The sequence below is a fragment of the Perognathus longimembris genome, chromosome 9 (genome assembly GCF_023159225.1).
Source record: "Perognathus longimembris pacificus isolate PPM17 chromosome 9, ASM2315922v1, whole genome shotgun sequence".
Lineage (NCBI taxonomy): Eukaryota > Metazoa > Chordata > Mammalia > Rodentia > Heteromyidae > Perognathus > Perognathus longimembris.
This window is the reverse complement of record NC_063169.1, coordinates 39,318,006-39,455,634: the sequence shown is the minus strand read 5'-3', so window position 1 is coordinate 39,455,634 and position 137,629 is coordinate 39,318,006. Positions and strand designations below refer to the sequence as shown.

Below are 137,629 nucleotides of genomic sequence, written 5' to 3'. Positions count from 1 at the left end.
ATCCCATGTATTATATCTGATCACAGTGGATTAAAGGTAACCCTCAATAACAAAGGATACCACAGAGGCTATACACACTCTTGGAGGCTAAACCCCACACTGTTATCCAACACTTGGGCCACAGACCAAAGTAAAGATGAAATCAATGAATTCATAAGCCACAATGACAATGAAAACACATCACAAAGAAACCTATGGGACACAGCTAAGGCAGTACTGAGGGGCAAGATCATTGCCCTCAGCACTCACATTAAAAGAATGGAAGCAGAGCAGGTGAATAACCTCATGATGAAACTAAAACAACTGGAGAAACAAGAAATGACAGAATCTAAAACGACTAGGAGGAGAGAGATCACAAAGATTAAAGAAGAGATAAATCTGATTGAATATAGGAAGACCATTCAACAAATAAATAAGACTAAAAGCTGGTTCTTTGAGAAAATAAATAAAATTGACAGACCCCTCACAAGACTTACAAAAAAAAAAAAAGAGAGAAGAGACTCATATACGTAAAATCAGGGACTCCACCGGAAAAATTACAACAAGTACACAAGATATTCAAACAATCATAAGGAGCTATTTCCAGATCCTCTATTCAGTAAAAAACAATAATTTTACAGAAATGGATCAATTCTTAGAGAAGTATAAACTGCCCAAACTGAACCAAGAAGAAATAAATCAACTAAATAAACCAATAACTTACAGCAAGATACAGGGGATAATCAAGAACCTCCCAACAAAGAAAAGCCCAGGCCCCGATGGATTCACCAATGAATTCTATAAAACCTTTAGTGAGGAGCTAAAACTAATACTCCTCAAACTCTTCTGCGAAATAGAAACAGAGGGAGAAATCCCAAACTCATTCTATGAAGCTAATATACTCATTCCCAAACCAGGCCAAGACCCAACAAAAAAAGAGAACTACAGACCAATATCACTAATGAACACAGATGCAAAGCTCCTTAATAAAATATTATCTAACAGGATCCAGAAACTGATCAAGAAAATCATACATCACGACCAAGTAGGCTTCATCCCACAGTCACAAGGATGGTTCAACATCCGTAAATCAATCAACATAATTCACCACATAAACAGATCTAAAATTAAAAATTACATTGTTATCTCAGTCGATGCCCAAAAAGCCTTTGACAAAATACAACATCCATACCTATTAAAAGCTTTGGAGAGAACAGGAATAGATGGAACATTCCTCAAAACAATAAAAGCCATATACAACAGACCAACTGCTAATATCATATTAAATGGAGAGAAACTTAAATCATTCCCCCTAAACACAGGAACAAGACAAGGATGCCACTCTCCCCACTTCTTTTCAACATAGTGCTGGAATCCCTAGCCATAGCAATAAGGCAAGAGGAGGACATCAAAGGGATCCACATCGGCAAGGAAGAAATCAAGTTATCCCTATTCGCAGACAACATGATCTTATATCTGAAGGACCCAAAAAACTCAGTACCCAAACTCCTACACCTAATAAACCAATTTGGCAAAGTAGCAGGATACAAAATGAATACACAAAAGTCAGCAGCTTTTCTGTACACCAGCAATATACAAACAGAAAAGGAAATTATGGAAACAATTCCATTTACAGTAGCCAAAAAAAGAATAAAATACCTAGGGATCAACTTAACCAAGGACGTGACAGACCTATTCAATGAAAACTATAAAAATCTAATAAGGGAAATCAAAGAAGACACAAGGAGATGGAAAGACCTCCCATGCTCATGGGTAGGCAGAATCAGTATAATGAAAATGGCCATATTGCCCAAATTGTTATACAAATTCAATGCAATATCCATCAAAATCCCAGCCACATTCTTCACTGAAATAGAGAAACCAATCCATAAATTCATATGGAACAGCAAAAGACCTAGAATAGCCAAAGCAATTCTAGGCAAAAAAAGCAGTGCAGGAGGTATCACAATACCAGACTTCAAGCTCTACTACAGGGCCACCATAACAAAAACAACCTGATATTGGTATAAAAACAGATCAGAAGACCAATGGATTAGAATTGAAGATCCAGAAATAAAACTGCACTCTTACAGTCAGCTGATATTCGACAAAGGAGCTAAAGACATACAATGGAATAAACATAGCCTCTTCAACTACTGGTGCTGGGAGAACTGGGCAGCCATATGCAGAAAACTCAAAGTAGACCCAAGCCTATCACCATGCACCAAGATCAACTCAAAATGGATCAAGGACCTCAACATCAGACCTGAATCCTTGAAACTACTGAAGGACAGGGTAGGAAAGAACTTATAGGCACAGGAAGGAACTTCCTGAATATAGTCCCCGGGGCACAACAAATAGGGGAGAGACTCGACAAATGGGACTACTACAAATTAAAAAGTTTCTGCACAGCTAAGGTCATAGCCACCAAAATAGAAAGACAGCCAACGATATGGGAAAGGATCTTTACCAGCACAGCAACAGACAAAGGCCTGATATCTGCCATCTACAGAGAACTCAAAAAACTAAGCCCCTCCAAGCCCAATAAACCAATTAGGAAATGGGCAAAGGAGCTAAAGAGAGACTTCACAAGCGAAGATATAAAAATGGCAAAGAAACACATGAGGAAATATTCAAGATCCCTGGTAGTAAAGGAAATGCAAATAAAAACAACCCTGAGATACCACCTCACCCCAGTTAGAATGGCCTATACTCAACTCAGGCAACAACAAATGCTGGAGGGGGTGCGGGGAAAGAAGAACCCTTCTCCATTGTTGGTGGGAGTGCAAATTAGTACAACCTCTTTGGAGAACAGTATGGAGGTTTCTCAAAAAGCTCAATGTAGACCTACCCTATGACCCAGCCATACCACTCCTGGACATCTATCCTAAACAGCAAACCCCAAGATATCAAAAAGACATTTGTACTTCCATGTTTATCACGGCATAATTCACAATAGCCAAAATATGGAAACAACCCAGATGCCCCACTACAGATGAATGGATCAAAAAAATATGGTACCTATACACAATGGAATACTACATAGCGATTAGGAATGGTGAAATATTGTTATTCGCAGGGAAATGGTCAGAACTCGAACAAATAATGTTGAGCGAGACAAGCCTAGAACACAGAAAACAAAGGTGCATGATCTCCCTGATATATGACTGTTAAGAAAGGGAGACAGTAGAGACGGGAGAAAGTAGAGACCAAGTCTGTGAAACCAAAAACTGCTTGTCAAATAGTATTCCCCACAGGATTGGGGCAGCGACCCAACAGTATGTAACTAAAACCAAACAATTACTCAACATATAAAGGTCAAAAATTGACCTCTCAGGGGAATACAATAGCTCAAAAGCTGTGTATGTATGTTCATATAAGACTACTGTCGACATATTGTCTAATATCAACATTACATTTAAAGCTCTAGGTGAACTTTCTTGGGTGTGGCCACGTGGCTACTGCATATGTTCTTGATACATTGTATATTGTATATATGTCTACCTGACCTAGAGAAGGGATAGAAAAACAGGGCGTAACATATCACAAGAAATGTACACACTGCCCTACTATGTAACTGTACCCTTTTTGCACAACACCTTGTAAAAAAAATTTGTGTTCAATTAATAAAAAAAAAAACTTGAATGCTGGGGTTGGGAGAGATGGGAAAGAATGATGGAAGAGGTATTATTGATGAAGATATAACCATACATTGTATTCAGACATTGATAAATTGAATTGGAATCCCTTTGTACTACTACTTGGAGATGACAATAATGAATGTGAATTGAAGAAACTACCCCAGGAAAAGATTGGACGGGCACATTGGAGAGATATGTGAAGTCTTTATTTCACTCAATGAGCGCTTTGGGTAGGGTTTGATCTTCCTTTGGGAAGGATATGGTCTTATTCCTTTTGTTTAACTGTCATACTATCACTCTCCTACTAGGTGGAGGATGGGCCTGAGGAGCAAAGGAGGTCCTGGGGGAACTACTAGAAGGCTCTGGCAGGAAAGAAACAGAGAAGTCCAGTTGAAATGGAGGGAGTGCTAAGGTCCAAGAAGGAAGTGAGAGGTAGTAGAGATGAGATATGGGAGGTATCATGACTTGTTTATTTTACCTAAAACTTGAAATTTTATTTTCATCTCCCAAGTCCAACAAACTTCACATTCATGCTAAACACTAAAAATAGCAAGTTAGGTGAACAAAAATTCATTTGTCCTGGTCTTTTTAAAACCATTTCATATATTGGAAAATAGTTATGGAAAGGAGTCCAGTGAAAGCATCAATAATTGTTCTGGAACAAATTCTACTTAATATGATTTAATAGGTTTTAACAGGACTCTATAAACAACCCAACTTAAATTAGACACACCAAGATTTAAATCCATAAAATCATTATGCAGTTGGCTTAAAAATTGGTGTTTAAGAAGCATCCCCTCTCTCTCTTCCCCCTCTTTATTTCCTACTCAGTTTCTCTGATGGGAACTAACTGCCTGCTCTGAGTAACAGGCCAGAGGAGCCCAGGTATATGCAAGAACAGCCTCTGGCCCACAGCCATTGGGGAACTGAAGACTCAAAGAGCCTGGGAGGATTCATATGTGGAGAAAAGGCCAAAGTTTAATTCAGGAGTCCCATACTCTGGAGAAAAACACCCAGATCAGCTACACACAAGTTACTGAACTACACAATGAGGTATGAATGGTGTCTTTTTAACCACTAAGATGTCAGGTACTTATATAGAGATATAAAAGTAAAACAAACTACTAAATAATTGTGGTGTGCCTGTCAAAGCATACCACATAAGAGCCATGGAGGGTTTTAGCTATTTTCACATTGTGCCTACCAGAGGTCCTAATCCATTATGCATGTAAGGAAACATTTGTTGGTAAATACAAACAAAACAGAGACAGACACTGTCCAGACAGACTTTGAGTGCTGGGTTTTTTGTGGGGTTTTTTTGGATGTCTGTTGTGAGTTTTTGATCTGAGGAAAGTTGAAGAACGAGTAATATTTTAAGAAGGCCTTTGAGGTAAATTATGATATGCAAAATTTGTAACATGGGACAAGCAATATGCCATATTATAAGGAGCTCATTAAATGATTTATTATTTACAGTAAATACCATGAAGAATTAATGGTGAGACTAAAAAATTATACAAATTCTAACCCTTTTTTTTTTTGCTTTCCATGAACTAATACAATTAACATTTCAATTCTAAATGGCAACAGTTATGCTTTTCATATTCTGGAAAAGCAGAGTTGCACTTGGAAAAACAAACCCATATGAATAAAGAAACATGACTTCAAGTGAAATGCAAGTAATGGAAAGGAGTATGATTTTTAGGGCAAATCACACATGTTCTGTAAAAATGAAACTAAGAAATTCAGGACATTCCTCTTTGTTTTTTCTATCCTGGAAAAGTTTACTGTCAATAGGAACTAACAGCTTAGAAGGTAGTGCTGCCACAATTTGTCATAGCTAAAATATGGAACCAACCCAGATTCCCCTCAGTAGACGAATGAATCAGGAAAATGTGGTACATATACACAATGGAATTTTATATCTCTATCAGAAAGAATGACATTTCCCCATTCGTAAGGAAATGGAAGGACTTGGAAAAAATTATTAAGTGAAGTGAGCCAGACCTAAAGAAACATGGACTCTATGGTCTCCCTCATAGGGAATAATTAGCACAGGTTTAGGCTAGTCACAGCAGAGGATCACAAGAGCCCAATAGCCCTTATGAACACATTTATGTGATGCTAAGTGAAATGAACTCTATATTATGGAAACAACTGTTATATCACGGTTGAAATTACTTTCAACATGCCATGTGAAACCGCAGCTTCTATTACTGATGATCCTCTTGTATCCCCTTCCTGTGGTTGTACCTGCACTATCACTGTATCTTATCTGAGTACATTGGAAACTGTATGTACTGGTATTAGAACTATGAAAGGGAAAGGGAATACCAAAATAGAGAGACACAGGATAAAAAGACAAACAACTACAAAAGCAATGCTTGCAAAACTGTTTGGTGTAAACCAACTGAACAACTCATGGTGGGAGAGGGAAAGGGGGAGGGGAAGGAGGGAATGAGGGAGGAGGTAACAAACAGTACAAGAAATGTATCCAATGCTTAACATATGAAACTGTAACCTCTGAGTACATCACTTTGACAATAAATAAGAAAAAAAATTTAAAAAAGAAAGTAGTGCTGCCAGATCTACCACACAGGAATATAGAATGTCTGCTAAAATTTAAACTTTATATAAACAATAAATAATGTTTTTATAAGTATGCCCCAACAAACTATTTGTTGTTTTCTTAAACTCAGACTTAACTAGTGCCATGGACTGAATTGTGTGGCAAAATGCATATGCTAAATTCCTCACCACACTTGTAACTAGATTTGAGGATAGGGCCTTTGGGTAATAATAAAAATTAAGTAAGGACAGGGCCCAAATATAATAAGATGGGCTATCTCACTAGAAAAGGAAGAAATCTCAGCACACACACAAAGGAAACCCCAATTAGGACACAGCAAGAAGGCCTCCCATCTGGAAGCCAGATAAGAAGAAAGCCCTCCCCCAAAATAAATCCTAGTGATTTTATTCCCCTAGTCAAAATATGGGTGGAAACTAAATGTTTGACAAGATGAATCTTTGTTGTGTGGAGCTTTCCTGAGCAACACAGATGTTTAGTAGATTTTCAAGTCTTGATTCTCTAAGTAGCATTCTCTGTCCCTTACAGTGACATTCAAATTTGTTTCTACTTATTGGCAAATATCACCTATGTAACAAAATTCCCCAATGTTGAGAACCAATAGCTTAACCTACATGCCACAAATTATTTTGAGATACACTAAACTAGGAACATTAAGGTAGTAATCCCCGTGATTGTGTTATAAAGTTGTCATCCACAATTAACCTTCAGAAGAAAACTATGAAACTTGTACCACTCAGAACAGGTAAGTCAGATGGAGGTAGCCTCAACTAAGCTTTAGTTCTATCTATATGAAAAAGGGAGCCCAAAGGAACACCAATGCTCGCTCAGTATAAAACAAAGTTAGTTCTTTTTTTATTTTATGAGGGGTTACAGATTTATATGAAAGGCAGTGAGTACATTTCTTGTTCTACTTGTTACCTCCTCCCTCGTTTTCCCCCACCTTCCCCCTCTCCTTTCCCTTCTCCCCCCAAGAGTTGTGCAGTTGGTTTACGCCAAATGGTTTTGTAAGTGTTGCTTTTTGAATGGTTTGTCTTTTTGTTCTTTTTACATGCGTGAAAGCAATGGGACCAAAGAGGGAAACAGAAAAATAAAAATCCTCAGGTGAAAATGCATAATGTTGTCTGTAGAAAAATCAATTTTCTTCATGATAACATGTTTGTCCTAATTGAGGAGACGCTACTCATAGTCATAATTTGGAGGAACTGAATTAGAATTAGAATAAATGCACTCATTATCTACCTCCCCCTTCAACTCAAATGTTGAGGCTTGTAAAATCAGAACTTAATTCTCCTTTCCAAGTCAGTAGATTCTTATAAGGAAAAGAACTATTGTATTTTCTTTCAGATAAATCTGCAATTGAGCTTTTTTGTTTGTTTGTTTGTTTGTTTTTGAGAATGGTTGCTTGTTGGTGCTAGTTCCCCTTGAGCAAGAAATGGATGCTTCATGGGGTTAAGTCACCTGCTGAAATCACACAGGTAGAGAGTGATAGAGTAGAATTCTGAGCCATGGCAGCCCCACACTTGATCTCTCAGAGAGGCTTTTGACCAACTGGATGCTCTACATCCACAGGCTGGCCATTGCTCCCTATCCTGGCCCTTTGAGACAAAAGTATAAGAGACAGCTGTCATTTCTGCCTGAGGAGGGTGGTTTCTACCACTGCCTGGCAAAATCCACTGACATCTAGTCACTCTGTACCAAGAGATCTGCTAGCAGAAAACACTTGGCAGTGTGTGAAGACATTTTAGTGATGGTAGATGGGTAGATGTTAAAGGAAGGAGGCAGGGTTCCTGTTGGTTTCTCAAAGGGAGAAGTCAGCATCATACAGTGCATCCCAAAGGAAAAATCTGGGCTTTGGGGTAAGGGTTATCCAAGAAGTAAAGTTGAGCACATGAAAGTCCTGGATTCCAGCTGGGCTGTCCACAGAAGCATCCTCATTAAAGCTGGGCCACAGAGCCAATGAGAACCACAGATCTGGAGGCCACAGTGTCTGTGGCATGGGTCAGTGGATGCTGCTGGTCATGTAGGAGTGAACTAGAAGATATTCAGGAGAACCTCTCATCTTCCAGTTGAAAGGGGGTAGCTGGCATGGCCTGCAGAGCACCCCAAAAGAAAGGGCACAGCCCTGCCAATGGCTGAGATCAGAGTGGATTTTACCAGAACTCTGTGAACTAGGGAGTCCATCGACAGATCATGAGTCTGTTGGTCAGGGATTCTATGTGGTTCATTCAAGAGGAGTCAGATTCCTTGAGCATGGGCCAATAGAGGACAGTGCAAAGGTTGAATGGGACTAAAAATAAATATAGCAAAACCCACACAGGTTTTTTCTTCCATGGGTTGCACAGAAGTGCTGTTTGTTTGTTTGTTTGTTTTTTTGGCCAGTCCTGGGCCTTGGACTCAGGGCCTGAGCACTGTCCCTGGCTTCTTCCCGCTCAAGGCTAGCACTCTGCCACTTGAGCCACAGCGCCGCTTCTGGCCGTTTTCTGTATATGTGGTGCTGGGGAATCGAACCTAGGGCCTCGTGTATCCGAGGCAGGCACTCTTGCCACTAGGCTATATCCCCAGCCCCAGAAGTGCTGTTTGGACTAACATCAGCCTATCTTTTGATAACAAATTTCTTAAATATTCATCAGAATGCAGTAAATCTGTGAAGTCAAGACTCAGAATAAGAATAGTTCGCATGTGCATTTCACTTGCAACATTCCAAGCCCTGAACTAAATGCTTTGCAGGCATTATGTTATTACATCCTTATGCCAGCTCTATAGGTTGAACATAATCACCATTGTTGTTATCTTGCCTAGAGGTTGAATTAGTTGCTTATAACACATTTTATAGTTGCATATTATACATTGCCTAGGTTCGAGCCCATATTAATCTCATTACAGACCCTAACCTCTGTCTTCAAAACGTTTACAGGCCAGTGGTGAAAACACACACTGTATGTAAATGAAAAGTGAATGAAGTAGGAGTGAAAAAATAAGAAATAAGTGGATAAAAGTTTTCTACTAAAAGCTAGGGCTGAAATAGTTATAGGGGGTTATGAGAGAAAAGTAGTGGAGACACTAACTTGAAATAATGAAATGGAGAGAAAAAGCAGACAGTTACTAGGAAGCCACAAAACCAGCACCTGGTATCTGTCTTATAACACTTAAATTATGTTCAGGGAAGTAGAGCTGTGGTTTAAGTGGTAGAGTACCCAACTTGAGAAGAAAAAGCTAAGGGATAGCACCCAGGCTCTGAGTTCAAGCCCTACTATACACACACACACACACACACACACACACACACACACACACACACACACACACACACACACACAAGTCATACTGCAGTTCAGCTATTTGGTGTATGTTCCAGGCCCTTAACTTAGTGGTCCTTAACCCTGGCTGCATAGTAATACACCTTTTACAATTTCTGGAACTTCTTTCTAAACTCTTTTCATCAGAATTCTTCATAATGAGATTCTGAGATTAGTACTTTAAAATCCTCCTGAAATAGCTCTTCTATGCATCACAAGATAAGGACAATTGCATTACTCAAAAATGTCCCCTATGCAGGAGCAATGTCTTATTTCTTTTATAACTTCCAGCTCTGCCTTACATATAGTTCAATATTTAATTGAAGCAACTTGAATCAAATTGTTAATGGAGATTATTCATAAGAAAACTACAAAAACATATTTTGGTTGTATAACTTGAAAATGCTGTATAACTTCAAAATGGAAAAGGGGGATAATGTTCTTATTAGTGCTTTTTTCTTTTAATTTTCAAAGGGAATAGGACTCTTGTATTTTTATCAATGAGGATATCAGCACATTGTGTTTTCTCAACAAGCCCATAGGCATCCAATCATCAGGAAATTAATTGAAGTATTTTCTCTACATCCCACAAAGAACCTGTCAGAGAAAAGAAAATCACAGAAAAAGCCAGATGTCAGGGTACTGGCATCACAGGTGTACTCTGGGTGGGTTAAAAAGTGCTCAGCATGCCTGAGTACACTTGTTTTCATGAGTTGATGTAAGCAGAGAGGGAATTGGGTGGAGAAAAGCTGCCTGGAGAAATGTTTCCTGAGATGCATAGCAGTGGAGAAAGGGCATCCTCCTGAGGGACTCTGGTGGAAAGAGGAAGTGCAGCAGGGAGCTGGGAGCTCTGGCCTGTAATCCTAGCTACTCAGGAGGCTGAGGATGGTAGTGCCAAGCCAGCTGGGGCAGGAAAGTCTATGAGACTCTTTCCCCCAATTAACCAACTAAAACCAAAAGTGGATGTGTGGTTCAAGTGGTAGAGTACCAGCCTTAGGGGAAAAAAGCTAACAGACAGCTGTCAGACCCCAAGTTCAAACATCAGTACTGTCTCCCATACACACACACACACACACACACACACACACACACACACACACACACACACACACCATGCAAAAACAAGTGACATCTACACCTTGGATTATTCCTGCCTTTGGGAATAATGTCTCAAGCTTGTGAAGTCAGAGTAACAGCCCCATCATATCCCTACTACTTCTCAATTTCATGAAGGCAGGAATGAGATACAGTTTGTTAAGTGCAACTTAAATATGGCCCATTAAGCTTTTCAAACCCCAAAATGAGTGAATGGACAAGTTGGGGTAAATGAAAAAGATGAAAATTATAAACTATAAGAATAATTGATAATAAATGACCACAGGAGTGGAATTTCTATTTGGTTCTGAGCATCCTAGCAGACAAAGCAAAGTGAGAAATGAATCTGTTGTGTAAGACACAGCTGTCAATAGACAAAACATTACCCTAGTAGCTTAGAAATGAAGTGAATTATAGGCCTTTTCTCAAGCTTTACTGAGATATCATTGGTCAATAAAAGTTATTCCTACTTAAGTTGTGCAGCAGGATGTTTAGATAAATGTAGACATTGAGAAACAATCACACAATCAAGGTGATTAATATATTAATCACATCACATAGGTATGTTTGTGTAGTAGGAATATGTAAGAGCTACTCTCCTAGCAAATTTAAACTATATAATATTATAATTAATTAGTATCATTTCTTGTAGGATATGACTAATGTGGAGAATTTCTCTTCATTTTTTTTGTCTAAGGTTTTCATTGTTCAGGTATGAAGCACCACTTGGCCAAATGAGGTTTGTTGTTGTTATTTGTTTGTTGCCAGTCCTGGAGCTTGAAGTCTGGGCCTAGGTACTGCCTCTGAGCTCTTTTTTCTCAAAGATAGTGCTCTATCACTTGAGTTCCAGTTCTACTTCTGGCTTTTTCTGTAACTAATTGGAGATAAGAGTATCACAGATTTTCTTGCTTGGGCTAGTTTGAAACTGTGGTCCTCAGATCTCAGCCTCCTGCATAGCTAGGATTACAGGTGGGAGCCACCAGCACATTTCCAGATAAGACTTTTTAATTAATTAATTTGGGGGGGTTGAACTCAGGGCCTGGGTGCTGTCCCTAAGCTTTTTTGCTCAAGGCTAATGCTCTACCACATTGAGCCACAGCACCACTTTCAGTTTTCTGGTGGTTAATTGAAAATAAGAGTCTCACAGACTTCCATGTCAGGCCTGGTTTTGAACGATAATCCTCAGATCTCAGCCTCCAGGGTAGCTTGGATTACAGGCGTGAGCCACCTGGCTCAGATAAGGTAGTTTTAATAAGTAGTTTTCTTCTTTCAGTAGTTTGAGCACCACCCCACATGCTCTGGGGGCTTTCAAGAAGGTGCTGTAAAAATATAGGCTCAGCCCACTCTTTTAACAGAGACCCGACTTGGATCATCAGAGGGGTGATTGGGTTTTCATCTAATTTAATGTATGAGAATACCAGGTTGGGTAGCAAATTAACCACATACAGACTATCAGAAAACAAGTTCATTGGCTGTTTGACATGGGTCAGTGCCAGGGCGATGTGTACAGTTCCTTAAACTGCGCAGATCCAGTAACTACTTCAAAGTAATGGGTGTTTTCTTTCCCACCGGCAGGGGGCATGGCGGAGCATACCACTACGGCAGCCCCTGCTCTTCCCCCATCTGTAAAAACATTGGCAGCCTTGACAAGAGGCCTGGTAGAGAAAAGTACAGGAGGTGTCCATTGTAGCCTGGAGAATGAGGTCACCCACCTCGAGGTGCCATAGTGGCAATCTACCTTTCCCATAAAGCCCTCCAGGGCACTAGACACCCATGCATTATTCCTTCTGACCCATTCAAAATCTGACAGCCGGTAGGGAATGGTTAGCACATTGGGATCTCTCCCATAATGTCTCAGGGAAGTATCCCTGCCCTTAATTGCCAAGTCAGCTAGCTGGTCTAGATGGGAATAAACTCTGGGAGCTCCCCCCACTGAGGCGTGCACCCACTGAAGAGGCTCGCCTGACTGGGTAATAGCAGCTGAGGAGAGTTCAGATCCAGGGAGGATCCAAAGGCAAAGAGGACATTCAGGCTTGTAGCATGCCAGCTGTGCCATATTTAGGGCAATTTGGATTTTCTGGAAGGCTGTTTGAAGTGATGGAGTTATTGTAATAACATCAGTGGGTGCTTTGTCCTTCAAGGAGTCATGGAGAGGAAGCAGCTCCTCTGTAGGCAGGTGAAGCCAGGGTCTTAACCAGTTAATATCCCCCAACAGTCTTTGCATCTCCACCAGAGTATAAGATGACTGGAAGGATAACTCGGGCTTAAGGGGGCACACAGAATCTAGTTTAAGTTCTACCCCCAAGATCTTAAAAGGGTATACTTTCTGAACCTTGTCACTGGCGATATGCCGTCCTCCTCCTTGTAGGAGGGTTTGCACCTTGTTATAGGCAGAGTTCAGCACTTGGACATCTGCTGCTCCAATAGTGATGTCATCCATATAAACATATAAAATAATATCTGACTGGCTCCTAAGAGGTTGAAGAACTTGTTACACATAATGTTGGCAGAAGGCAGGACTATTAACCATGCCCTAAGGTAAGACTACCCACTCATACCTCTAGTCTGGCCCCTGATAGGTAACCAAGGGCATGGAGAAAGCAAACTTTTCACAGTCCTGGGGGTCAAGGGGAATGGAAAAGAAACAGTCCTTGATGTCAATTATAATGAAATTAACATCCCGAGGAATAGCGGGGATCCATGGCAGTCCACGTAAAGGAGTGCCAGCGGGGATTATCCGCTCATTAATCTTTCTTAGGTCCTCTATCATCCTCCATTTTCCTGAGGCCTTTTGTACAACAAATACAGGGCTGTTCCAAGGGCTCAGCGAAGGTCTAATATGCCCTAGGGACAGTTGTTCTAATACTATTTCCTTTGACTTTTCTAATTTGTTTGAGGGAATAGGCCACTGTTCCACCCAAATTGGGGTGCCCGGGTGCCATCAAATGGCGGGGACAGTAGGAACAGTGGCCCTTAGGATTGGGTGTGAGGCCCTGTAGAAGAATCAGGAGCCTCCTGCGCCGAGGCCTCAGAGGGAGGCACTTTTTAGTAGCCACTAGGGCCATCTGACAGGTCCTGGCCTGTGATGACCGCGGCCTTAATCTTTCCCAAGATATCCCGTCCCAACAGGTTATTTGGTGAGTCTGTCATTATTAAAGGGTGTACTATTCCCTTGCCACCGTTCATGTCATCCCAGGAAGCTAGTCCCTGGTTGTCTCACTCTCAGCTGTGCCTCCCACCAACAATGTCTGGGGTCCGGGGATTAAGTCCCACCATGGAGGCACTAGTTTCTTCTTTAATATGGTCCGATCTGCTCCTGTATCTATTAAGACTCGGAACCTCTTTCCAGATATAATAATTTCTGTCTTTGGCCTCATTTCTGGGACAATTGGGACTGCCCAGAGGGCCTCAGGCTGTTTATTGTCTTGGTCAGTGGAGAATTGGTAAGTCAGGCCATAAAGCAGATGCTCGGCTCAGGGCATGTTTGGCCCGCCTCTCTCAAGGACCACCCTCCTGAACTCACGGAAATCTTTAGTTTCCTGCAACTCCCACAAAGTGGTTAGGGCTCCGAGTTTAAAACCGGCAGGGCCGCTTGCGCTCGGTGGCGGAGCATCACCGCCGCGGCCGGCGCCACCACGCGGCAACTGTGAAGCAGCTGCTCAGTGGGGCTCCCGGAATCTGCATACTGCGGAACCAAGCGTCTGGTGGGGGAGGGGTGGCGAGACGGCAGCAATGCACGCCTCTCGGCTGCCGCAAAAGCGGCGTCTGGATTGGGGTCCCGGGGATCAAGCTCGCGCTCATCCCTGGGCCTCTCGGAGTGGGGCATCGGGGCCCCCTCCAGACTAAAATTACCTCCGGCTGCCCTCTCCTGAATCAAGGGATTCTCCCCTGGGTCAGAGGAGAAGCAAGCCTTGAGGGTCTTAATAGCTTGCAGGGCCACAAGTGGGAGTTCTTCTCCCCATTCCATCTCCTCTAGTTCCCATTCTAGCTGGTCCCAAGTTTCCCATGGGAGTGGGTTGGCCCCAGCGAACCAAGGGCCCATATGGGTCAACTCCTCCCAAATTCGTATAGCACAGGGTTCTGAAATACTCATCCCCACGTTTTGGAGGGTGAACCTCAGGATTTTAAGAGGCGAATTATTCCACCTACTCTGAATCTGTCCCATTGTCTTTGCTGACCTGATGGGAGAACCACGTGTCCCGGAGACTCTGCTCCAATTCCCTTAGGGCTTGCCAGTAGCTGCCAGACTCCCTCCTGCGGGTTCAAACCCCACGTTCGGGCCGCCAATTGCCTGGCCAGATTTACCTCCCCCGGTGCAGGGATACTAAGCTTACTCCCTTATCAGTGCTCCCCTTTCACCCTCTCCCCTGGGCACCTGACCAGCAGGTGGCCAAGGTAGAGCGAGAGACACGGGCTAGCTTAAGGTCCACATGGCCGAATGAGATCCCCTTTTTCCTCCCTCCTTACCCACCAAGGAAGCCAGGCGCAGATGGATCTCAGAGACGCTTCAAGAGCAAATCTGATTTAATAAGGGAGTGGCTAATAGTTGATATAGTAGGGGTGACAAGAAAAGGGGTGATAGACCAGGAGCTGGCGATGGGCTGGCGAGCTTGTCATAAGACCCCCTCATGAGCTAACGTCACCTGCATAGCACCACCCCATGGGCAAAGCCCACGAAAATGGGGAGCACATGGGCTGGCGAGAAAGTTGAGGGGCTGGTCGCAAAGCCAGTTCTTCTGGTTCCGGACCCAGAGAATTGTGGCCTGCTTCCGCATTCCCCCAGGGCTGGCGGAAGGGCGGCGTCTCGGGAGCGTTTTCCTCTGCCCTTCCCCCTCAAGGCCAAAGCTGAACCCCAACAAACTACCTTACATATGTAACTGTAACCCCTCTGTACATCACCTTAATGATAAAAATTTTAATTCAAAAACTTCCTTTTTAGCTTTGTTAGTGTGTGTATATATATATGAGAGAGAGAGAGAGTCCTGGGGCTTGAATTCAGGGCCCGAACATCCCCCTTGAGCTTTTGTGCTCAACATTAGCACTCTACCATTTGAGCCACAGATCCACAGATCTGGCTTTTGTGTATTTAATTGGAGATAATAGTCGCACAGACTTTCCTGCCCAGGCTGGCTTTGAACTGTGATCCTCAGATCTCAGCCTTCTGTGTAACATACACGTGTGAGCCACCCACACCAGGCTAGCTTTGATATTTGATGCTTTCATTATATTTTTCAGTGAAGTCCAAAGAAAATCCTTTGGGAAGTGCCCAAAAGTCGAGGAAACTTACTACTCTCTTCTTTTCCCTGCAAGGGGAAAGGGAACTTACAATCCCAGAGGCTGAATGATAAAAAGTAAACTTTTCATTTCTTGTATCCTTTTGAAGCAACCAAAACTTTTGTTATGGGAGAATTGTGAAAGGGGTGACATTGTGTAAGATGCATTGTACTTATAAACTGACATGTTCAACTGAAACCCAGTAATGGTACAACTACTTAAAGATAATATAAAAGAAACTAACAAAGTTTGATGTTTTTGTTTTTGTTTTCCTCCACTATGTTGCTGAAGCTTCCTCAATGGATCCCTGAGCTATCAGGGCTGTTTTCACTTGTACACAGCTAATTGTTTTTGACAGAGGATGAAGGCTTTGATCAGTCTCTGCCATCTTCCTGTGGGCATTCCCGGATTTAACCAGAGACAATGTAGTTCTTTCAAAAGAACCTAGAATCTGTATTTAAGCAAATGATTACATCCTTTTACATTGATACCATTGAGAAAATGGCTTGCTTGAATTTTAGTTAAATATATGTCAAGTGATAAAAAAAAACGGTAACCTCAGATTTTGTTTCAGTTGACTGATTTGTCAAAAGCTGTTTTGGTTTCATGTCAGAGGGGAAAATGAAAACATTAATATTCTCTGCACAAAGACTAATATAGTCAAGGTTTGCTATTTTCTTTTTTTTCTTTTTTTTTTGGCCAGTCCTGGGCCTTGGACTCAGGGCCTGAGCACTGTCCCTGGCTTCTTCCCGCTCAAGGCTAGCACTCTGCCACTTGAGCCACAGCACCGCTTCTGGCCATTTTCTGTATATGTGATGTTGGGGAATCGAACCTAGGGCCTCGTGTATCCGAGGCAGGCACTCTTGCCACTAGGCTATATCCCCAGCCCCAAGGTTTGCTATTTTCAGTCAGATAAAGATCATTATGAAATAAATCTGCTTGTATCAGAGTCAAATGTGCTTTAATGAAATTTGTTAATACCACAATCCTTTTTTAAAAAATGGGATTTATACAAGCCATGGATAGCAACAGGATTACTCCATCAAGAAAAACTTTTCCTTATTTTAACTAGCTTCACCAGAGACTATTTAATGGTAAGAAAAGTCTTCATTCTTTGGCTTGTATCTCTTGCATAGTTTCTAACATGACAATAGGGAAAACAGATAATAAAGAGCACAAACAGGAAAATGTGCCAGCTCCTACTGAGTAAGCCAAGATTCCCAGGAAAAACATAAAAGCCAACCTAAAGCTGTGTGTCCATGATTCATGCCCATAATCCTGGCTACTCAAGAAGCAAAGATCCAGTGCCCAGGCACAGAGTTCAAGCCCCACTATTGGTACACACACACACACACACACACACACACACACACACACACACACACACGGCCAATCTGATTCAAATCAACAGAAGAAACACAACAATCACAAAGAAGGGATTTTATGCAGTTTTGAACTTTCTCTGTACATCTTAATTCTAACAAATAGTTATCAGCACAGTGTGAGTAATAGAACTACCTATGTAAATTTTGTTAATTTTAATTTGTATATATTCTTTATGCAAAGGGATTTCCTTGTGATATATCTACATATGCATATAGCATACTTTGATCAAATTCATTCCCTCTACTACTCATTATTATCTCCCTTCTCTCCCCAAATTTGAACAATTTTAATGGGCTTCGTTGTTCTATTTTCATACATGCATATGAAGCACTTCATTCGGTTTCATGCTCTTACATTCATGAATGTTTTATACTAGTGCCATTTTTTAACAGTCTAGACCTACATATGAGAGAAAACGTGGTATCTGTCTTTTTTAGACTGACTTATTTCATTAAATATGTTGACTTCTGGTTCTACCCACTTTCCTGAAAACAATCTAAGTTTCATGCTTCTTTATGGCTGAATAATACTAATTCTATACATATATATATCCACCGACCACAGAGACAGTGTGATGTCATTGTCCTTATCTATTCATCTGTTCATGGACATCTATGCTGATTCCATAATTTGCCTATTGTGAATAGTGTTGCTGTAAACACACATGTTCAAATATTTCTGTTGTATGAAAACTTCCTTTGAATATATGCCCAAGAATGATATAGCAGGATACATGTTAGCTTCTGTTTTCAGGTACTTAACCTCCACACTGACTTTCATAGTTTTCATTAGTTTACATGCCTACCAGCATTGTACAAAGGCTTTATTTCCCCTTGAATCTTTGACATTTGTTGTTGCTTGTTACTTTGATGATTGACATTCTGATTAGGGTGAGATAGATACTCAATATAATTTTGATTTGCATTTCCTTTATGACTAAAAATCTCTGATTTATTTTCACATATTTTGGCTATTTGCACTTCTTCTTTTGAGACCTGTCTGTCCAATTCATTTGTATAGATACTAGTTGGGTTGAATTTCTGATGCTGTATATTCTGGATAATAATCCTTTATCTCATGAATAGCTAGCAATGGTTTCCTTCCATTCAACAGTCTGCTTCTTGATTCTAAGAATTGTTTCCTTTGCTGTGCGGAAACTCCAGTTTGATAAAATCCCACTTGTCGATTCTTGCCCTTACTTTTGAGCAGTTACAGTCTTACTCTGAAAGACATTACCTACATCTTAAGGTGTCTTCTCTATATTGTTCTCTAGTAGCTTCAAATTTTCTGGTATTACATGCAGATCTTTTGTCCATTTTGAATTAAGATTTATACAGGATAAGAGATAGAAGTCTAGCTTCATTCTTCTATGTGTGGATATATTCCCCAATGTATGTTTTCAGTGCCTTTGTCAAAAACCAGATGGTCATCTTTTTACTACATCCTGCCATGGGAAAAAGAGAAGAACCCCTCTGTCATAATTTCTTCTCTGATCCAATCTATAAGCGCTCCAAGTTACCGCTCAAGGGCCTCCTAGTGACAAAGACCTCCTAAATAACATCACAGAAGAGATCTGGTTTCAACAAGAATTTTGAGGAAAAATAAAGTTCAAGTCATTTCAAACTCCAAATAACATTATTATGGAACAAAGAGGTTCTACTTTTAAATAACAGGATTAAAGAATACTATATTAGTATTCTATATTAAATCAATTCTAACAAATAAGCAACTCTGATCTAAAAAAGCTAATTCATTCTCAGTAGCAGAACTGGGGACAGAAACTGTTTTAGTTAATGTTATATGTCAGGAATGTGGTTACCATACCAAAATATACATGAGATTCTAGAAAAGAATGTATGAGTACTGGTTAGTGCCTCTTATGAGTCTTCAGGTAACATTTCCCTTCAGTAAAATGACTTCGAGGGTATGATATGTGCCACTGTATAAGTCCCATGCTTTAAAGCTTCCCATTTGCTTTAATGCTCTGTCAATATCTTGATATTCTTGACATTTTTTTAGCAAGGGTCACTGAATTGTCATTTTCTGCTGTTTCCTGAAAATCATGTCGTTGATTCTGCCCTTTACCCTTCATACATATACAGGCCCATGGTGCCCATAAATTTCCAGAGAAGTCTCCCCCTGATATAATTATTTTATGAAATAGCTGGTAGTCCTGACTCTCAGATTATAACTGTGCTGTAAGTGTCTAGGGCTGGCTGGTTTATTTATGTGCTATACAAACATTTGAACATGATGACCCTAGGCAAAATTTACAGCCAGCCAAGCTTAGCCCTTGAAGGTTGCTTTCCACCCTCTAGGATCAGTTCCACAATCCTTTGCCTGAATCCTTTCAAAATCCTGCACCCATGAAGCTCACCACTCCTATGCTCTCTGCCCATTTTTCTGCCATTTGTCTTACTTTTACACTTCCTGGCACAAATACATCTTATAACAACTCTCCCTTAATGCTAGTATTTTTCTTTCCAAAGATGACAGTAAATAAACTCATTTATGCAAATGGGGTTTACTATACATTATTGTTTATAATTAACATTTACTCTTAACTACAGTACCTTGGATTTATTCAGACATCCACCTTTTCTGTATGGTCATAAATTCAGACGAAGTTGATTCCCTAACTAAACCTAAGGCTGGGTCTTAATTGGTATAAGCCTATCGCTAACACTTTATTCTCCTTTTTACTGACTGCTTTGAGAAGATGTCAGACACAGCTTGGGCAGAGAATATGAATACTAGTCAGGGGATGGAAAGCAAAGTTTGGAGGGATGTTTAAGAAATTGTGTGTTGCTTTTAGAGATATATGGGGAAATAAATGTTTCTTTATGTTTCCGCAGTATGTGTAGCACTGTTTATATTTTTTAAAAAACCAAATCAATAGCTCTAATTTGCACAAATAATGAGTTTACCAAATTAAAGCCTTTTGTGTGTGGTGTTAAAATGACTAAATTAAGAAACAAAATAGATCATAGATACTTCCTGAGTATTCTATTATTAAGGACTTTCAATTGCATTCATTAAAAAACATAGTACTAGGAATAGGGGAAGATGGCAGAGGAGCAGCAGAGCCCTAGGCAAGCTCCCTCTGACATCCCAATTGTACCATTCCAGAGAAACTTTTACTCATAAAAAGACAGCCCAAGTAAGCTATAACAGTATAGGGATTCTGGCCAGAAAGGAAAAATCGACTTTGCTGGCCTGAAAATGCAGATTTGAGCTCTGGGTGGCATCCAGCCACCACGCAGGCACTGGCACTTGCACAGCACCTAGCACTCCATGCACCTAAAGCACACAGCAGCGACCAGGAAGAAATCCTCCAGATGGCAGCAGACAAACGTGGATCACAAGCTGAGCATGGATGAGCTGAAATCACAGAGAAAGCATGAGTACCACAGAAAAGACATACTCACTCGTGCCCACAGAGCAGCATCTGGAAGGTAGCCCTTCCCCCACCACCAGAGCAAAGCGCCATCTTTACCTCTGGCATAGACCCGGTCAGAGCAGACTGGAACTAAAGCAGGCCACGGGAAAGCAAGGATGAAGGGGTCATCTTTCAAAAGGGCAAGAGTGACTGAACAGTGAGAGCCAGCTCTGCCAAGGAGAACGTCCCACCACCCAGGTGGGAGGTTCCTCCCAGGGCCTTGGCTCACAGACTCAGGTAAACTCAGCCAGAGGTGCCCCTCCCTGCCCCACCAACCCTGTTGCTGCCACTCTCCAGCAGCCAGAATTTCTAAAATCAAACCAAAAGTGGTCAGCAGCTAGTAGCAGCATGGAACAACCAGATGGGAAAGTAAACAGTTCCCTAGAGAGAGAACAGCCTCATTACAGAGGATGCCCAATTCCCACCAGCAAACAGAGCTGAATTCCACAGCCAGCTCCACCCAGGAAAAGGTCGCCCCACCCAAGAGGGAGGAACCTCACCCCGGCAAGCGATTCTCAGCCAGGTAAACCAGGCCCGAGGCACCCCACACTGCTGAGTCCACAACCTATTCAGAGCCAGGCACTAAAGGCAGCGGCCCAGATACAAACAAGTCCCCCTGCTGGCAGACCAGCGGGAAACAGCACAAGGCCAAGCCAAGTCCTCCACTACAGGCCACCGAAAGGAAGTGCAGGAGGGAATAAAAAAATCCATAACTTCTCCATCCCAGATGTGTAAATCACAAAGAAATATTACAAATTTTATGAAAGATCAAGCCAACTCGCAGCTCCAAAAACAGTACGACTGAAGAGGAGATGGAGAATAAAAAAACACTGGAGGCTAAGATAGCAGTAATGATTGAAAGCCTCAGGAACGAGTTCAAAAACAATTCCAGGAATTTAGAATGGAATTCTCAAAGGATCTTCAGGAAGTCAAGAAAGAAATGGAAGCAAAAATAGATACAATCCACACCTCAGTTAAAGAAGACCTTAGCATCCTGAGAAACGAAATGCATGAAAAAATGGAATCAAACTACAACTCATTAAAAGAAGAAATTATCACAATGAGAGCTGATCTGGCAACCATAAACAGCTCACGTGCCTCAATGCAAAGCACACTCGAAGCCACATCACAAAGAATTGATCATCTTGAATCTCAAGTCTCTATTTTGGATGATGGTTCAGCTGATAAGGACCAGAAGGTTATCACACTGCAAGAAACTGTCAAACTCCACCACAGAACTAGACTTGTTTTTTTAAGAAAATCTATATTATATATAGAACAAAAAAAGAAAAGAAACTGTCAAACTCCAGGGCAGACAAATCCAGGAGATAGTGGACAGGGAGAAGAGATATAATCTGCGTATAATCAGAATAGATAAAGGAGAGGAGTATCAGAGCAGGGGTATACAACACATATTCGATAGAATTATTACAGAGAATTTCCCCAATCTCAAAAGGGAAAACCTCACCCAAATAACAGAAGCATATAGAACACCTAGCAGACCAGACCCTAGAAGAAAGACCCGCAGACACATCATAGTCAAGGCCTCAGATTTTAACAACAAGGAACATATTCTGAATGAAAGAAAGAACTATATTGCAAAGGAGAAAAGATCAGACTCACAGCAGACCTCTCCACACAAACTTACAATGCACGAAGAGCCTGGAAGCACACCATACAAGTCCTGCGGCCAACAACTGCCAACCCACACTTAGATACCCTGCAAAGTTAGAATTTACAATCAGGGGGAAAACCAAATATTTCCTTAGCAAAGAGAAACTAAAGGAATACATAAACAAAAAACAACAACAAAAAACCAGCCTTACAGAGAATTCGAAATGGAGAAAACCACCCAACATTAAACGTACAGGACCTCCAAACAGAAACAGAAAGACACTACAATAGCCAGAGCCCAATAGGAAAAACAGCTCAATAAAGACAAGAAAGAAAGGAAAGGAAAGAAGCAAAACACAGCCTAACAGGAAAATGGAAAGGAAAAAAAAACCACACCTATCCACGATCTCTTTAAATATAAATGGATTGAACTCTCCAATAAAAAGGAAAAGATTGGCAGAGTGGATTCGCAGACAAAATATAGATATCTATTGTCTTCAAGAGACTCATCTTACAGCAAAGGACAAAAACAGGCTCTGAATGAAAGGATCTTCCAAGCAAACGCACCTACCAAAATGACAGGGGTAGCCATCCTGATTTCAGACAAGCTAGACTTCTCATTAAAATCAGTTCAAAAAGATAAGGAAGGACACTATATATTAATACAAGGAAACATCCAGAAACAAGACATCTCCGTGACAAATTTATACTCACCGAACAAAAGAGGCCCTAAATATGTCCAACAAATTCTTTCAGAACTACAGAACAAGATAGACCCAAATACAATCATAGTGGGAGTATTTAATACTCTACTTTCTCCAAGAAACAGATCCAACACCCAGAGGATTAGCAAGGGAGCCGAAGACCTAAATAACACCATGTCCCACATGGATCTGACATATTTGTACAGAGTTTTTCACCCTACAGAGACTCAATACACATTTTCTAAGCAGCCCATGGAACATACTCCAAAATAGATCACATCATAGTCCACACAAAGAACCTTAGCAACAACAAGAGTATTGGGGCTGGGGATATAGCCTAGTGGCAAGAGTGCCTGCCTCGGATACACGAGGCCCTAGGTTCGATTCCCCAGCACCACATATACAGAAAACGGCCAGAAGCGGTGCTGTGGCTCAAGTGGCAGAGTGCTACCCTTGAGCGGGAAGAAGCCAGGGACAGTGCTCAGGCCCTGAGTCCAAGGCCCAGGACTGGCCAAAAAAAAAAAAAAACAAGAGTATTGACATTATCCCATGTATTCTATCTGATCACAGTGGAATCAAGGTAGGCCTCAATAACAAAGGATAGCACAGAAACTACACAAATACTTGGAGGCTAACTTCTCACTGTTAGCTAACATTTGGATCACAGAGCAAATTAAGAACAAAATTAACGAGTTCATAAGCAACAATGACAATTAAAATACATCACAAAGAAACCTATGGGACACAGCAAAGGCAGTGCTGAGGGGCAAGATCACTGCCCTCCACACACACATTAAAAGAATGGAATCCAAACAGGTAAATAAGCTCATGATGCAGTTAAAACGACTGGAGAAACAAGAAAAAATTGAATCTAAAACAACTAGGAGGAGAGAGATCACAAAGATTAAAGAAGAGATAAATCTGATTGAGAATAGAAAGACCATTCAACAAATAAATAGAACAAAAAGCTAGGTCTTTGAGAAAATAAATAAAATTGACAGATCCCTTTCAAGACTTACAAAAAAAGGAAGAGAACAGACTCATATCCTTAAGATCAGGGACTCCACCGGAAAAATTACAACAAATACACAGGATATTCAAACAATCATAAGAAACTATTTCCAGAACCTTTACTCACTAAAGAAGGAAAATTTTACAGAAATGGATCAATTCTTAGAGAGGTATAAACTGCCCAAACTGAATCAAGAAGAAATAAATAACTAAATAAGCCAATAACCTACAGCGAGATACAGGATGTAATCAAGAGCCTTCCTACAAAGAAAAGCCCAGGCACACATGGATTCACTAATGAATTCTATAAAACCTTCAGTGAGGAGCTAATATCAATACTCCTCAAACTGTTTTGTGAAATCGAAACAGAAGGAGAAATCCCAAACTCATTCTATGAAGCTAATATCATACTCATCGCCAAACTAGGCAAAGACTCAACAAAAAGAAAGAGAAATACAGACCAATATCACTAATGAACACAGATGCAAAGCTCCTCAACAAAATATTAGCTAGCAGGATCCAGAAACTGATCAAGAAAATTATACATCACAATCAAGTAGGCTTCATCCCCTAGATGCAAGGATGATTCAACATCTGTGAATCAATAAACGTAATTCACCACAAAATCAGAGCCAAGACCAAGAACCACATCAACATCTCAGCCCATGCCCAAAATGCCTTTGACAAAATACAACACCCATACTTGTTAAAAGCTATGGAGAGAACAGAAATAGAGGGGACATTCTTTAAAACAATAAAAGCCATATACAACAAACCAACTGCTAATATCATATTAAATGGGGAGAAAATAAAACTATTTACCCTAAACTCAGGCGAGACAAGGATGCCCACTCTCCCTGCTTCTATTCAACATAGTGCTGGAATCCCTAGCCATAGCAATAAGGCAAGAAGAGGACATCAAAGGGATCCACATTGGCAAAGAAGAAATCAAACTACCCCTATTCGCAAATGACTTGATCTTATATCTGAAGGATCCTCCCAAAAAAAAACTCAGTCCCCAAACTCCTAGAACTAATAAACCATTTTGGCAAAGTAGCAGGATACTAAATCAACCCACAAAAATCAGCAGCTTTTCTGTACACCAGCAATGTACAAGCAGAAAAGGAAATTATGGAAATAATACCATTTGCAATAGCTAAAAAAAGAATAAATTACCTAGGGATTAACCTAACTAAAGACATGAATGACCTATTTAATGAGAGCTATAAAAATCTAAAAAGGGAAATCAAAGAGGTCACCAAGAAATGGAAAGACCTCCCATGCTCATGGGTAGGTAGAATCAATATAGTGAAAATGGCCATATTGCCCAAAATGTTATACAAATTCAAGGCAATCCCCATCAAGATCCCAGTTACATTCTTCACTGAAATAGAGAAAACAACCCATATATTCATATGGAACAGCAAAAGACCTAGAATAGCCAAAGCAATTCTAGGCAAAGGAAGCAGCACGGGAGGAACCACAATACCAGGCTTCAAGCTCTATTATAGAGCCATCATAACAAATAAAAACAGACCTGAAGACCAATGGAATAGGATAGAAGAACCAGAAATAAAGCCACATTCTTACAGTCAGCTGATATTCAACAAAGGAGCTAAAGACATACAATGGAAAAAAACATAGCCTCTTCAACTACTGGTGCTGGGAAAACTGGGCAGCCACATGTAGAAAACTCAAAGTGGACCCTAGCCTATCACCATGCACCAAGATCAACTCAAAATGGATTAATGACCTCAACATCAGACCTGAAACCTTGAAACTACTGAAGGACAGAATAGGAGAGATACTAGAACTTATAGGCACAGGTAGGAACTTCCTGAACAGCGTCCCAGGGGCACAACAGAAAGGGGAAAGACTTGATAAATGGGACTACTACAAAATAAAAAGTTTCTTCACAGCTAAAGATATAGCCACTAAACTAGAAAGAGAGCCAACCATATGGGAAAGGATCTTCACCAGCACAGCAACAAAGGCCTAGTATCTGTCATCTACAGAGAACTCAAAAAAACTAACCCCCTCCAAACCCAGTAAACCAATTATTAAATGGGCAAAGGAACTAAAGAGAGACTTCACAGGAGAAGAGATAAAAGTGGCAAAGAAACAAAGGAAATGTTCAACATCCCTGACAGTAAAGGAAATGCAAATAAAAACAACCTGAGATACCACCTCACCCCAGTTAGAATGGCCTATACTCTGAACTCATGCAACAACAAATGCTGGAAGGGATGTGGGGAAATAGGAACCCTTCTCCACTGTTGGTGGGAGTGCAAATTAGTACAACCACTTTGGAGAACAGTATGGAGGTTCCTCAAAAAGCTCAACGTAGACCTACCCTATGACCCAGCCATACCACTCCTAGGTATCTATCCTGAACAACAGGTCTCAGGATACCATAAAGACATTTGCATCTCCATGTTTATCACTGCACAATTCACAATAGCCAAAATATGGAAACAACTCAGATGCTCCACTACAGACGAATGGATTTAAAAAATATGGTACCTATACAGAATGGAATACTACCTAGCAATTAGAAATGATAAAATATTGATATTTGCAGGGAAATGGTCAGTAGTTGAACAAATAATATTGAGCGAGACAAGCCTAGAACACAGAGAACAAAGGGACATGATTTCCTTAATATATGACTGTTAGGGAGGGAGGAGGACATTAGAGACCAGGTCTGCAAAACAACAAACTTCTTTTCAAATGGTATTTTCACATGTTTAGGTCAGCGACTTTACATTATATATCTAAAACCAAACAACTATTAAACATAAACAGGTCTAGAATAAACCTATCAGTGTATCACAATAGCTCAACAGCTATGTACACATGATCATATAAGACGAGGATAAGCAAAATCAACTCCAAGAGAAGGACCCAGGAGGATTCTATTGTTGACATTATCTTTAAAGTTCTAGATGAATTTCCTGTGGCATACCCTATGTGGTTACTGTATATGATTTTGGAACACTAGATATTGTATATGTGCCTATCTGATCTAGGGAAGGGAAAGAAAAATGAGGGTATAAGATATCACAAGAAATGTACTCACTGCCTTATTATGTAACTGTAACCCCTTTGCACAACACCTTGTCAATAAAATTTAATTTTAAAAAAACAAACATAGTACTAAGCCAGGTGCTGGGGCTCACGCCTGTAATCCTAGCTACCCAGGATGCTGAGACCTGAAGACCACAGTTCAAAGCCATCCCAGGCAGAAAAGTCCAAGAGACTCTTATCTCCCACAAACTACTCAAAAAAAGCTGGAAGTGGCGCTGTGGCTCAAGTGGCAGAGTACTAGCCTTGAGCACAAATAGGTTCAGTAACAGTGCACAGGCCCTGTGTTAAAGCCCCAGGACCAGCAAAAAAAATCCCATAGTAATAGCTGAGCACAGGTGGCTCGTGTCTATAATCTTAGCTAGTCAAGATGCTGAGATCTGAGGATCAAGGTTCAAAACTAGTCTGTGAATCTCTTATCTCAATTAACCACCAAAAAGCCAGAATTGTAGCTGTGAGAAAACAACAAGAGCACCACAGAATATTTCTGACAGGTGGGATAATAGGATATACTAATACATCTAATAGATCTCTAACCCAGCAGACCACAAAAAACTATTGTTTCTGATAATAAAAACAAGTCAGTCAGGTCCAGTGACTCATGCCTGTAATCCTAGCTAGTCAAGAGGCTGAGATCTAAGGATTGCAGTTCAAGCCAGCCAAGGCAAAAAAAGTCCACGAGACTCTTATCTCCAATAAACTACTCAGAAAAAGCCAGAAGTGGCACTGTAGCTCAAGTAGTAGAGCACTAGCCCTGAGCACTAGGAGGCTCATGGACAGTGCCTAGGCCCTGAGTCCAAGTCCCAGGACTGTCAATAAATAAATGAATAAACTAGTCAGATAAGAAACATAAATATTGGAGAGTTTTCATACAGCCTTAATAATTATGACAGCAAAGAGGGCTCGGGATATAGCCTAGTGGCAAGAGTGCCTGCCTCGGATACACGAGGCCCTAGGTTCGATTCCCCAGCACCACATGTACAGAAAACGGCCAGAAGTGGCGCTGAGCTCAAGTGGCAGAGTGCTAGCCTTGAGCGGGAAGAAGCCAGGGACAGTGCTCAGGCCCTGAGTCCAAGGCCCAGGACTGGCCAAAAAAAAAAATAATTATGACAGCAAAGAAACCTAAGTGAACCAAATTTTAAAAAGGAACGAATTCTTTCTCAGAGACAAGGAATCAATGGCTACTTTTATCCATTCAGAAAAAAATATGATGAATTTACTACATCAGAAGACAGGATAAAGAAAGAGTATTTTAAATTGTCTTCTAACATGTCTGAACACATCACCAACTTCTGCCATGGACTTTCCTCAGGTGAATGGGTAACGTATGCCAAAGATTGCAGGCAGATCTGGAGAGCTAAAAGACTTCTGTCTTGAGATCACCAGTGCCCTCTCCAAATACAAGTTGCTAAAAGCTGGTTGCCAGTAATCTTAGCTACCCAGAAGGCTGAAATATGAGGATTACAGTTCAAACCAACCCAGGTGTTGTAGAGCTGACTCAATCTTGATTAGGGAAGCATGGTAGGAAATGTTGGGGTGAAGAGAGCTGATTCCATCTTGATTATTAGGTCAACTTGACCCCAAAATTCTGCTTCTGTAAACGGCTTGCTTAACTTGTTATTTGCTCTACCACCTCCTGTGTCAACTTCCTACATCTGTGCCATGCTTGCTTTGTTGCGTGCTCTACCTCCTGTATCAACCTCCTACATCTGTGAACTTAATTGCATGCTCTACCCCCTGCATCAAGCCTGTACATCTGTGCTACACTTTTACCTTTATAAACCCCAATTTGAAGACTGCTCAGGGTCATGGTGTTAGCACACTGCACTGTGTCCCTGGCCAGTCAGCCTGCTTTTCACTGTAGTAGTTCAGCTCCCCAAGTCTGTGCTGTGTCCCTGGCTGGTCAGTTCGCTTTATGCTTCCCCAATAAATCCATCTTTTTTGCTTGAGACTGTCTCTGAGTGGTGGACTCTTGGAGGGGCAGGGATTCCCCTCCCTCAAACCCGGTAATATTTCTTACGCCATAACACCAGGCAGGAAGGGCCATGAGACTCTTAACTCCAATTAATCACCAAAAGGGCAGAAATTGAGCTGTGGCTCAAGTGGTAGAGCACTTACTTGCCTTGAGCAAAAGCAGCCCAGAGACAGCTCCCAGACCCTGAGTTCAAGCCCCTAGAACTGCATGCACACACACAAAAATTTGCTAAGGATAGAATGAACCAAGGAGAAGTAGAATTCCTCTGATGTGTATCAGAACTTAGTTGAGTGCAAGCAAACAGCTGCTGAAGGCTGGCATGGAAGAAAACTTTTGTTGAGGTTCTCAGTCAACCTGACACAAAATTATAAACATTGCAGATTTGGTTCCAGCAGATATATTCAAGTGAAGATCATACCTACCTTAAAGAGGGAGTGTGCGGTAATTCATTTACCTGTTATCCATCAAGAACACACTACAGTGAACAAGCCATTGTTACGGGAGTGAAAGATAGTGTAATAAAAAAAAGGGTCAAAAGAAAATCAATGAAAATATCAAACACATTTGATTTTTTAACTATCAAAGAAAAACTTCGTGTAGAATATTTTAATTAATTCTACTGTATATAATACAAGTAAAATAAAATATATAGGATATGCAGGATATAGAGAAGTCTGGCTTTTCACATATACTATTTACCATATATACATATATATATATATCTTTTATTAAGTATTAAATACTTTCCATTGTTATTATAAAGGTGATATACTGGGGGTTACCATTTCATAATTCAGTTAATGAGTACATTTCATTTGAACAATGTCACCCCTTCCTTCCCTCTGTTGTTTTCCCTCCCACCCCTACCTATAAGAGATCATTTTCATCAGTGTCTAGTGAGTATCATTGCTGCATTTCTTCACCCTCTGTCCCTTCATTTCTTAGTCCCCTTTTTGTTCCCCAAAGACAGAAAGATGAATAAGACAAAAAGAAAAGAAAAAAGTCTCTTTTTTCAATTTTTTGGAGTTTATTTTGATATAGCTATTTCTAAAAATAACACAAATTAAAATTCTAAGAAGCATAAAACATTGAAAAGAAATAAAATTATGTTTCAGTTTTTAATCATTTGTACTTTAATTTCAAATATGTGGAAGAAGTGAGGTAAGTATCCACCCACCTCAAACTCCAACCAATTTTTTTTTTATTTCCTATTCTGAATTGTTACTGCTTAACAGCATATTGAAAATGCTTTATCTGCCAGGCACTGGTGGCTCATGTCTGTAATTCTAGCTACTCAGGAGGCTGAGATCTGAGAATCAAGGTTCAAAGCCAAACCCAAGCATGGAAGTCCATGAAATTCTTATGTCTAAACACACACACACACACACACACACACACACACACACACACACACAGAGCTAGAAGTGTAGCTGTGGCTCAAAGGGTAGCAAACTAGCTCAAGCAGGACAGCTCAGGAATAGCACCCAGGCCCCAAGTTCAAACCCTAGGACTTGCACCAATTAAGAAAAGAAAGAAAATGCTACTACTTGTTAGAAAAATCCAAGGCCAATGGGAACCAGGTACACAAAAGCATGTTGTACTGAAAATTATTTGCACTAATATGTTTTCCCCTAGGAAAGCAAATTTCATATCCAACTCACTTCCTTTGAAAGAGAATTTGTATTTTTCTCTTTTCCCATGGAAACCGCATGCACATTTGAATGACACAAAAGGTCATCTCCCACAAGTAATCAGATGCAACTCATTATATGGTGACCTATTAATGGAAACTATTCCAAATATCAAAAACGTTTTATATAAACATCCATTGTGTCTCTGATATTGATAACACAATGATCTTTCTGTATGGAAATCAAATGTTAGTAATTATTTTGCCTTCCAGACTAGTTTCTGAGAGAAGGAGTTACAATGAAAACTGACCGTGAGTAAGTATTAGGGGCTCTTATTCCCAGTCAACCACATTTAGGAGCCTGGTGATTTTATCTTGCCAGAGGAGGGGAAAGCAACCCTTGCTACTAGCATACTGCATAACTCGAAACCAGCAGCTGAAAGCCTTCAAACAGTCCTCCTCCCCACATACATCTTAGCCAGGAAGCCTGAGCTATACAAGTATATCAAGGTTCCCCTAATTCCTCATCATTGCAGAAAGATGCCTAGTGCTTAGTCCTGCAGCTTAGAAATCCAATCACCTAAGTATCCTTCTCTCTGAACACAATACCTAGATCTGCTGAAAACCTATACATTTCCTAGAATGGAATGGCATACGTGGATATTATTCATCTTCCCTCTGGTAGCTTTCCCCCAGTAAGTGCTGTTCCAACTGACTGGATGGGGGTGCTTTCATCCGGATCAGCATTTTAAGTAAGATGCTAGTGGATCACACCTGTAATCCTAGCTCTGTCCTAGACGGTGTTCTCAGAACAGCCTGGGCAGAAAACTGCTAGATATCATCTGCAACAAACAGAATATGAGACTGGGGGTGTGGCTCAAGTGGCTGAGTGCCACTCTAGCAAGCCAAGCCCAGGAAGTGTGAGGAGGCCCTGAGTTCAAACCACAGTATCTCAAAAAAAAAAAAAAAAAAAGTAATTTTATCTTAAAGAAGTTTGAAATGACTTGATTCTTATTGATTTGAGATGGCGATGCTACTGTGATCAACTTGCCAAATACTTCTTATGAGATTTGTGAAAATGTAGGCAGGATCATCAGCATTGTGAATTATGTTTACAAAGAAAAATAATTAGTATTACTACAGAGTAAGAAACTGCCCAAGTGGTGGCTCTAATCTGACCTTGAAAGTCTGCTGAATCAACTCACCAGTAAGTTGAGTCAATAAACGTATGAAACTGTAACCCCCCTGTACATCACTTTGACAATAATTATTTTAAAATGCAAATGAGGTTAAGTCATTTGCATTGTTTATGAAAAAAAGCATGAACATAAAGAAATAGGCAAAGTAGGCTAGACAATTGCAAATGAGAGTGAAGTAAAGTTGTGAACCTGATGAGACAAAGGAGAACTCTGGCCCCATAGCTTGCCAAGGCAAATAAGTACACTTTATAGTTTTGTGGTCATATATCATAATGAAAACACAGTAGGTTTTTATAGCATAAACAATACAACAGCTGCCTTCATAATGAAGAAATTACAGAATGTGAATGAGAAACCAACAGAAACACAGAAATACATCCTATCAGCCCAAGACAGATAAGGATTTGTATATGCTAAAAAGGCTTCAACAAAACATAATATCTATACTGATGGTACTTACTTTTTAAATGAATGAGGACTAGTTCCTTCTTACAAGCTCATATATCTGCACATATATGTGTATATATGAAATCATATATGTTTATAAGCATATTTATAAACATAATTATTCAATATAAATACACATACATAGATATACATACACTTAGATCCAAATCAGTATGTTACTAACAGAGAAACTAGAGGCATCCCCACAGAACTCTGAGATGTATTAGTGTCCATTATCCCTATTTCTTTTCATATTGCAGGTGATAGACAGAATTAATTAATTAGAAAAAGAACAAATAACACAAGAATTGGAAAGAGTTAAAATTATTTTTATTTGCTATTTATATTGACAGAATATCTGGAAAACAACAAAAACAAACAAATAATATGAAATTTTAATATAGTGGCAGAATATAAAATTAATATTCAGAAACCACATAAAAGAATTGCAACAAGATAAAACACTCAACAGCATAAACTTAGGTCAGAAATTTGTAACACATGAACTTTTTTTAAAAAGTGGTACTGGTGTTTGAACTTGGGCCTCATACTTGCTAGGCTAGTACAATACTGATGAACTATATCTCCAACACAACTTTAAACTTTCCATTTTAAAACACTCTATACATTGTACTCTCAAACTGCCATATTGAATTAGTACTCTTTTGTACTTAAAGATAATAAAAATAAATAAAACACTCCCCAAAGACAAAAAATTCAAGAGACAACTTGAACAAAGAGAATGACATCCCTTGTTCTTAGAAAGCCAACAGTACATTAAAATGTCATTTCTCTCTAAGTTAGGAACCATAAAAATATATATATATATATCCTAAGTTAAGCTATACATCTAGCCTGAAACAAGAGAAAGAAACAAGTTCTTTTCTAAAGTAAAAACTTATTGTAAAGCCCATAATATAAACCTGAAAAATAGCTTAGACGTTCTAAGAAATAATTAATAAGGAATTCCCAGCCCTACCCAATATTAAAATATACCATAAAGCTCTTGCAACCAACAAATTTAGAAATGGTACATGAACAAACAGATCAATAGACTAGAAAACTGACCCAGGACACAATAAAAAAAATTTTTAACCAGTCCTGGGGCTTGAACACTCAGAGCCTGAGCACTGTCTCTGGCTTCTTTTTGTTCAAGGCTAGCACTCCACCTCTTGAGCCACAGCGCCATTTCTGGATTTTTCTATATATGCAGCTGAGGAATCGAACCCAGGGTTTCATATATGCAAAGCAAGCACTTTTCCACTAGGCCATATTCCAAGCCCCACAATAAGAATTTATATGGTCAAGGTGGTATCTGCAATCATAAGAAAAAGATGGACTTCCAGTTAACCATTTGGAAAAAGATACAATTGGATCAATACCTTAAAATCACATAGTACAATAATCTCCATGTGGATCAAAAATTAAAATGGCAGGAAGGAACCAATTCCAGAAGGAAGAAGATAAGAAAAAGGAGGTTGTAAAGTAAGAATTACATAAATACTAGAAGAAAACATATAGCCAGGTATGGCAGGGTGGTATACACCTATAATCTCAGCTACTCAAAAGGCTGAGATAGGAGGATCATAAGTTTCAGGCCAGCCTGGGAAGCTGAGCAAAACCATCTCAAAATAAAAGGAGGCTGGAGATAGAGTTCAGTTATAGATCACTTGCCTAATATGTATGAGGCCACGGTCCAATCTCCAGTATAGCAGATAAGCCTAAATGAAATCATCTGTAACTTTTATGTAGAGAATGATTGCCCATGAATTTAAAGGTATACACACAAAAGATTTTACCACATTAAAAATAAAAGATGTTTTCACAGGAAAAAAATTAAAAAACAAGGGCTAAGCTGAGTGCCAGTGACTCATACCTGCAATCCTGGCTATTCAGGAGGCTGAGATCTGAGGATCAGAGTTTTTATCCAGCACAAGCAGGAAAAATTACTGGAAGTGGAGGTGGCTCAAGTGGTAGAGATTAGCCTTGAGCACAAAAGCTTAGTAACAGTGCCCAGGCCCTGAGTTCAAGCCTCAGGACCAGCACAAATTCTATGCCTCCATCAGAAGGAATGACACTGCCCCATTCATAAGGAAATGGAAGCAATTGGAAAAAATCATACTAAGTGAAGTGACCCAGAACCAAAGAAACATAAACCCTATGGTGTCCCTCAAAGGGAATAGCTAGTACAGGAACAGGCTAGTTAAGGTAGAAGACCAAAATACCCCAATAACTACATCCATATGAACATGCCAAGTGAAATGAACTCCATGTTATGGAAACAAGAGTTATACCACTGTTGTATTTATTCTCAACATGCCATGTGAACTCATACTACTTTTTTTCTCTTTTTCCTTGTCAATTTGTTTGACTGAGTGATTTGTCTAGTTTTGTTTCTCTTGTAGTCCCTTCCTGTGGCTGTACCCTCCCTACCACTGTACTAAATCCGAGTACCCTGGATATTGTCCAATACAGGTAATAGAACTGGGGAAAGGAGAGGGAATACCAAAATCGAGAGACAAAGAACAAAAAGACAAACCATTCAAAAAGCAACACTTAGAAACCATTTGGTGTAAACCAATTGCACAGCTCTTGGGGGAAGAGGGAAAGGGGGAGGGGGAGGGGGAGGGGGGAATGAGGGAGGAGTTAACAAGTAGAACAAGAAATGTACTCACTGCCTTTCATATGAATCTGTAACCCCTCTGTATCACATTTTGACAATAAAAAATAGAAAGAAAACAAAACCAAAATAAACAAAAATAGGACCTAAAGGTAAATGACAAATTTGGAGAAAATGTTTACATCTTATGCTACAAAGAAAGGAGAGGCAGTCCTCTGATAAAAGCTTATAAAAAAATAAAAGAAAACAAAGGTAAGAATGGCAAAGAAACATATGAAGAAATGCTCATCACCCCTGGCCAAAAGGAAATACAAATCAAAAATCTGAGATTCCAATTCACCCCAGTTGGATTGGCCAGCATTTTGAATTCAAACAACAAATGCTGGAGGGAGATGTGGAGAAAAAGGGACTCCACTGCACTGCTGGTGGGAATGTAAACTAGAAAAGCCACTCTGGAAAGCAGTCTGGAGGTTCCTCAAAAAATTGAACAAAGATCCTCCCCATGAGGCAGCCATACTACTCCTAGGCATCTACCCTGAACATCATGAATCAGGTTATTATAAGGACACCTGCACATCCATGTTTGTTGCCACACTCTTCACATTATCCAAGATATGGAAACAGACCAGATGCTCCAAAATAGACCAAAAAAATGTGGTCACTATATACAATGGAATTTTACACAGCCATTATAAAGAATAAAATAATTTGCAGGGATTTGGATGGAACTAGAACAAATCATGTTTAGTGAGGTAAGCCAAGATCAGCAAGACAAATGTCACATGTTCTGATATGTGGAAGTTAGTGCTAAAAACACAATAGGAAATGACAAATAAAATGGGATTCTAGATACTCACATACAGTGAGACTCAAAGAGTAAAGTCTTAGGAGAGTAACACAAAGGTATCTAAGAACATCTCCATATTTATATAAAATAATATACACATTGAAGCAAACCCCTAAGATATTTTCCTTTTCTGATGATTCTGTATTCATTACCTCATATACCGTGTACTCACATGCATATTTGCGGCAGGGCAGTAGGGAGTGCACAGAACTCAAGGAAAAGGTGAAAAAGTGACGCAGTGGAGCGCATTGGACTTTGATGACAGTGAATTGTACAACTCAAGGGCGGAGATGGGAGGGAGGGGATGGGAGAGAACACAGGAAGAAATGACACTGTACAAAAAGAAATGTACTATTTACCTGATTCATGTATATGTAACCCCTCTGCACATCACCTCTCTAATAACAATAAAGTAAATGTAAAAAAACCAAAAGGAAGAAAACTGTAAGAACACAACTCAGGTTACAACAAAGTATTGTAATAGTTTAATAAAAACATAATAATTATCTTACTTTTGCACACAAGTAATGGGAAAAGATCAAAATCTAAGAATCTTTTAAAAATTGAGCAATTAAGTTTATCTGGGGGACCCAGGTGTGTATATTTCAAGCATGACTGAGCTTTTAAGACTGAAAAAAAATTACAAAATAAAGACAAATGTCTATGTCTATTCTGGAAAGGCCAGTTTAGGTTAGATTTGGAAGGAAAGATGTTCCATATGTGGTAGAAGTTGGCACTGAAGCTCAGAAGACATTCATTTGTAAGTGGTACTTTAAACCAAAAGAATGGATACGATTCAAAGAACTTACGAAGTGAGCTCCAAAGGCTGGTTTCATTTGAGCAAATTTGCTCCATCTCTCTCTCTTTCTCTCTCTCTCTCTCTCTCTCCCTCTCCCTCTTGAAGCTGGCAGAACGATCAAAAGTGTTCGTTCAACCATTTTACCCTCTAACTGGTTACCAACAAAAATAAAGTTGTTCAAGATTAGCCAAAGGCCCACAAGTTCCTCTCTAGCTTCTCTATTACTTTCTACTTCATAATTCAACTTCAGTAACATTAAATAGTTGAGATTCCAAAGCTCACTTTGTAGGCTTTGTATTTGGCATGAGATCCTTTGTGCTATCAGTAAGCAATTCTTGGTCTGTTAAAAAACTGCTGCTTGGGCTGGGGATATGGCCTAGTGGCAAGAGTGCCTGCCTTGTATACATGAAGCCCTGGGTTCGATTCCTCAGCACCACGTATATAGAAAATGACCAGAAGTGGCGCTGTGGCTCAAGTGGCAGAGTACTAGCCTTGAGAAAGAAGAAGCCAGAGACAGTGCTCAGGCCAAGTCCAAGGCCCCAGACTGGCAAAACAAAAAACAAAACAAAACAAAACAAAAACCTGCTGCTTGTTGGGATCCATTCCTGTCCCCCCAGTCACCAATAGGATGGCATGACCTTGACTCTACTTACCGCACTGCAAAAAAAATCACCCATTTGTCAAGTCTTCCTCAACATGAATATCTTGTCTGAGGAAGAATTACCTCTGTGAGGACTAACCTCACACCAGCTTTTAAAGTAGCTATCATCTGAATTTGTTCTCACATCCTAAGTGTCTAGCGGTAGTGTCTGGAATAAGATGGTAGTCATTTGCAGACCTTTGAATTCAACAATATAAACAACTGTGACTTTAGGTTTTCCTAGGATTAATTTTTTTAGGAAAATAAATACAAAACCCCTATAACATAGGAGAACAGAAACTAAAAGTGTTTTTAAAAACTCATAGAAATATAAACTGCTACAATAAGTGAGTATACTTCATCTTAGTCACTTCCATGCTGATGTTTAATAGAGAAGGCTGGCAAAAGATCTTTAAAAGAATCAATAGGGTATTTACTCAAATATTGAGCAAATGAATTGTGAACAAATGTAACAACATTTTTTACTCTGGATATAAAGTCAACATTAAAAGAAGAGTGGTGTTTCTAAACAACAATGAGCTGTCAAAACATGAAATCCAGAAAACAATTCCATTGGTAAATACAAAAAAATATATACTTAGGAAATGGTTTTAAAGCATCACTAATAGAGATACCATATTGTGGCTGATTTCACATCTGATACGATTTGATCTTAAAAGCCATTTAATATTTGTATATTTATGAAAAGATGAGTTGCAGCTTCTAATTCACAAATAACTTAATGTTTAATAAAATAATTTGCTTGGAGATTGTATATTCTTATTCATCTGAATTCTTTATAGTTGACTTTGCCCTGCATGCTCCAAAGTCACTGACAGAGTGAGTCATTGGGACTAATTTCTCATACATATTTCTATCCTATGAGCAAGTGAGGACAATCTGGTTTACTTCCCTGTACTTACCCTTCAGAAAAGACATCTTCCTCCACGCCAAGCAAAATCTATTATAACCAACACTATTTACTCTCACTGCCATTCATACTTGAGGAAATCACATTACATAGAAACCACCCAAATCAAAACTTTTAGAAGGCTATAAAAAGCCACCACCTGAATTTTAATACAAGGCAAAAGAAAAGTAAAATGATAATGTGGCAGTTTAGTTAAGAGTTTAGATCTAGCTTGAGGTCACCAGAAACAGCCAAACCTTGAGGAGATGCTCTGAAACCAGAAAGAAATCTTTCATTTTTCTGTTTGTCACACATGCATCATTATCCTTGGGGAAATGGCCTTAAAAACAAGCATGAAGCCAGGCTTCTGAGTAGGATTATAGACTGAAATCTGAGGATCATGTTTCAAGTCCAGTGTACTCAGGAAAGTCTGTGAGATTCTTATCTCCAGTTAACCAGCAAAAAGCCAGAATTGGATCTGTGGCACAAGTGGTAGAGCTTTAGCCTTGAGCAAAAAAGCTCAGGGAAAGAGCCCAGGTCCTGAGTTCAAGCCCTAGTACTAATACAGCACATGCATGCATATGTGCACACACACACACACACACACACACACCACACACACACAAATACACACAAACACAGTGGGTTTGAACTCAGGATCTTGTGTCTGTTGGGCTGGTACTAACATCCACATCCCCTGTCCCAGCTCTGCCCTAAAAGATTATTTTTAAGAACACATTAAGTTAGGACTGTAGAAATCATAGAATGAATGGAATTGCTAATTTGTTTATACAATGAGTAATTTGAAGGGATTTCTTAAAATTATGAATGGATAAAGACATTCTCTGTCCAACAAGGCAAGATGGTAGGCAGGAAGGTATAAAAAGGTCCAGGTTAAGTAGGAAGTTACAGATGGAACAAGGTATCTTTTACATGATTAATGTATATATTTCTATAAACTAGGATTTATAGATTCAAAGCTAAACAGGATTTTTATTTTTAAACTAGCCTATAGCAGAATTTCAGCAAAATTATAGAAATCTCACCAGATCACATTTTTAATCACAGAACCAGGTATTTAGGAGTGGGCAATTCAGTCACGTGGGCTGTCCTGAGCAATGAAGCAAGTTGAGCTATATCCTTGCTTCTGCCCAATTGATGGTAGTATATATCCCTCCTCACTCCAAGTTGTGACAAATGTCTCCAGACGTTGTTAAATGTCTGTAGCAGGGAGAGGGATCAATAACTGAATGAAACTCACAGATAAATGCTACATCCCAAATCTCCAGGTAAAGGTTTCCATGTTAATTCTTTTCCTATTTTCTAATTATCTGAAATCTGAGAAAGCAGGTGGCTCCAATTACAATTACCATTGGCCATCTACTTCTCCACTAAATGTAAAAGTAAAAAAAAAGAAAAAAAAAAAAACTAGGGCTGGGAATATGGCCTAGTAGTAAAGTGCTCACCTCGTACACATGAAGCCCTGGGTTCAATTCCTCAGCACCACATGTATAGAAAAAGCCGGAAGTGGCACTATGGCTCAAGTGGTAGTAGTGCTAGCCTTGAGCAAAAAGAAGCCAGGGACAGTGTCAGGCCCCAAGTTCAAGCCCCACGACAGGCAAAAAAACAGAACAAAATTAGCTGTTACTTAAGATAAACAATGTAAAATAAAATAATTTATTAAAATTAAGTGCTTCTAGAACCAAGGCTATAAAAGATAGCTTTTGAAATCAATCTCAAGAAGGGATATATTATTCAACCCAAGAACAGAACTATGCTCACTTTTCCTTTCAAACCTAATCTCTTGATTTAAACAACTGAAATTACCAATAGTGAAGAAAAGGAACACAAACAGGGCCAACAGCACACCAGTAACCAGGGATTGAGTTCATTTTCCACAATTATTTGGATGGAATGCTAAAATTAACTTAGTCTCTGAAATGCTACAGGATGCAAGGAAGAATTGAATACAAAATTAAGAAATTTAGATCAAGGTAAAAATATAAAGAATACAAAAAACTGATATATGGAACAGAAAGTAAAACTCAACTAGTTCATTTTTTTTTTTTTGGAGGGGGGAGTGGGCTATAGAGCTTGAACTCAGGGCCTGAGTTTTGTCTCTGAGCTCTTTCTCTCAAGGCTAGCATTCTACCACTTTGAGGCACAGCTCCACTTCCAGATTACTGGTGGTTAAATGGAGATAGGAGTCTCAGGAATATTCCTGCCTGAACTGTATTTGAACTTCATCCTCAGATTTTAGCCTTGAGTAACTAGGAGTAACTAGTAGCCTTGAGTAACTAGTGAGCCACTACTGCCTAGTGAATTCATACCTTTAAAAGACATCTTTGTTAAACTTGCACATTTCTTTTTAAATAATGTACAAAAAATTCTGGAAGAACTCATCAAAAATATAATTAAGATTTTTTTTCCTTTTTGTTTTTCTGAATCCTCTATTTTGTAACATTATTACTTTTTTTTTTTTTTTTTTTTTTTTTTTACTTTTTTTGGTGGTGGTGGGACTGAACTCTGGGCCTGGCCAGTGACCCTGAATTCTTCAGCTAGTGCTCTACCACTTGAGCCATAGTGCCTCTTTCGGTTTTCTGGTGGTTAACTGGAGATGTCTCACAGACTTTCCTTCCCCAGCTGGCTTTGAACCACAAACCTCAGCCTCCTGAGTAGCTAGGATTACAGGCATGAGCCACTGGCACCTAGCATTACTTTTTGAAACTCCAAGTAAATTATTTTTTAATTCCCCTTTTCTACTGATTTTTATCCTTTCACGTTCTATCAGTTAAGATCTTTGGCTAAGAGGTGACATTAAGTTAATTTTCTTGAGTTTTACTTCAAATCATTTTGAACTTTTACCACAGCACATTTTGGTATAGCAGTTGTTATTAACCAGAGTTAAATGTGACTTTTGACAATCCTGACTTTAGATGAAATGTGTGCACGAAAAAAAGTAACTGTCTTACAAGGTCTTGACGTTAGAAAGTGCTCTGTGGAGTGTAAGACAGACCACAGTTCTTACCTTTCAATTTCCTACTTTAGCAAGAACTATTAAGTTCCCCTTGTAGAGGGGACACATTTACACTTTTAAATTGTCATTTCCATATTCAGTAAAAGTCAATTCATAGTTAATGTGGAACCTTATGATTCTAGCAATGCCAAAGCTGAATGTTATTTTAGTAACACTGAAAGATTTCAAGTGTTTGACCTGGTAAAAATGAGACCAGATATCAATCAAGAACACAATGTCTAAGAAAACAGTATGGTTCTCTAGTCATGAGTTCCTCATTCAACTTTGTAGCCCCTAGATGTTCAGAATAAATGTAACATTCACATTAATACTATAATCCATGAAAAGAGTATATTTTATTGTTTTTATTCATACATGGTTCAATTTTCAATAATAAAATTCAATAAATTTGATTCCTTAATCATAAAAACTTGCTGTACATATTATTTACATGTTGCCACTGTTGACAGCCATACAAAATATCACAAAAAAGTTAACCAACTGTGCATCAGACCTTCACACAAAAGGCGGGAGCTAATTAAGTAACATACATTCCAAGGTTTAATTATAAGTATTCATTAATTTACCATTTTCCTCTGAGAAATAGGCATTCTCAAGCCTTAGTCACAATATGCCATTTGGTATTCACATAAAAACCACCCTTTAAACTTTTTAACAGTAAATTTCAAGAAGCAAACCACAACTGGAATCCAGAATGGAATTAAAAGTTCTCCAGCTTCTTGCCGTGCTCTATCAAGCTGCCATCTATCAAGCCAGTTGAGTTTGGTAATTTTCCTGTTGTGGGGAGTGTCAAAAAAAACGTAAAGATAATATACTTTCCTTTTAGCCATCACCACCTCTTGGGAGTGCAAAGGGAGCCCTATGATGCAGAACTTGAGATGATTTTGGCAGGAGTTCTTCAATGACCAGTGCTAATTGAGTTGTAGAGACTGAACTAGCAATTCACCTCCTCCTATACTTAATTGCAAAACCTCAGTCATTTGTTTTACCCTCTTCCTATGATAACAGACCTTAGTCATGTACATTTATTTCTGCTGTGCGCATACTATTATAAAATGGAAGAAAGGCATAAAAACTCATCTTTCAACACTTAGGCTATATTTCAATGGATAATTTGACTAGATTCATTTTAACAAATGTTAAAACTCTTCAATTCAATCAGAGACATTAACTTTTAATTCTTTGAAACTAGTTACTCCAGAAACTTTCTAAATGGCACTTATATCATGAAGCCTATAAGAGGCAGAAATTGTCATAAATTAACCTTACTCCCCCTGCAAAAGAAAACCAATAGGCTATGGATCACATTATAGGGGACAGAAGTGGGAAATTCTCAAAGTTCAGTTATGTTATAACTTCACACAAAATTTTGGCAATAAATTTATTAAGACACTACAAAAAGCTGTACAAACAACTATGAAGTGTAAAGTAATGTCACTGGACCAAAATTTAGTTTAATCATTTTTATTTCAAGTATATTTTTAAAATCATAAATGGGGTTTTGTAATTCAAAGTTGAAACATTTTTTTTCTTCATCACTTTAGAATCTGGCAAGCAATTCCAGACCATGCTTTCTAAATCCAGCCTTCACTGTTATTTTGCAGACTTCTGAGACCTAGTATTTAAACTAATCCATTCTAAATGTACATAAGCATTATATACTTCTCAATAAGATTTTTTTGGAAAAACATTCATCAAATACAAATAGTTTCTGTTCAAGGATCAGCAGTGAGGGAATACTATTAAAACACATATCAAGAAATCACTTACTCATTTTTTAAAGTAACAGAACCAGTGCTGTTCTCTGCCATTAGAGAGAACATGTAAAATTAAATATTTTCACAGACTCTGGTAATATTTTATTTCCTACACAGGCCTCAGTTAAACTTACCTTTTATACTAAGTGACCACGGGCATTTAGTGAATAAAAATCCCAAGTGTTATTCCATAGAACAACCAATTACTTTGGTGGGGGGAGAAGGGGGGAGATAACCACCTTGGGAATTTGTCAAATGGTTACTTACTTTAAATAAAAATAACTCATGGAAACATTTTTAAACTAACTTTGGGCATTACATGGATATTATTATTTTTAAAAAATCAAAACTTAACTTTCTTTTTTTTGGAAATTTTTTATCTTGACTTTTAAGATTACAACATTTGCTTTACTGATTTGACTAAATCAATATTTAGAATTTAATAAGTAAAATTTTAAATTCTGTACTTCAGTGTATGAGTTCTTTTTCAAATGATCTTTACCCCTCAGAACAGACACTAGAGCAATACTCTCAAGTTACATTACTTGAATTCTAATAAAGAAATGAAATGGACGGACAGCTGAAGACAGGTATTCCCTGTGCCTAATGAGGATGCTTTGAACGACTTCATTCCCTGAAGCTCCTCAAACTGTTTCCATTCAACAAGTCCATATATTATTCTTAAAAATAAAAGTTTGGTCACTAGAAAAAGACTGAACAAAAGGTATTCCTTCTTCAACCCCACATGACAACTGAGACAGCTCCAATCATTCCCTCCCCTCCCCACAGAAACAGGGAAGGGGCATGGGCTGAAGTTTTTCATCTGAAATCTCAGCTCCTAAAACATCGCTGCTATCTGCTCCAAGTTGCAGGTTTGTGTACTTCGTTCTCCAACATTCCCCCATTTATAAGTTTATTTCCATACGCACGCACGCACACACACACAGATACACACACACACTCATTCACTCTCAAGTAAGACACTTTTTTGTGTTGATAAATTATGAGGAATATGAACTAGGTGTATACAGGGTTTCATAGGTGCTTTGTAAACATCAGAGTCACTTGAATCCTTTTCTCCAAAAGCCTGAAATCAAATTGCACACTGGGGATCATTACTTTCCCAGACGCTGTTCACAGGCTGCATACTGACGAAGGGCAGAGAAAAAGTCCTCATAGCTGATGTTTAGGTGGGAAGGCAAAGAGCTGGAAAGAAGCACAGAGGAAAGGCAATTAGATGATACACTGTCATTTGGGAACTGTGGGCAGGGAGAAGAGGAGGGGGACCAGAGAATAATGATCAAAAGTGGTTATAAATATTAAGCAGAATATGCCAAAACATTTCTAAGAGACTGTCAAACACTGTGAAACAGCTCAAATAAAAATGAATCTTCCCTTCTTTCCACAAGAGAAAAGCATCTGTACTGAGTTAGATTCATAATATATCAAAGCAAAAACCTGGATTAATAAAAACTAGGGATCTATCAATGAAGGATCTCACACAAACCCACTTTAGGAACTTTATGGTCACTGACGACTCATAACTGTAATTCTATTCAGGAGGCTAAGAGATCTGAAGGAACAAGGTTCAAAACCAGCTAGAGCAGAAAACTCCATCAAATTCCATTTCCAATTCACCAGAAAAAAGCCAGACTGGAGTTATTGTTCAAGGAGTGATGCCCCAGGTGAGCAGAAACAAGCCAAGCCAATTTGAGAACTTGAATTCAAACCTCAGTACTGGCAGAAAACACCAATAATAAATAACAACACAAAACTTTCTGGTCATAGTATTTGATCAATTTATGAAGGCCAAGCTGAACACAGGGCAAAGCCGTACAGCATCCCCACAAACTAAAGTTACATGGTAGGCAACCAACAATGAAATTCAACCCAACCATTTCCAACTGTTCCCATAGCCAAAGACTCCCCTCCCCAGTTTCCCTCATGTTACTTGTCAATAATTACCATGGGGCGGGGCGGGGGGGGGGGAAGCTTTAATACAGATTAATAGTGAGGCTTGGAAATTCCAGTTAGTAACCAAGGTAAATATGAGATCAGATTAGAAGAATCATATTCAGCATTCCAGTCAACTGTATGCAATTACACAGGAGATCTTAAGTAGGATACTAGTCCAAAGCTAGCCTGAGCAAAAATGTGAAACCCTGTCTGAGAAATAATCTACAGCAAAAGGGAGAAGGTACTCAAGTAGAAAGCAGAAGCCTTGAGCCTAAGCCTCAGTACTGAAAACAAACAAACAAAAAAACCTACCAACCTACCAACAAACAATTCCTACTACAACTTCTAGTTATGTTTTTCACTATCCTTGACTGCTAGAAACTCTGAACAAGCCAGCTACTTCCTGATTCCAATTCATCACTTAATAACATCAAATAACATGTCTTATCTCTGCTATCACTCACACCTTTGGGTGGGAAGGCAGTTCATTGGAATGAATTCAGGGCCTCATTTCTTGCTAGGCAGCTGCTCTAACACTTGAGCTACGCCTCAGGGTGTCTTTATTTGGAATATTATTGAGACAGGGTCTTACATTTTCTCCCAGCTGGTTTTAGATCAAAATCTTCCTGATCTCCTCCTCCCACACTGAGATGACAGGTATGCAACATTGAACCTAGACTTTTATTGGCTGAAATAGGTCTTACACACTTTTTGCTCAGGCTGGTCTTGAACCATAAACTCCTAATCTCCCAAGTAGCTAGGATTATAGGCATATACCAATCCACAAAGCTATTTTCTTTAGGAGGGGGAAGGGGGGGTCTCAAAAAATTTTGCATGTGCTGGCCTTGAACCATAAGCCTCCTGATCTCTGCCTTCCCAGTAGCAGGATTATATGCTAATCCTTCCCATTGTTATTCTAAGCAGTATTATATATTCTTGGAAATTCCCATCCGATTTAGTACAGCAGTGGGCTTAACAATCACTTGCCAAATCAGAACAAAGTCAGTACTTACACAATTTCAGTCAATCTGATTTGCCAGGGAAGAAAGCCTAATGTGCTGTCCACAGGACCAAACTTTAACACTAAATCAGGATCAGGAAAACCACTTGAACCTTGAAAATAAAGATACACACATGAGGTTAATAAGCATTGCCTACTGAAGGGAAAAGTTTCTTAAATTGGCCTCTTATGTATTACACATCTATTCTCTCCAGAATATTTCTGTTTTTCTCATCCCACTCCTCAACGTATACTTTACTATGTTTAGTGCAAATTTTCTAACTCCATTTAATTGAACTGATTATCTTATAAAGAAGAAAACCCAATTCCTACCCTAAACCCAGTCAATACTCCCGGGTAAGTACCCCCCAACTCAAGTACTAAGTTGGCTCCTGGGAAAGGCATTGTTCTTGAGGTATAACTGCTTATTTTAGCCACAGAATCAAATTATTTCACAGAAGAAAACACCTTTAAATCATATTCTCAGAAAAAAATGTATGTAAACTTAGTAAGGGCTGTACAAAACAAAGCTAGAGTCAACAACATATTAAGTGGGGAAAAATTGAAACTACTGTCCCTAAAATCAGTAATAAGAAAAGGTATCCACTCTCCCATTCTCATCCCATAGAATTCCCAGCCAGAGCAGTAAGGCAGGAGACAGAAATAAAAGGAGTTCAAATAGGGAAAGAAAAAGTAAAATGATCATGATCTTGATTCCTATCTCTGTTTACAACTCCAAGTAAGACATGAAACCTATGTGTAATACTGGAAAACAGAAGGAAACTTTGGAAATTATAGGCAACAAATAATTTTCTAAATAAGACTGTGGTGGGTCACCAGTGGCTCAGCCGGTGCCAAGCGCACACACCTGTAAACCTGAGATCTAAGGTTCAAACCCAGGAAAGTCTTTAAGACTTTTATCTTGAATAAGCTACAAAAGAGATGCCAGAAGTAGAACTGTGGCACAAGTGGTAGAGCACTAGCTTTGAGCAAAAGAAGCTCAAGAACAGTACCTAGGCCCTGAGTTCAAGTTGTAGGACACACACTAAATAAATCAAAGAATAAACAAATACATAAATACTCCAACTGCCCAGAAAACAAGAACAAGAACTGACAAATAAGGTAGTCTCTACACAGTAAAAGAAATGACTACCAAAACCAATCCACAGAATTAAAGAAAACCTTCACCATCTATTCAACAGATAAAAGGATTAATACGCAGATATACAATGAGCTAAAAACAAAAGAAAGCTAGAGTGTGGGCAGAGTGAGAACAGTGAGGGTTAACCAAGAAAGTGAGCAAGGGTGAATATGGTCAGCATAAGTTTACATGCATGGAGGAAATAACAACAATGAAACTTGCTGAAATTGTTTTAGGAAAGGGAGTAGGATGAAAAAAAGTGATAGAAGAGGTGAAGTTAATCGGAAAACATTGTTTCAGTGTATGGAGATGTCACAATGAAACCACTATCCTTACCTCATAGTTTCCAGGTAAATATAAAAAAAAAAAATCAACCCCTAGCTATGTGGTATACATGTTTTCAGTGTTGCCTAAGAAGAGCCCAAATATGAAAGGAGAATAAGGACTATTCCCAACCTGGACAAACAAAGGGATATTTTTATCTAACTGTCCATTTCCATGGGAAACACAGACATTTCAACTGCTTAGAAACAAAGTTAGGAGGAGGAAGATGGCGCTGCCACAGTAGGGAGGCACCCCAACTCGCTCCAACTGAATAGCAAGCTGGGAACTCCAGCACCCAACACCCCATGAAGAACCCAGCAAAACCAGCAGCCAGAAGCAGTGGAGAAATGCAGGAAAACAAAAAGGAGCAAAAAAGAAGAGCCGAAAACCTACACAGAGCTGGAGAATCTCCGGGGTACCATCCCCCACCAGCCAAACCTGGCCCGAACAGGGTCAGGCTGGGAAAGGGGACCCGGAGATCGGCAGACCGACTGCCAAAAACCCACACCGGTAGCACAAAGTCCAGACAGCAGGACTCCACAGACCCCAGGGAAAGCACTGACCAAGACAGACGGCGGTGACGGGAAGTTAGGGACCGCACGGCCAGGATCGGACATCCGGGGCACCACCCATGACCTTTCCCCACACCCCAGCACTCCACCCCCGAAGGACCAATGATGGCTCAGGACACACACACAATCCAGGACCAGTGAGTCCCCCCATTGCCCCCTCCCCCAACAGGAGACCAACTATCAGAGACCCAAACCCTACAAAGAAGCTAGAACTCCCTCCCTCCCCCTCCCCACCCAGAGGGATCAAAGAACCCCAAATCAGGTGGCAAGATCCCATCAGGCTCTGGGAAAACACAGGAGTTAGCAGGGGAAGGGCGGAGCAGCACCAAGGCAGCAGAGGAGCAGGAATCAGCCCCACCGGCCCCGCCCCCTTCCCAACAGGGGCCAGGGGACCACAGGCATTGCAAGCCCCACCCGAGGCGCCTGGGCCTAGCAGACACTTGATCCCACTGGGGCCCACACATACCGCCCCCCACAGCGGACTTGCAGGAGGGCGCAAGCACAACCCAACAACCCGGGGCTCGCTCTGGTAGGCAGGGCCTCTGGTGACAGCACCCGCTGTGGTAGGCGCGCCCGCACAGGAGGGCAGAGCTCTCCAGCGGCCGTGCGGACTTAGTTTGGCACATTTCGCACAAGTGGGTGGACCGCCCCTCAACAACACCAGCCCCGGAGCGGTCCACACAGGAGGGCGAACCGCCTGAAAGGTGAGCTCCTCTGACCAAGATACAGAGTGGAAAAAAGAACCAAAGAAGAGAAAAGCCTCCGAGCCACGCTGAATCAGAGACCAGCAAACCCCCACCAGGGGCACACTAGGGTCAGCACAACAGAGCTGCAGGACACTGTTCCGCAGAGAAAAGACACAGAACCTACCGGACCCACAAGTGCAGTGAGGGTGAACACCTCTGCAACAACCGAGAAGGTCACGCTCACCCACTGGGCAGCAAGGTTCTACAGCCAAACCCAAACCCAGAGCCAGGACACCAGGACACAAGGCTCCCACTGACAGACAAGTGGGAACAAGCACAAAGCAAAACCAGAGAAGCCGCCCACAGATCTCCAGATGCGCAAATCACAAAGAAATATAACACGGTTCATCAAAAGGCAAGACAACTCGCCAGCTCCAAAAAGCAGTACGACTGAAGAGGAAATGGAGAATAAAAAAATCAACAGAGGCCATGTTAGCAGAAATGATGTAAAGCTTCAGAAACGAAATCAGAAAACAATTCCAGGAGTTTAGAGTGGAAGTCTTGAAGGACATCCAAGAAGCCAAGAAAGAAATGGAAGCAAAAATGGATACAATACTCCTTTAAAGAAGACCTTCACATCCTGAGAAGTGAAATGCATGAAAACATAGATTTAAAATACAACTATTTAGAGGAAGAAACTTCCACGATCAGAGCTGATCTGGCAACCATAAATAGCTCTTTGACATCCATAAACTCCGCAGTTGAATCCACAGCACAAAGAATTGACCATATGCAATCCAGAATCATTCTCTTGGACGATGATGCAGTCAATAAGAACCAGAAAATTACCACACTCCAAGAAACGGTGAAGCTTCAGGGCAGACTAATCCAGGAGCTAGTGGACAAAGACAAGAGATATAATCTGTGCATAACTGAAATAGAAGAAGGAGCCGAATACCAGAGCAAAGGGCTTCAACATATCTTCAATAAGTTATTGCAGAAAATTTCCCCAATCTCACAAGGGACCCCATCCAGGTAACCGAAGCCTATAGGACATGTGGCAGGCCAGACCCCAGAAAAGACACCCCAAGGCACATAATAGTCAAGACTTCAGATCTCAAGAATAAAGAGCAGGGGCTGGGGATATAGCCTAGTGGCAAGAGTGCCTGCCTCGGATACATGAGGCTCTAGGTTCGATTCCCCAGCACCACATATACAGAAAACGGCCAGAAGCGGCGCTGTGGCTCAAGTGGCAGAGTGCTAGCCTTGAGCGGGAAGAAGCCAGGGACAGTGCTTAGGCCCTGAGTCCAAGGCCCAGGACTGGCCAAAAAAAAAAAAGAAAAAAAAGAATAAAGAGCAAATTTTGACTGCAGCCAAAGCGAAGAAAGAAATTTACTACAATGGGAAGAGGATCCGAGTAACAGCAGACCTCTCCACACAAACCTACCACGCGCGAAGAGAGTGGAAGAACACCATCCAAGTTCTACAGGCCAACAATATACAACCTAGGATTAGATATCCAGCGAAGTTGGAGTTCACATTTGAGGGGAAAACCAGATCTTTCCATAGCAAAGAGAATCTAAAGGAGTATGTGAATAAAAAACCAGCCCTACAGCGAATTCTAAGAGGGGAATCCCACCCAACAGAAATCGTACAGGACACACAGAAACTACAATAGCCAGAGCCCAACAGAAAGAGCAGCTCACTAAAGACAAGGAAAAAAAAAAAAAAAAAAAAGGAAAAACAGCCCAACAAGTAAATGGAAGGAGAAAAAACACTCTTATCCTTGATATCTTTGAATATAAACGGTATAAACTCTCCGATAAAGAGGAGCAGACTGGCAGAATGGATCCGCAAACAAAAAGTTGCCATCTGTTGTCTACAAGAGACCTACCTTACAGCAAGGGACAAAAACAGGCTCTGAATGAAAGGCTGTAGCAAGATCTTCCAAGGAAACGCACCTACCAAAACAGGTGAAGTCATCCGGATCTCAGACAAGCTGGACTTTTCATTAAAATCAACTCAAAAAGACAAAGAAGGACATTACATTTTAATACAAGGAAAAATCCAGAATCAAGAAATCATGGTGATAAATGTATACTCACCAAACAAAAGAGGACCTACATATATCAAGCAAATTCTCACAGAACTACAGAACAAGATAGACCCAAACACAATCATAGTGGGAGACTTTAATACCCCACTCTCTCCAAGACACAGATCCAACACCCAGAGGATCAGGAAGGGAGCTGAGGACCTAAGTAACACCATATCCCAAATGGATCTGACAGATCTATACAGAATTTTCCACCCTACAGAGACCCAATACACCTTCTTCTCAGCACCCCATGGATCATACTCCAAAATAGACCACGTCATAGCCCACACAAAGAACCTCAACAAAGACCAAAGTACTGACGTCATCCCATGTATTATATCTGACCACAGTGGATAAAGGTAACCCTCAATAACAATGGTTAACACAGAGCCTATACAAATTCTTGGAGGCTAAACCCCACACTATTATCCAACATTTTGGCCACAGACCAAATTAAAGATGAAATCAACAAATTCATAAGCCACAGTGACAATGAAAATACATCACAAAGAAACCTATGGGACACAGCTAAGGCACTGCTGAGGGGCAAGATCGTTGCCCTCAGCACTCACATTAAAAGAATGGAAGCAGAGCAGGTGAATAACCTCATGATGAAACTAAAACAACTGGAGAAACAAGAAATGACTGATTCTAAAATGATTAGGAGAGATCACAAAGATTAATGAAGAGATAAATCTGATTGAAAATAGAAAGACCATTCAACAAATAAATAAGATTAAAAGCTGGTACTTTAAGAAAATAAATAAAATTGACAGACCCCTCACAAGACTTACCAAAAAAAGAAGAGAAGAGACTCATATACATAAAATCAGGGACTCCACCGGAGAAATTACAATAAGTACACACGATATTCAAACAATCATAAGGAACTATTTCCAGAACCTCTACTCACTAAAAAAAAAAAGTTTTACAGAAATGGATCAATTCTTAGAGAAGTATAAACTGCCCAAACTGAACCAAGAAGAAATAAATCAACTAAATAAACCAATAACTTACAGCGAGATGCAGGGGGTAATCAAGAACCTCCCAACAAAGAAAAGCCCAGGCCCAGATGGATTCACCAATGAATTCTATAAAACCTTTAGTGAGGAGCTAATACCAATACTTCTCAAACTCTTCCACGAAATAGAAACAGAGGGAGAAATCCCAAACTCATTCTATGAAGCTAATATCATACTCATTCCCAAACCAGGCAAAGACCCAACAAAAAAAGAGAACTACAGACCAATATCACTAATGAACACAGATGCAAAGCTCCTTAATAAAATATTAGCTAACAGGATCCAGAAACTGATCAAGAAAGTCATACATCATGATCAAGTAGGCGTCATCCCACAGTCACAAGGATGGTTCAACATCCGTAAATCAATCAACGTAATTCACCACATAAACAGATCTAAAATTAAGAATTACACTGTTATCTCAGTCAATGCCCAAAAAGCCTTTGACAAAATACAACATCCATACCTATTAAAAGCCTTGGAGAGAACAGAAATAGATGGAACATTCCTCAAAACAATAAAAGCCATATACAACAGACCAACTGCTAATATCATATTAAATGGAGAGAAACTTAAATCATTCCCCCTAAACTCAGGAACAAGACAAGGATGCCCACTCTCCCCACTTCTTTTCAACATAGTGCTGGAATCCCTAGCCATAGCAATAAGGCAAGAGGAGGACATCAAAGGGATCCACATCGGCAAGGAAGAAATCAAGTTATCCCTATTTGCAGATGACATGATCTTATATCTGAAGGACCCAAAAAACTCAGTACCCAAACTCCTACACCTAATAAACCAATTTGGCAAAGTAGCAGGATACAAAATGAATACACAAAAGTCAGCAGCTTTTCTGTACACCAGCAATATACAAACAGAAAAGGAAATTATGGAAACAATTCCATTTACAGTAGCCAAAAAAAGAATAAAGTACCTAGGGATCAACCTAACCAAGGACGTGACTGACCTATTTAATGAGAACTGTAAAAATCGAATAAGGGAAATCAAAGAAGACAAGGAGATGGAAAGACCTCCCATGCTCACAGGTAAGCAGAATCAATATAGTGAAAATGGCCACATTGCCCTAATTGTTATACAAATTCAATGCAATCCCTATCAAAATCCCAGTTATATTTTTCACTGAAATAGAGAAAGCAATCCATGAATTCATATGGAACAGCAAAAGACCTAGAATAGCCAAAGCAATTCTAGGCAAAAAAAGCAGTGCAAGAGGTATCACAATACCAGACTTCAAGCTCTACTATAGGGCCATCATAACAAAAACAGCCTGGTATTGGTATAAAAACAGACCGGAAGACCAATGGATTAGAATTGAAGATCCAGAAATAAAACTGCACTCTTACAGCCAGCTGATATTCGACAAAGGAGCTAAAGACATACAATGGAATAAACAGAGCCTCTTTAACTACTGGTGCTGGGAGAACTGGGCAGCCATATGCAGAAAACTCAAAGTAGACCCAAGCCTATCACCATGCACCAAGATCAACTCAAAATGGATCAAGGACCTCAATATCAGACCTGAATCCTTGAAACTACTGAAGAACAGAGTAGGAAAGACGCTAGAACTCATAGGCACAGGAAGAAACTTCCTGAATATAGTCCCCGGGGCACAACAAATAGGGGAGAGACTCGACAAATGGGACTACTACAAATTAAAAAGTTTCTGCACAGCTAAGGACATAGCCACCAAAATAGAAAGACAGCCAACCATATGGGAAAGGATCTTTACCAGCACAGCAACAAAGGCCTAATATCCGTCATCTACAGAGAACTCAAAAAACTAAGCCCCTCCAAGCCCAATAAACCAATTAGGAAATGGGCAAAGGAGCTAAAGAGAGACTTCACAAGAGAAGAAATAAAAATGGCAAAGAAGCATATGAGGAAATATGCAACTTCCCTGGTAGTAAAGGAAATGCAAATAAAAACAACCCTGAGATACCACCTCACTCCAGTTAGAATGGCCTATACGCTGAACTCAGGCAACAACAAATGCTGGAGGGGGTGCGGGGAAAGAGGAACCCTCCTCCATTGTTGGTGGGAGTGCAAATTAGTACAACCACTTTGGAGAACAGTATGGAGGTTTCTCAAAAAGTTCAATATAGACCTACCCTATGACCCAGCCATACCACTCCTAGGCATCTATCCTGAACAGCAGGTCCCAAGATATCAAAAAGACATTTGTACTTCCATGTTTATCGCTGCACAATTCACAATAGCCAAAATATGGAAACAACCCAGATGCCCCTCCACAGATGAATGGATCCAAAAAATATGGTACCTATACACAATAGAATACTACATAGGGATTAGGAATGGTGAAATATTGTTATTCGCAGGGAAATGGTCAGAACTTGAACAAATAATGTTGAGCGAGACAAGCCTAGAACACAGAAAACAAAGGGGCATGATCTCCCTGATATATGACTGTTAAGAAGGGGTGACGGAGAGACAGTAGAGACCAGGTCTGTGAAACCAAAATCTGCTTGTCAAATGATATTTCCCACAGGACTGGGTCAGCGACCCAACATTATGTAACTAAAACCAAAGAACTACTCAACATATAAAGGTCAAAAATTGACCTCTTGGTGGAATACAATAGCTCAAAAGCTATGTATGTACGTTCATATAAGACTAATGTCGACATATTGTCTAATATTGACATTACATTTAAATCCCTAGGCGAATTTTCTTGGGCGTAGGCCATGGGGCTACTGTATATATTCTTGGTACATTGTGTATTGTATATATGTCTACCTGACCCAGGGAAGGGAAAGAAAAACAGAGTGTTAGATATCACAAGAAATGTACACACTGCCCTACTATGTAACTGTACCCTTTTTGCACAACACCTTTTCAAAAAATTTGTGATTAATTAATAAATAAATTACAAAAAAAAAAAAAGAAACAAAGTTAGAAGAGTCACTGGTATGACGGATGTGGTGCTATAATCCAAGGCCCCACATTCTAACTGTTTCTCATATCTTCAGCCTACCAACAAATTGTTTTCCACAACATCTCAATAGAATACATTTTTTTTCATTGTGAATTAAGCAGACTAAGCTTGAGGGAAGTGGTTTTGTGGTAGTAATGTTTGTCTAACATGTACAAAGTCTTGGGTTCAATGTTCAATACAAGTAAGAAAACAAGAAAGAGAATTTTTTTTCAAGTATCAGCAAATAGCCAAGTTATGGAAAAAGCCCAGACTCCCTACAAAAGAAAAATGGATCAAAAAAATGTAGTACAGGCTGGGAATGTGGCTTAGTGGTAGAATGCTTGCCTAGCATGCATGAAGCCCTGGGTTCAAGACCTCAGCACCACATAAAAAGCCAGAAGTGGCACTGTGGCTCAAGTGGTAGAGTGCTAGCCTTGAGCAAAAAGAAGCCAGAGACAGTGCTCAAGCCCTGAGTCCAACCCCCTAGACTGGCAAAACACACACACACATACACACACACACACACACACACACACACACACACACACACACACACACATACACGTAGTACTTTGGAATTTTACAAAACCATTAGAAAGAACAATATGTCCTTTGCAGGGCAATGGATGGACCTAGAACAAATCACGCTAAGTGAGATAAGCCAAGCTCAGAGAGTCAAACAGCACATTTTCTTTTCCATGTAGAAGCCGGATCTAAAATATGACTGGACATGATAACGTATGCAGGACTCCAGGCATTCCCAGAGAAACACTAAAGGAGAATATCCTTAGGGGAAGAACAAAAATGTGTACCTTCTCTTAACATTTAAATTACTATTTACTGAAACAAATTCCAGGAAGTGGATATATATATACACATATATGTACACACACACACTCACACACACACACTATATATATATATATATATAGTGTGTGTGTGTGAATTGTTGGTGGTATTCTTGGTGGTTTTTGCTTTGGATTTTTTTCCTTAGGAGGGCAAAGGGGTGGCACAGAAAAGGAAGGAAAGAAGGAAAGAGGAAAGGAGGAGGGAGGAGAAGAGGAAATGAGGGAGTGAGAACAAATGCAATCATGTGATTCAGTTTACACTATGTGGAAAATGACCTATGTAACTTGTGGGCAGGGAGAAAATGAAGGAAAGAAAAGGAAGGGTGACATTGTCCAAAAATGAGAAAAGTAATTATTACCTGACTTATGAACTGGTAGCCCCTCTGTACAATACCTTAATAATAACAATAAAATTATTAAAATAAAATAAGCAGCAGCTAAAAGCTAAACTAAGAAGACTCAACCAGACAGGTCGATCTAGCTGTAACAAGGGACTTTTCATGACAAAGTTCCCTTAAAAGCTCATGTTGAAGCAGAGAGCCACTGGCTCATGCCTATAATCCTAGGTACTCTGGAAGCCGAGATATGAAAACTGCATTTGGAGACAGCCTGAAGAAAAAGTTCATAAGACTCTTATGTCCAGCTAACTAGCAAAAAGTCAAAAGTAGAGGTGTGGCTCAAGCAGTACAGTACCACCCATGAGCAAAATAGCCTAGAGCAAGAGCAATAGGTCCTAAGTTTAAGCCCGGGTTCAGGCACACTATGAATAGTCACAGTGCATTATTTAAAAACTAGGAACAGTCAAATGTATATCAACTAGCAAACAGTCCTAATAGTGCTACTCAACAGTAAAATAACAAAGTAATAAATTACATTTGGAGGTACCTCAAAAATATATGCTGGGGCTAGGAATGTGGTTTAGTGGTAGAATGCTTGCTAGCATGCATGAAGCCCTGGGTTCCAATCATTAGCACCACATAAACAGAAAAGGCTGGAAGTGGTGCTGTGGCTCAAGAGTGCTGGCCTTGAGCAAAAAGAAACCAGGTACAATGTGAGCTCAGTCCCTGAGTTCAAGTCCCAGGACCAGCAAATAAATAAATAAATACATGTATATATATATATATTTAAACAATCAAAAATTCAAGAGTAGCCAAATATTGGTGGCTCATGCCTATAACCCCAGCTACTCAGGAGGCTGATACCTAAGAATTACAGTTCAAAGCCAGCCCAGGCAGAAAAGTCTGTGAGACTCTTATCTCCAATAAACTACTCAGAAAAGGCCAGAAGTAGCATTGTGGCTCAAGTGATACAGCACAAGCCTTGCGCAAAAAAGCTCAGGGACAGTGCCCAGGCTCTAAATTTAGGCCCCAGGACTGGCAAAAAGAGACTACACTATAAAATTCCCTTCATATACTTTCTAGAAAACACAAAAGTTAAGTCAGAAAGAAAACCAGTGACTTCCCAAACTGGTTTGGGAAGAGTAAGAATGTACCGGATACAGTCAGAAGGCAACTTATGGAAGTGATGGTATTCTGAGTATTGGGTTACGTCACATTAATGAGTTAGTTTTAAGTACTGTGTATATTTTCATCACAAGTTTACAACCCCTGGGTTCAACACTATAGTACTTTTCCATAGGCTACCTGAGGGTCACCTTGTGGGCTCTAGACCAACTTTCAGGATTCCTCAATCCTATGTCCAAGAATATTCATCATTACAAATGTTCAAGAATTTTTTCCTTCATTATGTCCTCATGTAAGCAAGCAGACTACAAATATCATTATCTGAAAAACATTTTCACATACTTTAAAAGCATTTTCTTTAAATGTCAGAACTTTAAAGGAATGACAATAAAAATCAGGTTTTATAGGACCAAAGCAACCTAAACATTTCTTTCATACTACTAATACTCTTTTAAAACAAAACTAAAAACATAGAGTGACTTACTAAGTAAACTGTCTAACATATCTACATCCAAATCTGTGGATCTCTTTTGCTGCTTGGCTACTAACTGGCAGAAGTCTTGAGCAGCTCTCACAACATCTGCTTTTCCATCTTCTGGGGACAGCACCTTCACAGCCAAATGGCAATTTAAAACTGCAGGGAACAACAATAAGTGCTTTAAAACATCCATTCTTCCAGGCACAATCAGTTTTACAAAATAGTAACTTCAGACCAAAACAAAAAATACAGTGTAAGCAAAAACCACTTAAATTCTTCAATTTCAATATTAAGCCATACTTAGCTACTTTCCCTGACAGTACCCATGTACCCCAAATCACATTAACATATGTATTTATAGACTGGCTTCTCCAAGTCCTCAGAATGACCTTTTATTAATTATAGGCTAGCTAACCATGTTCATTCATCTAAAATTCCATCTACAATCACAGTAGTTTGTAGAAACATGGAATAAAAGGAATGCATATGAACACAGTCAGTAGAGCTAGGCTGCTGATAGCAGCAGGTCACTGTTAGCAGAGCAAAATTTTAAGATAGGGCATATGGCTCACTCATCCTGGATACCTGGGAGGTAGAGAGGAGCACAGAGCTTTGAGGGGGTATATGGGTTAGTAAGACTCTATGGTGAATGCCTATAACCCCAGCATTGTGGGAGATACAGGTAGGAAGATCAGGAGGATCAAGGAGTAAGGATAGACAAGACAAAAAAGTAGAAAACTTAACCTGAAAAAATAAAGGGATGGGGACACGGCTGAAGTGGCAAACAACACGAAGTCCTAAGGTCAAACTTCAGTACCACCACCATCAAAATAAATAAATAATAGGCTAAATTTTTACCTCAAGACCTGAAAATCTTTTCTAGGCTGAAGTTTCCACTACTTTTTCTATCAGCCCTTTATTTACATATTCATTTAATTTCTTGAGTTATATAAGTTCTTTGGATTCTCTGTTGAACAAGTTATAAAATCTGATAAAATTTTAACATGTGCCTACTTTTTACTATGAACTATTATTTTACCTTTTTCTAAAAATATTACTGGGGGCTGGGGATATGGCCTAGTGGCAAGAGAGCTTGCCTCGTATACATGAGGCCCTGGGTTCGATTCCCCAGCACCACATATATAGAAAACGGCCAGAAGTGGCGCTGTGGCTCAAGTGGCAGAGTGCTAGCCTTGAGCAAAAGGAAGCTAGGGACAGTGCTCAGGCCCTGAGTCCAAGGCCCAGGACTGGCCAAAAATAAATAAATAAATAAAAATATTACTTTAATAAGAGGTTGAGGAGGGTAATTAAAGATAATGCAGGGAGGCGGGGGAAAAATGAAGGAGGAGGTAACAAGTTGAACAAGAAATGTACTCACTGCCTTACATATGAAATTGTAACCCCACTGCACTTCACTTTGACAATAAAGGGGGGAAAAAAGATATTGACAATAGAGATCAAATGAAAGAAAAATGATAAAATGTGTCCTGAAACACGTTCTCATATGTCACATACTCAACCTTATACTTAGGCTTACCTTGATCATCTTTTTCATTACTATTTGCGAACTCTGTTGAGTATTTGGAACAATCTAGGCCCAGAAGTTCCTGCTGCTGTTTTAAAATTTCATCCATCAATCTGGAATTATTTCTTTTGAAAATTCCTTAGAAAGAAAATTAAAAGCAAGTAAATCACAAGTAGGTTAATTTCACCCCTCTTTAATGATTAATAGATGCTTGTTAAGAATACAACACTAGATCCAGAACCGAACAAGCCTCAATAAAACAGTGATGGCTAAACCTAAATGAAAATCTAGAAACAAGTTAGAACAAGAGTCTGGCTTCAGGCTAAAGTCAAGGATTAAAGTCAGGCTAAAGGACAAGGGTTAACTACTTAGTGGTCTACTGAATATGACAGAGACTTAGACCTTCAAAAAAATTTTAAAGTTTATTCACATGAAACTTTTATTTACAGACTAAGAAATAGAGATCCTTAATGGCTTGTCCAAAAATATGTTTCTGAATTTAACTTATTTTCTCTGCAGAATTTTTATGTGCATTAAATACTACTGCCTCAATTTCATTGGCTTAGTCCTAAGAAGGAATAATATAAATTATTTTAAAGTTGAAGAGACAAAAGCAGTAAGACCAAACTTTTGTAATTTCAAACAAATCACAGAAACCAACTACATGATGCAGTTTTCGATCCTCCAACAATACAAAGTAGCACATTACCAGCAGGTTGCTGAGAAAGACAAAGGAACTACGTGACACGCACTCAACATAATTTACAGAGCTCTATTTAAAAAAACACAGCCACTGTGTCTCTTATCTTATTAATCTTTGTCAAGTGTTTCTACTTGGTGCTTACACAGGACTTTAAATTAGTTCAGACATTAACCTGGTGTGCAGGAGAGTGTGCGTGTGCATGTATTTGTGTGTAAAGAGAGACAAATACCAATCTGGTCATATATGTGTATGTCTCCTTGGATGATCAAAGGTTTGTCCCAAGAAGCAAGACTTGGGCTGATCTCAAAGCTGATTGAGCTGATCTCAATCTCAAAGTCCAAGAAAAGAAAAGGGATAGGACATTATACAGAAAATGCTTAAGAAAAAGGATAGTTTAGAACACTGAAAGACAAATGTTTATGACACAAAGGTTTTGAGAGAAGCAGTGAAAAAATAGTTCTAGTTTTTATTTCATACTGCTTACCAAACAGGTTACCCACAATTTATGAGCAACATGGAAATGTATGGAAAGTTAATCCTTAGTTGAATGTTCTCAGTATCAGGATAGGGGAAGGATACTCAACAGACTACCACAGGATTCTTTCTGTAGGTAATCTGGTGAGACAATAGAAAGAGGAGACTTATTGCAAAGGAAAGAGTGAGAGAAAAATGGCACATGGCTTACGCAGAAGTGAATGTATAATATCCATGGCTTTTTATCCTTGGTAGCAGAAAATGGTAACATTTTAAAAAAGTGATTTTCTGCCTTAAATTTACAAAAAGACTTGTTAGAAGGAAAAGGTAAGCTCAGTCTTAAACAATAATGGAATATTCAGGGAGTTCCTGTAAAAGTGATCAGAAGACCCACCCATCACCAACAATGAATAACCTGTAGTCTTACTTTAGTAGTCTTGTTTCTTACTCATCAGTTTCCCAAAAGGTACCTTCCATACACTAAGGTTCAATGTTCACCTAATAAGCTGGCACCAAGTACCAGCTAACAACAAAACAACAAAAGATATGTCAGTGGGTAAAAAAAAAAAGTTTCCAGGAACCAATCACAATAAAAACAGCCATTTGTTGATTATACACAAGCAGAAATTCTGTTAAAATGGAAGCATTTTACACAGAAGCACAGTTAGAAAAAAAATTTTTTTTTAAAGAAGACTTTCATAAAGGTATTTTTAATTTTGATTTTGGTTGATTTATTTAAGAAGTTAAAACTTGGGCTGGGGATATAGCCTAGTGGCAAGAGTGCCTGCCTCGGATACATGAGGCCCTAGGTTCGATTCCCCAGCACCACATATACAGAAAACGGCCAGAAGCGGCGCTGTGGCTCAAGTGGCAGAGTGCTAGCCTTGAGCGGAAAGAAGCCAGGGACAGTGCTCAGGCCCTGAGTCCAAGGCCCAGGACTGGCCAAAAAAAAAAAAAGAAGTTAAAACTTTTTCAAGTGTAGTTTCTGCTAAGTGCTTAGAAAAAAAGTAAATGATGTTCACAATGATTTCTAACAGAGCACACCAATCTGATAGTACTTATATCACACATAAACCTTCTTCCACCTCACAATTTTCTTTAGCCAAGCCATATACAAACATGCTTCATATAATACACAAGAAATGCAAGATGGCTTTGGTTGAATAGTAAACGTCTCCAGAAGTAGCACAATATATGTACAGATTCTTTTTCTCTTATCACAATCTATCCTATTTGCTCTTCAGAACTTAAACTAATACCAGAATGATTAAGGAAATGATCGCAAGTCAATATACGCAAAAAGAAGTTGGGCAGTGTGGCTGGGGATATGGCCTAGTGGCAAGAGTGTTCGCCTCCTATACATGAAGGAAGCCCTGGGTTCAAGTCCCCAGCACCACATATACAGAAAATGGCCAGAAGTAGCACTGTGGCTCAAGTGGCAGAGTGCTAACCTTAAGCAAAAGAAGCAATGGACAGTGCTCAGGCTCTGAGTCCAAGCCCCAGCACTGGCAAATAAATAAATAAAATTTAAAAAATAAGTTGGGCAGTAACAAAGGAGGTTAGATTGATTGCAATAGATTGTAAATATAGTAGAAAGGTAACAATGAAATTCCCCATTCCCTGTATAAGCTAATAATTTCTTTTAAATTGAGACTATTTCCATTCAGAAATTAACTGACTTTAGGGAAAAACATTTGAAAATACTGTTTTATTAAAAGATGTGTTTTATAAAAATATATAACATTAAGCTTTCAGAATTTATTTTACCCTACCTTTTCATAAGTAGGAATAAGATTCAGGAAAATAAACCAATTGTCCTTAAGTATTTATGAGTTTGGCCTGAAATCTAGATCTACTGAATATACTTAGTATTCAGTAACTTTTTTTTTTCCCCCAGTACTGGGCCTTGGACTCAGGGCCTGAGCACTGTGCACTGTCCCTGGCTTCTTTTTGCTCAAGGCTAGCTCTCTGCCACTTGGGCCACAGCGCCACTTCTGGCCATTTTCTGTATATGTGGTGCTGGGGAATTGAACCCAGGACTTCACGTATAGGAGGCAAGCACTCTTGCCACTAGGCCATATCCCCAGCCCTCAGTAACTTTTTTTAACAATGCTAAAATTCCTCTTGTACTATTAATTTGAATCTTCCTCTAAATAAGTTGAACTCAAATGAATGGATCTAGTTTTTAACAAGTATTATCTTTTGAAACAACTAGAAATACAGCTCTTTCTATTCCCTCTCTTTTCTTACTTTATCTATGGCTTTTTCTTAGAAGGCTTTTGAAGAGATTTTTCAGAGCCAATAGAACAACTTTAAGTTGCTTTAGAATAACCTGAACCACAGGAATGGAGGAATAACAAATATAGTCATTAGATTCAATGTACATTATGCTAAAAATAAACTATATAACTTGAGGGTAAAGAAGGAAGAAGAAAGGGATAAAAGGGATGACAATGACAAAGAATCATTATATTCATGATCCTATTAATGGTATTGTAAACTCTTTTTACTATTACATAAGAAGAGGATGACAATGAGGAAGAGGAGGAACAGGAGGAGAAGGAAGAAGCAGACGAGAACAAGGAAAGAGAGAAGGCAGGCATCAGTGGCTATTAAGAAATAATAACCTGGGAATCAAAGATCACGTTCTGTAACAGTGATTTAAGAAATCTCACAGTTTTGTCTCTCTACAATTATCTCATGGAGCCTCAAATTCCCAAATGTGAACAATTGCAAGTATGGGAAATGTAAATGAAAAAAAAAATCACTTCTGACTACACACATGTGTGCACACATGCATGCACATAAAAGTCTCTAATTTCCATGAAATAAAATATCATCCTAAGAGCTGCACCTCACAAAAGCCTACAACCTTTTTTGATGTTTTGTGACAAATATTAATTATGTACTTTGGGACCCAAATGTAGGCTTTTTTATATTTTAAGAAATGTTTATTTTTTAAGCCTGGCATTAAGTGGCTTGCACCTATCATCCTAGCTACTCACATGGCTAGCCAACCATGACAGACAAATCTAAGACACTCTTATTAACCAACAAAAAGTCATAACTGGAGGCATGGCTCAAGATGTAGAACACCAGCTACGGGCAGGACAAGGGGGAGACAAGTGAGAGCTAACAACCCAGAGTTCAAGTCTTAGTAAGAAAATGGAAAGAAATGTTTTAAGTTGTGGTATGGATTATACAGACTATTTAAAGAAAGTTCAATAAGACACTCTGAGTATGTTCCCTAGACTTCCATGAGAGCATACCGAATTGTCTCAAAGCTGAACAATTATAATAGAACAGTTTCACTTTACTAATATTGCCAAGTATGCATCCATTCCCTCCATACAACTTTTTATTTATTTTTTTCAATCCTGGGGCTTGAACTCCAGGCCTGGGCATTTTCCCTGAGCTTCTTTTACTCAAGGTTAGAGCTCTATCAATTACCACACAGACCTCGCAACCTTTAAAAACCAAGTTTTTCCACTTATATAACATGTATCCTTCTTTGTAGCCAGTCCCATGGTTACTTTAACCTTGCATTAACAAGAAAACTGAATTGAAAGTTTTTTTCGGACTTTGTTCAGTTCTGGAGATATAAAAGTCAATATTTCCAGGGCTGGGGACATAGCTCAGGGGTAGACCATTTCTTTAGCATGTCTAGGCCCTGGATTCAATCCTCAAAACCAGTTTTTGGAGAAAATAATCCTGTGTTAGATATTCAGAATACAGTCTGAGTCATGAAACAGATAAGGGCTAGAGATACAAAACTTTGTTAGCACACACATGATACTTGAAATCATGGAAGTGGGAAACTGTCTGGGATAGAGGGTCAGTAAACTACTGATAAGGGATGAAAAAAGACACACCGAGGGGGTGATAGCTACTCCTAGGTTACCTTGGAAGAATTGAGTAGAAAGACAAGGACATCACACACATAACACTCCAGCACGTCACAACATTTAGAAGTGAAACAAAGCAGGAGAAGTCAGGCAAAGGGCTCAGAAGGAATGGGAAGCGAAACAGAAAGAAATCCAAGCATACGTAATATCACAGAGATCAGGAACAGGAAATACTTCAAAAGAGAGCAGATAGGGCTGGGCATATGGCCTACTGGCAAGAGTGCTTGCTTCGTATACATGAAGCCCTGGGTTCAATTCCCCAGCACCACATATATAGAAAGTGGCCAGAAGTGGTGCTGCAGCTCAAGTGGCAGAGTGCTAGCCTTGAGCAAAAAGAAGCCAGGGACAGTGCTCAGGACCTGAGTCCAAGACCCAGGACTGGCCAAAAAAAAAAAAAAAAAGAGCGAGCGAGCAGATAGACTGTCAGGTTCCTTATTAGAATCTATGAATATCTCATCTCTACAACAGCTTGAACAATAATTTATATTTTGTGATTATTCAGTCTACCATTATACTTAATCATGTATACATTAACTGGGTAATAAAGTCATCAAACATATCTTTTTCAAGTTGAGGGAAACAAGTAACAAGGAAGTTTAATTAAACAAGTATGCAGTCAACAAATCTTGTTTGTTCTTCTTAAATATGGATTATTTTTTAAATTCATGTGAAATAGATAACAAACTCTATAAAATAACTTAAAAATTGGAATTTTTAATATGAAATTAAAATTTTATGATGATTTTTCTTGTTCTTATAAAAACAGGACTTCTAAGGATAATCTAACAAGAAGTATTTTTAAGTACACAGGGAAGCACACAGGAAAAACACTGAAACAATCTCTCCTAGTTATAAAACACCTGCCCAGCTATAGAATTGAATACAATTATATATAAATACGTATTTTTCAAATTGACTTTCCCCTCTTCTCAACTAATTATGTAAGTCACGTAGTGGTTACCATCATTTAATTTCTCTACAAACCCAACTATTAGAGGGGAATTATCAGGAAGAAAACATACAGAACTGTTACTTAAAATCTATTAAAATGTCAATGACTAGCATAGTCATAAAATAAATCTTGTAAATCATTAAACTATTTTATTTCAAAGGATACCCTCCAGATAGCTCACAGAGCAGCAGTTATATGGAATTTAAGTGACAGGGAAAAAAGTAGTGTAATGGTGGCAAAGTAAATGTGAAGATTCCTGAGTTAAAATCCCAGGTCTGTAGCACAAGGGAAAATGAACCTGACATATGGACTTGCTCAGCTTCTGCTTATACTTTTTATTCTGTTTGCTTGAGCAATGTTGGGGATTGAACCTACATGAGGCAAATGCTCTTATTCCTGAGCAATATCCTCAGCATACTTTAAAAATGAAAATATCATCAGATTCTGCTCATCTGACAGTAATATTTCAATGCAGAACAGCTCCATAAAATTAAACTGAGTTGATTAAAAAAGTGTCCTATAACTCAGAATAAATGTTTGTATTCATGGTATAAGGAAAACTATTGGCTTTTAAATTTCTTTACACACACACACACACACACATATATATGTATATATTGTTTGGGGGAGGGGGAAGGTCAGTCGTGAGGCTTGAACTTGGGACCTGGGTCTGTCCTTTAGGCTCTTTCTGCTCAAGATTCTCTCTCTACCACTTAGAGCCACAGTGGTTTTCTGATGGTTAGTTGAAGATAAATCTTACAGACCTTCCTCTCCAGCTGGCTTTGAACCACAATCCTCCTATCTTAGACTCCTGACTAAGCTAGAATTACAGGTGTGGGCCACTAGTACCCAGCTATTTTTATAACTTTTTAAACTTTTTTTGGGGGGGGAGGGCTGGGGGATGGGAGTGAGTAGGAGTTACATCACCTGCTGATAAGTACCACTTTATCGGCCCTTTAATTTGACCTAACAGAATCACTAATAGTGCTAGAACTGACTGTATTGTGGTCATATTCTCTCATCAATACAATATAAAAGTTCCAAGAACACGTCAAGCACTCATGCCCGTAAGTCTCAGGAGGTTGAGATTGGAGGAACATAGCTCAAAGCCAGCTTGGGCAAGAAAGTCCTTCAGACTCTTATCTCCAATTAACCATCTCCCTCCCCCAAAAGAGCGGTAGAGTGGTAGAGTGTTAGCCTTGAGCTAAAAGAAGCTCAGGGACAATGCACAGACCCTGAGGTTCAAGCCCCAAGACAAGCGCGCGCGCGCAAGCACATAAGCACATGCACAGACACAGTGTCCAGAACAAAAGGTTTTAAATAAAATCTGGCTTAAATTCTAGACTTGTTCCTTACTATACATAGGTATTGGCTTGCTTTAGATTTGGGTTTGGGGATTTGTTTTTGTTGGTTTGTTTTTGGTTTTAGCACTATACTGGGGCCTCTCTAGCAAACATTCTACCATTTGATCAACACCTCAGTCCTTTTTCTTTAATTGTCAAAGTGATGTACAGAGGGGCTAGTTTCATACATAAGGCAGTGTTTACATTTCTCATCAAATTTGTTACCTCCTCCCTCATTTCCTCATTTTTCTCCTACCTTCCACCTCCTCAATTCTTTCCCCTCTCCTTCCCCTGAGTTGTACAGTTGGTATATAGCATATTGTCCTGTAAATACTGCTGTTGCATTGGTTCCCCTTTTACCCTTTGTCTCTCCACTTGATGTTCCCCTTCCCTAGTTCCAATAAACATATGCAATACCTAGGGTACCAAAATCCTAGTGTACCTAGGGTACAGTGCATCAGGGTTTGTAAAACCTGAAGAAAAAAAAACAGAAAAAAGCATAATTTCACATGGTATGTTGAAAATAACAACAACGATAAACCACTTATTTCCATAATTTGGACTTCATCTTGTTTAGCATCATCTTATGTGTTCACACGGGCATAGCTATTGAGATATTGTGATCTTCTGCTAGGACTATCCTAGACATATACTAATTATTACCAATGAAGGAGACAAAAAATCATCCTAGGGGGCTAGGAATGTGGCTTAAGTGGTAGAGTGCTTGCCTAGCATGCATGAAGCCCTGGGTTTGATTACTCAGCACCACATAAACAGAAAAAGCAGGAAGTGGCACTGTGGCTCAAGTGGTAGAGTGCTAGCCTTGAGCAAAAAGGAAGCCAGGGGCAGTGCTCAGGCCCTGAGTCCAAACTCCTAGACTGGCAAAAAAAAAAAAAATCATATTAAGTGAAGTGAGCCAGACTCCTTTTGGTTTTGGTGGTTTCTTTTTTTCCAGACAGGGTCTTATGCTTTGTAAGGACTGGCCTCAATACCTAGATCCTCCTACCTTTGCCTCCTGAGTAGGCAAAATTACAAGACAGCACCACTGAGTACCACCAGTGCCAAAAGGTCTTGACTTTCCAATTATGTCCCTTGGGCTGTAAAACAACTACATTTAATGCATTTTATATACAACTGTGGCATAGAATAAGAGCTCAACAAAGATACTATTACCATTAAGAATATAGGCAGGCGCTGGTGGTTCACACCTGCAATCCTAGCTACTTAGGAGGCTGAGATCTGAAGATTTTAAAGCCAGCCTTGGCAGGAAAGTACATGAGCCTCTTATCTCCAATTATACATTAAAAATTGAGGGTGAGCTGTGACTCAATGTGGTAGGGCGCTACCCTTGAGCAAAAGAGCTCAGGGACAGTGTCCAGGCCCCATGACTGACCAAAAAAAAAAAAAAAAAGGATAAAAGTTCAAGCCCTAGTTCTAGTACAAAAGGAAAAAAATTGGTAAAAGTCTACTTTAATGCACAGACATAGCATTATAGTTAAAATACTCAAGAGAATGAAATTATTACAAAAGCTAAAAAAAAGCCGGCCAGAACCTATCAGACAGAATGATAACAGTTAATGATAACAGAGATAACAGTTAATATAGATGTTATAGTTGACCCTACCTTGGAGAAAGAGTTTGAAATGGACTGATCAAGAAGCAACCAATGATAATCCCTTTGCCATGGAGCTAACCCTCTGATAAATGTTAGGATGTTAGGATAAGTGCAAATTCTATAGAAAAGCCAACTATTAAGCCAGGTACTCATGGTTCACACCTAATATCCTAGCTACTCAAGAGGCTGAGTTCTGGAAGATCAAGGTAAAAACCCAACCCAGGCAGAAAAGGCCACTAGACACTCTCTCCAAAGTAACCAACCAGTGAAAATCAGGCTAGAGGCATTACTCAAGTATCAGAGCACAGGAACTCAGGAGCAAGACAAGCAAATATTAGGTCCTAAGATCAAGGGGGTGAGGGTGAACTACACATTACATACAATACACACACAAAGGTGACATTTAGAAATAGGTCTCTTTACAATGAGTTTCCACATGAGGGAATACAAGCACTCCAGGTTGTACCAAGTATAATCTTATACATATTTAACACTTCTGCCACTTCTGTATTTAAACAAAACAAGAACAATCATTGATGAGAACCATACTTCCCAACAATATCTGTGTCAGTATGCCAAATTGTAAACTAGAGCAAACTAAGATCATTTTCTTTACAGCTTTTGGAGTTTAGTGCTGACTACCTGTTACAGACATAACACCAAGCCACATTCTGTAAGGGAGATTATATGATTCTTTAAAAACACCCAACTGTCACTTGAATGAATGAGTCAGTCAACAAGGATAGGTCTTTCAGAAGCAATTATCACTCATCCCTTTAAGAAGAAACAGTCCTAAAACAAACAAAAAAAATCTCTCAGTTCTCAGTCAAAATTTGGCTTAAACAGTCTTCCTTTTCATTACCAACATATTTCTTTTATGTGAACCTAACTAACACAGGATGTCTGAATTACATCAGAACTTCAATAACAGGAATTGTAGGAACAAGGAAGTATGGAAATATTATCTGTTCTTGGAGGCTCAGTCTATTATTTTCCTCCTCTACTGAAAGATAAATGTTCTAAAAGATTTAAGTCAACCCATCATATTGCTTAATGTCTTTTCATTCCCAAGTCCAATGCACGGATTCCCCAGACAATACAGGCTGTGTTGCCTTAGACACAGATTGTGTCACACCTTCTAACAGCCTCACGATTTCAACTGGTCTCTAAAGTTCTTCACCAAGTTCCATGGTCAGTCTCTGAGTAGATTAAACTTTACCCTATACAGCAAGTAAGTAACCATATTCCCTGGGGCTATAGAAGAATGACAGGGCAGTCAATGTAACTGCTTAGGAGGCTGCAATTTTAAATCTACCTATCTGATGAAGACTTAAGTTATAGGTCTCTAGAGCATACAAATGACTGTTAAGGAACACAATAAAAAGGTTCATTTTCTTTCCTTCACACTGATGCTCCTAAATTACTCTTACTACTCTTTTTTCTTTAAGGAAATTCCTGTGGGTTCAGAATTTAATTGAAACCCAAACACTTCGAACTTTCCTCAACTTCCTCGTGCACTCTCTATAAGGTCCTGCCCAGGTCCCATCACCTCCCCATGAAGTCTCAAGTTCTTCCATTCAGTATTCTCTCCTCTCTTCTTACTTCACTCCCCCAAACACCTCCACCCGCCACTTATGTGTTACCATGCCTTTCTTCCCACAAGCCTGTCTATAAAACAGTCTATGGAATGAAAGGCAAGAACCCATGGCTTCTGCCACAGTGCTTCAGGCTTGTTGCCAAAAATCCCCTGTGGAATCAAAACTTGGGGAGGTGCAATTTTATCAAGTCCTTTGTTGGCCCCTGAGGATGAGGGATCACACATTATCACCCTATGCTTCTGAAGTCAGAGGGGATACAGCTCCCTTTCTATTAGAACTCTGCACTTTCCACAATGACACCCGGTACCAACCGATTCCAAGTGCTATACCTACCACACCCCCACACTTACCAACAGTGTCCCCAACTCTTCTAAGACACTCCGGGGTATAACCAAAAGGTAAAGACTAGAAAAAGCACAGATCGGCTCAAATTCCAATTTCCCCATGACTACCTCCTGACCTTGGGCAAACCTCACCTTCCTCTTCTGCGAAGCAGAGGCTGCATCCAACTCCCACCCATCCCACCCGAGTCCTACAAAGGTGAAGAAGAGTCTCCTCCACGTTAAAGCACCTACTGAATCAAATCTCGAAACCTAGTAGGTGCTCAGTAAAGCCCAACTCCCTTCCTCGAAAGCGCTGGCACCGCGACCGTACCGACGGGCTGCGGGAACCCGCGGGCCCCGGAACGCGGCCGAGCGCACACACCCCACCCTCCCGCTGCCCCCCCCCCCCCGCCGGGTCTCACCTTGGTGGTCGTAGACGCTAATGTAGGAGATCCCCACGGCCATACACCACACCACGAGGCTCGCGATGTCCGAGAAGCTGAGCTCCAGCCCCTCCTCCGTGACCACCAGGCCCATGTGCACCGGCAGCTTCTCCAGAGTCCCGCCGTCCGCGCGCCAGCGCAGCCGGGGGTGGGCGGCGGCCGGGCCCGGCCCCCCACGCGGGCGCCGCAGGAACCGGCGGTTCCGGCCTCCCGCCAGGGGCTTGCGGAGCGTGAAGCCGAGCAGCGCTAGGACCGCAGCAGAGGCCGCGCGACAGCAGCGCCGCCAGATCCAGTTCCAGGTGCCGAAGCGCAGGCGAAGCCGCGAGGTGAGCGCGCGGTGCAGGCAGGACAGCGCTTGCAGCACCCGCCACATCAGCTCGTACAGCCCCGTCATGCTCCCGCCAGCCCTCCCGCCCGCACTCGCGGCGCCACGGCTCTTTACCCACCCCGGCTGACGGCGCGGGCCATCGCCCCGCGTCCCCCCACCCCCCGCGCCCGAAGCCCTCGCCACTGCCAACACCTCACCTCGCCCCCGCCGCCATCTTCCTCCTCCCTCGGAGGCCCCGCCCCCGCTGGTACATGGCCGGTTCTGATTGGCTGCTCGACAACTCTGACGCGATCTCTGGGTTGCGGATGTGGCCTAGTCCCGCGCGGCTCAGGTAGACCTTGCGCCTGCGAAATAGGAGGGGGTGGCCGCGTGCGCCCCCTGGGGGCAAGGAGGAAGAGTAGCAGCCGGCGCTGGCTCGTCCCTCCAAGGCAAACGTGAGTACTGCACTGGGACCCCACAGCCCTGGCGTCTTAAGTCGACTCTTCCCTTGAACTTGACGGGTTCCCAAAAGAGTAAAAGGTTAAAGTGATCTAGGTGAACTTGAAATTACAAATGCCAGAGAGAACCCCAGGATATTTAGAGCAGCCCTCAGGCAAGTACTGAGTGCTGAGGATCAACCAGAATCTCCAAGAAGAAAGTGTCCCCCAGAGCTAGAGCATGTCCCCAAGGGGCCCTGCTGTGGTTAGACCTCCCATCAGATGCTAACTTTACACAGAGTGGAAAGGAAGATCTCCAGTAATGTTCCTGAGACACACCTCCTTGAAGCAGAATCTTTACTGGGTGTCCATTGCCTAGTTTATAAGAGAGATTGGGCCGCAAGCGGTTATTCTCTCTGTCTCTCTCTGGCTCTGGCTCGCTCTCTCTCTCTCTCTCTCTCTCTCTCTCTCTCTCTCTCTCTCTCTCTCTCTCTCTCTCTCTCTCTCACACACACACACACACACACACACACACACACACACAGATGTTTACAGGAACAGGAAAATGGATATGATCCCTGATCTCAGTCACTAGTTTAATGTCAACACCCATCTGCCCTGAACCTGCCTTTCACACACCCATAGGGTCTTCAAAGTGCCCCCAGGCCAGCTGGGCACTTCCCCCACAGCACCGCTCTATTGTTTGGCCCCTCTTGCTCAAGCTCTTCCCTTCTTTTTTTCTTTTTTTTTGCCAGTCCTGGGGCTTGGACTCAGGGCCTGAGCACTGTCCCTGGCTTCTTTTTGCTCAAGGCTAGCACTCTGCCACTTGAGCCACAGTGCCACCTCTGGCCTTTTCTATATATGTGGTGCTGAGGAATCGAACCCAGGACTTCATGCATATGAGGCAAGCACTCTTGCCATGAAGCCATATTCCCAGCCCCAGCTCTTCCCTTCTTAATGCCTGTTTCCCAGCGAGGTATTGCCCAAGTCCCAACACATTTCACAAGGCTTATCCCGTGTGTGTGTGTGTGTGTGTGTGTGTGTGTGTGTGTTGCTCACTGGACTCTCAATACTAAAAGTGCAGCCAAGATTCAGTGGGCTGCCGTGGTAATCAGTGCACAATGGGTCTGATAGCTGTTTTCAAAAACTGGCTGTCCTTCTGCATGTCGAAGGAGGAAACATTCAACCTGAAGCATGCAAAGCCATCCTCTTATAAAGATTTTTCTTATTTTGTCATTTCAAAAGAGGAACAAATGTGCCATCCTTAGGAAATTTGGGATTCGGTTAAAAGTTTGGCTTTCCTAAACATATTTAACTTTCTTCCCCAGCCCAAATTTGGACCAGGGAAAGAAAAATGTACTTGTGTAGCTTCAGAAAGATGTTAAGTCCTTAATATTATGGGGATGACTTTGTTTACTTTTCCGTTAGAAAATGTTTTACATTACTTAATTCTCATCCCCAACATATGAACTATGTAGGCTAGGTGCAACCATCTAGATTATACAGAAAAGAAAACAATTTACAGATTATTAACATTAATGAACGAGGATTTGGGCTCGTAAAGCCCTAATTTAGCCTACTTACCTTCTTACTCTCTTCCCAGTTTCCTCATCTATAAACTGGTGTTGGTGCTGTGGTGCCTTTTCTCCTCCCTTTGTGGGAAACAGACAAGGATTTTTCTCCATTCACTGGGAGAACTTGATCAAACTCATAAAGCTACATCTCACAAAAATATGGAAGCCCCATGACTGGGCTCCCCTGGTATTTGTAACCATCAGACTTGTCTGCTGTGAGCCTCCCATGTACATCAAGTATAGCCAAGATTTTCCTACTTTGGTACTGATTCCTGGGAAGGTTTCTTCTCCTGAATTGTACTCTGGCAAGTTGTGATTTTTAAGTAGTCATCTGCTGGGTTTCTTTAGTTTAGGAAGGCAGAGCAGTGGTCTTTCCTGTGACCAATCTAAGAACAATCATTATTTTTCCATTTCATTTGCCTTTTATTTTTGTAAATAGGTTGTGATGCTTTCAAATCTCCTACATGCCAGCACCAAAACTGGAAGTCAAAGAAATGTTTCTGTAAATAAATCTTTATTGGAACACAGCCACATCTGTTTGTTTACGAACAGTTTATGGCACAGTTTGGTAGCTTCAACAGAGAACTCACACACTCTAAAATATGTATTATTTGGTAATTATTTGGTAATATGTATTAATTGGATAATCCCGGTTAGTATTTCCCATACACTCTCCAGACAAACTGTAATAGATATCACCATTACAGTGTATGTAGAGTTATACAGCCAGACCCTGGCTTTGGGAATGTGCCTGACTCTGTATTAGTTTAAGATAAGTTAGTGAAGTAATTTTTTTTTTTACATTCCTATATGTCATTTCATTCTGGTGAGCAACATGGTGAGAATTACATAATCAAATTATTTGTTTTTTGTACATTGTCTTCTATTTTTTCTTCTTCTTCTTTATTGTCAAAGTAATGTACAGAGAGGTTACAGTTTCATACGTTAGGCCTTGGGTACATATCTTGTACTGTTTGTTACCTCCTCCCTCATTCTCCCCCTCCTGCCCCCTTACCCTCTCCCCCCATGAGTTGTTCAGTTGGTTTACACCAAACAGTTTTGCAAGTATTGCTTTTATAATCATTTGTCTTTTTATCCTTTGTCTCTCAATTTTAATATTCCCTTTCACTTTCCTAGTTCTAATGCCAGTATATACAGTTTCCAATGTACTCAGATAAGATACAGTGTTAGTGCAGGTACAACCACAGGAAGTGGATACAAGAGGATCACCAACAATAGAAGCTATGGTTTCACATGGCATGTTGAAAGTAATTACAACAGTGATATAACAATTGTTTCCATAACATGGAGTTCATTTCACTTAGCATTATCTTATGCATTCATAGGGGCATAGCTATTAGGCTCTTGTGATCCTCTGCTGTGACTAGCCTAAGCCTGTGCTAATTATTCCCTATGAGGGAGACCATAGAGTCCATGTTTCTTTAGGTCTGGCTCACTTCACTTAATATATTTTTCCAAGTCCTTCCATTTCCTTATGAATGGGGCAATATTGTTCTTTCTGTTAGAGGCATAAAATTCCATTGTGTATATGCACCACATTTTCCTGATTCATTTGTCTACTGAGGGGCATCTGGGTTGGTTCCATATTTTAGCACTGAGTTGTTGATCAGATAAAGTTACACTCATGTAATGCTTAAAATTAGAAAAAAATGTAAAATTATATTTTGAACAATTTATAATTATAAAGGCTGACAAACTCTGTGTGTGTGTACGTGTGCGTGTGCGCGCATGTGCAGATGAGTGCATGTGCCAGTCCTGGAACTAAAACTGAGGGCTTAGGCACCCTGCCTGAGCTTTTATGCTCGAGTAGCATTCTACCACTTGAGCCCACAGCTCCATTTTTGGCCATTTGGTAATTAATTGGAGATAAGAGCCTCATGGACTCTTCCTGTCCAGATTGATTTTGAACCATGATCCTCAGATCTCAGCCTCTTGAGTAGCTAAAATTAAAGGCATGAGCCACTGGCCCCCAGCTCTAACAAAGTGTCTATGTTAATATTAATCATCACAACCTACAATGTCATCTTTAATAAAAGTTCCAAGATCCTTAGTTAACTTTAAGACCTTGAAATAATGTTAAATTAGCCTAATTAATTGAGTCATGAATTATCTAGATAACTTTTAAGTAACATATAATACATTAAATTTTATTTACCCAAGTGTGTACATAATGTATTATATATATACATGTATAATGTGTGATTGATATGTGAGAGCGTGAGTGATTTGACTACAAAATACAAAGACATCCTAAACCTAATAAAAAACAAAAAAACAGATGGCTATGCCCTGCTGATATAGTTTGTCTTGATATATTTGCTCTACATAAATATAGCCCTGATTTGATGGCTTCAGATAAAATACTTTTAATACATTTGAAGAACAAAAGATAATATCTCTAAAATAAACTGTACAAATTTACCTTTAGGAAAGAGAATGCATTTAATTTTCTTTAATGAAAAAAAAATGAGTAATTCAATGGCTAACAGATATATAGAAATCTATTTAGCCTTACTAAGTCAGGGAAAAAATTAATTCAATGAGATATCATTTTCTTATGCATTGAATTAGTAAAAAGAAAAGATAAGAATAAATTATGCTTATGCTAATTATGTGGAAACAAGGACCTACAGACACTGTTAATAACATTCCTAGGTGAATGATTTTCATGAGCTATATTTTATGTGATACATGGACATTTGATACCTCTTCATATAATTTGCAGTGGCATCTATGACTATTAAAAAGAAAAAAGCCAGGCACTAATGGCTCATGCCTGTAATCTTAGCTACTCAGGAGTCTGAGATCTATAAGTCACAGTTCAAAACCAGCTGGAGAAGGAAAGTCTATGACTCTTAAGTCTATGAGACTCTTATCTCCAATTAACCAGGAAGAAAAAGCAAAACAGGAGTGGAGCTGTGGCTCAAGTGGTAGAGCACTAACCTTGATCACAAAAGCTCCCAGGCCCTGATTCAAGCCCCAGGACCACTGCTTCTCCCCACCCCCAGATCCCCCCCCCCCATACACACATAAAGTAATGACTAGGAGTTTAGCTTAGTGAAATGCTTGCTTGAGTAACATGCCCCTTGGATTCAATCTCCAGCATTGAAAACAAAGGGGGGAGGGGAGGGTGCTAAGAGATCCTAAATAAGAAAAGAGTATCCCAACCTAATCCACAGGAAACACTGATCTAATCCAGGGTCAGGAAAGTTGAGGTGAGGGGACAGGAAGAAAATAACTGGAGCCAAATGACTGCAAACCGTTTTCCTGAATTCAAGATGGATGCACTTAAAAACAACCCCAACTCTAAAGGCAATTTGTCAGTGACTATTTTGAAAGCTGAATAATGGCTATTTAATCAAATCCTCTATATTGGATTCCTAAGAACAGTGTTTTGTGGGAAATGTCAGAGTATATTAAAACTGTATCTTGCCTTAGAAAAAAAGATGGAGAAATCGATTATACCAGCACTTTCCTGACAAAAGATATCACTTGGAATAAAGGATCAATGCTAGGGTTCCGAGATGTGTGAATGAAACTGTTATGATTACCCGTAATTATTTCTGGGATGGCAGCAGTCCATGAAGTTTATTCTCCAAGGGATAAGCGAATCTGTGCTTTGGAATACTTACAATATTCCCTGAGGTTTGAGCCTGATAAGCTGGCAATAACTCAATGTTTTTTAAGAACGCAATTTTTAACCTTTACCACACAACTATGAATGTATCTAACGGAAAAAAAAATCATTGAGTTATAGGCTGACTTGCAGAAAGAAGAATCATTTCTTCCTGTGCATCTGTTCATAAGCAATTTTATCTAAGAGCAAATTATCTAATTAACTAAATGAGGCATGATAAAAATGAAAGCATTGTATAACTTAGAGGTAATGTCTCTATGTTACAGACTTGAAAGAACTGAACATTGTCAATGCCTCACTTTCCAACATATTTACCAAGGTTTATTTTTTAGGGAAGAGGCCAGAATGCTGGACTACATCCTCAAAACTAGAACATCACTTAATGAGGGAGACATAGTAAACAGCTACAGAAGACATGTGGGGCAGCTTAGTCTTGGACTTGTCCCTCTAGACCTTGGAAAAAATGAATACCTGTTGTTTTAGCCACTCAGAGTCTACATTTTGCTATGGTGTTTTAACTGGAGGAATGCAGATGCTTAACTGAACAAATTACTATTCTGGATTTTGTGAGTAGATGTATTCAGTGTGCCTTACATCTCTGTGAATTCTACAGTAGACTAAAGTCTAAAAAGAAACAAGTAGAAGGTATTGGGATGATAGCTTCATGGTGGAGCAGCACTTAACAAGCACCCAAGTTGCTGAGTCTCATCCATAGTACCCAAAGCAAAAACAAACACACAAAAACCCAAAGTACAATCAAGCTCTAGCCCCATGTCTTCCAGTACATGTAAACTCAATACCATGTCACCGCTCTTTTTTTTTTTTTTGGCCAGTCCTGGGCCTTGGACTCAGGGCCTGGGCACTGTCCCTGGCTTCCTTTTGCTCAAGGCTAGCACTCTGCCACTTGAGCCACAGCGCCACTTCTGGCCATTTTCTGTATATGCGCCACTTCTGGCCATTTTCTGTATACGTGGTGCTGGGGAATTGAACCCAGGGCCTCATGTATATGAGGCAAGCTCTCTTGCCACTAGGCCATATCCCCAGCCCCATGTCACTGCTCTTATTTACTGTCCTCTCTACCTGTTAAAGACTTGATTCTTTCTCGGAGCCCTCAAGGCTTAGAAATTCTGATTCTAAATATCTAGGCCATATCAGTGGGCATAGATTATTATAATTATCTATCATTAGTGTTTTTTTGGAGAGAAATATAGGTCGAACACATTATAAAAGAACTGAAGCCATGCCTGTAGCAACAAAAGTCATGTGAGAGTCTCCTTACTCCTGGGCTTTGGGGAGGCAGTGTCAACACAGGGAGTTCAGAGGGCTTCTCCCTAAGAAATGTCAATTTTATCAACATTTCAAAGGAAGGAAATATGGACATAAAACAAATAATGTAAAGTTTTCATAAATGTTTAAGGTAAAATATGATACTCTAGAAAGTTCTGTCTTCTTGTAGCATCTTTACTCCTCTACATAAGCTACTAATTACTTTCTCTGCTATTATCTATATTTTGACAGAAACAAAACAAATTTTCTAGATAAATCTTATTAATAAGAATAGAAACTAACATGGATCAAGTTTCACTTTATTTACCAGTAGATTATATTTATAAACTGATAGAAAAACATTACCCTACACAGACAGGCAACTATCAAAAGAAGGGCATAATAGAGATTGCTATTAACTCAAAAGTTGAACAAACGTAAATGTACAACCCTTTTTAGGAAAGCTCTTACAAAGACATCTGTGGTAATAAGTTACCATTTGACATTTATCTTTCTGATTTCCTTTTGAAAAAACTATGAAACAAGATCCGCTAACCCCTGCCAAGAGACAAATATATGAATGAGGTTGGGTCAAACAACAGAGTTTGGACTGAAACCTCTGAAGCTATGAGCCAAAATAAACCTTTTCTCCTTGTAAGTTGTTTAGTCAAATGTTTCACACAGTGACAGAAGCCAACACTGTCTTTAATCTTTTCCTTTGACTCTATTAATGACTCAGAATCCTTCCAGCAAGTTCTTTTTGTGCTTAAGTTGGCCCATCTGGTTTTTTTTTATTGCTTATAGCCTACAGTGTAGGTCTATGGTACCAATTTCACATGCAAAAACTAGCACATCTTACCTGGTAAAATCTTTTATTTGTAGAAAGTTATCCATACTATGCTTTTATTTGATATAATTATTTGTCTGTATGTCATAATGATGCACAAATTACTTTTAAAGTAGAAAACAACCTAATATCCTTTTATTGTTTCTGCTAGCTTACCCTCATCACATATCTTACTTAGCCTTTCACTCTTGAAAGAGCAGAAACAAAAGCTACTTACAGAAAAAAAAGACTTAACCTAAATTTTCAGCACATTTCTACATAAAACCATAAACATTAAAAATGATATTATAAACTATAAACAATGCTCAGCCTTAATCTATTTCATAATCCTCATCGTCATCATCCATGCTGATTTTGATGCTGGAGGAGTCTTCGGGTTTTGGTTTCTTTCGGGACTCTTTGCTTTTCTCAGTCGAGTTTAAGTGATGCTCACATTGCCTCAGGATCTTCTTGGAAGACATCCAGCTCTCCCCTTGGCGTTCTGCTGGGGCTGCACACTGTCCTCCCTTCACATCTGTACCCTTGGCCTTCAGGACCTCCCTGGCTCTCAGCAGACTGCAGGTGCAGTTCCACGGATTTCCATCCAGGTATAGATGGCGGAGGCGAGGCAGACCCTCTAATGCTTTGAGGTCTAAGGCAGAAATCTTGTTGTTTCTCAGGTTCAGAACCTGAAGCTGTTTGAGGTCCTTGAGCTCCCTTTCAGCAATATCCTGGATGACATTGCCTTTTAGGTCCAGCCTAGCTAAGGTCTCTGGGAGCCTGCAAAGCATGGGAACAGGACATGAGAGGAGGCCATGATGCTCATTCCATCATCAAGACAACAGAAACACAGCAGCATTCACCTTTTTGGTACACTTCTGACCATTCTCAGGCTAGGAAGCATACCTTATGTTTGATAACTAATTATAAGCAAAACCTGTCTTATCCTGCATGCTTTTAATGATTTATCTGGTCTTACTTTCTAATCTTCTGATTTTACAGATTCCTATTCATGAAAATCTTTAATATTTTTATCAAATGAGGTAATTAAATCAGTAAATAAGGTCCAACCTCCTGGTTTTTAAGTTGGCAAAGGGATAACTCAACCATTTGTAAAAGTGTTAGATAAAATTGTGTGAAAAAATGTGTTCTTCAAGAATAAAAATAAAAGGCAAATAAAAAACATGGAATGATTTATCAACTTGCAAAATGATTTTATTTCAAAAATTTTATACATTATTGCTAAGGTTATAGGAAGAATGGTAGGTCTATGTATAAATTGTTTTCATTTCAGGAGAAAAATATGGTAAGTAACATGTTACAAATGTAAACTATGTCATGCCCTTTGACCTAGAAAATATGAAATTAAGTAGATTTTTGTACAAAAATTTGTACATATTTGACCATATAATAAAAGCAAAAAAAGGACTAATGTTCAATAACTTGGAAATTGTAAGTTATAGTTATAAATTATAATGGGCTACTATAAAATTAAAAATTATTTACGAGTAACTATAAAATATTTCTATGAAAAGTCTTTTCTAACGATAATTTCTAGAAGTTATAATTACAACATAAATTGAAAAAAATTTAATAAAACTCCTTAAACTATCTTAAAAACAAAACACAAGCCGGTGCCTGTGGCTCACACCTGTAATCCTAGCTACGTGGGAAGCTGAGACCTAAGGATCCGTGGTTTGAAGACAGTGCAGTTTATCTCCAATAAAACATCAACCACTGCATTGTGGCTCAAGTGGTAGAGCAGTAGCCTTGTGCAAAAAGAAGCTCAATGGATAGTGCACAGGCCCTGAGTTCAACACTTGGACCAGCACATTAATTAATTAATTAATTATTTTAAAAAACCATGTACACATGTATCTAAAATGTATATTTGCTGAATGAATGAATGGATGGATGAATGAATTCTTGCCTGGCAAATACAATGAACTGTTTTCATTTAGTTTTCAAAAAAATAATAATAATAACCATGTGCTTGTGGCTCATGTCTGTAATCCTAACTTCTCACCAGTCTGATCGGTATTTGAGGATCATTGTTTGAAGCCGGCCTGAGCCGAAAAGTCCATAAGATTCTAGCCTCCATTGAACCAAAAAGTCAGAAGCAGAGCTGTGGTTCAAGTGGTAGAGTGGTATGCTTGAGCAAAAACAACAAGCCCTCAGAGACAGCTTCCAGGCACTGAGTACAAGCCCCAGGACAGGGAAAGGGGAAAGAATAAAATCATGTATGACAAAAAATACATGCAAAGTGAAAAGAGATAAATGATACACTGAAGGGAAATAGCTGCACACATATAACAAACAGATATTGCCTTAATATATAAAACTCTTGTAGAAAAGAAGAAATAATTCTTAAAACAAAATGAAAAAGGACCAAAAGCATAAATGGAAGCTCATTTAAAAAGTAACAAGGGGCTGGGAATATGGCCTAGTGGCAAGAGTGCTTGACTCGTATACATGAAGCCCTGGGTTCTATTCCCCAGCACCACATATATAGAAAACGGCCAGAAGTGGCGCTGTGGCTCAAGTGGCAGAGTGCTAGCCTTGAGCAAAAAGAAGCCAGGGACAGTGCTCAGGCCCTGAGTCCACGCCTCAGGACTGGCAACAAAAAAACAAAACAAATAAACAAATAAAAAATAACAAAACAGAAAATTAAAGATCCTTAAACCAAGCCTGGTGGTGGTGGCTCATGCCTGTAATCTTAGCTATTCATGAGGCTGAAGTCAGGGTTGTCGTCAAAGTCAACTCTAACAGGAAAGGCCCTGAGACTCTTATCTCCAATTAACCACCTAAAAACCTGCTGTAGAGCTGTGCTTCAAAGTGGTAGTGCTCTAGCCTTGAGCAAAAAAACTTAGGGACGGCTCCCAAGCCCTGAGTTCAAGCTCCATAATTGACAAAAAAAAAAAAAATCCTTAAATCATCTATCTTATTTAGGACAGAGAAATGGACAAACCCATAAGCCTAAGCAACACATTTTGTGAGCAAGGTTTGGGGTGACAGTTGTTCTGATATATTGCTGACACATATTAAAGCAGCCTGGTCCTCAGCAAAAGAATTCAGCAAATCCTAATAAGATAGGAGTGTAGCTTAGTGTTAGTGCACTTGGTTAGGAATCATGCTGCCATTGGTTGCACCCCCTCATATAGGAAAAAAGAAGGGTGATAATGTACCATGGGCATTTACCCTTTAACTCAGAAATCCCACCTCTAGGCAGATCTTGAAGATATGTCCCTACAAATATAAAACAGTACATATGGCACTTACTGTAATTTGGGGGCTTGTGTGGGGGAGGGCTTGACATTAGGGCTTGAACTCAGGACTTAGGCACTACCTTTAGCTTTTTCTCAGTTGGTACTCTACCATTTGATCCATAGGCTCCACTTCCAGCTTGTGATATTATTTATAATAAGGAGAAAACTGGATATGGCTTGGTTCATCAGTAAAGAACTACTGCGCAGCAGTATGAAAGAAAGATGCTGGTTTCTATGAATTACCCAAAAGGGATTTCCATAAAGTTGTTAAAGAGAAAATATCAGGAAATATAAAAGCACATATAGTAAGCTAGTCTTGTATATGAAAAAGAGGAAATAAAAAAACAAGTAGGACAACGTCTATGGAAAATAACATGATGGTTCCTCAAAAAATTAAAAATAGAATTACCATACAATGTTTCAATTCTACTCTTAGGTATATATATCTAAAATAATTTTTAAAGCATGTTGCTATGTATAACCATGTGCATAGGAGCATTTTTCACTGTAGTAAAACGGTAGAAGCAACCTGTTTATTGACAGATAAGTACATACACAAAGTATGACTATATGTACATACATATATGTGTGTATGTACACATATAGACATACAATGGAATATTATTTGGCCTTTGGGAAGCTGAATAATTTGGATACATATTGTAGCATAGATGAATCTCAAGAACATTATATTATACTACATAAAGAAGCTATTAACAAAATGATGAATATGGTATCATTTTGCTTACATGAAATGTCTTCATTATGCTAATTAATACAAACAGAAAGTCAGAGCTTAACTGGGAAAGACATGATAGAGTAAACTGAAGAAAGAAAAACTTAAGTCTTCAATAAGACTTGACTTTTTAACTTGGACCTTTCTAGTTATCAGTGTGAGGCAAATAATTTCTTTTCTTAAACCTTCCTATTTCTACCTCATAGAGAAGTGTCCAGGATATACAAATGATATAATAATTGGTATACAATGAAAACAAGCCATGTGGATTTCTTTTGAACAAACGAGTATTCAGTATGGAATATATATATATATATATGTGTGTATATATATATAAATGTGTCTGTTCTTAAGCATATTTTCTTGTTTTTATGGAAGCTATAGTTTCATATATAGTTATATAAGAAATTACTAATTTTCTGGTTTAGTAACCTCTGATAGTCAAATATTGTTTTGATATAGTTCGTCTTTTTTTTTTTTTGTGCCAGTCCTGGGCCTTGAGTGCAGGGCCTAGGCACTATCTCTGAGATTTTTATGCACAAGACTAGCCCCCCACCACGTTGAGCCACAGCTCCACTTTTGTTGTTTGGGAGGAGGGTAGCTAATGAGTCTCATCGTTTTTCCTCCCATGGCTGGCTTTGAACTGTGATCCTCAGATCTCAGCCACCTAAGTATCAAAGATTACAGGCGTGAGCAACCTCTGCCTGGCTGATATAGTTTGTCTTTATGGATCTGCTTTATATAAAAGATACCCTGATTTGAAGGCAAATCTGATTCTAGAAATACTATTATGTGTTCTTTAGGGTTTGCCAGTAGATGGCACTTGTGTGTAAGATAAAATGCTATATCCAATGGTAGAAACAGTTTCTAGATTTCAATTTCCCAAAGAAGAGACAATGTAAACTCTCTTTGTTCACTTAAGGGGCAAATTGGGGAAATACAAAGTAGAAAAAAAAATGAGGGCAACTTCTTGAGCATTCTAAGTGCAGCAAACTGCTAGCAGTAGAAGAAATAAAAAATGAAGATGATGGGATGGCTATATTCCCTGTCTGGAGCTAGAACCATTTGTCAGAATTCTGATTCTGAGACTGTATCTTGGGGCAGGTTTTTGTTGTTATTTCTAAATCTTACAGTGCTAATCTGTAAAATAGGCAAAATCCAATATACTATTCAGACTAAAAAGGAAAAGTAAATGTGTCTAAGTTCATTGCTGTTCTTAACAAGCACTTGATAAATGCTACTGTTTTTCTGTTTCAATCAGTATATTGAGTATGTATTTGAGTACATTGTAGACACCCAAAATATACTATTGTTTTCTTGATGAAATATAGGATAAAGGATGAAAGGAAAAAGTGTTTTGTGGAAATTCCATGCATAATTGAGAGTTTGCTCATAATTACAGTTTATTTATTATAAATTTACTAAAAATGTATAAAAACTTTATAGTGTAGTTTATGTGTATGAATAAGCAGTATGCAAATAAAAATATACCATTTTAAAGCTCATAAATAAAAAATTTCAAACTCAAACATAAAGAATAAATATTATTGGTTTTTTAAATTCTGTATGGGAAAACCATAAAAATAACTTCCAAGGGTCATTCTCATGTCTTAACATATAAAAATGCTGCAGAGTGGGGGTAAGGGGTGTGTATGATGAGTATATAAAAACCACAGGACTTTTCTGTCACAGCTGGCCATGTTTTTTTGATGAACAGTTAGGTCACTTACTTTGAGCATGGTCAGAAAGCCCATGCCTACCTTACATTCAGGCAGCACATTAAATTCATCTGACAAGTTTTATGAAATACTGAGGTCAGGTTTCAGTGGGTACATCTGATTTAATTGGGCTGAGGCCAGGCCTTGGCTTCAGGATGCTCTTTGATACTACTCTAGGTCATTTCCTATGAAGACAGAATTGAAATACTGACTAACTTGGGCTTGCAAGTCCTTCTAAACTCCGTTAAGCTTTCTGTAGTCGCTTACAGAAGCAAACTTGAGTAGGAATCAATAATTAAGCTAGATTTTACTTTTTAAACCTAATAGGATTACTTGAGCAAATGCCTTCTAAAAACTACCGATAGAAAAGTCCACTGACTACACTATTTTGCCCATAGCCATAAGAGCCTGTGTCATTAATCACTCAATAATTACCTGAAGATAAAACTCAGTAGTACAGCATTTGCCTAGCATGCACAGAGATTCTGAACTTAATCCCTAACACCTCTCACCTGAAAGTCACTCCCTAACATGTTTTATGAGTTTTATTTTACTAATTATATAATAATTATTCATAATAAAATTGATATGATGTATGATAAATTCTATATATCAATTACATTTAATTATATAAATTATACATAATATATAATTAATAAATTATACATAATATATAATATATTTGTATATTATTACACATAATATACTCATATATTATATGCAATATATAATATATAAACTACATGTAATATAAATTATATAATATACACAAATATAATTTATAAATTGCATATAATATAAATTGTGTATACTATAATACAAATATATATTACATATAAATTATGCAGTTATATAGAATATATTATATGGAATATGTACTATATTCTATATAACTACATAATAATAAATAACATAAAATAACTAAATATAATATGCTATACTGTATATATAAAATATAATAATAAATATATAATATAAAATATATAAAAATATAATTATAAAATAAATACAAAATATAATATATTATATATAAAATATATAATATAATAATATGCTATACACTATTTGATATATGTTGTATAAAACTATATTATATATAGTTATATACATTACATCATATAGTTATATAGTTAAATATATAATATGTAACGATTGTAATGTAACTATAATATATAACTATATAGAATGTATCCTATATGGTTATATATTATTTATTTAACTATATATAATAATTTAACTATATAATATGTAATGTAATATATAACTATACAATACATATACGTTATTTATATATAATATGTAACTACATGTATTGTTTTTCTTGGAGGAGGGACACTAAGTAATAGAAAACATATAGAAAACATAATAAAAAACAAATCGAAAACATAAAATATATAGAAAGTAGTTATTTAAATATCAGGTAACAGAAGTTTAGAACACTTGTCTTTCCAAATAGATGTATGGCTAAATCGCTCTCCCCTGCTAAGTCTCCGATCAAAGCTAACCTTTTTATAAGGGTCGCTATGCTTATCCTCATGAAAATTGCAACCAGGAGTCTCCCTTTTTTAAAATTTCTGTGCCTGAGCCATTTTTGTTAACTATAACACCTAACATAGTTTAGAAACTATGTTACTCTACTTATGTACTATGTTTATTGTCAGTCTTCCTCTGCTAAAATTTAACCTATATACACAAGAAAGTTTGTCTTTTATTACATTTAAGTGACCCAAGTACCTCGTGAAGTAATCGGTATGTGATAAGTATTCAAAACATTGTTTGTTAAATTAAATTCATTGTTTGTGCAAATTTATGAAGTAAAAGAATTTGTCTGCTTTCATTAATCTTTAATATATTTAAGTTACTGATTTGATTTTGCACTGGGCATGGATACCATACTGAAATATTTAAAAAATCCTTCTCCAAGTAGAAAAAAATAAACCTGTACATCAAAACAATCTTCCCTTTTTCATTGATGAAAATTACTGTAATTTATAATGAAGTTAAGTAAATTGAGAGCCATAGCATTCTATAGAAGCCAGAGTTGGTATATTAACTATAAGAAATCGAATAATATTAATAGGACAAGAAGTCTAGATTCTCCCCAAAATGAATACCATATAAAGAATAATAGACACAAAAAAATAACACTATCTTTTTTTACAATAAAGTACTGCTTATACTGTCTTTATTTACCTGTTTAAAATATAAAAGATGACATAAAATTTAAGTGAGTAGGACTGATTAATATAAATATGTACATTAGTTACAGATTATGAATAGTTAGGGAAACAGGTGCAGTAAATTGGATGTATAGAAAAGAAAGTCCGGAAAGGGCAATTGTAGGGGAATTGTGAGAGCAGAGGGAGGAGAATGAGAGAGACTAAAGGGAAGAAAGGGAAAGGGAGGGTGGTGTAGTAGAGCAGGAGAGATAGAAGGAGAGAGGGGGCAGTGGAGAGGGAAAGAGGAAATGGGAAGAGGTAGGGAGGGAGAGACAGAATGAGAAATAGAGAAGAGAGGGAAGAAGAAAGAAAAGAAGGGAAAATGACAGAAAAAAAGGAAGAGGGACAGACAAACAGAAGAGGGACAGAGATAAGGGAGAAGAAGAAAAGAGAGGAGAGGAAAAGGAAGCTGAAGTGATGACTAAAAACAAAAGGTAAGATCACCACATAAAAACTTGCTAACACAGGCACAGAGAAGTAAGCAGAGCCAATATGAACACTTTTGAAACTCCTCAGTCAGAAATTAAAAATAGAGAATTGTATTGAGGAGTTTTTTTGGTTTCTCCAATAACTAAAGTTGTTTCCCCCCTCCCCGATATGCATATTACTAGAGGTTGAACTAAGGAACTCTCAGTCTTTCATAAAATATAACTATCTTGTTGATATGTTCTTGATCAAGTCTTCCTGATGTCTTGTTTTGCTAGTGGCTACTCATGCCCAGTATATACTTAGCAACCAAGACAGGTTTTTAAAAATATCTTCAGAGGGGCTGGGGATATGGCCTAGTGGCAAGAGAGCTTGCCTCGTATACATGAGGCCCTGGGTTCGATTCCCCAGCACCACGTATAGAGAAGTGGCGCTGAGGCTCAAGTGGCAGAGTGCTAGCCTTGAGCAAAAGGAAGCCAGGGACAGTGCTCAGGCCCTGAGTCCAAGGCCCAGGACTTGCAAAAAAAAAAAAATATATATATATATATATATATATATATATATATCTCTTCAGAAAGGGTCACATTGATCAGGATGTATTGTACTTATGAATGGATTTGTTGAACGGCAATCTCTTTGTACATCTACTTAAGTATAATGCAAATATAATTTTAGAATATCTTCTTATTATGTGTATCAGCTTATCATTGTGGATGTGCCTTCTTCCACAGACAAGATAAATTAATGGAAGATTCAATCTGAAGGCTCTAAAACTCTAATGAAAACCTCTACCTCACCAGGAACTCGTGGCTCATGCCTGTAACACCAGCTATTCAGGAGGCTAAAATCTAAGGATTATGATTCAAAGCCAGCCTGGGCAAGAAAATCCATGATGCTGTGATCTTCAATTAACATCCCTCCTTAAAAAAACAAAAACAAAAACAAAAAAAAAACACTAAAAGTGGAGGTATAGGCTCAGGTGGTAGAGCACCAGTCTTGAACAAAAAAGGCAAAGACAACACCCAGTACTGAGCTTAAGCCCCAATACAAGCATTAAAATATACCAACACCACCAACAACAACAAAAAAAAAACACCTCTTTCCCCAAACACTTGTTAAGGTTACTTACTAATATTTTTGCTTGGACAACACATTTTTCTGTCCCAATGTTTAGGGAATGTTTATATTAGCTACAGTAACTAATAGCACTTACTTACCTTAGAGGTATAGACATTAGCAGGTTCTGCTCCAATGCCAAGTTGGACAGCTGAGAACATCTCTGAAGGGCTCCAGCTTCAAACAAGCTCACAATGTTGTTATCCAGAAACAGATGTTTCAAGTCTCGGAGATCCAGAAAGTCTTGCGCTGTAACTCTCTGAATCAAATTATTGCTGCAGTCAAGTTTCTGTAGCCTTGATGGTAGTCTGAATGGCAACATTTGAAGTTGGTTTTGGGATGCTTCCAGAGTGGTTAAATTTGCAAGAATCTGTGCCCCATCAATGGAAGAGAGGAAGTTCTCTGACAAGTAAAGATGGGAAAGATTCTCCAAGTGTTTTATATCTTGTACCCTAACTACTTTGAGCCTGTTCCTCTCCAGCTTTAAAGATAACAGAGATTTCGGTAGATTAACAGGGATTTTTGTCAGAAAGTTACCACTGAAACTAAGAAACTGCAAAGACTGCAGAGAAGTAAAGAAGCTAGCAGGTATATGATGGAGGTTGTTATTCTCCATGCTCATGAGTTTCAGCTGGGGAAGGGCCATGGGGCCAGCTACAGACTCTATGTTATTGCCATCCACTGTCAAACTTTGCAAATTGGCCAGAGAAGAGAGCATGCTGGAAGAGAGGGAAGAGAGCAGGTTGTTTTTAAGTTCAAGGATTTTTAATTTCCTCAATCCTTCAAAATCTGATCTCTGCAGCACATATATTGAATTATCATTTAGTTTTAACACTTCCAGACTGGCTGGGAGAACACTGGGGACTCGCCTTATCTTATTTTTCCAGAGTTCTAAAGTCTTCAAGGTACTCAGCATTTTGAAAGTATCATTTTCTACAGTCTCAGTTCCACTGGCCAGCAGAATAAATTCCTCTAGTTCCAACAGTCTGGTGAAGTTAGATAGCTACAAAAGGGGCAAAGAAGGGGAGAGAAGTACTAAGTTAGAATTGTGAACCAATACTATATACATTATCATTTCAATACTAGTGATACTTCAGTGATTCTGCTTGTGTGAGAGTTGAAAGTCAGGTTCTCACTACTTTTAAAAAAATTATGATTGCTAACATTACCGCACAATACTATACACATTCTAAGTACTTTTGCACACACACACACGTTGTAGCTATTGCATAACCAAGTGATAATTACAAAATGTCTTAGGTAAATTGGAAGGGAAAATAGATAACTTTTCAAATTCAAATATTGGACCAAGCTATACACATAGAAATTAAGGGTGCTAAAAAATATGGGACTTAGAACAGAGATGAAGATTATGAACTCATAGATGAAGACTATGAACTCATAAAGGTGCTGTATAAGACAGAGAAAAAAAATAAGACTACCATAACCCAATGGACAGAAAAGTGGGATTTTTTTTAAGACAAAATGATTAAAAATCCCCCTTTTCCAGATGATATACTAGAATTTGCAATCTATTCTGCTCTAACTCAAGAAGTAGCCATTTTAAGTCCAGTGTGGAATGACATAGTTACCTTGAGGTGGTGGATTTTGCTGTGGCTAATGTAGAGCTTCTTGGTGGTGGAAGGAATGCCTGCCGGCAGCTCTGTTAGTCTATAGCATTGAACCGACTGAGCAGAATCACAGCTGCACCTTCCAGCACAATTAGGGCTGAAGCCATCACTAAGAGAAAGCAAAACAAGAAAAGCATAAAGAAGATCCATCTCCCCAAACAGGGACTCCCAGGTAGCAGGCAGGTGTTTAGCTGTCTCACTCTTTATACCATGAAATCTGATCATAGAGTCTTATGGATGTGGACTCTGTCAATGTAAGAAGATAGGAAAGAAAAAAAAATCTCAATTTGTCTGGGTTAAAATTTTAGCAACCATTACAAATAGGAAGGGGCTTAAACATTGATAAGCTGCCTTAATATTTGTAGGTGAACAAGACCCTATGTTATTTATGGCTGGGAAGGCTAATCTGCAAACACCTCTATTATCTGTAGTTTCCTTGTTTTGTTAAATGTGACACTAAGGAATTGGTGGGAAAAGACAAAGAGCTGTTTTATAGTGGGCCATAAAACCTTTGAATTTTCTGTGACCCTGTATCAAAACCATTTTTTTGTAGGACTGAAACTGGCAGGTGTTTTCTTCTCATATTAACTAGTATGGGAAAACAGGCAGGTTTTCAGTTTGTTGTTTCAGTAACATTTTATTGCTAGATGAAACAATGGGCTAAAATGGAGCAATGTTTAGACCCACAGATAAGATGTGTCATTCCTCTAGAACTTGATCCATTCAAATCCCATTTTGAAAAAAAAAATCTTTGACACTCAAAAATGTTGCTGGCTCCTTTGAGAACAAAGACATCAGTGAAGCTGTATTATCTTTATCTATATGTAATAAAGGTAAAAAAGGCCTCCAGTTTTTTTTTCCAAGGGAATTTGTCAGCTGTGAACCAGTGCTCTCTGCATATAGTTCAGGATGTTTCTTTGTTGTGCCTTTTTGTTTTGAGCCAGGAATCCCATCTGAGGCTTTTCGTAGTATTTTAAGCAAATTATAATATAAAAATCTCACCCAAGTGGGAGAACTAAATTTCTTTATGCTGGTGAGCTTCAGCTGATTGCTCCAAAACATCACTTTTCTCACCAAAAAGTTTCTCCAGTTTCTTCAACCTATTGCTCTTTGCTAAATATTTCATTGAAAGCATGTTTCTTTGATCTAATGATCAACCCATTTTATTTCCAGGGCAAGAGTACCAGGGTGCTTTCCCCAAAAGACTTGTCTAACTTTTTCTTGTAATTGTTTTGCCTGTTTTTTCTTCCTTCCTTCCTTCCTTCCTTCCTTCCTTCCTCCCTTCCTTCCTTCCTTCCTTCCTTCCTTCCTTCCTTTCTATTGTACTTTTAGTTTTTTTCCCCAACCTAAAAAATGTTTAAGAATATTTTACAGGATTAAAAAATTCTGTTTCTCAGACTATACTTATTTGTTTATGATAAACTGAGAAGGAAACTTTTCTTCATGTAGAAGACAAAGCTTTGTTGATACTACAAACTGCACAAGAAAAACAATAGGAGAGTACAGCCTGGGTCCTTGAAGGACTTGCAGGTTTTGTTGTACCTGCAATGGGAGTGACAGGCTCCTTTACATATATTTATTATGCTGTGAAATAGCCACAGAAACTGCCACATTGTTCAGCTTCTACTTCACTTTCTGTTGGCTTTTGGAATGTTCACAGGTTTACTTAAGGGTATAAAGTGCTGGTGTAGCTCCTGAGTCAGTGAGTCCTGAAGTCTAGCAAGAAATACCTAATTCTTTTTACTTGGTTTCTTTGGAAGAGAAGCCAAGTAAAGGGACATAGGTGTCTTTCTCAAGAATGGAAACTCAATAACTCATCCAACTCTGTCCAAAATACAGCCTAGAAACAATGTTTAGTTCTTTAACACAAAAAGGGCAGACTCAAAAAATAGGCCCTAAATTTGAACTTGGATTGGATTCAGTTCATTGTTTGAATTCTCAGACCAGGATTCTCCCTGATTTTTCTTCTGTATCTTTATTCTCTTCTGCATCCTAAAAACATTTTATTCTCACAAAAAGTGTGGGTTAAAGAGACAGTCATATTGGCCTCTTGCAAATAATAGCCAGGCTTACTACAAAACAGAACAACATCCCCCAATAAAGAAGTTCTGCAGCCCCAAATGTCAGTAGTGCTAATTAGTATTAAATCCTTCAATAAGCATGAGTGTATTCTTCTAAGAAATGTATAGTGAGTTTCCTTAATTTAATAAAAAAGCAAAGGACAAGAAATCCCTGAAGTAATCTAGTATCTTGTTTGTAATATTTTGGGAGCCATTACCACAGAAGACACTATGATGAGACAATCCAAAAAAAAAAAAAAAAGTCTGTTTGGGAAGTATTTTTGTTGTATTAAAGGAAGACATAACTTTCTTTTAAAAAAAAATTGGGGGGCTTGGGTAGGGGAGAGGGGGGTATGAGGGACAAGGTAACAAACAGTACAAGTAATGTATCCAATGCCTAACGTATGAAACTGTAACCTCTCTGTACATCAGTTTGATAATAAAAATTTGAAAAAAAATTGGGGGGGCTGGGAAGGTGGTTTAGTCATAGAATGCTTGCCTAGCATGAATGAAGGGCTGGATTTTATTCTTCAGTACCACATACACAGCAAAAGCTAGAAGTGGCACCATGACTCAAGCAATAGAGTGCAAGCCTTGAGCAAAAGAAGCTTAGGGACAAAGCCCAGGCCCTAAGTTCAACAGGACTAGCAAAAAAATTAACTTTTGTTAGTTTTCAGCATATCTGCAGGAGGAGGTACCTTATAGATAATCTAACCAATGTCCTTTTTCCTATTGTCCACAGAAAACTGAATTCTTGAAGGAAAATTGATTAACCCAAATTGACTTAAAACTAGAAGAATCTGCTCATGGCTTCAACTATAAACTGATTGGCCAAGAATTAAACAGAAACTTTTCCTGAAATGAAAACCTCTCTGTCTCACAGAAAAATTCCAGGAATGGAAAAATGGTGTACAGGATTCCTTTAAAGTGACTTTCTTACACTAGAGCATGTTGAATGAAAAGCATAGCTTAAGTAAAGACAGAAAATTATGTTCTTCCAAGCCTCATTTTTTCCCTCCTATAAAATAAGGATGGCCAGGCACCGTGGCCCAGCACTCAGGAGTCTCAGGCAAAAGGATGATGAGTTTGAGGCCAGCCTGGTAGGTTTGATTAAATAACAGTTGTGTCACTGGGTTTTTCAAAGCACTATTTTCTTTTATTGTGTTGTACAGAGGGGATACAGTTATGTAAGCAATGAGCACATTTCTTGTTGAACATTGTTACTCCCTCCTTTGTTTTCTCCCACTTTCCTCCTCCCCCCCCCCCACCTCGGCCCTCCCTCCCATCATTTTTAGTTTTTTGGATTTTTAGTAGCCATAGGCTGTATATACCTGTTCTCCAGCTGTCCTCAAGCCAGAAAAGTGATTATATGACATTTTTCACTCATTATAGAAGAATGAGTCTATCTCCCACCAAGTCATATAAGATAGGAAATTAGCATAAGCAGAAGAAAGGAGCTCAAATACACCAACAGTCGCTCATTTGTAGTGATGAATTTCCACTACGGAAGTCTTTTTACCCTTACTATTCCAGTTCCCCATGGACAAAAAGGCAAAATGAATTTTCAGTTACCATCAACTATAATAAAGCAAACAGTGTTCCCAAGAACTCTTCTAACATCTTTTTGTGTTGTTGTTTCACTGTATTCCTCTGATTTGTTATTTTTTATATATTTACTTAATTAGATAACTTATTCTTATATCTTTTAATTGAAGCTAAAAAAAAAACCCACACTGTTAAAAGGTGTTTAGAATGTACATGTGTTTTATTTTTAATCTACAAGAAACTTAGATGACAGAGGATCATAGGCTATGCTTGACCTGTGAAAGCTAACAATCTGAGAAATAAACAGTAACTTGACAGTAGACAAAAGAGGATGAATTAATGACTGGTAAACTCTGATATCATTGTTAATAAATGGTGGTTTTAGATAATGGGATCTGTGGAAAAGGGTAAATGAAGCATTTAGAGTAGGTAATAGTGAAAAAGCTCTTAACCCTTAACAGCATAAAGGTATATGAATATAGTAATGAAATTTTAAATGTTTTGTTTTAACAATAATAAGCCAACTCCATCTTCACTAAGATCTCCCCCACCCTATCCAGGGAAATTCCCCTTCCTTGTGATAAGATTATGTAAACTACTAGGCCACCTGAGTAGTGGACCGTCTAAGGTTAAACCTGTGCCCTCCCATGAATAGGCATATCTGCCTGCATCATGTGAGCCCCGCCAAATCCATGGGCCAAGTCTAAAATGATAGGTTGGTTCAAACAGTTGCTATGAGGCAGACTGTAACTCCATTGGCCACCTGAGAGTGACCTGGCATGCTCTGTAAGTGTTGTAAGCTCATTGGCCTCCTGTATGTAGCAAGCTTGACCATGTGGTGTTTGCCTTTATAACCCAACCCTGAGCAAGGCCCAGAGCCCAGAGCCTGCTGTCCCAGCTCCTGGCCAGCCTCCTTTTTACAGTTGCAGTTTCAGCTCCCCAGTCTGGGCTGTGACCCTGGCCAGTCAGTATACTTTTTTCTTTCCCAATAAGTCCATCTTTTTACTTGAAAAAAAAGCCAATAATAATATAGCAGAGGGGACTATCACTACATTGGACACTGATGAAAAGGAACTAAGCGGGCTGGGGATATGGCCTAGTGGCAAGAGTGCCTGCCTCATATACATGAGGCCCTGGGTTCGATTCCCCAGCACCACATATACAGAAAATGGCCAGAAGTGGCGCTGTGGCTCAAGTGGCAGAGTGCTAGCTAGCCTTGAGCAAAAAGAAGCCAGGGACAGTGCTCAGGCCCTGAGTCCAAGCCCCAGGACCGGCCAAAAAAAAAAAAAAAGAAAGAAAAAAAGAAAAGGAACTAAGCAACCTATGGGTGGGAATGGGAAGGAAGGAATGAACGAAGGAGGGAACAGATGTTGCTAAACAAAAGAAACACAATGTACATATCATCCAAAATGAAGAAAATGATTTTATTGTTAACGTTCATAGACTTCGCAAGCTATGTAGAGTAAAATGACAATTTTCTTCATTGTGAAAGTTAAAATGTATACTGTGAAATACATGTAATAACTTAAACCCAATTAAAAAATAAAATTTTTAGGTTTGCATATACCACACAAAATGTAACATCTAATAACTTTTAACTAAAGAAAAACAAAATAGGCTGGGAATATGGCCTAGTGGCAAGAGTGCTTGCCTCATACATGAAGCCCTGGGTTCGATTCCCAAGCACCACATATATAGAAAACGGCCAGAAGTGGTGCTGTGGCTCAAGTGGCAGAGCACTAGCCTTGAGCAAAAAGAAGCCAGGGACAGTGCTCAGGCCCTGAGTCCAAGGCCCAGGACTGGCAAAAAAAAAAAAGAAAAACAATAATTTTGAAGGCTAAATTTACTGGGTTTACCAGACAAGTAAGTAAGATCATTGTTAAACATTTCTCTTTAAGTTGGAAAAATATTCCTTGAATTTTAATGACAAATAGATATTTTATAAATAGCTCTAAACCCTGAGAGAGTATAAAAGTTGTGTTTTCTAACATATACCAAAGGTACATCTTAAAAAGTGATAGATTTTTAAAAAGAATTTCCTAGGTATAATGTTGGGATAGTTTAATAATTGACGTTATCCCACGATTCTGACACTGTAGATCCTATATTTGGGGTTCAATGGTAAGCAAGTTATTGAGAAGGAAGGAATTGATAGTCTAAAGGGCTCCGAAATAATATGCCAATGCTACAGCAGGTATCGGCAGAAAAGTAAATGGGGACTGAGTACAGAGGGAAGGCTTTTTGGAAGAGGAGGTGGCTGAGCCAGTTCTAAATCACTCCACTAAAATTCTCAAGTTTGACGAACAAGAGGGTAAGCGTTTTCTATCTGTCTGTCTCTCTATCTATCTAAAGAATGAGGATAAAAAAATCACTTGGAGATATCCAAACTTACTTCTTCCACATGACTATCTGAAAACTTCAAATTGTTAAAAAGCAGATATTTAATATAAACAATACATCTGAGTAAAATATCCCAAAATGTCCCATATTGATCAAGTGAAATGATGTTAGATTTTTCTTGATTTTATTCATTCATCATACAACTTTTTATAAGCACTAGTAGCACTTAATCTCTTTTCCTTTCCCTGGTAGGGTTAACTGAGACAAGTAAAGCTTAGTATAAAGTCTGGAACACAGGTTTCAATAAATAATTTCTCCCTCTCTGTCCAAGGTGGATATTTATGTTTCCTCCCTCCCTCCCTCCCTTCCTTCCTTGGGTGGTATTTGGGGTTGAACACAGGGCTAAGTAGACAGGTACTCTACCATTGTTTTCATCCAACTTGTTTTTAGTGGCAAAACCCTGTAGGAATAAAAGAAGAGTGTCATATTTTAGCTGCATTGGGTTGTGCAAATCATTTACCAGAATGATTTGCCAAAGTTTATTGGCAGTTTCACCAAATCTAACTTCAAATAGAAGAATCATCGCATTGTTTTCATTTGTGGGAAAATAAGTCTCAAGTGGGTAGGTAAAGTAATAAATGTAGAGTTATACAGACAGCAGATGGCAGCACTGGAACATCAGCCATTTTTTGTCAATTTCCATGTTTTGTCCAGACTGGCAAAATTGGAAAACACTGAACAAGATGACTAGACTATATTGATGTTGAGTATTTTAAGTAATAACATGGTACCAAGATGGTATGTATGTACATAGTATGTTGCAAGTGCTATGTAGAATTGTAATGAGAGGGCTGGGGATATAGCCTAGTGGCAAGAGTGCCTGCCTCGGATACATGAGGCCCTAGGTTCGATTCCCCAGCACCACATATACAGAAAACGGCCAGAAGCGGCGCTGTGGCTCAAGTGGCAGAGTGCTAGCCTTGAGCGGGAAGAAGCCAGGGACAGTGCTCAGGCCCTGAGTCCAAGGCTCAGGACTGGCCGAAAAAAATATATATATATTAAAAAAAAAAAAAAGAATTGTAATGAGAAGTGGCAATATGGTAAGGAAGGGTTCTGCATATATAGGATGTGACAAATAGGAAGATATTCACCAATCATCAGAGCACTGGAAACATAAACACTTAACATGCACCTCAGTGACACCTACACACAATGATACAATTGAAATATTTCACAAAAGAAATTTACATTGAATTTATATTTAAAGTGTGGTACATATAAACTAAAAAGTCCTAATTAATGAACAATGAATATTATGGATTTTTTGTTAATATTTCATGCATGTCCATAGATTTGTGTCCATAGATATGTGTATATACCTACACACACACACACCTTTGTGTCTTAAAAAAATTTTTATTATAAAGATGATGAACAGAGGGGTTACAGTTATATAAGTCAGGTAAAGAGTCCCTTTCTTTTTGGACCATGTCACTCCTTTCCTTGCTCTGTTTTTCCTACCTGTCCTCACCCACAAGTTACATAGTTCATTTTCAACATAGTGTCAAGTGAAACCACTGCTGCATTTGTCCAGTCTTAGTCCCTCCATTTTTTGCCCCTCTTACCCACCCAAAAAGCAACTAAACAATCAAGACAAAAAAAAACAAAAACAACATCAAAGAGAAAATGTCTTTTTCCATTTACTGCAGCTCATTTGGGGATTTTTTGAAAATAACTTTTGGAACTTACTTTCCAATCTATTATATTGGTAAAATGCACCAGAAAATATGGGGACTGGCAATGTAGCTCAAGTGACAGACAGAGGACGGCTTCCAAAGGCAAGGTCCTGAGCTCAATACCTAGTACTAGTAAAAGTGGAGGGGGGGGGGGTAGGAGTAGGAGGAAGAGGAGCAGAGGAGGAGGTGACCTCTTTATTTCTGTATCCCATTGTTAACACAAAAGACACCTAGATGAAAATTCTAGCTCAGCAAATTTCTAGCTGTATGACCTTGCTAAGTTCAGTTTTCAATGATTCATCTATTAAAAAGTGACTATCCCTACTTGATAGGATTTCAGTTTTTGATGATTCATCTATAAAAAAGTGACTAGCCCTACCTAACAGGATTTTGTGAGGATCAAGGAAATAAAGTAAATAGCACACTGCCTAACACATAGTAAGTATTTAACCACTGGAAGTTATTATTGTGATTGCACATATACCTCCTTCCTGAATATTTTTTTTAATTTAGTTAAAATTCCCCCCAAATACATTGCTGACATATTAAGTGTAGAGCAAGTGTCTGGGAATTTGATGGCTATAGCAATGATGTTCTTGCAAATATTGACGACAAAAATAACCTTTGAAGAGGGATTGCAGAAAGATGCAAATTTCACTTTCATATTATTGTAAACTAAGATCTCTATAAAGGTCCCAATGCAAGCTTCAGGCAAGATCATGGTTAGCTGTGTTTAGCTATTTACTGAAACCAAGAGACCTTATTACTTATGTTAACCAGTTTGTCCAAAGACCCTACAGTGCAAACTAAAACTGATTTCTTGCTTATTGGTGAGGAGCATACAGTGCAGGTTTAGACTAATTAGAAGAACAGATCACAAAAGATTTTGGGTTTAGCTCCCAAATACTCCCCTAAGCAATTTATGAGAGCTGGCTCTACCAGCTTACTCTGATCAGACTGGTTTCTTTCCCTTTCCAGACTGCTGTTGAACTAGAAAAGTGGTTGAGGTTAAACAGGTAGAATGCAAACAAGGAAATCGCTGAATTTTCTCAAAGCATGTAAAATTAAAATGCAAGCTGTAGTTTTCAGTTAGACTACCTAGAAGCTAGCTTGTGGTAGAGGTTCGGTCTCATTTGTTTTGTCCTCAATACATCAACCACATCCCATATTCACTATGTTTATAAGTGTATGAACCTTTATAAGTTTGTTTTTCTGAAATATCACAGGAGGAGAATTATAAATTTTGGAAATGACTACACCACTCAAGGTAACTGCTTTAGAAATGTACAGCCTGTAATGTAATTAAGGAGAAGAGCATATGCCAAACACTGACATTAAGCATTATATTTTGCCTTATTGCTAAGTGAAGTAAAATCGGGAACATAGGCTTCCAGGTTGAATAATACAACTAAGATGGCTAGAATGTGACAGACTACAGAACCTGAATCCGGGCCTATCAGATTTTTCAGAAAAGGCTTTCTATTAATTCAGCGAAACCGAGTCAGTCAAATCCACAGGCCCTGGAATTTAGGATTTGGTTTACCAAGTGCAACCAGAGCAAAAACCCACCCCACCCTAAGTCAAGCAGGAACTGGAATGGAAAAGGTAAAACGTGGCTGTCGCGCATGCTCACACCGCCCTCCGCGTTCCATCCTGGCCTGGATGCCACTGCGACAACTCTTCCCCACGAATTGGGGACGCCTCCCGCCCTCTGTGAGGCAACACTGGCGAAAGCCGTCCCTTTCTCCCACGTGGATATCTTCTTCTTCCTTGGGCCTTTCCAGTTTGGAAGCGGACTCCCCCTCCTTTATCGAGGACTGGAGCACTGGCTGGCCAGTTGTCAACTTGGACGTGGACAGTCAGGTCCCTGGCTGAGGCCTTTCATAGGCCAAGGTCGCATCCAGGTCCCGCCCACTTCCTCCCAGCGGGCTGCGACCGCCCGGTTCTTCACTACGCATGCGCAGCGGGGGCGGGCCGGGAGGAGTCTTCCGTCTGCTGTCTCTCGCCGTCACCGCATCCCGGCGGCTCCCGCCACTCTGGGGCTGCTGTACCGGCGTTAACTGCGCGAGGGGAGGGAAGGGACGGACGGGGCGTGCGCGCGGTGGGGGAGGTCCCCGCAGTGCCAGCAGTTCCCCTCGCGCCGGGTGGGCGGCGAGGGTCCGCAGCAGTCGGGGGAGGCCCTGGACGGCGCCATGTCTTCGGGCGGCCCCTGCCCAGCAGGAGCCGGAGGGGGCTCCGGGGGCGCCTCCTGTGCTGTGGGGGTCTCCCCCGGCGGGGTGTCCATGTTCCGGTGGCTGGAGGTGCTGGAGAAGGAGTTCGACAAGGCCTTCGTGGACGTGGATCTGCTCCTTGGTGAGATCGACCCGGACCAGGCGGACATCACTTATGAGGGACGACAGAAGATGACCAGCCTGAGCTCCTGCTTCGCGCAGCTCTGCCACAAAGCCCAGACAGTGTCCCAGATCAACCACAAGCTAGAGGTGAGCCTCGGGGGGCGGGGGACCGGCAGAGGAGGCCGTCAGCCCCACACTACCCGAGGGCGTTAGGTCCCACGGAACGCGCCTGGGAAACGACCCAGGGACTTTGCCCACCAAGGCACCTGGCCTTGGCCTGTGATGGAAGAGTGTACCTGCCTGAAAGGAACGAGCTAAGGGCTGTAGAGAAGGGTGTAGCCTGCGTGTGGGTCACTCTCGAGGTCCTGTCATCCACCTTTCTAGTATGCCACCCGGGAGGGAACAGGAGCTACTGACCTTCGGCTTCCTTGTAGGTCTTACATTAACAAACCTAAGAAAAGATTTTCTGCCAGGAGGATACCTGGGCCCACCTATGAGCTTTGCAGATCTACTTTCTCAGACTGGTGTGTTTTCAGAGAGACGCAGTCCTGATTATATTCATTTTCCCGACCCAAAGTAACATCCGTGACTGAACAGTCTTGCATGAACTGTTTAGGGGAATCTGATTCAAAGCTCTTTGGAAATTTGAGTGGAATGTGTACCAACGTATGGTTATCTTTGTTTACACACATAATTGTTCCTTAAATTATAGGCAGATATCTCCTGAACTCCCTCTCATTCAAATAACTTCTAACATTGATGTTTATGTGCTGGTACTTCATGGTATTTCCCAAGGTCTGACTGCCTAAAAGTGGTGGTGAGAGTAGCGTGGGGGTGAGTGTATCTTTCATATTATATGGAAAATTAAACTTAGGGCACTATTTAGACTATTTAAACTTAGGGCACAATATTTAGAATTCATGACATATTTACATTAATACATATAGAGCAATTTATAACCGGGCAATTTAAAAAGAGAACAGTATTTCATTTTAAGTAGGTACAATTAGGATATTAGCATTGCTATTATTTGTAGTAATTGAAAATGCCCATTGTATCCAAATTAATATATATGTCAAACACTGTTCTTGTTTAGTGGTCAGCATTCTTTCTCTCCTATAGCCATTAGGAATGTGGTATAATTAATCTTTGATTGGTATACATTTACAAACTCAGGATTTTGTGACTTCTCCACTGAGAAGTCTATTGATTTCTCCCATCATTTTTGAAAAACTTAGAATGAAAGTGCTGCTATGAAGGTAATTACTTCATGTGAGTAAATTAAAAATGTCTCTTGATTAATGGTTATTGAAATTGCATCAGATGGTATTAAGGACAATATTTCAGCTTTAAAAACAAAGATTAAGAGTTGAAATTTCTTATCATTGACAGGCTTAAATGTCTACTAAAGATAAATGGGTTAAAAAAAACAGCTGGTTCTGGGTCGTGAACTATGGGCCTGGGCACTGTCCCTGAGCTCAAGGCTTGCACTCCATCTCTTGAGCCACAGATCCATTTCCTGCTTTTTCTGTGATTAACTGGAGATCCACGTCTCCAAGCTTGCGCTGGCTGGCTTAAGATCTCAGCCTCCTGAGTAGCCAGGATTACAGGCATGAGCCACCAGTGCCCTTTGACAAATGGTTTTAATTTTTTTTCCTTTATTGTCATAGTGAAGTACAGAGCGGTTACAGTTTCATATGTAATGATAAATGGCTTTTTTTTTTTTTTGCCAGTCTTGGGCCTTGAACTCAGGGCCTGAGCACTGTCCCTGGCTTCCTTTTGCTCAAGGCTAGTACTCTGCCACTTGTGCCACAGCACCACTTCTGGCCGTTTTCTATATATGTGGTGCTCAGGAATTGAACCCTGGGCTTCATGTATACGAGGCGAGCACTCTTGCCACTAGGCCATATTCCTAGCCCCATAAATGTCTTTTTAAAAGTGAAAAGATTCCATATTTTTTGCCTGTCCTGGGGCCTGAACTCTGGGCCAGGTGCTGTCCCTGAGCTTCCTTTGCCCAAGCCTAGTGCTCTACCACTTGAGCCACAGTTCCACTTGCAGCTTTTTCTGGGATTAACTGCCTAGGCTTGCTTTGAACCATGATCCTCAGACCTCAGCCTTCAGAGTAGCTAGGATTACCTAGGAGTAGCTAGGTGTGAGCCACTGGGGCTCAGCCCGAATTCATTTTTTAGGTAACCTAAAGAACTAAACAGTGATTTTTTTTATTTTTATTTTTTTGCCAGTCGTGGGCCTTGAACTCAGGGCCTGAGCACAGCCTTTGACCCTTGGCTTATTTTTGCTCAAGGCTAGTATTCTACCACTTGAGCCACAGCACCACTTCTGGCTGTTTCTATGTATGTGGTGCTGAGGAATCGAACCCAGAGCTTCATGAATGCTAGGCACGTACTCTACCACTAGGCCATATTCCCAGCCCAACAGTGATGTTTTTATGTCAGATAAAAATGTAATTTCAAAGAAATTAGATCATTGTGTGTGATGGAAGTGGAACTCACTTTTTCCATTCTTTAGATATTTTGAATGAGTATTCATCTAAATAATAGATTGTATGTGTAATAAATTATACATGTTCTTATTTTCAGAATTTATGATTAAATGCTCTGATTCCACGTCCTGGCTTAGGAAGTACCATAATTTCTCAAAATAGGAATTGGCCAATACATCACAATATAAGTGTGTTTTTTTCAGCATGATTCATAGATTTTAGAAAATGGTGAAGGGAGAGATAAATTTGGTTTGGATTGATTTCTGTGTATTTTCAGCTGCAGTTGACTCATCTGTATTTGGTGTTAATCTTTATACCTACAGCATCGTCTGTAGTTTTTTCTTGTTCTAAATTGGTGATGGGGCTTGAACTCAAGGCCTTCTGCCTGGGCTGGCTTTGAACCACAATCCTCAGATCTCAGCCACTCGTAGCTAGGATTACAGTGTGAGCCACCAGCACCCAGACTGTAGTTTTGACAGATCAGTTGTGTATTCCTGTGGAAAGGCTAATTGTCAGCAGTGTCTTTCAAAGCAGACAGGTGGGTATACCATTTGCAGAATTTCAGGTGTTGCTCCATAAACTATTATCAGCCTTATAAACCTAAAGGAGATCTCTCTCTCTCTTTTTCTCTCTCTCTTTCTCTCTCTCTCCATATATATATATTTATATATGTAAATATGTATGCATATATTTATATATGTATACTTTTTGGTCAGTCCTGGGGCTTGGACTCTGGGCCTGAGCACTGTCCCTGGCTTCATTTTGCTCAAGGCTAGCACTCTAACACTTGAGCCACAGCACCACTTTGGCTGTTTCTGTTTATGTGGTGCTGAGGAATAGAACACAGGGCTTCATGCATGCAAGGCAAGCACTCTACTACTAAGGCATATTCCCAGCCCCCTCTATATTTTTTTAAATCACTTTTATTTCTTAGTAAGTATATGAATTAGTTCTACTGTGTTAGTTATATGGACATAAAGAAATAATCATTGAGGCTGCTTATGGTTTGTATAACAAATGCATACATCAAGTTAAGTGGTTTTAGAAATTGATAATTTAGATTATATTGTATCTAAGTCAGTCTTTGTAGCCTTCTAAGTTGCCACTTACCACTCCTTGTGTTTTTAGGTAATACTATACTTCATCTAATCTAGTAGGAAAACACTGGCTTTAAAAAAAATATTACAGGGCTGGGAATATGGCCTAGTGGTAGAGTGCTCGCCTTTTATACATGAAGTCCTAGGTTCGATTCCCCCGCACCACATATATAGAAAACGGCCAGAAGTGGCGCTGTGGCTCAAGTGGCAGAGTGCTAGCCTTGAGCAAAAAGAAGCCAGGGACAGTGCTCAGGCCCTGAGCCCAAGGCCCAGGACTGGCAAAAAATAAAATAAAAAAAATTTTACAGTTTTAATTAAATGTAACATCTGTGTGACTTTTTTTGGCCACAAATTATGTTTGGGAAGAGACATGTATATAAAGTGCTGAACATGGCAGGGAATATCAGAATATTCTCAAGTGGTGAAGTAGTACCCCTTGAAATCCCATCGCTATTTTAAATGTCCCACCCACTGTGGTATTTGCTGAATCACAGGCACTGATTGATAGCAGTAGTAGCAAATACTAGTGATATCTATACTTGGGTTAGAGTAGAACAAAAATTGAGAACTAATGCTTAAAGAGAAACTCAGCTGTCTGTCTTGAAATGTTCTGCACGTTTACTCTTTCTTTAAAGTAACAGCGGAACAATACACTTTCCCACTACACTTACCTTCCCACCACACTTGTTGATTTTAATATCTTTAACATGGTTCACTGTAGCCATCAGTACAAAAACTTAGCTTTGGTCAAGAACCACAAAGACAATATACTGGTTATAAACTTACATATTTTAAAAAAATTGTTATCATAAAGGGAATGTACAGAGGGCTTATAGTTATATACATTAGGTAAAGAGTACATTTCTTTTTGGACAGTGTCACTCTTTCCCTCACTTTCTGTCATGTTTTTAAATAAGTTATTTGTAACCTTGAAATTGGACTTTAGTTTTGACTTAGTATATATGAATTAAGCACTAGTTATGTACCAGAAGTTATACTGGGTACTTGGGATAAGATAGTAAGCAAAAAAGGTCAGAGTCATTGCTGTTAATTGTGGAGCCTGGATTAATTTTGGAGATTGGCTTATGGAGCTTGTCACCAGAGGGATTTGTTGCGGGAATAATAGCTTAAAGAAGAAATTAAAATGTTAGCTGCTATGAAAGGTATCTAGTAATGAGAGCCTATTCTACATTGTCAAGGAAGGAACACTACCTAAGAAAATTACCACTGACCTAAGACATAAAGGATGAATAGAATTATTTAGGGTAAAAGAACTAAGAATATCATTCCTATATTGCAGTAGAAGACTAGCAAATGCGTAGCACCAGTGATGAGCAACAACATAGTTCATTTGAAGATCTGAACTAGGTAAATGCTTTGAAAGCAGAAGGTTAAAAAAAAGGTAAGATGTAAGGTAAGATTGAACTAGTAGGGACTGAGTCTGGTTGGTTTTATAGGCTATAAATATGTCTTTATGTAACAATGAAAGGTGTTTTTAACTACATAATAACCTCCACTGTGAAATTAGAATAGGTCATTCAAGCTGCGTATAGAGAAAACTTGGGGAAATGACAAATGAATGTAGGAAATCATTTGGGAGTTTCTTATTACACATGTGAGGTTATGATAATTGGAATAAGATAGTAGAAGTAGAGGAAAGTATTTAGCATTAGAAGAAGTAAGAGGAAACATATCAACAAAATCTATGGTGGATTGGAATGGAGGGATAAGTAAATTCGAGATGACTTCATGAGGTCCATCTTGTGTAGTTAGTAGTCTAGGTAGAAGATGGGTACAAGATATTGTTAACAGCAATGATATTTCTAACCCTTATTGGGCTGACTATCATTAAGGTGTTTTTTTTTAAAACTATTTCTTCATTTGATTCTTACAGCAGCCCCATGAGATACATTTGTTAATATATAGCTATGCTCATTTTACAGGGACTAAGTGAGGGACCTGCGACTACAGAGCTAGAGAAGTCAGTCACTGTACAAATACATATTTATTCCTGGTGGATGAGGAGCTGAGGAGGAAGAAAAGTCAGAAAGAGGGAGTATGATGGAATATATAGCTTTGAGAAGAGAGGTGGCATTTTATAGAGATATTGTTTGTTTTTTGTTTGGTTGGTTGGTAGGCAGTGAGGCTAGAACACAAAACCTGAGCTTTTTTTTTTTTGCCAGTCCTGGGGCTTAAATTCGGCCTGAGCACTGTCCCTGGCTTCTTGCTTAAGGCTAGCTAGCACTCTAGCACTTGAGCCACAGCGCCAGTTCTGGCTTTTTCTGTTTATGTGGTGCTGAGGAATCGAACCCAGGACTTCATGCATGCTAGGCAGTCATTCTACTGCTGAGCCCCGTTCCCAGCCCTCCCTGAGCTTTTTTGCTCAAGAGCTCTATCTACTACTTTGAGCCACAGCTTTACTTCCTGATTTTGTTTTTAAATGGAAAAAAAATCTTGTTTATAAGTTGGTGGGAATCATCTAGTTGAGGGAAAAGCTGAGTGTTATAGGAAAATAGAGTGGTAATTAATATTAGTAAGATTCTGAGTGAAGACAAGAAACAAGGTACAGGTAGAAGGAGAGCCTTGTATTTAAAGGTTAACTTAGAGGGAAGTGAGAAATAATGAGAGCAGGTGTGGGAGTTGGGAATTTTGTGTGATGATTTGATTTCTTTTTCTACAAAATAGGAGCCCAGGTCAATTGATAAAAGTGGTGAGAGTAAGAACCTAGGAGATTGAAACAGTAATAGAAGAGTATGGTGTTGTCAGTCATAAGTAGATTTGACAGGCAGTGTTGAGGACCACCTTGGGGTTAGCTATTATTAATTCAGCCTAGGCAAAAAAGTCCCGAGACTCTTACTTCAATTAACAACTCAAAGCTAGAAGTGGAGCTGTGACTAGAAATGGAGCTGTGGTAGAACACTATCTCTGAGCAAAAAAGCTCAAGGACAATGACCAGGCCTTGAGTTCAAGCCCCAAAACTGGCACAAAAGGAGTAGAGAGATTGTAATGGAATGAAATAAATTCAAAATCCAATGTTACTATCCCCATAAGAGATAGGAAATAATACACCGACACTGAGAAGGCTGTGTATGAACAGAAACACAAAACTCGACAGATGTGTCTACAAGCCAGGGCATGTGTTGGACTAACAGCAACCAACAAAAGCAAAGAAAATCTACTGGAGAGTTTCTCCAAGGTTTCCAGAAGAAGCTGGCCTCCCTAACACTCTGATTTCACACTTATAAAGTCCTGACCTCAGAGATTAAGCTTGTTTTCTTTTGTTTTTTTTGCCAGTCCTGGGCCTTGGACTCAGGGCCTGAGCACTGTCCCTGGCTTCTTTTTGCTCAAGGCTAGCACTCTGCCACAACTGGCAGTTTTCTGTATATGTGGTGCTGGGGAATTGAACCCAGGGCTTCATGTATAGGAGGCAAGCACTCTTGCCACTAGGCAATATTCCCAGTCCCAGCAGATCTCTTTTAACATTATCTTCTTGACATCCTTCTTGTACTTCTTTTTGGGTTAGTGTATCACAGATACATCTATAATAGAGCCTAGCACACTTTGCATTGTAACGAAAAGTGCATGTTTTGTATCTCTAATAGAGATTGAACTTCTTAAGGGATGTCTCTTATCCATGTCTTGTTCCCAGATCCCAGTACACATGAATGTTTGTCTACATTGATTAACTGATTAAAATATCTTGAGTGTTTTGCCATGAGTCTTCAAAGATTTCCACCCATTATTGTGTAGCATAAACTTCATGAGAGCTGAGATATTTTCTGTTTTTTTTTTTGTTTTGCCTCTGTACCCATGGTAGCGACACAGTGTCCATCATATTATTGAATGGACAAATTTGAAGATCCATTTATTCTCCTGGTATGTCAAATGAGGTTTGTGAATTAATATCTCATGGGTTTCCATCTTTAGAAAAAGTCAGAGTCATAGTGGTACATGCATCTTGCATTCTCAACACTTGAGAAGCAGAGGCAGAAAGACTTCAAGTTCAAAACCAGGTTGGGTTTCACAGCCAGTTCAAAGCTAGCCTGAGATATATATTGAGATCCTGACTCAAAAATTTAAGGGCTGGGGCTTGGGGTGTAACTCATATGTTGAGCACTTTCATAGTATGTTTGAGGCCCTGAGTTCAATCTGGAGTACTGCACCAAACAAAATAAAATGAAGGGCTAAATGAATTAAAACATGAATAAAGTAAAATTATTCAGTAACAGTGATATATAGTACAGTGGCAGAGCCATTGCCTGTGTAAGATAGTTAGCTCTGAAAAGAGAAAAGAAAAGAAAAAGTTGAAAATGTGACTTACAACATCCTTATAATTATAAAGCTATAGTAATAAAAACAGCTTGGTATTGGCACCGGAACAGGCTTGAAGACCCAGAAATGAACACACAGAACTACACCTACTTAATCTTTGATAAAGAAGCTAAAACAATAGTTTGGAAGAAAGATAGCCTCTTTAACAAATGGTGCTGGCAAAACTGGTTCAACACATGCAACAAACTAAAACTAGATCCTTATATATCACCCTGCACCAAAATCAATTCCAAATGGATTAAAGACCTCGAAATCAAAACAGACACCCTGAAAACACTAAAGGAAGGAGTAGGAGAAACACTTGGGCTCCTTGGCGCAGGACGGAACTTCCTTAACAAAGACCCAGAAATGCTACAAATCAAAGAAAGGTTGGACAAATGGGACTGCATCAAACTGCAGAGCTGCTGCATGGCAAAGGACATAGCTCGCAAGATAAACAGAAAGCCCACAGACTGGGAGAAGATCTTTACCGGCCATTCAACGGACAAAGGCCTCATATCTAAAATATATGTAGAGGGCTGGGGATATAGCCTAGTGGCAAGAGTGCCTGCCTCATATACATGAGGCCCTGGGTTCGATTCCCCAGCACCACATATACAGAAAATGGCCAGAAGTAGCGCTGTGGCTCAAGTGGCAGAGTGCTAGCCTTGAGCAAAAAGAAGCCAGGGACAGTGCTCAGGCCCTGAGTCCAAGCCCCAGGACTGGCCAAAAAAAAAAAGATACCCCCCCAAAAAAAAAAGGGGGCTGGGGATATGGCCTAGTGGCAAGAGTGCTCGCCTTGTAAAATATATGTAGAACTAAAAAAGTTACATTCCTCCAAAACAAAACCACAAAGAACCAACAGCCCTCTCAACAAGTGGGCTAAAGACTTAAAAAGAGACTTCTCTGATGAGGAAAAGAGAATGGCCAAGAGACATATGAAAAAGTGCTCTACTTCACTGGCCATAAAAGAAATGCAAATCAAAACAACATTGAGATTCCATCTCACCCCAGTAACAATGTCATATATCAAGAAAACTAACAATAACAATTGTTGGAGGGGATGTGGCCAAAAGAGAACTCTACTTCATTGTTGGTGGGAATGTAAACTGGTTCAGCCACTCTGGCAAGCAGTATGGAGATTCCTCAGAAGGCTAAATATAGAACTCCCCTATGACCCAGCAGCCCCACTTTTGGGTATCTATCCAAAAGACCACAAACAAAATCACAGTAAAACCACCAGCACAACCATGTTCATCGCAGTGTAATTTGTCATAGCTAGAATCTGGAACCAACCCAGATGCCCCTCAGTAGAAGAATGGATCAGGAAAATGTGATACATATACACAATGGAATTTTATGCCTCTATCAGAAAGAGTGACATTGCCCCATTTGTAAGGAAATGGAAGGACTTGGAAAAAATTATACTAAGTGAAGTGAGCCAGGCCCAAAGAAACATGGACTCTATGGTCTCCCTTATTGGGAATCATTAGTACAGGTTTAGGCAAGTCACAGCAGAGGATCACAAGAGCCCAATAGCTATACCCTTATGAACACCTAAGATGATGCTAAGTGAAATGAACTCCATGTTATGGAAACGATTGTTATATCACAGTTGTAACTACTTTCAACGTCCCATATGAATCTGTAGCTTCTATTATTGATGATGTTCTTGTATCACCTTCCTGTGGTTGTACCTACACTATCTCTGTAATCTTACTGAGTATATTGGAAACCGTGTATACTGGTATTAGAACTAGGAAATTAAAAGGGAATACCAAAATTGAGAGACACAGGGTAAAAAAAGACAAACAACTACAAAAGCAATACTTGTAAAACTGTTTGGTGTAAGTGAACTGAACACCTCATGGGGGGAAAGGGAAAGGGGGAGGAGGGAGTGGGATATGAGGGACGAGGTAACAAACAGTACAAAAAATGTATCCAGTGCCTAACGTATGAAACTGTAACCTCTCTGTACATCAGTTTGATAATAAAAATTTGGAAAAAAAAAAAAAAAAAGCAGCAGCAGAAGACTGTAAGGAAAAGAGAGCCATCAGCAAACCCAGAAGAGGGCTTCCCTCACAATCAGACTGTGCCACCATCTTGGTCTTAGACATCCCAGAATCCACATCAGTGAGCAATAAAAGGCCTGATGTTAAGTAATTAAAAAAAAAATCCTTATATAAGGATATTGAGTATGGGTTTGTTTTTGTGACATTTTCTAAAATAATTGGATAAATTGATTCTTATTTTCACCCCACTTCCAAATCTACAGAACCCTAGTTCCTTGACATTAAAATGGCAACATTTTATATTGTCTGAACTTTCCAGATTTAAAGTTAAATACTTTAGCTTTCAAGGATATGTCTTGGCTTTATTGATTAGTCTCCAGCTCAAATCTCCCAACTTCAGTAAACATGTTGTCTCTCATACACTTTTTAAAAAACACAATTGTGATCATGTCACTTTGCTTTAAATTCCTCAATTGAAAATTGTATAAAATTCAAACTCCTTACTATGACTGACAAATTGTCTATCCATCTAGAAATATAGCTTACCAGTCTTTCTTAATTTCTAAGCTCCAACTACATTAGCTTCCTTTCAGAAGCTCTAAGGTAAGATTCTCAAACTTTTTGGTTCCAGGATCCCTTAGCACTCTTAAAACTTGGAGTACCCCAGAGACCTTTATATCATTGTGGGTTATATGTGGTTATTTTATAGTTATTACTATTCCAGGCATTAAAACTGAGAAAACCTTAAAAATTGATTATATAAACATTACATGTATGTGCGCATATACTATATACATTTTAAAACAGAAGGTATCGAAGCAATTTTAGGTAATATATAGATCCTTATAGCTAGATTTCTGTTCTATATTTTATTACAATTAATTGTGAATTAGTGTCAGCTATATTCTTTGTGATTTCCAGTTTGGAGAATGTGTGCTTTTGTTTACGTGTGTGTCTGTACCTGCTAACTTGCCTGTATTGTGTCTGTGTGTTCATGCCCATGAGTGAACATATGTTCCAATATTTGTGAGTGTGAACGTGAAGGGGGCGCAGAATTTAGAGTCCTTCACTTAGAGGTTGGGTCTTTCCTATTTTTGTCAGAATTATAAAGGATGACAGAGGTCTGACTTCTAATCCCATGCAATTTGTAGTTCAGGGCAATTGTCTTGTATTCTTTTTAGCCTCAGTTCCTACATGTGCAAAGTCTTATCAGATATCTTCGGCTTCTTATATTGGCCTAAAGTTTGTAAGGTATATAAATAAATGGATCCAGTTTCATTACTTGTGTAAGTTGGTGGGTGTAGATGAGAATTTTGGATACTTAATTTGTGATATAGAGATGTAGGCTCTAATTTCTACTTCCCAAATCTTAAATTGTGTTTTCAAGCAAATAACCTGAAAACATTAATAATTTTTTATTTTAGTCTGACACTCCTTCAAAACATGAGATTTTTAAGAATACTTATGGCAAAATAATTAGTACCTCTTTTTTTTTTTTTTTTTTTTTTTTTTAGTTATGGGGCTTTGCCTCAGGGCATGGGCACTGAGCACTGTCCTTGAGCTCTTTTGCTCAAGGCTAGTGCTTTCCCATGTTCACATTGCCACTTCCAGTTTTTAATTGGAAATGAGAGTCTCATGGAGACTTTCCTAGCCTGGTTGGTTTTGAACCATGATCCTCAGATCTCAGCCTGCCGAGTAGCTGGGATTATAGGTATGAGTCACCAGTGCCGTGTGTGTGTGTGTGTGTGTGTGTGTGTGTGTGTGTGTGTGTGTTTGTCTTTTCTTTTTGGTAGTGGGGATAAACCCGGGATGTTGCACTTGCTAGACAAGCACTTTGCCACTGAGCTACATCCCAGCCCAATTTGTTTCTTTTTTTAATTCCTAAAACAGTTTAGGAATAAAATCCTATTTATCTTGGGAAGGAAAAGAAGTACAGCTGCTGTGTGTTTCACATTATATAGATAGTGTTTAGAGCTGAACAAAGTGGAATAATAGAAAACAATTAAGCAATTGGATTTTGATGTAATTTGATTTCTAGTAGTTAAGAAATAGGATAAAATAAAAAAGACATTACATTAGAAAAGAATTGTCTTGTGGAAATGTTTGGGTATTTTGAGAGAGTCTATAAGAGGAAAAATGCAATTGTATTAAGTGAATAGTGATAATTATCTTCTAATGCTATTTAAGTAAAGTCCCTATTTTACATTCCATTACTGTCAATGCTTCATGTTTACTTTGTGCAGCATAGCTTGATATTTTAATTTTTAATTTTGATTAACGTATAATAATTATTCTTTTTTTTTTTTTTTTGGCCAGTCCTGGGCCTTGGACTCAGGGCCTGAGCACTGTCCCTGGCTTCTTTTTGCTCAAGGCTAGCACTCTTATCACTTGAGCCACAGTGCCACTTCTAGCCGTTTTCTGTATATGTGGTGCTGAGGAATCGAACCCAGGGCTTCATGTATATGAGGCAAGCACTCTTGCCACTAGGCCATATTCCCAGCCCCTAATTATTCTTATAAATTTATGAGTACACGGTTTTCATACATATATATGTTTTATAATGATCAAATCAGGATGACTAGCATATCTGTCACTTTAAATGTTTATCATTTCTTTATAATTAAACATCATTCTTCTACCTACCTTGAAATATATATATATACTGGCATTAACTTTAATCATCCTACTATATAATAGAACACCAGATTTTACTTCTAATCTAACTGTAACTTTGAATCAACCTGTTGACCAATCTCTTCCCATCTATGGTGCCCAAACAGTTTCCCTGTCTCTGCTAACTGCCAATATACTCTACTTCTATTGAAAGGACTGTTTTAGATGCTACACATGAGTGGGATCGTGTAATAATTTGTCTTTCTATGCCCGATTGTTTCATGTAATGACCTCAAGGTTTATGTATGTTGCTTCACACATCATTCTTTTCTGCAGTTGAATCATATTCCTTTGTGTGTCTGTGTGGGTGTGGGTGTGTGTACCACACTTTTCATTTCTTCGTCCACTGATGGGCATTTAGGTTGATTCCTTATCCTGGCTACTGAGAATAATGCTACAGCGAACATATTTGTGCAGATACTGCCTTACATCTTGAATTATTTCCTTTGGATATTGGCCTAATTTTGGAATTGTGAGTAATTCCATTTTTTGAAGAAATACCAGTTTATTTTTCTATAATTCAGATTCCTTTTTTTCTGCACCCTTTCAAATGTTTATCTTTTTAAAAATTGTAGTCATTATTCCTAGAGTGGGGTGATATTTCATTCTAGAGTTGATTTGCATTATTTGTCTGCTGTTAAACTTTTTATTGTATAGTTATTAACTGCAAAAACATTTAAGGTAGAGGTTGAAATCAATTGCTCCTCTTAACCTTCTGTTTTAAAAAGACAATGATGTGAAAGATGCTTTGAAATTTGTTTATGGTCAAACTAGTTTCAAGTCTTATTTACTTGTGTGATATTTTAAATCCTGACCTCCAGTTCCAAATTGAGGTGTGTAATAAAAATTAGAGATAATGTGTGGCGTGTGTATAATCACCATATGGTAGGTAGATGCTTGTTTTGTGGTAGTATGAATATTGTCAGTAAGTTAAACATATGTATTATAACTATCAAAACAAAGTTTTCCTTATTGCTACCTGGCCAGTATTACTTCTGCTGCCCAACCCCGGGAGTCAGTAAAGTTGGTTTCAAATGCTATTTTGCCACTGACCAACTGAGTAGACTTAGAAAATTAACAAACTTGATGGGTCTTGGTTTCATTTATCTAAGTGCTAATTGTCATTATTATAGACTTTATGACCTCTAAGATCCTTTTAATTATAAAATTCTATAATTCTGTATTAATAATGTATAACTATTAATAATGAAAGGGAATCATAACATTCTAAAATGAATGAAATTCTGTATTTCAAGGAAAATCATTAAATTATGTAGCAATTTCTTGTTTTGACATAAAATTTATCAATGACTAATTTTCCTTAGCTAAAATGCTTAGGTCTTAGGCAAGAAAAGAGTTAAATATTGGTAAACTTAGAGTAAATTTGACACCATTAATCTTGCTCCAGAAAATAAAATGGACTGGATTCTTCTACCTACATCTTTTCAAAGAATCTTTTTATCTACTTTATAGGAAGAGTTACCTCTGGAGAGATTGCTGCACAGACTGTTTTCAAAAGATCTGTGCATCTCCCTGTTTTTCTTTTCACTTCTAAGTAGCTAGGATTATAGGTATCAACTGGCAGCACCTGGTCTATCTTTTTTTTTTTGTATCCCAATAAAACAGTAGTTCATGCAAAACAGTAATTGTGTGAGAATAGTAAAAGCCATGAATATTATCTCTTTCACAATTGAGAAACCTTGAATGAATATAGAATGTTGTAAGTCACAGGGCTAGTGTCAGATAACTCATTTCAGTGTAACAGACTCTTATTCAGCATCCTTTATATTCTAAACACTCAGTACAGGTGGGATACAGAGGTAGATTCTAATCTTCTGCTCCTTGTACTCAAGAGAAATTGCCTAATGTGCTTGTAGCTCTTTGCTACTTACTTTTCTAGACTTCTTCCATCTCCAGATTTTTTTTTTTTACTGCTTCTTGTCCATGTTTTTGTTTTCCTTAAAAGCCCTTCTAGATTTAATTTTGTGTGCCAGTCTTCTCCTTATTGACTTTACTTAGGATTTCTTATGACTGGTCCACCTTTCTATATACCAATGGTTTGCAGTAGTTTTGTTTGGTCACATGAAGATTTGTCACTCTAGTTGACAACAAAGTTTCTCAAGATTATCCATGTCATGTATAACGTATCATTGACAGGGTTTTTGTTGTTTTTGTTGTTGTTCTTGTTTTGGTCAGGGCAGCACAATTCTTGGCCTTTACTTCTTAGTAAAATTATATTAAGTTGAATTAGATACAGAAGTGCTTTCTTGATCTTTAATCTCTTGCCCACTTGAGACCAGACACTAAGGGCACTTCTAATGCACAATGGTAAAAAAATATGCTATTAGATGTGCAAAAATGAAAAAGTTCTACCTGAAGAATATATAGTCTTTTTTTTTTTTTTTGGCCAGTCCTGGACCTTGGACTCAGGGCCCGAGCACCTTCCCTGGCTTCTTCCCGCTCAAGGCTAGCACTCTGCCACCTGAGCCACAGCGCCCCTTCTGGCCATTTTCCATATATGTGGTGCTCGGGAATCGAACCTTCATGTGTAGGAGGCAAGCACTCTTGCCACTAGGCCATATTCCCAGGCCATATAGTCTTGATGAGTTGTTCTGCTATGGCTGCTGTAGTATAAATAAAATCTCAAACTAGAATCCTTAGGCTTCTTATGGTCTTAATAGCTGGTGCCTTAACGCTTAAAATAACTACTAGATAGTGAGTAGTCTGGTTTAGGTTAATAGTTCCTGAGCTGAAGAAAGAATATTAATTACTGGCATTTCCTCTAATATACTATTAATGTTAGTAGATCACCATTATATACTGTCTGTGCGGGATGATGAATCATCTCATACTTATATTTTTGTAAGCCTTGAATGTAACGTTGAAATGGTGAAGAGACTGCTTCTTAAAGTAAGTAAAATAAACAGGAGGAACATTCTGAATTATTAGATGATACTGTTTCTTGCCACTCAATATCTCCTTACTTTCCTGGGAGTTTAGATGGGTATCTTGATCAACTAGTGATTTTGTAGTGTTCATATATTTATTTCATGAATATACTTCATCAATCTTGAATAAGTTATTATAATCAAAATAAAAATTCTTAATATTCTCTATTTCTTTATAAGGCACAGTTGGTGGATCTGAGATCTGAATTGACAGAGACCCAGGCAGAGAAAGTTGTACTGGAGAAAGAAGTACATGATCAGCTTTTACAATTGCACTCTATTCAGCTTCAGCTTCATGCTAAAACTGGTCAAAGTGTTGACTCTGGTACTATAAAGGCAAAGTTGGTAAGTAGTTTAAAGAGTGATAGGTACTTAACATGTATTTTGGAGGTTATACAGAACAATTTTTAATGAGGCTTTTCATTATCAAAGGTTAATTGTATTCACTGGGGAAATTTTAGAAAATACAGGAACGTAGTTTATGATCATATGTATCATATGATCACAGTATCATAACCAGGAGATTCATCAGTGGTAATATTAATAATCATGACAGTTTGAATTTTTTCTGTTTAAAAATAGACACACACACATGCATATATCTAAATATGTTTTTCATGATTATAACAAAAGCAACCTTTTGTTCTATATCAGTTAGGATAAATTAAGCTTCATATAATAGAAATCCCAAGTAACATTGGGATCGGGGTGTGTTTATTTTTGCATAGTATTTACATTTCTTCCCAGAAGAATCCTGAGACAGGCATTCAGTCAGGAGCTGATACAGTATCTCCAGTGGTTCTAGAGATCCACCTTCTTAATTTTGTTCTGCTCTACTTTGTTTAGCCCGTGGTTTCCATTTGCAGGATTTCTTCGTGTTTGGGTTCCAGGCAGAAAGGGAGTTATCTAATGGAAGGGTAAAAAGAGTTGTTAAATTAATTAATTAGTTCTAAGCTGTGTTATCCTTCTTAAATAATTTTTCATGGAATTCTCAATAGTTTCTGCCAGCATCGCATTGCCCATCCCTACCTGCATGTCAGTATCCTACTTGACCACGTGGCTACCTCCAATAAAATCAGATTTCTTTTAATAGGAAAGGGAGAAAATGGAAAGAAATTAGTTTCATTTGCTTTTCAAAGATTATAAGCATTTTCCCTGCCACTGGACACTTAAAAATACCTGCATATCATTTCACTTTATGAATTTACCATGTAATTAATATAAATTGCTTAAATAGAAAAGAAATTGGAGTCTCACTTCAGTTTAACCTCATATGTATATAATATGTTTATGTAATGATTATATATGTGGTTTTTGAATATATGTATATCAAATATATATGTCCATATATGCATATTGAACATATATAATTTGCTAGACTTCTTTTTTAACTATACAGAGGATGCAATAACTAAAACAGATACAGCTTGGGAGAGGCACAATGTGAAATAGTGTTGATGGTGTGATGAGAGTTAATACAATTTTTTAAGTTACGTATTTTCAGTTAATTTTGTTTGATTGGTTCCTAGTACAGGTGTATTAGAATTGAATTACATGTATTTAGGAAGTGGTGCTGTGGCTCAAAGTGGTAGAGCACTAGCCTTGAGCTGAAGAGCTCAGGGAGAGTCCAAAGGCCCAGAGTTCAAGGCCCACCACCAACCAAAAAAAAAGAAGATAGAATTACATGTATTTATATTTTCCTAAAGTTCTTTTAAATTCTGAAGGTGTATGAATCTAGTGTTTCATTTAATTAATAAGTCATAACTGTTTCTTTGAGATATTTGATATTAACATTGAGAAACATTCTACATTTTCACTTGTAAAGAATTTACCTGAAGTTTTATTGTTACATATGAAACATATGTTACTGAAAAGGAAAAAATACTGAGTTTTGTTAATTAATTTTGGTTTTTGAAATGTTTTAATCTATGACTATAAAATTGTTATTGTTCATAGATTTGCAAATATATCTATTCTAATGAACCTTACCCTAGTGGTATTCACATATAGTAATTTTTCTTATAATGGTTATGCCACTAGATAAATTTATTTGTTTGATGGTTTTCTAATTATAAAACTTTTTTCTTGTATCTTAAGTCTGTCCCCTCTGTGGAGGAGCTGGTAAGTATGGTGTCATTTGCGTTTTGCTTTAATATGTCATGCTGAAGTGTTTTATTTGCATTTTACATGTTGTCACTACTTGTGTTTAAAAATAACATTAATGATCGTAGCTTATTGACATTCAAATACCTGAAATGTTCAATGATGGTCTACTGTACCTTTGTTACTACATGTTGTTAAAGATTCTTTTTTGTTGTTGTTTGTGATTTACAGCCACTAATGCAGAACCTATCAATTTTTCTCTTTTGTTTTTTGTTTGCTTTCTGTTTTGTGCCAGTCCTAGAGCTTAAACTCAGGGTCTGGATCACTATCCCATTGAGCAAAAAAGCTCAATACTCACATTCTATACTTGAGCCACAGCTTTACTTCCAGTGATTTGGTGTTTAATCAGAGATAAGAGTCCCACGGATTTTCCTGCTCAGGCTGCCTTTGAACCACAATCCTTAGATCCCAGCCTCCTGAGTAGTTAGGATTACAGATGCGAGCTAGGATTATACCTGCACTTGGTTGGACCTATTATTTGACAACTTCATCCATTATAACTTTTTCAAACCTCTACTTTATAGGGGTAGTTAGTTTGCCCAATTGAAGGAATTGGAGGCATATTAAGCAGATCTAGTTTTTAACTCTCAGTTTCATTTTCTTTCTTTTCTGCTTATCCTGGGGCTTGAACTCAGGGCCTGGGCACTGTCTCTGAGCTTCTTTTGCTCAAGGCTAGTACTCTACCACATTGAGCCACAATAACACTTGTGGTTTTTTCTGCTTATGTGGTACTGAGGAATTGAACCCAGGGCTTCATGCATGCTAGGCAAGCACTCTACCACTATGCCAGATTCCCAGCCCTCTCTCAGTTTCTATTTGAATTTATTCCCAAGAAAAGCATGTGCTTGTTGTTTTCCTGTTCACTGCCTGTATAAGGACCTTTCAACAGGCTTGAGAATAATTGTCCTTTACAACTGGATTCTCAGAATTAACAGAAATTATTTTAGAAAACTGTCTTATGGCTTCATTTCTTTCAAAATTATATTCTCTGAATATTTAAAAATAAAAACTAAACTTCATTTTTCAAAATAACAAAAAGCTTAACTAAAAAATGAACAAAATTATCTTTAACTTTACAAGTAATTATCTTCAGTTTCCCTAGTATTGTTCTTGTTTAAATCTATTAATTTTAGACCTCAGAGTTTGTCAGTCTCATAAAGGTTTGAATCACTAAGACTCAAAGGTTGTTTAATATACTTCTGAGGTATCAATACTATATTACAGTAGTATAAATAGTTCTTCAAAGTAATTGAAAGTAGGCAATCCTCACCATAGTTTATTTAGACCATTCATCAAAGAAATCTTTGTCTTCTAAGAATGTTTTATCTAAGCTGGGCACTGGTGGTTCATGCTTGTAATCCTAGCTACTCAGGAGGCTGAAAGCTGAGGATCAAGATTTGAATCCAGCCTTGGTAGGAAAGTCCTTGAGGCTCAAGCTGGAAATGGAGCTGTGGCCCCGGGACAGCACCCTGGCCTTGAGTTCAAGCCCCAGGACAGGCACGAAAAAAAGGCTTTTTTCTGAAATGGCACCAAATCAGTAAATGTCATAAGTTTTTTGTTCATACTATTGAGGGCTTTTTGTTGTTGTTGATGTTTGTGTTGAAAGGGAGGAGCTGATAGCTGTCCTTTTTAGGAAATAGGTCCTGAAGTAAATTTTGATATATTACTAGAAGTTGGTCATGACTATTAGGCCTATAATCCAGAACTCTGAAAACTGCAACAGGATTGTGAGTTCAAGGCTCGCCTAGGCTATATAATAAGGACTTGTATGAAAAGGTGAGGAACGGAAGAGAGGGATAGAGAAAGGGAGGAGAAGAAGAAAGGAAAAGGATGAAGGAAGAAAAAAGACCAAAAAAAGCAATTCTAAAGTTGTTATAAAGGTATCTGGAAAATATATTCTAGTTGATATTTATCAACCTCTTGTGTGTATGAGGGTAGGGGTAGGGGGTTCTAGTCCTATGGCTAGAACTGAGTGCTGCCCCTGAGGTTTTTCTGCTCAAAGCTGGTTTTCTACCACTTGAGTCACAGCTCCACTTCTGCCTTTTGGGTGGTTAATTGGAGATAAGACACTCATGGACTTTCCTTCCTGGACTGGCTTACAGTCTTTATGCTCAGCTCTCTTCTTCTTAAATACCTAGGATTACAAGCGTGAGCCTCCAGCTCTCAGTACTATTTTATAGAAGTTATAAAATCTGCTAATCTTCCTTCTGTTTGTCACTTATATAGCCATTTCTTTTTTCCTAGTCCTGGGCCTGAGCACTGTCCCTGGCTTCTTTTTGCTCAAGGCTAGCACTCTATCACTTGAGCCATAGTGCTACTTCCAGCCTTTTCTGTTTATGTGGTGCTGAGGAATCGAACTCAGGGCTTCATGCATGCTAGGCAAGCACTCTACTGCTAAGCCACATTCCAAGACCAGCAAAATTTTTTAAAATACAGTTTTTTCTTTTTGATGCTACTAATCAAACCCAGGACCTAGGGATTACTAGGCCAGTGTGACCAATTGAGCTTTACCCAACACTTGTTGCATAAGAAATATTTTAAATCAAAGAAAATGATCAGTATACCTAGCATCTGAGTTTTTTTTATTAGAGTTTCATATATGTATGTGTGCATGTGTGTACACACATACATATAATGTATGTGTACAGCTAATACATATATGCACTAATACATCAGTTTTTAATGTTATTCAAAACTACTGATCAATTCAGACAATTTTAGTTATATTGAAGTATGTTCCAGAGGTTGCTAAAAGTTTGCTGAAATTTGTTTTGTAGCTTTTCAACATCCAGAATAGAAAGGGAAATAATTGCTTAACCAGTGGCAGCGTAGTAGAAAAGGTCTTGTCATTTCTTCCACAGAAACAAATATTTCCTGGTGCTAAGGAAATGGTTCATGAAGGAGACCTGATAAACCATGGGTTCAGTAAATCAGTCAGTTAGAGCCATTCTATTCAACATAAATGCAAGTTTGAAGTGTTTAGGTGGTCTTCTTGATCCAGAACTAACTCTCAGGATACCACTTAGGTCCTTATTCACTCTCAGAAGAATTTTGTTTCACTATACATTCTCCATGCATATTTGATTTGTAACTTGTTTGCCTTTGGGCAGTACTTTGTATTTTTCTATTTTGTGAACTCCTTTGACTTGAAGCTAAGTATCTGTGTTGTGTTTAGATTCTGCACATTACATTTGTAACCCTTGATCTATAGACATATACCTACTGCAGTTTTCACAGGTAGAACTGGTTCCAAAAATGTCCTGATTTAGAAAGAACCATACCCAGTGGGCATGATGGTACACACCTGTAATCTCAGCATTCCAGAACTTGGGAGGCAAAACAAAAGGACTGCAAGTTTGAGACCAGCCTGGGATACATAGTGAGACTGTCTGAAAACCTGCACAGAACCTGACTCAAACCTTAGTTCCATTTTACTAAAATGAAATGGCAGTACTTTTACTATATACTTTTATTTTTGGCATTTTTACACTGTGTGCCTATGTGTTTTTCTGCTAAGAAGTTATCAGTGAATTTTTTTAAGTTACATATTTTAAACAATTATAACAGGAAAGAGAGTGTATATATCTGCTAAGAAGTTATCAGTGAATTTTTTAAGTTACATATTTTAAACAATTATAACAGGAAAGAGAGCTTGAAGAAAACAAAAAAGAAAAAGTGAAAGAAGCTCAACTTGAAGCTGAGGTGAAGTTGTTGAGGAAAGAGAACGAGGCTCTTCGCAGACATATAGCTGTTCTCCAGGCTGAAGTTTATGGGGCACGACTGGCTGCCAAGTACTTGGATAAGGAACTGGCAGGAAGGTATGTAAAAAGTTGGTGTGCTTGTATTCTTGTGACAGATTGGGTGTTTAAAAAGATTGATCCTCAACTCATAAATGAAACATTAATTTTTACCCTCAGTTGTTTTATATAGCTGGAAATAACTTGCACTTGAATTGATATTGACCACATTATATACTAGAGGCTTATTCATGCAAAATAAGTATACCTCCCAGAGACTACATATTAACTTATGTAGAATGCTGACACTCTTCAGAGCAGCACTTTGGATCTACTTCCTGCATTGATACTGCAATAAGTTCTGTTCACATATCAAACAGAACTTCCCTAGCAGATTCTATCTTCACTTAAACTTGATGTGGACCATGTACAATGACTCATACCTATAATCTTAGCTACTAGGATGGGGTAGATTGGGGAGACCAAGTTCTAGGCTAGATGGGGCAAAAACTTCGAAAGACCTTTCTTTCTTCTATCTCTACAAATAATTGAGGAGGTGTTATACATTCTATAATCCAGCTGCTTTGGGAGACATAGGAAAAATAGGTGTGAGTCCAATCTCAGGCAAAAACATGAAGCTTTTATCCCCCTCCACTCCCCCGCAAAAATAGCTTAAGCTATAAGAAAGGTTGGGGACATGGTTCAAGTTGTATAGTGTCTGCCTTACAAGCAATGGGGTACTGAGTTCAAGTCCCCAGTAATAAAAAGAAACAAAACCAAACAATCATAATTTTTCTTTCACCTCAAAAAACCTGTTGAGAGCTGAGAATGTGGCTTAGTGGTAGATTGCTTGTCTGGCATGCCTGAGGCCCTGGGTTTGATTCCTCAGCACCACATAAAGAGAAAAAGCCAGAAGTGGCACTGTGGCTCAAGTGGTAAAATGCTTGCCATGAGCATAAAGAAGCCAGGGGCAGTGCTCAGGCCCTGAGTGAGTCCCAAGCCCCAGGACTGGCACACACTCACACACACACACACACACACACCCCTTAGAATTTAATGGCTTTTGTCATGAAAGTCATAAAAATAGAATTCTGTTGCCATTAAATTTGTTAAGTAAATTATTCACCAACTTTGGTGATTTATTACTAGAACTAAATCTTTTGTTTGGTTGGATTTTTTGTCTGTCCTGGGGCTTGCACTCATGCCTAAGCACTGTCCCTGGTTTCTTTTTGCTCAAGGCTAGCACTCTACCACTTGAGCCACAGCACCACTTCTGGCCTTTTCTATCTCTGTGGTGCTGAGGAATCGAACCTAGGGCTTCATGTATACAGGCAAGTACTCTACCACTAGGCCATATTCCCAGCCCTAGAACTAAATCATCTTATGGTCATTGTTTTAATGTTACATTGAGGACTGGAGTGAATCAGAGTTCTCAGTGTCATGGGGAAGTATGTATTTTCTAAAAAAAACAGTACCGGGCTTAAAACAATCATTTGAAAGGGGTGGTATTGATCATGATGCATTATAGTTGTAAACTGATGTGTTGAACAGTAATCCCTTTGTACAAGTACTTAAAGATAATAAAATTTTAAATAAATAACATAATCATTACTGATCAAAATCATTCTTCAAAGAGCTGGACATCCATAGCTGGATACCGGTAGCTCATGCCTGTAATCCTAGCTACTCAGGAAGCTGAGATCTGAGGATCATGGTTTGAAACCAGCCCGGGCAGGAAAGTCTGTGAGATTCATCTCAAATTAACCAGCAAAAAGCTGGAAGTAGAACAATGACTCAAGTGATAGAGTACTAGCCTTCAGTGAAAAAGCTAAGGGATAACACTTATGCCTATGTTCAGGTCCCAGTATTCACACACACACACACACACACACACACACACACACACACACACACACACACAAAAGGGAGGGAGGGAGGGAAAAAGAAAGAAAAAACTTACAAAAATCATTAGAAATGTTTTTGTACAGTCAGTGATTTCTATAAAGTTAATTTTAATAGTGTAATATCTGAGTTTACTGATTTACTCTAATTGTAAGCAAGATATAAAACATGTTAATTGACACTAATGTCAATTTTTTTGAGCATATATAGCTAAAGGGGTTGTCCTTTTTGTTTTTACAAATTTCTTGTACTGATTTTCCTTTAAAAATACCTTCTCTTTTCAGTTTTCTTTTCATAAATACAAAGGACATTGGGAAGCTCCTCAGTAATTTAGTCAAGATTCAAAGTTTTAATGCATAAGCTACTTAATGTTTACTAACTCTTCTGAACCTTGGTTTAAAATAAACAAAACTAACTAAACTCTCATCTCAATCTGAAGGGTCCAACAAATACAGTTACTAGGACGAGACATGAAAGGACCTGCTCATGATAAGCTTTGGAACCAGTTAGAAGCTGAAATACATTTGCATCGGCACAAGACAGTTATCCGTGCTTGTAGAGGTCGGAATGACTTGAAGCGACCCATGCAAGCACCTCCTGGCCATGTATGTTGTTCTGTTGCTGCTTCCACTTAGCCTCCTCCTTCTTGCTTTGATTACTAGTCCTTTCTGTTCTTTCTTTTCTTCTCGTAGTACTTGAAGCCTTTATTCAGAAACTAAAAATGGGATTCAACTTATAAAGTAGATGAATAGTTAAGTAATTCAAAGAATGTTAGTAATGTTTCACAGTCTTGCTGATGCTGTGAAAATGATATTTCTTCGGACAGAGAGTAACTGGCATACTCGTGATACTTTTTTGAGTCATGATTGAATACGCTTAAGCTTATCTGAGAATTATCTTACTGGCAAATTGGCAAATATTTGAGGAAAATTCTTTGAGATAATTTTTCATGACTAAACCCAAATGTAGATTCTGAACTAATATTATATCTGTTTAGTCTTAGATTAAGATAGAATTTGAAATCTACGTCCATTTGTCTGTTTCTGTAGCTATCATTGTACAGGAGCTTTCCTTTCTATCATAAAATCTTTATTAAATTATATTAAAACAGATGCTTGATAATACAGACCCGTATGTAATATGTGAAATCTACCTCTCATCTAGTGGCTCATGTATCTTAGAATCAGGTAAACTGTGGCCTTATGTAGTAATTTGTTGCCTCTACAAAATTAGAAGATTTGATAAGTACTTAGAGTTAGTGGAAGAAGAATAGTGATTGTAATGAATACTTTTGCCATTTTCTTCTCTATGATACTCATCCCCCCTCCCCCCTAATAAACTTCTAGGTCCATACATTTGGGAAATGGAGAGGTTAGGGAGGTTAGGAGGAAGGTAAAATGGTTGGTATCAGACATATCTGATTATCATTCTCATTCAGGTAGCTTTTGTGAAAGTGACTAAAGTTAACAAAAGTACTTTGTGCTAAATTCTTTTTTTTTTTTTTTTTTTTTTTTTTTGGCCAGTCCTGGGCCTTGGACTCAGGACCTGAGCACTGTCCCTGGCTTTCTTTTTGCTCAAGGCTAGCACTCTGCCACTTGAGCCACAGTGCCCCTTCTGGCCGTTTTCTGTATATGTGGGGCTGGGGAATCGAACCTAGGGCTTCATGTATGGGAGGCAAGCTCTATTGCCACTAGGCCATATCCCCAGCCCCTGTGCTAAATTCTTAAGTCGTACTTTAGTCTGATGATCAAGAGACTTACATCATAGAGGACATAATAATTTGCTGATGTGTCTACTCTGTCAGAAAGACATGGTAATCATGGGATCAGTTCTAGACATGCAGTGTTGGATGTGCCCAGAAGTCCATCCAGTTGAGCATATAAAACTAGAATTTAGGAGAGAAATCTTGAGTTAAAATATTAGGGAAGGTGTTGTCTACTGTAGTTGAGACCACTTAATTAAGTCATCATGGAAAGTATGTATAAAGTAAAAAAGTAGGAGGTCAAGGAGAGAAGAAAGAAAATGAATCCACAAAGGAAGCAGTCTAGGTTGGAGCTGTCAGATATGAGCCACCTAGAAAAGTAGTATAACTGAGCCAAGGATAAAAGTGGGTTTCAAAGTAGGGTAGTGCATGGTGTCAGCTTTCGGCAGGGTTCAGTAGTGTGGTGACTGCAAAGTATTAATTGGATGAGCAGTATCGGTATCAGTGACATAAAGACTATTCCACTGGTGTAGGTTTGGGGCAGAATCTTAATTACAGTGCACAGAGGATTAGAGGCAAGAAGGCAAATATAGAGGGTGTGAACTTTGTGGGTTAAAAAAAAAGTAGTTAATGGAAGATTCCACTAAAGAAGTGGAGGATTGAGGGGTTGTGTGTGTGTGTGTGTGTATGTGTGTGTGTGTGTATTACATATTCACTATCTTAAAGCTGTAAGATTTCTTATAATCTTATTAATACTTTGTTATGTTATGTATCTATGCCAGGAAGTTAATAAAGATTACTTAAAACAAGCGATGTAGCATGAATTGTCCTCTGTTTGGCATATTTTTAAGTAATGCCTTTGTCCTCTTTTTTTCCTCCAATAAGGATCAAGACTCCTTAAAGAAAAGCCAAGGAGTTGGTCCCATTAGAAAAGTTCTCCTTCTTAAGGAAGATCATGAAGGCCTCGGCATTTCAATTACAGTAAGAACTCATACTTCCAGTTTTCCTTTTTACAATTATGGAGTACAGCCATGCTACTTTCATTGTTTGAGAACAAAGTCTAGATATATTTTCTAAATAAATGAATTCTTCTAACTCTTGGATACCAACACTTTCATGTAAACATTTTTTGCACGCAATTCTCTATAAACCTTCCTAACAATGGTTAAGTGTTCTTTTTTTTTTTTTTGGCCAGTCCTGGGCCTTGGACTCAGGGCCTGAGCACTGTCCCTGGCTTCTTTTGCTCAAGGCTAGCACTCTGCCACTTGAACGGCAGCGCCACTTCTGGCCGTTTTCTGTATATGCGGTGCTGGGGAATTGAACCCAGGGCCTCATGTATACGAGGCAAGCTCTCTTGCCACTAGGCCATATCCCCAGCCTAGGTTAAGTGTTCTTCAATAAGCTTAGTTTATAGTTGTGTACCGTACACTGTTCCATACACTGTGATGCTTCTAGGAGCTCTTGGGTAGAAAACATTGCTGTTTTCTTCTATGTTAAGCAGCTCCAGATAGTATTATTGTTCTGCTTGTACATGTCATCCTTTTCTTGTCTCACTGTGGGTTTTGAGTTCATATATCACATTATTTATCTAATGCTTTTACAAATGAGTGTTTTGAACCGTCAGAGAATCTATTATAGTAGACCCTTGGTATCTGTGTTATGTTTCCAAGGGGACAGCAATTAAAAAAAAAAATCAAATGGAAAAAAAAATCAATGCATTACTGTACTGCAACTTTTGCTAAAGACTTGCTATCTTTCAATGAATCTAAAGTTTTCACTTTATCACCTAAACACATGAACTTTGACCTTGTGTTGGATAATTTGCTTTTTTTGAAAGCAGATTTAAGGGCAGAGAAACACTGAGCAGATCACACAATAATTTATTTACCTTTTTTTTTGTGTGCTGATTCTGGGATTTGACCTCAAGGCTAGGGGCTATCCCTGAGCTATTTTGCTCAAGGATAGCACTCTACCACTTGAGCAACAACTCTACTTCCAGCTTTTTGGTAGTTAATTGGAGGTTAAGAGTCTCAGGGACTTTCCTGTTCAGATCTCAGCCTCCTGAATAGCTAAGGTTATAGGCATGAGCTTCTGGTACCCCGCCTTTCCACAAGAATATAAGCACTATTGACTTTTAACAAGGAAAGATTAAGAACTTCTTATCAAACGGTTGCATTTAAATTTTTTGTTTTTGATTTTTTTTGTACTTAAAAAAATCACACTTGGTCAAAATTGTGTGTAATGAATCTATAAATGAGGTAGGCTTACTGCGTATATCAGGAGTTTTAGGCTTCTTTACTGAATAAGGTAGCTTTACTTACTTTCATTTGGTAATACTTAGGCACTGTGTAAGCTCATTAGTTTTGTGGTATTACTTAATGTACACATGTTTCTTATAACTAAAAATTAATCTCATGTGTTCAGTATGTGCCTACCTTTTTTACTGCACCTACCTTCAAAGTGTGTAAGTTTGCCTAGGAGAAATCGCACATATTCATACAAAATAAAAACAATTAATATAGTTCCTCAATTGTACATTGTACAAATATATATTTTTCCACATCAGAACATCTTTTTGAGATTCGTCTTACAATCTTAAAATTGTTTGTGGTATATAAGCAATTTAGTCTGTCTTTACCAATTTAGATTTGATAAAATAGTACATGTACTATTCACATGTACTAGTATATACATTCTTTTTTATATTTAGTAGATTTTTTGGGGGGAGGAGGGCATTTTGGTGTTTGGGGCTCTGTAATGTTTTTAGAAAAGCACATTATTAGCTATTTTACAGAGATAAGATACAGCTAAAGTAATTATAGTAATATATTTCCCAAATGAAATTTCATCCACCATTTATAGAGATAGTATAGATGTTTATTTAAATATATTTTTTCTCTTTCTTTTTGTGCCAGTACTGGGCTTGAACTCAGGGCCTGGGGACTGTCCCTGAGCTTCTTTTGATCAAGGCCAGTGCTCTATCTGTTGAACCAGAGATTCATGGCCAATTTCTAGGGGGGTAGCTTATTGGAGATAAGAGTCTCATGGACTTAGATGCCCAGGCTGACTTTGAATCATGACCTTCATAGCTAGGATTATAGATGTGAGCCACTGGCTCCCAACTTAAAATGATTTTTAAAGAAAATGTTTTATCTCTAGACTATAACCATAGTTTATAAGTCTAAACTAACGTTCTTTTTGTTGTTAGGGTGGAAAAGAACACGGGGTTCCAATCCTCATCTCTGAGATCCATCCAGGACAGCCTGCTGACAGATGTGGAGGACTGCACGTTGGGGATGCTATTTTGGCAGTCAATGGTGTTAACCTAAGGGACACAAAGCATAAAGAAGCTGTAACTATACTTTCTCAGCAGGTAAATTTCTTTATGTAATTAAAATTGGGTCTGTCAGTTGGTTCTTTTTGCATGTATCAGACTTCCTTTGGAAGTATCTCAAGTGGTAGTGTGTGTATAGGTACACTTGTTTGCTTTGATTTGGGACAAATCCTATGTGCCATGGTCTTCTTATCTGTGTAATAGTTACTAAAATAGAGCTGAAGGAGTGAAGATGTAGCACTTAAAAAGTAACATCAGTGATAACAAGAACATATATATATAAATATATATATGATATTATTGCAAATATAACGTGAGAAGTAGATTAATTTTAGTCTTGGAATAAAAGCAACTCATCTAGTTTAACTCATTTCAACAAAGTAAACTAATTCTTAGCGATAAAAAGATTTGTTCATGGCAACCAAGTAAATTAGAGAGTTAGGATATGTATGCCAAAGGTCTTATTTGTTAGCCAGTGGTCTTAAAATATCCATTTCTTTTTTGAGAATAGACTTTCAGGATTTAGATGGTTGGTGGTACAGTGAGATATCTTGAGGATCATGTTACAATTGAATCTCAGTTGAACATTAATTTGCATCTCATTATCCCAACTCTTCATGATGCATAACTTTTCTTTACAATGTCACTAAATAGTTGCTTCAAAGGGAAGACTTTCTAAACATAAGACAAGTCTTCCTTCAGTACTGGTGACTCATGCCTATAATCGTAGCTACTCAGGAGGCTGAGATCTAAGGATTGCAGTTTGAAGTCAGCCTGGAAAGACAAATCCAAGAGACTTTTATCTTCCAATTAACCAACAAAAATCTGGAAGGGGAGATGTGACTCAAGCAATAGAATGCTATGATTGCGTAAAAAAGTCAAGCAAGATTGTGAGGCTCTGAGTTCAAGCCCAGTAACCAGCACCCCCACACACCAAAAAGATAAATAATTAATCTTTGAATCTGTGGCTACCCACAGGTGTATTTCCATCACTGCAGGATATTTTTTTAAAGCATTATCTTTTAAGAGATATTTTAGAATGCCACTGTGATCTATTAAGTTAGTATTTTATCAAGTCATTGTGACTGTAATCCAAAAGCCCAAGAGTTGGAATGTTGTCAGCTGTGGGAAAGGAACTGAGAAAAGGTAATCATAAAATTTAAGGAAATGCTAAGCACATATTAAAATTTTCAGGTATAACTTTAAACTGGTAGGAAAGAAGAACACAAAAGAGTTAGTTGTTAGGCAGCCAAAATGGCATGCTTTCTTTAGAACATAGGCCAGCTATAATTTTCTGTTCAAAATAGCAGACCTCTATATATAATAATTGTAATCTCTTATTAAATGACATTTATAGCTTAGAATTTTTTAACAAAATGATCCATAATTTTGTACTTGAACATAAAGTTGTTTGTTTTGTTTTTTGCCAGTCCTGGGCCTTGGACTCAGGCCTGAGCACTGTCCCTGGCTTCTTTTTGCTCAAGGCTAGCACTCTACCACTTGAGCCACAGCGCCACTTCTGGTCTTTTTGTATATATTTGGCACTGAGGAATCGAACCCAGGGCTTCATGTATGCGAGGCAAGTATTCTTGCCACTAGGCCATATTCCCAGCCCCATAAAGTTGTTATTAAAGAGCAAAGACATTGGTATCAAATTTCTATTTATCCACATACTTGTTTGTATTGATGTTGATCTTTCTGTTACTCAGTGAGGTTTCTTTTTTTTTTTTAATGATCAGGTTTTTTTTCTTATTTATTGTCAGAGTGATGTACAGAGAGGTTACAGTTTCATACTTTTCTTATTCATGTAAAAAATATTACAATAATGTTATTCTGAGGATTGCAGGCCATAATTTTATGTAGTAAATATAGTAACTACTGTCACTAACTAGACAGAACACCTTGATTAACACTGGTACTCAGAAAGTTTAAGAAAACGTCCAAGACTTTTTCAGTAAGAAACAGCAAATCATTATCTAGGGATTTCTTGAACTTTCTGTGGTATCCTAGTGTAAATTTAATTAACATCTGATTGTTTAGATGAATTTGCTAAATTGCTGTGTAAAGTACAAACTGGCAAAAATGGTTTGAAAACAGTAAATTTCTAAATATATTATAATTCTAAATTTCTAAGTTTACATAATCCCAAAATTATGTTAATTTAATAGGCATCTTTCTTTTTCCTTTTCTGTTAGCAAAAAATACTGTAGTCAAATGGAAGTTTCTCAAGAAGATTTGAGGGGTTGATCTGGATAGTGAGGGCCTCTCAAACTTCTGCCTTATTATAGGATTATATATATATATATATATTATAGGATTATAGGATTTTAGGATTTCATTGTTTTTTGTCTGAAAAGGAGCAGTATCTGTAGTATCCATTCCTAAGCCTGTCTCAGAATATTTTTAAGTCCTATTTTGATTGTAATTGCCTTTTTTTTTTTGGCCAGTCCTGGGCCTTGGACTCAGGGCCTGAGCACTGTCCCTGGCTTCCTTTTGCTCAAGGCTAGCACTCTGCCACTTGAGCCACAGCGCCACTTCTGGCCGTTTTCTGTATATGTGGTGCTGGGGAATCGAACCCAGGGCCTCATGTATACGAGGCAAACTCTCTTGCCACTAGGCCATATCCCCAGCCCCAATTGCCATTATTTTAATTACTTGTTTTCATTCTCTTTTTTAGAGAGGAGAGATTGAATTTGAAGTCGTTTATGTGGCTCCTGAAGTAGATTCTGATGATGAAAATGTGGAGTATGAAGATGAGAGTGGACATCGCTACCGGCTATATCTTGAGGAGTTAGAGGGAGGTAGTAATACAGGTGCTAGTTGCAAGGACGCAAGTGGGGACATCAAAGTGTTACAAGGTAAAAAAAAATCACTCTTAAAAGTCATAATGAATATATTAATTAACTAATAAAAGCCTCAGGTATTCAGTAATACTGCTGAAATTTTATTTCTATGTGTGTTTTCTGGAATCATCTTGGAATATAATTCGTAAAAATAAAGAAAATTCAAGATTTGTAGAGTCTGAAACAGAGGTCACGTATGCTTTTTAGAGTAGATACATCTTAGTGTGAAGCCTGTGCTAACATAAATTCTTCACTCCTAGAATGAATTAGAGTCATATTAGGCGATGCCTCATTATTATTTGAGTTGAGATATGTGATTCTGGGGGCCTGGGATTTAGATCCATTGCTATCATGTATATATACATATTAAATAAAAATCTGGAACTTTAAAAAATATCGAGCAGGGGCTTCTCCATTTATGATACATAGGAGTTTCTAAGAGCTTTGAGAGTGCATGCTGAAGTCACGAGCTTTTCATAATAATACCATTACCACATTTATGTGTTGATATTTACACTATTGGTACAAAAAGCAGCTACATGTCTGAACCATATATACTTATATTTGTATATATACATATATATACACATATACTTGTATATGTACATATACTTGTAATGAACCAAATAAAAGCAAAGGTGAGCTAGGTGCTGGTGACTGAAGCCTGTAATACTAGCTACTCAAAAGGCTAAGATATGAGGATTGTGGTTTAAAGCCAATCTGGACAGAAAAGACCCATGAGACTTTTACAGCCATTTAACCACCAGAAAACTGGAAGTGGTCCTGTGGCTCAAAGTGGTAGATTGCCAGGGACAGCACCCAAGTCCTGAATTCAAGCCCTACAACCAAAATGTGTGTGTGTATGTATGTATGTATGTATGTATGTATGTGTGTGTATGTATGTATGTGTATATACATATATATGAGACTTCGGCTATCTTCTGCAAAGCCAGATACTAGGGAGAAGCACAAAATACAAAATTGAAAAGTAATGATATTCTTTTGATTAAAAAATCTTTTTTTCTTTTTAAAAATAGAGTTGTCAAGTAACTTTGTGTTTTTTATTACCATTTAGTTTGTTCTTGTCATCTTAACATTTTTTAAACTTTCACAGTTTTAATGACTTATATGATAAACATAAATAACTGCAGTCCACATAAACCAAAGCCATTTAGAGTACTTAGTGCTTATCAAAGTATAAAGGTTTCAGAGACCAAAAAGTTGGAGAATTCATAGACATTGTTACAGTGAATGGTTGCCCATTTGGTAGTTCTGTTTGTTAGTGTGTAAAATGTTATCAGTAGCAATTATTGTTTTCTCCATGATCTTAAGTAAAATAGGGTAGCATCTTGTCAAAATCCTAATGTCAGACTCTTCCTACAGTTTCATATTTTCTACTGCTTTTTGTCAATTTTAGAAGGCTGTTCCTTATTTTAAGACAGTCCCTCTTCAATTTGCAGGCACTTAAGATGTGTTTTGCTAAAAATGCATGCCATATGATGAATCACTATTAACTTACGCAGATCACAAAAAGTATTTCTACTGTATATTACCACATTTCTTCACTTCTTCTTCTTAGCTCATATAATAGATGGTGTAGGGAACTCTTACTTATTTAAAAGCCTATCATCTATTTGGTAGATTACCCAAAATTTGTTGCAATTTTTAGTTAGACATTATCTTGCAATACAGTAGAGTTTTTTGCATGTGTGCCTGTGTATATGTGTGAGCACGTGTGTGCGCATGCGCATGTGTGTGCATGCACATATGCTGGTTCTGAGGTTTGAACTCATGATCTGGGCGCTAACTGTGAGCTTTTTTGCTCAAAGCTAATGCTCAGCCACTTGAGCCAGAGTGCAATATTTTTGGTAGTTAATTGAAGAGAAAAGTCTCACAGACTTTCCTGCCTGGGCTGGCTTCAAATCATGATCCTCGGATCTCAGCCTCCTGAGTAGCTACGATTATAGGCGTGAGCCACTGACACCTGGCCAACAAACTGGATTTTTAGGAGTGGACTGGAATGTACTTTAGTGAACTGACATTAAGGAATAAGAAGACAAAAATGTCAAATAAAAACATTCATGATTCAAAATAATTGTATATATCAATTCTAAGTTTTATTGAAATCTTGAAAGAACATTTTACAGTTTCTTAGAGCGGTCCAACCAGTAAAACTTTCAAGTATGTACTGTGTTCAAGCTCTCCTGTAAGAAGGAAACATTCTGTTCTTAAGAATTAATTTGCCAGATGTCATGGTGCATTGCCTGTAATCTTGGAGTTAAGGAGGCTGAAGGAAATGGATGCAGAGCTTGATGCCAGTGTGGGCTACATTATGAGACCCTGTTTCCAAAAGTAAAAAAGAAAAAACAAAAAAAAAGTACCCATTTAAAACTGTTACTTTGCCATCTCTCCTGTAGGCATCTTCTTGTCTTTTGCTCAGTAAAATTATAAAACTAAATATATTAGTAGACCAGAAGGAATCTACTTTGTTCTTTTCTTTTTTTTTCAGGATATAATAAGAAAGTAACGGATGCACATGAAAACGGAGACATGGGACCTTCAAGTGACACTCCGCTAGATGACAGTGCTTCTAAATTAGATGATCTGCACAATCTGTACCATAAAAAGTCTTATTAAATTGACTGTATCTCCAGATAAGATTGTTAATCAGACTATTTTAAACTTGGGGCACTAGGGAAGATGGTGACAAAGACTAAACAATTTCAAGGGAGGTTGTTTGTTGCCTAAAGAAAGGCGGGTACCTCAGGGCTTCCTGTGAACAATTGAAATGCATAAAACTGTTTTCTGTGGTATATCATAATTAGCTATTGCATGTAAAGCAATTTTGACTTTCCTGGAATTGTAAGCACCAAAGCATGTGTTTCCCAAAGGGATATTAATAGGCTCTTAAGTACCAAATGAAGTGCTACTATTTTATTTGGTTCCTTTCCTATTTAAGAAAAGGACACTGCTAACTGGAATTTTTATAATAGGAAATGCAAGAGAGTAAGTGAATTCATCGCATATGAATCCATGTATATCCATAATGTTAACTGTGGAATTTCAAAAGACAGAACTTAATTCCATAAATTGCAGAAATGTAGGTTGACTTATTTTTCTTTAACTGAAAGTGTAGATTAAAAAAAATCTGTTGTGCATACTGATATCTAAATCAATTTTCATGATCATTTGTTATAATGAGTTTGCTTTATCGCTTTATTTAATGCAGTAAAAATAGTTTTCTTTATGCAATCCTTTATCAATCAATGCTGCACTAGAAATAGTTTCTGAAAAGTTACTGTATGTTTACTTTGGTTTTTTAAAAGAAATGCAGATGAGTATACCTGTTGTCAATTATGTTGATCTGTGCATCATATTGGGGCATTACACTATTAATGTTTAGTCTCTATACTTATTTTCTATGATTCAGAAAAGACAGTTTTATATATTTTGAGTTGTTCATAAAGCTTTTCTTATGATAGTCCTTGTAGAAACAGTTCACATTTATTAGTGTGTTGCAAAATAGGTCACATTCAGTCAGTAGTTTTCTCTTAAGTATCTGATTTACCGACCATTTAAGAAGCTGAGGGACTAAAGTGGGCAGGACAAAATGAAGACATTTTGATACAGGAATTGGTTTTCATATTGATCTATGTTTGACTACAGCAATTTTCATATGCAAACTGTGAATTTGCGAATTCTCTTGTGGGAGGATTAAGGACAGTGCCTCCTTTCTTAGTGTTCTGTGGGCCGTTGTTCCCTGCCAGGCAAAGTCAAAACATTTGCTAATGTCAGTGTTTTAAAAGGTATACATTCAAAGGAATATTAAGTGAGGGAAAAGGCCTCCAAGGCTTTGATATATTATCAGTATCTTCATTTCTCATTCCTGCTTTTCCCAGATGCATTATGTATTTGTTCAAAGTTAAATCTATAATGTATATACTTTGTTTTATGATTTTTGCTATTTATAAACAATGTTTTAACTGTTGTTCATTTATGGTTTGCTGGTGGTTTTATCCCTCTGTGTATCTATTGCCCTGTTCATTCATAACTAGAAGTGCACTTCATAGTGTTATACTGTTACTGATATTAAAATACTTCACAGTATATAACATTGCGTCTAAACAAGTTAGTATTTAATTATACAAATGAATAAGCAAGTTACATATTAGTGTTCACTCCTTCCAGGCTAGGTTGTTTCAAAGAAAGATCATTTTGCCTCATGCATTCCTCTTATGGTAGAATACATCTCATGCAGACATGGATCTGCAAGCTAGAATGTAACCAATGTGTTCATTTACTTAAAAATAAGAATTCCATTATAATAGATCAGAAAACTCTTTTGCTGGGACATAAAACCATGTCATTTTTTGTTTTCTTAAAATCTAGCTGGGGTTGATGGAATGACTATGACATTTTTTTCCCCAGAGAATATGCTTTATCTACTATGACTGAATATTTAGGAAAATGTAAGCTATATTCCTTTAATTTTCAAAAACTGCATATTAAATTGATTTTTTTAAAGCTGGGATGGGGGTTGTTTGTTTTGTTTTTTCCTTTAGTACTGTGAATTGGCATATTTGTGAGGTACCTCCAACTTGAAAGATTGTATGAGTTGTAATGCACATTCCCTTCAGGAGGAATAAACAAAATGAAGTTTTCTGAGTGGTGTAAAATTACATGGGTTGGTTAGTTTCCTTTACATTCAGCTCCTTCTTGGTTTGCAAGCATAATGAGAACACTGTTGTGTGGCTGTTATTACCAATTTCCTGGCATGTGTCAGAAAGTACCTAGTGGAAAGTTCATTTTAGAGTATGATCTTTAGGGATGAACTAGGAATTGTAGATTTGCCCTAAAGCACTGAGAACCAGTTGTTGTTTTTTTAATTTCACATTTATGAGAAAGAAGCCCATAAAGTAAAACAGTTCCATAGAAAAGCTGAACCGATAAGGAAAGAACTGCTACAAAGAGCTATTAACAACAAAAATGTGGAAAAACAAAGTATGAGGGAAATTGTTCAATAAACATGAGAGTGGTGTGTGTATGTATGTATGCTTGACCTCTACAATTCTCAGTCACGAATATGATGGAAGTGCAATACTGCAATCATGAGACTATTGTTAAAACAAATTTAAGAAAGATGGAGTCTTTTGGTCTTGGTAATCACACCTGGATAGTTAGTAAAAGATAGCACAACTTGCTCATGGTGCTGGGTTTTCCCCACTACAGTGGAATTATTTTGTTTTCCTAATTTAGAAATAAAAATATACTGATTCACATGTAAGTTGGACATCCTTATTTTGTGATCTACTTCACCCATTCACTTAGGTTGACCTCAAATCTATAGGATTTATGACAAATTTATTATATCTAGTTAAATTTTGAGTAGTTTTTAATGAGCTTGTAAATTAAAGTGGAATCTTCTCCAATAAAATGGTATTGATTCTAATTTTTTAATGTATTTCTCTTTTACATGGAATATTTTCATTATTTATTACAGGTAGCTTCTATTATTCTATCATTCAACATCACAAAATCAGTGAAAGGCTGAATCTCAATACTGCAGTAGAATGATACTTTGAAGTGCTAAGGATTAGCCATTTATCTGCAGGACTGTTTAAATTAGTTAAAAATATGTATGTTAGGAAGAGCTGCTAGAATGATTGTAGAATCGGCTTTCAGTTAAAACTTAGCATACGACAAAAAAAAAACAACCTTGATCTTGGCTCTTTTTGTGTTGTAACTACTTATGAGGATACAATTGATGAAAATAACATAACCCTATTAGTATTTAAGAGGATATATTCTCCATGGTAATACCTAAGTATATATAACTTAGAAGTTTTCTTACTGTCTGTAAAATAATTTTAGAAAAATATTTTAAATGTCCTTATGAATGTTCAAAAATACTTGATAGTTGTCATTGGAAGTATTGTTTTAGTTCCAATGTTTATATGCTTTTTCTATGTTGGTTTAAGCTACTAGTTCACCAAGTTGTTTGGTTGGGGGGGAGCATTTTCTTTTTCCAGATTTCATCCTGATAGATAAACTGTTCAATTTATGAAGTATAAAAGATGATTTGCATTTTCATTGTTAATCAGTGTTTGATTTTAGGGGATTTATAACTAACTTTTAAAAGCAGTGCAATTTTAAACCACGCCGAAAGCGAGTATTGAAAATTACCATGTGCTTTTGGTGTTAAACGTTTTGTTTGATAATACATCTTTCAGGTGCCTTTTGAGGTGGTGTCCAGGAGAATGGATCTCTGTTATGTCCAGCAGGGGGAGTAAAGCTGCCTCCCTGAAAACCACCTTATTCAAGTTGCACCTCCTCTTGAGGCAGAAGGAGTAGTCAAGACGGGGATTCTCTGACTCCTGGACATTCACTGGAGAAGGCCCCGGTGCCAAGTTCCCTTAGGATTGTGTGGTAGTGTGACTTGCTTTCATACAACCTTTCATATTGCTAAAGTATCCAGGAATTAATTGCAGCAGCTCAACTATTAAAAAGTACGATAGAAGTTGCTAAGCTTCACATCCTCACTGTTGCTGGCTACTTTACACTCCTTACCTGTTTTTCCTCAACAAACAGCGTTGCCCAGTAAATCACGGCACAGCTGATCCCGCTTGAATGTTGGTGTTCGTTTCCAGGAGAATCTGGACTGACACAAATGGACTAAGAATGGGATTTGAAGAAATGGAAGAATTCGTTGGGCTTAAGAGGTGACTCCTCTCCTTCCTGAAAGATAAGGATAAGGGTAGAGTTACCACAAGTATTTGGATTTGGATTTAAGGTAGAGTTAAAGTTTGGAAAAGGCTAA

The 137,629-nt window shown here is 38.5% G+C and overlaps 3 protein-coding genes across 5 annotated transcripts; 1 reads left to right on the top strand and 2 right to left on the bottom strand.

Moving 5' to 3' along the window:
• Positions 1-43,965: 43,965 nt before the first annotated feature.
• Nus1 (NUS1 dehydrodolichyl diphosphate synthase subunit) lies at positions 43,966-70,896 on the bottom strand. 2 transcript variants are annotated; one of them, XM_048353977.1, is made up of 5 exons: positions 70,376-70,890; positions 59,053-59,178; positions 57,522-57,671; positions 45,944-46,043; positions 43,966-44,180 (listed from the first exon to the last, which is right to left on the bottom strand). In XM_048353977.1, exons 1-5 carry the CDS (start codon positions 70,788-70,790, stop codon positions 44,090-44,092), a joined length of 882 nt encoding a protein of 293 aa, XP_048209934.1. In that variant the 5' UTR covers positions 70,791-70,890; the 3' UTR covers positions 43,966-44,089. The 2 variants fall into 2 exon arrangements, with proteins under 2 accessions (XP_048209934.1, XP_048209935.1); XM_048353978.1 differs by lacking the exon at positions 57,522-57,671 and having other exon boundaries at positions 70,376-70,896.
• A 7,900-nt stretch (positions 70,897-78,796) lies between these two features.
• Positions 78,797-89,726, bottom strand: LOC125357218 (nephrocan-like). The gene is made up of 3 exons (XM_048353976.1): positions 89,538-89,726; positions 88,047-88,948; positions 78,797-79,244 (listed from the first exon to the last, which is right to left on the bottom strand). The coding sequence occupies exons 1-3, from the start codon at positions 89,724-89,726 to the stop codon at positions 78,797-78,799; spliced, it is 1,539 nt and encodes a 512-aa protein (XP_048209933.1).
• A 9,509-nt stretch (positions 89,727-99,235) lies between these two features.
• On the top strand, positions 99,236-135,340 carry Gopc (golgi associated PDZ and coiled-coil motif containing). 2 transcript variants are annotated; one of them, XM_048353973.1, is made up of 9 exons: positions 99,236-99,737; positions 115,312-115,476; positions 117,229-117,252; positions 120,937-121,112; positions 123,373-123,538; positions 125,521-125,616; positions 127,844-128,008; positions 130,647-130,827; positions 133,322-135,340. In XM_048353973.1, exons 1-9 carry the CDS (start codon positions 99,450-99,452, stop codon positions 133,447-133,449), a joined length of 1,389 nt encoding a protein of 462 aa, XP_048209930.1. In that variant the 5' UTR covers positions 99,236-99,449; the 3' UTR covers positions 133,450-135,340. The 2 variants fall into 2 exon arrangements, with proteins under 2 accessions (XP_048209930.1, XP_048209931.1); XM_048353974.1 differs by lacking the exon at positions 117,229-117,252 and having other exon boundaries at positions 99,237-99,737.
• Positions 135,341-137,629: the final 2,289 nt, after the last annotated feature.

What these genes read in the sequence shown, in the direction of transcription:
- Nus1 (XM_048353977.1), bottom strand. Translation starts at nt 70,790, where the DNA reads ATGACGGGGCTGTACGAGCTGATGTGGCGGGTGCTGCAAGCGCTGTCC. An exon ending in TAATGAAAAAGATGATCAAG is followed by an intron (nt 57,672 to 59,052) that starts GTAAGCCTAAGT and finishes TGTTCCCTGCAG; the next exon opens with TTTTAAATTGCCATTTGGCT. An exon ending in TATGTTAGACAGTTTACTTA is followed by an intron (nt 46,044 to 57,521) that starts GTAAGTCACTCT and finishes TTTATTTTCAAG; the next exon opens with GTTCAAGTGGTTTTCCTGAT.
- LOC125357218 (XM_048353976.1), bottom strand. Translation starts at nt 89,726, where the DNA reads ATGGATCTTCTTTATGCTTTTCTTGTTTTGCTTTCTCTTAGTGATGGC. An exon ending in GCAAAATCCACCACCTCAAG is followed by an intron (nt 88,949 to 89,537) that starts GTAACTATGTCA and finishes CCCCTTTTGTAG; the next exon opens with CTATCTAACTTCACCAGACT. An exon ending in CTAATGTCTATACCTCTAAG is followed by an intron (nt 79,245 to 88,046) that starts GTAAGTAAGTGC and finishes CATGCTTTGCAG; the next exon opens with GCTCCCAGAGACCTTAGCTA.
- Gopc (XM_048353973.1), top strand. Translation starts at nt 99,450, where the DNA reads ATGTCTTCGGGCGGCCCCTGCCCAGCAGGAGCCGGAGGGGGCTCCGGG. An exon ending in GTACTATAAAGGCAAAGTTG is followed by an intron (nt 115,477 to 117,228) that starts GTAAGTAGTTTA and finishes TTGTATCTTAAG; the next exon opens with TCTGTCCCCTCTGTGGAGGA. An exon ending in TCCCCTCTGTGGAGGAGCTG is followed by an intron (nt 117,253 to 120,936) that starts GTAAGTATGGTG and finishes CAATTATAACAG; the next exon opens with GAAAGAGAGCTTGAAGAAAA.